Source organism: Eleutherodactylus coqui, chromosome 1, assembly GCF_035609145.1.
Source record: "Eleutherodactylus coqui strain aEleCoq1 chromosome 1, aEleCoq1.hap1, whole genome shotgun sequence".
NCBI classification, from domain to species: domain Eukaryota; kingdom Metazoa; phylum Chordata; class Amphibia; order Anura; family Eleutherodactylidae; genus Eleutherodactylus; species Eleutherodactylus coqui.
This window is the reverse complement of record NC_089837.1, coordinates 500,564,311-500,708,489: the sequence shown is the minus strand read 5'-3', so window position 1 is coordinate 500,708,489 and position 144,179 is coordinate 500,564,311. Positions and strand designations below refer to the sequence as shown.

General features: G+C 45.5%; 1 protein-coding gene across 1 annotated transcript; it reads right to left on the bottom strand.

The window, feature by feature from the left end:
• Positions 1 to 73,678: 73,678 nt before the first annotated feature.
• On the bottom strand, positions 73,679 to 130,280 carry RAB38 (RAB38, member RAS oncogene family). Its single transcript, XM_066587139.1, has 3 exons — positions 129,952 to 130,280; positions 92,295 to 92,575; positions 73,679 to 73,891 (listed from the first exon to the last, which is right to left on the bottom strand). The coding sequence occupies exons 1-3, from the start codon at positions 130,151 to 130,153 to the stop codon at positions 73,739 to 73,741; spliced, it is 636 nt and encodes a 211-aa protein (XP_066443236.1). The 5' UTR covers positions 130,154 to 130,280; the 3' UTR covers positions 73,679 to 73,738.
• Positions 130,281 to 144,179: the final 13,899 nt, after the last annotated feature.

The following is a 144,179-nucleotide window of genomic DNA, read 5'->3' as shown; positions in this document are numbered from 1 at the left end:
AGAGAAGTGAGGGATAAACTGCCGATAACAGTTTGCGAAGCCCAAAAATCGTTGAATAGCATGAAGGCCAGAAGGACGAGGCCAGTTCAGCACAGCAGATACCTACTCAGGATACATTTGCAGGCCCAGATTAGAAACCATATATCCAAAAAAAGCAAGAGAGCTTCTTTCAAAAAAACATTTCACATATTTGGCATAGAGTCGGTTCTCCCTTAACCACTGGAGTACTGTACGGACTTCTCTGCCATGTGAGTGAATATCTGGCAAGAAGTGAAGATACATGCACTGCTCAAGCAGTCAAACAGTTTAGGGATTAAGGGTAAGCAATATATGTTCTTAATAATGATGGCATTCAAGCCCCGATAGTCTATGTAGGGCCAGAGCAATCCATCTTTCTTTTTAACAAAGAAGAATCCAGCCCCAGCAGGAGAATATTTGTGAATGAAAACCCTGTCGAGGTTGTCTTTGATGTATTCTGCCGTAGCTTGAGTCTCAGGGTGCGACAGAGGGTATACCCTACCTCGAGGAGGTCGGGTACCTGGCAGCAGATCAATCGGGCAGTCACAGAGACAATGTGATGGCAGACAGTCCACCTACCTTTTGTCGAAGACATCAGCAAAGCTGTAGTAGGCCTCCGGCAGGCCCTGGAGGTTCTGGTGCACCGGGGAGCGTCGAACAGGCTGTATTAGAAGCACGCACTTGGAATAGCAGGATGACCCCCAACATAGAACCCCCCCAGACCTCCAATCCAAGGTGGGATTATGCAGACAAAGCCAAGGCAGACCCAACCACAAGGAACTGGTGGCCCTCGGTAGGACCAGCAAGAAAATTTTCTCCAAGTGGAGAACGCCTACTTTTAGGTCCAGAGGCTCTGTGACAAACTTAATGGTCTTGGAAAGGGGACATTTATCCACCGTTGTCACCACAAAAGGTCTCTCAAGCCAACGGATAGGAATTTGGTCCACCACAGCCTGCTGAAAGAAGTTCCGTGCCGAACCTGAATCCAGTTAACTGTGCACCGTAGATGGATAAACTCACAGGTTTCACTGCAGCGATAGAATTTTATTTTTGAAATCCAGTGTTCTTAAAAGTTGAAAAACCTAAAAAAACATATAATTTTGTTGTAATCATACTGACCTGCAGAAAAATGCCATAAAGTCCCTTATATTATGTAGTGAATGCCAAAATAAAAGGCAGAAGTGATGTGTTCTTTTACTCTGCTCCCCCTAAAAAAATGAATAAAACTTTTACATTATATGAACCTCAAAATATCACCAAGGCAAACTAGATCTCACCATGCAATGAAGAAGCCCTCATATGGCCATGTTGATGGAGAAGTAAAAAAGTTACGGTTTTTGAAAAGTGGAGATGAAAATATTCCCAAAATTGTCTTGTTCTTAAGCGCCAAATTAGGCTGCGCCCTTAATGCTCACTATTTTTTTGAGCACCTCGTATTCTTCAGACCTTCTTGAATGCTTGCCATCTTGTATAAAATCCTCAGTGGACCTTATGTTATAGACATTCTGAGCACGCGCTAGTCTTCAGACCTTCTTCAATATTCTTTTTCCTGTAGATATAATTTCCCCCTTATTCTTCAGACCTTCTTGAATGCTCCATATCTTGTAGACACTCTTGAGCATTCCTTAGCCTATACAAATTCATGAGTGTTCCCCATCTTGTAGACATTCTGGAGGATCCTTATTCTTCAGCTCATTTTAATTATTCCCTCTCCTGTAGGGATTACCGAGTGTTCCTTATCTTGTACTAATGTTTGAGCACTCCCTATCCTTCAGACCTTCTTGAACACTTCCTAGTTTGTAGACATTCTTGAGTGTTTCCAACCTTGTAGACATTTTTGCACAACCCCCATTCTTCATACCTTCTTAAAAGCTCACTATCTTGTAAACTTTTTTTCAGCCTCCCTATTCTTCACAGCTTCTCAATATCTTGTAGACATTCATGAGCACCCCTTATTCTTCAAACCTCGAATGTTCTATTCTATAAACATTCTTCAATGGCTCTCATCCTTCAAACCTTGTAGGCCAAGAAAGGGAGCAGTTTATCGAAGAGGTTATGGAGCAGCTCCATAGACTCGTGTCCTTTTATTATTCAACCCCTTCAAGTAGGTATTTAGTATTTTTTAGTTTTTAAAAGTAGGTTGGTGTCAGTCTCTTATTTTTTCCCAATATAGTATTTCATTGTTTGATCGCAATGGTAGTGAGTCCCGGGATTTCTTTGCAGGGTAATAAATTATTTCTGTTGCAGTTCTCCTTTAGACTGCAGCAGGTTTTCTTTCAAGTTTTCTGACCAGTACTCTTCCAGTTTAACCCAGTTTAACAGCTTCACACAGTATCGTATTGCTTCTTTCAGCCTCCATTATGTCTCATCCCCATCGCTCTAATGCTATTTCAGTTACTTGTACTTATGGAATTTTCCGCTAAGTCTTCTGTTGATTCAGCTCTGTGGTTGCCACCTGCTGCTTCATCCCTCAAGCTAATGACTCCATAGTCAGTGCTGGATACAGCCTCCTTGTTGCCTAGACTTCAACATTTCTTCTGTCTTTGAAAACCCACCACTGTCTCCAGCCCATATATTTCCCTCCTCATTAAACATCTGCAGCGCAAGGCTTCTTCTTAATGAGCGCTTCTCCATATCGCTATGTAATTATTTTTTCTTCCAAAGACCAATTTTTATGTTCAATATAAGCCATCAAAACGAATCGGTGATATTACAGCATGCAATTTAATATGGCAGTTGCTGTAAGGAAGACGCTTAGTGAGCAGAGATTATTATTATCATCATCATTTTCCTTTAGTTCTATAGAAACAGTATGTTTCTCAGTGGTATTCAGAGAGATTCATAAGGCCTATCATTCCTTGTCCCAGTGGAGCTTACAGTCTAATTTTCCACAGTCGACCAAATATTAATTTGAAAACCTTGAACAAAAAGAGAAAAATGAAGAATTTTTTGTTTAACTCTTTCAGACCTAAAATATGTGATAGGTTTACTTGCAGTCCTCCATAAAACAGCAAATAACACATTATGATTGAGTCACTCAACCCTATATTATCTTGGTGAGTCTCACTTCTATAAAACTGTGACCTTCAAAATCTTGCACGTTCAACAGCACAGTAATGCAACTTCTAGGAGTTTCACTCTTTTCTTAACACCCAGTTAACTCACTTTCAGGAAGACCCATCATTTAGGTCAGCGGGCTGGCTGCATAGCTTTGTAGTTGTGACCCCACTGATTCTTGTGTAGCTTTTCCTTTGTCTGTACTCCTCCCGTTCTCCCATGTTGACCTTTATTAGTCTTGGGTCCTAATGCTAAGAATCTGCCAGGTGAGTGTACTCTCTCCAACTTCTGGTTTCCTCTGCCCAATGATGTCCCTCATTGACAGTGAAGACCGCCCACTTGACAGCTTTGCAGTGCCAGGACCTGGAAACTAACAGAGCTCCATTATGGTCAGTGGGGCTGCAGCTGCTAAGCTGTGCAACCAGGTCTGCTGACTCAAGTACAGAACAGGCCCTCTTTATAGTCTCCAAATGACCCCTAAATTCAGTCTCGGGTATATGGCTGTGAACATTCTGCTATCCTATTTACCAACAAATGATTTCCAAATTTTAGAACATTTTGCGTTTTGCCCCCATTATTTCTGTGAGTAACCCAAAATTATTAGGAATGTCCCCTTCAACAGACATTAGCATAAACTCAACCTCTTCTGATCTGGTTCCTGGGACTGTCCAGCAAAAATTAGGAGTCATGGACTGTTTGTGGTACTTGTTTTAAGGAGCTGTTTAGGGGGTAGAATACCTACCATGAAGACCAACTCTATTACTTATAGGGTCCAGAAGGTGAAAAAGTCCTGTGCAGATTGTGCATTCCAGAAACAAGACATGGGGGGGGGGGGGGGGGGTATCTTGCTTGCTTCTACCTTTTCCCTTTAGTGCCATTGACCATTATTTGGGTGAGTGGTGTCCAGATGAAAACTAAAATAGAGTGTAGTTGGAGGTTGGGTGATTTGGACAGTCTGAAGCAAGTGACTAGGTTAGCCATTTCTTATTTTGCTATAGGACCCTCTAATCATAGTGTATGCCATACAAACAAGGAAAACTTAATAGCTAGGCTAATATAGTAATTTGTGATGCCATTGTGAAACATTATGAATTCCCTATAAGATATATACAGGAAGTCATACTAACAGTATCTTAGAACTTGTGGCTGCTTTGGGGACCCAGGAGAGCCTGGTTTTGACCACTTTGCTCCTGTGAGGTGGGACTCTAAGCAGAAATCTCCTCCCCAGAGGAACTGCAACAAATAGGCCCAGGGAATATGGAAAGGCCTAAAGGGGGAAATAAACACCAGGACCTGCTTTTCTTGATGGCAAAACTAAGCAAATTATTGGGGCACCATTTTTATCTTAGCTCTGGGCCCCTCTCTTCTACTGTCAGTATGTCTTTGGGCACATTAATAAAAAAAAATGTTGCGCACAACTTTTTGGAGTAGACCTGGAGTAGAAAATAGTGTATACAAATATTTAAGTATGAAGCAGGTGGTGGTGTTGTTTAGGGTGTGGCAGTGACAGTCGGGGATGGAGGCTGCATTTTTTTACAAAAATATCACTTCTACTAAATGGATTGGTGACTATGATACTCCCTCGTTTGCATCAGTCAGTCATAGTCCCTATAGTGTGCACAATATTGTGTCAAACCAGTTTCACATCTCCTGCAGCATTGCTCCATGCTTTTGTGCCCATAGAGTTGTCATCTGCTTCGGGACCAAGTCCCAGCGGGAAGGGTGCATCCCTTTTCTACCACGCTGCTTATCTGCTTCAGCCTCCAGGTCATCAGAGCCCTTTCATGTCCTCAATTTCAGCCCTCTGGTCATACGTTATGCTTTGGAGGCCTCCATCTGTGCTGCACCCTGCCTGAGTTTAGTGCTGCTCATGCCAGTCTGATTATACAGCGGACGCTGCTAAGTTACTAGCCCGCTACTGTGTCTCTGTTGGGCTCACTCTTATGTGTGCTACTAGAAAGCACACACTGCTGCTCAGTCTCCTTTATCTATGTCACACACATTTACAGCCCCAGCACAGAGGGAGTCCTAGTGAGTTCCAAGATCTTTCTGATGGTGGGGCCAAGGGTCCTTATCACTCCATAGCCACAAAAATCACAGCAAATAATCATGTGACCACTGTCTCTGAAGGTCCTTCCATATACAGAACTCTACTAATGTATAGGCAAGCAAGTCAAAGGGAGTTTAACCTCTTCTGTTCCTCTTTACATGTATACCATAGTATATGGCTGCCATGTTATTATATTTTCATTATCCTATTTTCATCATATCATGATAAGTAACCGTTTTTCGTTTGGGGGTGTGGCTTAATTTACTACTATTCAGCAAAACGTTTTCCATTTGAAAATCCTTGGCCAGGTCAATCAAACATACACTATGGGGGTTTTCTAAAATTACACAGATGCCTTTTTTTGTATTCATATTTAGAAAAACATTTTGCAAGATTTTGGATGATTTTTGTAAATTTTGAGCCACAATAAATTGCTGAATTTTTTGCTGAAGAAGAACTTTAATCAAAAAACTGTTCTTCAAAAATGAACCTCCAGGGTTTTTGTGGTACAGTCTAGGAAATGATCATTCCATGTGACCCAGGCATAAGTAGGACAACAATGCCTCAAATTAAAGCAAATTTCACCAAATGATTTAAATCTAATTACAATTGCCGGCAGAATGGATTGGTTAATTTCTAATAACACCTTAGCTGTAAGTAGAATTCCTATTATTCAGGGTTTCATTTGGAGCTCCGCACTGCAATGCCAAGTTGCTGCTCGTGCCAGATAAAAGCCTGGCAAGTGCTGAAGTTTTCCTCTGTTATGGCTGATACGAAATAGTAGAATTTTATGAAACGATTTGTTGTGAATTGAATTTATTTGGAGAATTTCCTGGGAGCCAAAAAGATTAAATGTAAAATCCTCTCAGCCCAAATATACTGGAAACAGAGATACATAGAAAAGTGAATTATTTTAAAGAGACTGTTCCTATTTTGATACGGAATATACTGCAAACTGCGACATACAAAGACCTATACTAACCTCTCCTTCTTAAACCCATTTTATTCACAGAAGAATAAAGGCTCAATAGTGAACTAAACTACACTGTTTGTCAAAAAACAATCCGGCCCCCAGAAGAAGTTGTTGTTTTGCTGCAGACCGCATCCTGCAGTTCCATCTCAGGCAGATCTGTAAATGATGAGAGTTGTGGGGTGATTAGATGAACAGTCTTGTCACCGGAGGCCCTAAAAGTGGTTCCCCCCGGCCGATAAAAGGGAGAACCACTTCCGCTTGTGTAGAGCTTGTTGACCACTAGACGCCTCTATGACCCAATCAAAGAGATTTCGCCCAGTTAGACTTTGAGAGGGGTGCATTATTGGAGTGTGAGAAACTGGATGGTCGTATCAATGAATTGTCCCCTCCGGGGCCGTTCTGCCGAGACAGTTAGGGAATGTTGGGAACAGTGGATTTGTAAGGGCTCAGGGCGCCATCGACTGACCACCAATAGAAAGAAGCATCTGATCATCCGACAAGCACTAGCAGCTCCAACTGTTTTGTTGTCCACCATCCAGAGACAGGGGTGCCATTGTTACACCCCTGTGTCTGTCAGAACCATTTACAGGCACTTGTCTGAAGGACATTTGGTCTCACTGTGCGCATTACATTTACTGACTTTGATACCCACCCACTATCATCTCCATTTGCAGTGGTGTCGTGAACACCTAAACTGGATTGCTATGGAGTGGAACTGTGTTGTGTTCAGCCACAAATCCAAGTTTAGTTTGGGCATCTTGTATCCAAGCTAGAGGCGGCCTAACAGGGTACTAGAGCCTCCAAACCCGCCAGTATCACATCTTGTATTCAAGCTAGAGGTGGTACAACAGGGTGCTAGAGCCTCCATGCCCGCCCATATCATATCTTATATCCAAGCTAGAGGCGGTACAACAGGGTACTAGAGCCTTCATACCCGCCAGTATCACATCTTGTATCCAAGATAGAGGTGGTACAACAGGGTACTAGAGCCTTCATGCCCACCTGTATCACATCTTGCATCCAAGCTAGGGGCACTACAACAGGGTACTAAAGCCTCCATGCCCACCCGTATCACATCTTGCATCCAAGCTAGAGGTGGTACAACAGGGTACTAGAGCCTCCATGCCCACCTGTATCACATTTTGCATCCAAGCTAGAGGCGGTACAACAGGGTACTAGTGCCTCCATGCGCGCCCATATCACATCTTGCATCCAAGCTAGAGGCGGTACAGCAGGGTACTAGAGCCTCCATGCCCGCTCATATCACATCTTGTATCCAAGCTAGAGTCATTACAACAGGGTACTAGAGCCTCCATGCCCCGCCTGTATCACATCTTGTATCCAAGCTAGAGGTGGTACAACAGGGTTCTAGAGCCTTCATGCCCGCCCATATCATATCTTATATCCAAGCTAGAGGCAGTACAACAGGGTACTAGAGCCTCCATACCCGCCAGTATCACATCTTGTATCCAAGATAGAGGTGTTACAACAGGATACAAGAGCCTCCATGCCCACCTGTATCACATCTTGCATCCAAGCTAGAGGCGATACAACCGGGTACTAGAGCCTCCATGCCCACCCATATCACATCTTGCATCCAAGCTAGAGGTGGTACAACAGGGAACTAGAGCCTCCATGCCCCCCCATATCACATCTTGCATCCAAGCTAGAGACGGTACAACAGGGTACTAGAGCCTCCATGCCCACCTGTATCACATCTTGTATCCAAGCTAGAGGCAGTACAACAGGGTACTAGAGCCTTCATGCCCACCTGTATCACATCTTGCATCCAAGCTAGGGGCACTACAACAGGGTACTAAAGCCTCCATGCCCACCCGTATCACATCTTGCATCCAAGCTAGAGGTGGTACAACAGGGTACTAGAGCCTCCATGCCCACCTGTATCACATTTTGCATCCAAGCTAGAGGCGGTACAACAGGGTACTAGTGCCTCCATGCGCGCCCATATCACATCTTGCATCCAAGCTAGAGGCGGTACAGCAGGGTACTAGAGCCTCCATGCCCGCTCATATCACATCTTGTATCCAAGCTAGAGTCATTACAACAGGGTACTAGAGCCTCCATGCCCCGCCTGTATCACATCTTGTATCCAAGCTAGAGGTGGTACAACAGGGTTCTAGAGCCTTCATGCCCGCCCATATCATATCTTATATCCAAGCTAGAGGCAGTACAACAGGGTACTAGAGCCTCCATACCCGCCAGTATCACATCTTGTATCCAAGATAGAGGTGTTACAACAGGATACAAGAGCCTCCATGCCCACCTGTATCACATCTTGCATCCAAGCTAGAGGCGATACAATCGGGTACTAGAGCCTCCATGCCCACCCATATCACATCTTGCATCCAAGCTAGAGGCGGTACAACAGGGTACTAGAGCCTCCATGCCCACCTGTATCACATCTTGTATCCAAGCTAGAGGCAGTACAACAGGGTACTAGAGCCCCCAATCAAGGGGTCAGTTTTCCACAATACTCTTTTTGCTCTGATATTGTAATCACTTACTTATATCAACTTTACAATCACGGAGAATGTTTCATTCAATTCTGACAACTTCTAGGGGAGACATTGTTTCTGTTTTTCTACAATAAGTGTACTTTGGGTTTAGTAGAAGTGATTGAGGCCCTGATTATGTATCATATCAATATCTGTTTGGTTGGAATTCCTGCAAGGGTAGTCCAATATAGTGTATGTGTGTCTCCATTGCACTGGCAATATGGCTCAATATGGCTGGACTTTTCTGAAACTTTGAAATGGCCACAGCCAGGCCTTGGAAAGGCCAGTGCCACCTCTGCTGCTTTTCTTTAAAGGAGTTTTCCAGGTACTATTGTGTATTTGATGCAATATATGTAATATGTGTACATATATGCCCTGTTAGTCATACGTGCTGTTCTGCCACTTTAGGCCTCGGTCAGACGACCGTTTTTTGCCGCGATTTGCGGATCGCATGACGGAAGCGCATCCGCAAATCGCGTGACTGGGGCCGAAAAATCGCCGAAAAATCTTCAGCTAGCAGAGTTTTCAGTGATACGGGCAGACACGAGAAATAGCAGATCACGCCTATCTGCGATTCCTTGTGTTTTGTATATGCGCTCAATGGGGCCGGCGGCAGTAGCGCCGACCCCATTGAGAACATATACTACAAAGATCATTCTCCTCTGCCACAGCTGTAACAGCTGTGGCAGAGAAGAATGATGTTTTCCCATTGAATTCAATGGAGCCAGCAATACAGCCGGCTCCACTGAAAGCAATGGGCTGCCGCGAGCGCGGGATGAATTTTCGGGAAGGGCTTAAAAATATAAGCCCTTCCCTGAAAACCATCCTAAAATGTGTAAAAATAAAAAATATATATATACTCACCTTGTCCCTGCAGCCGGAGTTAAGCCGCGGCCGGCCGGCAGTTCTCCTGAACTGCTCTGTGTAGTATTCAGCAGCCGGGGATTTAAAATCCCCGCCTGCTGAATGGGCTGCCTCTGATTGGTCACAGCCCTCACCAATCAGAGGCAGCTCTCACTCACACCCATTGATGAATTCATGAATGGGTGAGTGAGTGCTGCCTCTGATTGGCTGAGCGCAGGGACCAATCAGGGGCAGCTCTCAGCTGTCATTCAATAGCGCAAGTAATGCATATGACCACTTCATCAGAACTCAAAATGAACTCCGTCCCAGACTTCAAAGCCCTAAAAATGAATTGTGCTTTCGAGAACAATCAGAGCACATTTTATCAGTAATCAATGTAAGAATCCAGGGAGTTCAAAAGGATTAACTTACTCTTTCTTGCAGCTGTATTTCCAGAAGTGGCATTTAGTGCTAATACAACAGCGCCTTGTAGTGCTTAAAGAAATGTGCCAAAGACTTCCATTATAACAGTGCTATATAACATTAAAAGAGTTTTTGCATTGTTGGTCCTCTGTTCTGCTTGTCTACCACATGTCGACAGTGATGGGTAATTGATGTAAAATTACACCATGTGACTGCGGCAGCCATTGCAGGGGAAATATAGTATTATATGATGGCCATTCAGATGAATGGCCATCATGTTATACAAGAACGTCTGAATTCAGCCAGAACAGGAGCTGCTCTTACAAAATGAGTCTCCATTTCCACTCATTAAAGGGATATTCCAGGACTTGTTTAACTGTAAGCTTTGAAACTAATCAATAAGAACTTTTAGTAATAGGTTTTTATTATCTCGCACTGTTTAGCTAATTCCAGAGTGCGTCACATGACCCCCTCTTGCCCCCTTCCACTGATGCCATGTCCATCCCTGTGATGTGGCGCTATTCTGGTCCTGACTGTCTCTTGTTCTCATACTTATTAACTGAGTGGGCAGACAGGACTGAAGATTGCAAGAGTACGGAGCATGCAATCTCTAATTTGGCTTTAACCGTTAAATGGAGGATTGTATACTTTATCTTCTTTTTTACTACCCACGTTGATCTTTTATCGGGATCTCTATGCCAGAAGATCAGGAAGGTAGGACTTCCAGGGGATCTGATCCCAATATTTCACAATGCAATGTTTCCGCTATGTAAGTCAAAGTCAGAATTCTTGAGTTTGTCTAGACAACAAGGAACTCATTTGGAAGAGGTCTTGGAGAAGGGACAGCTGAAATGCTAAGGTAACATTTTAAGAGATAAGATTCCCTTATTTCCCATTAAGAGATTTCTTAAGGTCGGCTACTTCCCCTAGAAGCTTTATCAAGGCCTTGCACATTCTTTGAGAACTCATGCACTCAATAAAATCCACCAGGTCGAAGCGGTTGGAAGGTGGGTTACCAAAATTAAATCTTGGTCAAACCTTTTCATCCTCTGTCTGAAACAAGACATCTATATTCACACAAAAAATCCATCTCATGTAGAATATAAGAGAACTCATACAAGATTTTACCTAGATGGTATAAGACTCCAGCTTGGCTTCATACGGTATTCCCGTCTCAGTCAGGAGTTGCCCAGTTGTCAACCACTGTGGTTAGATATTAAAAAATTATATAATTCATACAAATATGTAATTAAATGTGCACTGGCTTTGCTTTCTATGTCTCCAGGCTCAATAAAGGATCAAAGACATTAGTTAGTATTAGTCACTACTTAGCAGGGATGTGTTTGGTCATACTAATACGTGGAGGACGGATCTACACCCCATCTAGAGCACAGTAGGTTTCAGAACTAGACCAAATTATGAGAATGAAGGACATAATCTCCATTGAGCAAAACAATTTTTACGACTGTATGGCTCCTATGGATTAATGTCAAAAAATGGCTGGCTTTGGGTTATCTCCCCATGAATTAATAAAACTTTTACAGGTTTTGGTTTCTAAGGAAATCGGGTATATTACATATTTCCAGTAGTTGATCTGAAACATAAACTTAGCTATTAAAGAGACTCTGTCACCTAGCCCTGTGAGCTACGTTTATGGACAGAAAGTAGGTGACCGGCTGAGTTTGCGGATGTAAGTATTATACTTACCGCCCCCTGTTGCTTTCCTGGCGTGAACGCTGGATGCTGCCACTGCAGTCCATTGTGCTGCTCAGTAGTTTGTTGCATTGAGCGGCAACTTTCAGCGCTCACATCGGAGGAACAACATACTGTCTAGCAGGGCAGAGCTCAGGTGGAAGGGATGAGCGGGAAGATGCGTATCGAAAGAACAATATGCAGCGGTTGATGCCACCAGAGGGGGCGATATGGGAGGAAAATGGCTACGAAGGTAATGGGGGTGTTCTTCAACAATACTGGCCCTAAAATCCAAAAATAGTTGGAAAATGAAGATAGCGTGAGAAAACCACATTAAGGAGAGTGTCAATCAGAAGACCCCGCTCTATGATGTCCAAGTGCCCCAATAGCACATATGAACATTGGTGGTCTTCATAGAACAACGCCTTTAGCTTCCTGTTGTAAGTAGTTCTGTCCATTTTCATCATCTTTAACAAATTTAACCCTTTCCAATCCACTGTCTGACATCTAAAGACATTCTGTGTGAAGGCTGTAGAGCTCCGATTTCAGAAGACATCTCGCAGGGTATTCTTACTGTAGATTACTGGCTGCTCTGTTGTCAGGGGCCTCTCCAGCATGTCCCATACCGCAGTACTGGCTCTAGCCAGCAGATGGCGCCATTGTATAATGGCAGAAAGAGAAAACCCCCTAGGAAACCCTGAATCCAAAATTGGATTGCAAAGGCTTAATGCTGAGTTATAGTTACTATACAGCCTAAAATCTGTATATAAACCATAGAACACATGCAGAAGAAGCGATGGGCCTAAATCTAGGATAGCAATGCTGTTTACATTCATTTTTCCATCTACTTTTGTACTTTAGTTATCTCCTATGCAACATTTAGTCATCGGGACCGCTGTATCTTCTCCACTTATTGTATAACTATGTGCAAATGGAAATGAGATTTTCCTGTCTGGTAAGCTTGGCCATTTCACTTGTTTTAAAATGATTTCCAATTAAATTAATCTTCCAAGAAAAAGCTCATTAGCATTTTGTGTTTCTAAACACCCTCGCAGTATGAAATCATGGCGGTTAGGTCTCATTTTTGGCAGATTTCCATTGCAGCGAGTGCAGCCAATCTGTTTTAATGAGTCCTCTATTGCACATATATCCTGCCTTGATGTGTTTTTTGCCATACACTTTTTAGATATATAGTAAAGCCCTGCATCCAACTGCCATACATAAATATTTCTTGCTTCCTCTAACAACTGTGTCGTTAATATCTAGATGTTAAGCAAGAATAAAAAGGATAATAGAGGACAAGGCATAACTATAAACATTAGAACAACATTAGAATGTAGTTTTCAGTGAAGATGCATCTCACTCTTGAGTATTTGCCAGTGTTTTTGGATGCACATCACCCCGCTATTGCATTGTGGGAGGCTGGGGCGAGTAGCCATCGCTCTACCATGTGAACCTTTTGGTTAGTGATGAGCGGAAAGGAAGAGGAAGAAGGAGAAGGAATATAAAGAAGTAGAAGGAAAAGGAATAGAAAGAGGAAGAAAGGAAAGGAAGAAAAGGAAGGAAAACTATTTTAGTGGGTTTGGCCAAGACAAACCGCCCAAGGTTCGACTTTGCCCCAAACCCAACTTTTAGCAAATTTCAACTCAAAACAAAGTTCTATCGTTACAGTTCGCTCAACACTAATTTTGGTACTTTTGATTCTATGATGAGAAAATACTTATATTGCGTTTCCTTTCTGACACTAAATTTGAGTAAAACCTATTGTTGGTCATACCTCTACAGCTGGAGCAGCACCAAACACAGGAGTTCTGCTATGTTTTAAAGGTACAAGTTTATGTCAGCTGTCTGTGTGCTCAATCCCCTCTCCTTATACCAGGGGATTCAAAAAGTATGGCGCAAATGTCTCATCCTCTTTCCATCCCTTCTATTTGACAGTAGTCACATAATCCCAGCTAGTATTTTGGGTCGAACTCACAAAAATGGCATTCCTTCTCCTCCTCTGTTTTAGGAGTATCGATGAACTTTGGGTTTGGTTCCAACTAATTCTAACCAAATCGAACTTTCTGCCCAAATGCGAACTGGCCAAAGTGAATTTTTGAAAAGTTCACTCACCACTTATCTCCACACTGGCTCTCCAAGTTTCTTTGTAACCTTTACAGTTTCACAATTCCCAAGGCAAAGAGGGTTTAGCTCAAAATGAACTAGGGACCTTTCTCAATATGTAAAGCTGGTGCACCTGGAAGAAGATACTCCCACTAAAGGTAAACCATCCTAGTTAAATATGATGCTAAGGCTACTTTCACACGGGCGAGGAGAAGTGCGTCTGAGCGGACTGCGCCTGTTAAGTGATGTATTGTGTTTTTTAAATTTTTCTAATGCAGCCAGGACTTATTTTCAGGGTAGGGCTTATATGTCAAGCCCCCCCCCCCAAATCCCAGCAAAAGAGCGCTACAAAGTCAGGCGACTTTGTAGCTCCGCGTGCAACTTTGTAGCAACACAAAATCGCAATATCGCCATGAGCAAACAGATGTTGCCTGTGTGAAAGAGGCCTACCAAATTCCCTGAAATCACAGGGACGGGGCTGCATGAATCTTTTAATTTTAGAAACAGCTGATTACCAATAGGGATGGCTTTACATGGGCTGATAACTGGAGTTGCTTGGTTTTTAGATTACCTAAAAACCAAGCGACTATTGGTCCATGTAAACAGGAAGTCATTCATCTATGAATGACTGCCTGTTTACTCTGCATGGAAGTTGGCGGCCGGTAGAGGTCTCCGAAGCGCCCCGCTACCACTCACTCTACGATCATCACTCCTGTATGAAAGGAGTGACAGTCGTTGGGTTGGCTGTCAGGCACTTAAGCACCTGATAGTCATTGTGTGTAAATCTACCCTAAGTCTTCATTACAATGGCAGCCATTGTTGTCTCCTGCCCATTACTCTACTGAATCTACGTCCAAAAGGTTGCCCATTTTTTAGGAGAATTGTTCCAAGTTTTTACCTTCTGAGGTCTGTATGACACGTCTTCTGCTGTAACTGAAGGAAAGCGTTTGCAGATAATGACAGTACTGTGACAGCAAATATTACATCCGGAGGAGATAAATTGGATTTTCAGTGGTGTAAGTAATCACTGATGAAAAGTTGCGTCTTCTAAGTGAAAAAAGAACAATAATACTTACACTTGATTTGATTTGCAGTGGAAAACGGCAAAAGAAAGTGATGTGCTGTGAGGAACAACTGAGAAAATGAAAAGCGGAATTAATAGTTTGAGCTTCAGTCTCTGCACAAGTATCTACTCCTCTGTCACAGATAAGCAAAATTAAAGGAACCCTCCAGGAAAAATGGATCCGCCGTACATCAGGCCCTGCAGTAGGAATAACACAATGAGACACATTTACGTAGACTAGTGTTTCCTACGCCGGACTAAGTAAAGTACGGACCAGTGCACCTGCGACAAATGTCTTTGGATGCTCAAGTCTCTTTCAATACAGTTGTTGCGTCTGGCGGCACTTCCATGCGCCAAATGGAAACTTATGGCAGCTATAGAAGCTGGTCTAGATTTCTGCTATAATTTACAGCAGGTTCTGGTATAAATTCTAATAAAGGTGACAGGCCATGTTTGGCCACGCCCCCAAATGATAGGCCCAGTAAGACTATCATTTGAAAAAGTAGGTGGCAGGGCCTTGGCACAAAACTCCAACAAGAGCAATTTTGTCATGGTTGCCAAAATTGCGGCTTTTGAATGCCAAAACACTGGCATACAAGAGTAATGCATATGCCCCAATGTATCCATTCATTCCCAAAGGTTCCTTTAAATAAGGTGCATAGCTTCCAGCTTTTTAACAATGAAAAGAGGGACAAGCGTAATGGCAAATATTTGTAACAGGCCATGCCCCTTTTATGTAAAGCCATGCCCGGTATTTCCCATAGTAGTGCCCTTTAGTGACCCCCTTATAGTAATAATAATACCCCTTATATGCTCATTTAGAAATGATGGATCCATTAACAATGCCCCATTGCCCCTCATGGTCCAGCTTTAATAACTATGCCCCTCATGACCCTGTTTAGTAATAACAACCCCATTTAAAAACAATATGCCATTGTCCCTCATTGTCCCATTTAATAAAAATTCCCCCTCATGGCCCCATTTATTAATAATGTCCCCATAGTCCCATTTAATAATAATGCTCCCCATGCCCCGTTTAGTAATAAAGCCCCCCCCATGTTTGCATTTATTAATAATGCCCCAGTTGGCCCCATTTAGTAATAATGCCTCATTTAGCTCCATTTATTAATAATGCCCCTTTTGTCGCTGTTTAATAATAATGAGACAGTTAGCGCCATTTATTAAAAATGCCCTATTTAATAGTAATGCTCCATTTGGCTTCATTTATTAATAATCCCCACTTGGCTCAGTTTAATAATAATGCCATACTTAGCGCCATTTAGTAAAAATGACCCATTTAATAATAATAATGTTCCATTTGGCCCCATTTATTAATAATGCACCTCATTGCCCTATTTAACAGTAATGCCCCATTTAATAATAACTAGCTTGTTACCTGCGACTTTGTCTGCGTGGAATTCATATTTTTTTTAAACCTAATCTGTGCTTTGCTGTATATTGAAACGTAAAAAGTTGAAATGGTGAATGGAGTGAAACTGCAATCTACACAGTTCTGTACGTTTTTGGTCTTGTCATCTTTTGCTAGGATATAAAGGGGTTTTGTGGGCTGTATACACGTGAACACGCCATGATTGGTTGATATTTCTTATACCATATACCATACTACCAGCCTAACAGTGATTGTATTCTCATAACTGGGAGGGCGCTGTGGACCTAACGCATCCACTCCCGTCATTATGCGACCTTCAGAATGCACTGAAAGGCCTATATGCATAGTAGTTCATCAGCAGCACATTGTGTTTGGTACCCACAAATAGCTGGGGTTATGCTATGCAGCATGGCAGCCATCATTTTCCCATGGAAGCACCTCCTGCGGAAATATGGCTGAAAAATTAAATTGGATTTCCATCAAAGTAGGCTACGCATAAATTCAACACAGTCCTCAGGGATGTCGAAAGGAGGCCGGAGGAGGTGTGGTGCAAGGAGATCTTAAAACAGAGGGATTGCCTCCCACATGGGTCAGACTTCGGAGATACGCTGCGGCGTAAAATTTTCTCGTTTGCTTCAGTGAGTCCACATGAATCAGAACCTTGGGCCGAGTATCCCAAATCTGGTACCTTTCTTTATTTTTTTCCTTGATTTTATTTTAAAATATTGTCTGTTGTGTATGCCCTTATTCCTTATACTCCCATGTAAGACCCTTATTGTATATTCTTTGTATATATATATATATATTTGTACTGCTAGCTTTTTCTTTAGAATAAATCTGCAATTTATTAGTCAAACCTTGTCTTTTTAAAACGAACCATAAACTCCGAAGATTGTGTTAACAATTCATAAGTCTGGGTCCCAGCTTCCCTTTTACAGCTGGTGGTGGCAGCGAGTATGTGCTGGTATTATAGAGTGCAGGAGCCGTTAGACCAGATCAGGTGGTGATTTAAGCTTTAATTTTGCATGCGTGCAGAAGTTCGGCGAAGCTGGGAATAAATCAGCCTGTATTCTAATGACTGCAAGCTTGCAATCCCGCTAGTGATTGATCGAGGCTCTGCCGTGACCAGTTTTGCAGTGGCGAGAGTGCTCGGAATAGTCGATCTGTGACATGAGCTGTGATTGGTTGCTATGGGCAACATAGATTTTCTTTAAAATCTCAATCCACGTTAAAGTGTGTTTCATTCAAGTTGTAAGGCAAAATCTGTCTGTTTGTGTCATACAGCCCAGCTTTCATTTGTACTACTGCTGAGGTAAAATGAAAGCTGCGCTGGGATTGGTTGCTATGGGCAACACAAATTTTCTTTTAAAATCTCAATCCATGTTAATGTGTGTTTGGTTCAAGTTTTAATCCCAGGAGATGCCGGGTATCCCTGCTAGTTTAATAATCGCAACGACGATAATTAAGGAAGGATCACATGACCATAATGCTTTTTTTAAATGATTGTTAATGTCCACTCAGTTTTCTCCAGTTTTGCAACTCAACCTGCCCAAAACAAGCCCTCACACAACTTCATTGATGGAAAAATAAAAAAAAGTTCTGGGTCCCAGACTACTTCAACAAAAACAAAGTTTAAAAAAACCCTATTTGTGCCAAAGTAGGAAAACATATAAAATCTATATATACTTGGCATCTTTGTAATCATAACAACCCCCATGTTCTATTAGGTATGTGCTCTCGCATCATACTGTATGTTGCATTCAATGGGGCCAGTGGCAGTGGCGCCGGCCCTGTTGTCTTCAATGGGAGAAACTCTGCGATCCTCTGCCGCAGCTGTGACAGCTGCTCCGGAGGATCGCTGCAACCCCGAAGTGATGCCAGGCTGTTTTCACATGAAAATGCCTCTCATACACAGGGCGTTCACATGGTGGGGAGCGCGATATGGAGGCGGAATTCGCGGCCCTTTATCGCACTCGCCAGAGTGAAGTCAGTGTTATTAATACACTTAATTTTACTCTATGGTGAACACCGTACAGGGAAAACTCAACAAATTGCTGTTTTTTTCTATTCCTCCTCCCCTGAAAAAAAAGTATTTTTTACATTACATTGATCAGGTTGTCTAGATTATCAGACAGTTATGAAAAAGTATATACGACTCACTTGTAAGGTTTAACCCTTTCCAATCCACTGTCTGACGTCTTCCCACATTCTGATTGAAGCTTGTACAGCTCCAATGTCAGAAGACGTCCGACAGGGTATTCTTACTGTCTATTGCCAGCCACTCCACTGTCGGAGCCTCTCTGGCGCACACACACTGGCTTTAGCCAGCAGATGGCACCGGTGTATAACAGCAAAAAGAGAGAGCCCTTTAGGCTGCTGTCCACGGGCAAGTTTGCATTGCGTTCCCTGCGGCAATAGTCCGGCTGCGGGGAACGCAGTGAAAGCTCTGCATAGCGTTGCTATGGAGAGCGCAGCCGCCATGTCCATGAGTAGAGAATCATTGTGATTCTCCACTCGCGGCCCTCCGCGGTGAGCCTATCTGTCAGATAGGCTGACCGGCGGAGATCCGTCTGCCGGCTCCTGCTCCAGGGCGGCGGCTCCCGTGGACAGGCAGCCTAAGGAAACCCTAAATCCGAAATTGGATTGGAAAGGGTTAAGAGTCTGCAGATTGCACTTTTTTACGCTTTTATGCTTTCTGGATTATCAAAGGCCAGATTAAAGGAATTTTACTCTAACAATAAAGAGCAGACAACCGAGAAATTCCATCTTCTCTGTATATCGGACGGACAGCAGTTTCCGTATTAGTTGTTGGTGTAAACAGTGAAATCTGATTACCAGCAGAGATTAAGCACACTTGCATCAAAGACATCATTTTAATAGGTAAATCCTGTCATCAGTTCCCATCACCCAGAAGAGACCAGCGACCGGAGGAACTGCTGAGCCACGGCGGATTAACACGTTTTTGAAGTAAACACAGGAGGAGAAATACAATTTACTAATCCAGTAAGTAGGAATAGGGAAGCGATTTCTGCCGAGATCGCTTCCCTCGTCTACTGCTCTGTAGCCTGGAAGATTCCGGAACCCTCGTTAACCCCAGCTCATTACCCAGCCCTTTGTGGAGTCATTTTGTTTTTTTTGTGTCGTTGCATTCTGGTGAGCCATGGTTTATTTATTTTTCAATCACTGTAGCTGTAGAAAGTCTCGATTTTTTTGCGAGATGACTTTATTTTTTCGACGGTACCATTTTCGGCCCCATACAACTTGCCGAATGGGGGGAATAAAAAACTGCAATTCTGCCATTGTTTATTTTATATTTTAAATTTAAGCTTTTTACCGTATAACATAATAAATGCTCATTGTGACCCTGAACCTCGGGCCGTTTGTCTCAGCTGAACCCATTCACGGTGGTTTCACATCTGCACTCGGGGTTCTGCTTTCCCGCTCCACTCTGGGAGCAGGAAAGGGGAATCCCTGCGGCCGAACGTCTCCGTCTCTGGACGGAACCGAAGAGCATCGACAGACCCCATTGACTGTAATGGGGTCCCTCCACTTTCCGCCCAGCTGTCTGGCTTTTGGACAGAAGAAAAAGGGCTGAATGGAGGTTACAAAGCAGATGTGAAACCGGCCTAAAATGGCAGAAGGAAGCAGGAGGAGGGACCACATAACCATAATGCCTTGCAAACGGTTCTTCTCCCTAATCTTTCTCTTCTTCCTTTTTCCCTTCTTCTTCCTCATCATCTTACTCTCCTTCTCCCTCTTCTTTTTCCTCTTCCTCCTCTTCTTCTTCCTCTTCAGACTGAAATGAACTTTCAGACGAATATGTATATTTTTGGTTTTACAACTACTGCACAATTTGCACACCGGAAAAAAAGGTAATGTTGATGTAACTTTCAGAGAATCATAGTAGAGTTGGGAGCAGGGGCGTACCTAAAGGCTCAGGGGCCCGGGTGCAAAAGTTCAGCTCGGGGCCCCCCACCCCGGGCCTCCACGCCATACACCCCCGTACCCATACCTAGATCGTGCTGCATACATGATCTGTCCCTGCCGTAATCTTTCCAAACATGATGCATTTCCTGCACTACATGAAAATTTGTTTGCAGCCCCGCAGGCCACTCTCACACACACCGCTTTTTACCGCTATTAGCACAGCGCCCCGAGTGCCGTACTAACCGCGGTACAACACTCCCAGAGATTTTAATGAGGTTACTCAAATTTGTGCTCGAACAGGGTGTTTCTAACGCTGTGATTTTCGAGAGCTGTCTGTTCTATTTTTGCATTTTTGTGGTTTTTAACACACCTTATCACCCATCACAATGATGGGGTGCATTGAAGAGTGCTGCCAAACGCTGTAACCTGTGTTCGGAAACGCTGCTCGAAATTCCGGTAAAAATGCCACGATTTTGAGCTGCGTTTTCTGAACACATATGTGAGAGCGGCCTCAGGGGGGTCATGTTTATGTTGCACTTTAGAACCACAATTAAGACACATAAAAACCTGCATGCAGTATTTAAAGACCGCGTACGGTATTAGGGTGACCGCCCACTACAGGTTTTTTTCACGACGAAATTTGCAGCGTTTTTTTTTCTGCAGGGGTCTATGGGACTTGTAATGTTAAAAATCACGATCGCGCAAAAACGCGATTTCACGGTAAATTGCGATTTTGCGCGATCGTTATTTTAGCATTACAAGTCCCATAGACCCCTGCAGAAAAAAAAACGCTGCAAATTTCGCCGTGAAAAAAAAATGTAGTGGGCAGTCACCCTAAAGGAGCTGCGGACACTATTAATAACAGCATGCGGTTTTGATGCGGTTTTTAATTGCGTGTAAAGGGTGCAAATAAATACAGTAAATCCAGGGAGAAGGAGAGGGAGAGAGATACACACACAGATACACACACACACAGAGATATACACACGCACACACACACACACACACAGATATACACACATACACACACACACAGATACACACACACACACACACAGATACACACACACACACAGATGTATACACACACAGATGTATACACACACACACAGATGTATATACACACACACACACACACAGATGTATACACACACACACACAGATGTATACACACACACACAGATGTATACACACACACACACACACACAGATGTATACACACACACACACACACACAGATGTATACACACACACACAGATGTATACACACACACACACAGATGTATACACACACACACACGGATGTATACACACACACACACACAGATGTATACACACACACACAGATGTATACACACACACACACACAGATATACACACACACGCACACACACACAGATATACACACACACAGATGTACACACACACAGATATACACACACACACAGATATACACACACACACAGATATACACTTACCCCAGGGCTCGGTCCACTTCTCCTCCATGTGACAGCAGCAGCAGGAGAGGTAAACTCAGAAGCTTCCCCGTTCAGCAGGAAGCAGGGGGGGCAGCACATGATCACTGTGCCCTGCCGTCTCATATGACTTCCTCCCCTGCCGGCCCATGTAAGTACCTCCCTGCTTTTCCTCTCAGGCTGGCTGTTCTGACTGCCGCATCATGCGGGGGAAAGAACGGTCAGCCATTAATGCACTGAATGTGCATGGGGGTATGTCGGAGGGCGGCTCCGGGGCCCCCTGAGCTCATGGGCCGGGTCGCCATGGCGACCCCAGCACCCCCTGACGCTACGCCTATGGTTGGGAGGGACCTCCGGGGTCATCGGGTCCGACCCCCTGCTCGGTACAGGATTGTATGTGAGTTTGTTTTCAGCAGATCAAGTCATATTTTGCATAGATATTTTATGTATTGATTTAGTTTAAGAACATTTTATTTTTGGGGAAATATAAAAAAAGCAATTCTGCCACATTTTTAAACTTTTTTTCTTTACTGATCACTATGTGATTTACATAATGTATGAACTTCATTATAGTCATTGCCATCATTGCCATATATGTATATTTGGGAGGGAAATTTCACAAATTAAAAAAAAATATGGAAAAATGTTTTTGCTTTCTGATATTTTTTTTAAAGTTAATGTTATTAAACTCCATTTTTTGTCCCACTAGGAAACGTCTCTCAATCTGTTGGTCATTTCTTTAACTCTATATACTTGTTATACCCAAGTATTACTGTCTGCCTGTAAGTTTTTTACAATAACACATTTTTACTTCCCTAGTATGAGGCATAGAGACACTCAGGTAGTGAAGTAGCCCATTTTCAGATTTTCTCATCTCAGATGTGGAGGTTCCCAATGCTAAAGATGTGGGAATTTTTTTAGACTTTCTCTTTATTATCCCATTTGGATCAGTTTCACATCTTACAGGCGCATTAATATGGACAAGTGTCCTAACCTGACTGTAGGTCTGAAGAGATGAGGCTGAGGTAAGGCGCTGTGATGGTCCTGGGCTCTGGTGATGGAGTAGAAATCTGAACCGGAGCTGGAAGAGCCAGGCCCAAATGTCTCAGGGTGACCACAGTCTCCCGGTCCATATAGGTCAGGGAAGATGCCAGCAGGACTTCGTGGCCGGGATCAGGTCACACCAGTTTGGGCTGATGCCTAGATGCCAACTGGGCCCACGACTGAGCGGGAATCTACGGGCTCTAGCTATAAGATATGTAGTCACAGGACGGCATATAGTTTGATGCCAACCAAGGTTTAATGAACAAACTGAAACAGGCAACAACAACACTGTGTACGGTAAGGGTTCTCTCGTATATGAATGTCCAAACAGTCCTTTCTGGCCTGCTAGGAGGTTTCATAGCCCTTCAGGTGAAGACAAAGTCTGTATATGCTTATTAGTAAAATAGGATTAAAAATACTCACAAGTGTCTGTAAGGCCAGTAATGGACCGCTATGGTGATGGTAGTTACCGCCCAAACTGTTTTCCTGGTTGTCTGGTGCAGGAGGGGGAGCACAACAAGTTTATTCTCTGCTCGGGTTCCCCACTTTATCGATTTAGCTTTTCAGAAGCTCAAAATAACCATTGGCCTACAGCCTTATGGCACAGACTACACTAGGGAGTTTACTTTTCTCCTACTCATGCAGTGTAGCACAAGCCTACATGTACAAAATACTATACATAACAGTACCAACGACAATAATAATTTGATGCCCTATTGCAGGTCTACTGATCGGAACTCACAACATTAAAGAGATCTATGCTTGACTGCTGCTTCTTCCACGCTGGTCCTTCGGAATCTCCCCGTTTTTGATCGATGGAGGTCCCAGCGGTCAGACTCTCACTGATCAGATCAGGTTGCAACTTTAACCCTTTCCAATCCACTGTCTGACCTCTGAAGACATTATGATTTAAGCCTGTACACCTCCGATATTGGAAGACGTCCGTTGGGGTTCTCTTACTGTATATTGCCAGCCTCTCTGCTGTCGGAGCCTATCCAATGTGTCACCTCATGCAGTACTGGCTTTAGCCAGCATATAGCGCCGTTGTATAAGAGCAGAAAAAGAGTAAGCCCCCTAGGAAAACCAGGATACAAATTGGATTGGAAAGGGTTAAAGGTTGACACAATTAACCCTTTCCAATTCAATTTGTATCCTGGTTTTCCTAGGGGGCTTACTCTTTTTCTGCCATTATACAATGGTGCTATATGCTGGCTAAGCCAGTACTGCATGAGGTGACATGTTGCATAGGCTCCGACAGCAGAGAGGCTGGCAATATACAGTAAGAGAACCCCGACAGACGTTTTCCAACATTGGAGCTGTACAGCTTTAAATCATAATGTCTTCAGACGTCAGACAGTGGATTGGAAAGGGTTAAAGGGGTTGTCCCGCGCCGAAACGGGTTTTTTTTTTTTTCAACCCCCCCCCCGTTCGGCGCGAGACAACCCCGATGCAGGGACCTAAAGAAAAAACCGGACAGCGCTTACCTGAATCCCCGCGCTCTGGTGACTTCTTACTTACCTGCTGAAGATGGCCGCCGGCATCTTCTCCCTCGGTGGACCGCAGGGCTTCTGTGCGGTCCATTGCCGATTCCAGCCTCCTGATTGGCTGGAATCGGCACGTGACGGGGCGGAGCTACACGGAGCCCCATTGAGATAAGAAGAAGACCCGGACTGCGCAAGCGCGGCTAATTTGGCCATCAGACGGCGAAAATTAGTCGGCTCCATGGAAACGAGGACGCTAGCAACGGAGCAGGTAAGTGAAAAACTTTTGATAACTTCTGTATGGCTCATAATTAATGCACAATGTACATTACAAAGTGCATTAATATGGCCATACAGAAGTGTATAGACCCACTTGCTGCCGCGGGACAACCCCTTTAACTCTGATCCATGACTGATAACAGAACTTTTATGACTTATTAGTTGCCTTATTAAAAATTTACCATAAACACAAAATTCTGAAAGATCAAGAAAAAAAATTGCCGCAGAGCTGATGAAAAATGTTTGAGAACTGTCGGTGGAGAACAGATATAAATCAACCTACTCAATTTTTAATTTAGCTCTAGGATTAACAGGCTGGTCAGGCATGAAAGGAAGCCATGCTACAGTTAATTTACTACACGGTCACCGCAGTGCAGATCTTCAGCAGTAGACAAGGGGCGATGCCACGTGACTGTAGCAGGAGGATCACATATTGTTCTACTGTGGATAGAGCATAATGCTTATCAGACTGGTGTTGGAAAAAGTGTGATAGCCTCATCTAGAGCTACTTCATATGGGCTGATTTAGACTCTTTTAGGGCAAGAATGATCTTTCATACAATAGTTCTTTTCCTATAGAGCTTCATCAATGCTAGTAGCCCCTTCCCTGTTCACACGGGGAGATGTGCCATCAACAATGATCATTTTTTTGTGCTGCGACTATAGAGCTTACATTCCAGTATGCGATAGGTATATCAATGACATAACAAATACTCTATAGAGAGGAAGCTACTATTTCATAGGCTAAAGCAGTATTTGTGTGAAGCGAAATTAACAGGGCGGTGTTCAAAATGGCCTCCTCCTCTGGAGAAATATTATGGATCCACTTAGTTTAAGAGTTCCCAGCAGGTTTGTGTATTCCTGTAATGAGCGGTTCTATCATATATTGACACTACCTGTTATACTAATTAACAAGCTCTTGTTCAGATTTTCCTTTTCAATTAGACGAGGCACACAATGGGAGTTGATGATATACCTTACCTTCTTAAATGGCTTTCAAAAATCAATTTAAGTGCTCTCAAGACAAAAATTGAATTATTATTCAAACTTTAAGAAGGAAGTCAAGTGTGTGCTGTGCCATAAATATTTTCTATGGTTTAATAACAATATCCACGTGAATCGATGCTGCTTATAATAATAAACTGGATATTTCAGTAACTTGTAAATCTACAAGGATCTGTCCAAGTCATATGGAATAGGTTTGGGGCCAGTTTGACTTGAGCCTGTTGGACAGGATCTCTAGATTGTGTTGATTTGCTAGGGCCTTGGTCCCTTTCCTTCCTGGTACCTGGTTTAGCGGTTACCATGGAGGCCCTCATCTCCAGGGTCATCTCTCTCCAGGAAAGCCTAGAATTACAAGTCTTGTTGCTGGGCCGCGAACTGTGCTCTGCTACAGCGATTGCATCTGAGTGTGCAGTTGAAGAACTCAACTAGACTCTCTCTGCTCATGCCGGAAACCTGTAGTCAACCAAAAAAGCTTGTCCATGAATTGTGGATCAGCTTCCAATTGTAATAATAGTGCTTTACAGTGGCCAGCCTTTAGAGGTGCTGAGGAACTGAAGCCTCTGTAGGAGTAGTCTACTCGATGTACACATCTGCAAATCTCATCAACGTTAACACCATTTTCTTCCTCTGATGTGCGGGAATTGTTGATATGGCTGGACAACTGCTTCGTGTCCACAAGGAAAAACCTCCTTGCATCACTAATCTGCACACCTCCAACCAAAGTGCCAGACAGATCACACACTCCTCCTTCTGCATCTGAGTCCTCGGTAATCTTGCCCAATTTGAAGCAACGTTGCACTTCTTTTAACAATAAAATGTCTTAGCATAAAAGTAATCAAACTATCTATGTTGGAATGTGACAGGGGGAGCCCAAATACACTTACATAGGAGCCCATTAGACCAGCTGCCTGCAAGATAGATCATAACATGACCATAACTTGTAAAGGCCCTTTTACATGCAAAGATAATTTTTCAAACGACTGAAAGATTGAAAGATTTAGTGATCTATTCGCATTCTTCATTTGTATGTAAAAGGACTTCCAGGAACTGTTTGCAGACCCCAGCTTGTGTTTAATCACATGCCCAGCTATGCAAACAGCTGTATTGTTCTGTTCACGGCTGCCAGCAGATTACATTGTTATCTCCCGGCTACTGTAAACATGTCGCGGAGATAACAGCCTGGGGTCTATTGAGAGAAAAATGTGTTTGCTTTATCTCTCAGTAGTTGAACGATGGATTTTAAGCTCACCTTAAAATCATTGTTCCAGTGAAAACTGCACAATACCCGCGTTTACATGTAATGATTATCGCTGATTTTCGGTCGTTTGAATGAAGTTTGAACGATAATCGTCCCGTGTAAATTGGCCTTATATTTCCTAGACTTGTTTTGTGTATCCCAACATCTGGCATTGTTCTGCAATCTAGACGTATCACAGTGTATTATATCAGTGATTGGGCCCCATAGTTGTCAATTTCCCAAATGGGACTAAAAAATAAAGCATTTCATATTGAAAACAATCTGGGTTTTCCCTCTAAAAGAAGTTTTATTATAAAAAAAACTAAAACAGCATTCCTATTTGTGATTGTCATGTCTATAACACCCCATGCTATAAAACTAGTGCATTATTTACCTCACACAGTGAATGCCTTAAAAATGCCAAAAAGTGCCCCATCATGGTACGAATAAAAAATAAAACTGAAAGAAAAGCAGCATCAATGGAAAAATAAATATTATGGGTCTCAGAATATGTTAAGACAAAGCAAAATGTCACCAGATCTCCTGGCCCTGGTGATGTCCAGTCAACAGGTCGCATAGGCTTCTATTGTAGAGGATGTAATTGACAATGTTCCGTTTCAGGGCCTCCTATTGGCTGCACTGGTCATAAGGGTAAACAACCATGTGACCACTGCAACATATGTCAGCAGTAGAGATGAGCGAACGTGCTCGACCACGCCCCTTTTTCGCCCGAATACCGCGATTTTCGAGTACTTCCGTACTCGGGCGAAAAAATTCGGGGGTCGCCGTGGCGGCGCGGGGGGGTGCAGCGGGGAGTGGGGGGGAGAGGGAGAAAGAGAGGGCTCCCCCCTGTTCCCTGCTGCTACCCCCCGCGCCGCCACGCCTCTCCCCGGCCCCCGGCTCACCCGAGTACTTTTCACCCGAGTAGTGAAGTACTCGAAAATCGCGGTGCTCGATTGCGAAATCGCCCTTACCGAGTACGTTCGCTCATCTCTAGTCAGCAGACCAGGGGAGAACAAGAGTGGCGGTTGGAGAGTAGCCGAGCAGTGAGCATTATACTAGGGCAACCAAAGATCACCATATGGCCCTGCAACCTCCCACTGCCATTGAAGCCAATGGAGTAACAGTGCGAGTCATAGATTGTCACGGCTACAACTTGCACTGTGACTCCAATGACTTTAATGGCAGTGCAAGGTTGCAGGGCTACACAGCGATCTTTACTTGTGGCCAAAGAAAAACTTGTAGCCCAAGGGCCATTCAGGTGAATTTTTTTTTTCATTATGTAGCTATCTCCCCAGTATTTATAAGTGGGCTAGTGTTAGCTTGCTTAGTTATTTCTTTCTGTATTAAGCTCCCAGCCTTTTTCCTCAGATGGCCATGTGATCTCAATTCTGACCAGCTGAGATCTGCTTGGGGTTATGATTTCTGAAACAATTCATTTTCCCAGTCTGTATTATGCTTAACATGATCCCTACCTACCTAGGGGGACACAGAACACTCCTGTCCTCAGTTACTGAAAATGATCACACAGCTATAATAGAGGAGATCACAGCTCATCTTCCTGACTGTATACTTATGGTCTGTAGCTCACTCTCAAGAATGTGTCTGATAAGCATTAGACAAGGGGCTGCACTGCAGGGAAATGGATGGATTACACAGATGAGACCTTCAGAGTGTGATAGGCAACCAGTTGTGTGTGTGGAGGAGTAAGGGGGGGGGGGCAGCGATGGAAACATGTGTTGTCACTGGAGTGGCTCTTTAGGGTTTTTTTTTTTTAGATTGCATTCTGCCCCATTGCCACCAATTTTCATGTTAATTGGAAAATCCCTTTAATACCAAGATTTGAGGTGAAATCAAGGCTTGGGGTCACTCCATCACCCTTCACACCCCAATCACAGATACCTTACAGCAGTAATCAGCCTACAGCAGCATTTTCCTTGCTTGTTCCATGACCCTCCTGAAAAAAGTGCTATCTGCATTTGACATAAATACTCTAAAATTATTAGGATCTCGTTTTAGCAGAATGACGCCATGTACTCCCACTCCCCTTCTGCCTAACCGATAATCTGCTGCTTCTCGATCCATTCACTCTGAATACATTAATATAAATGAACTTAATCTCTACAGCAAAACAATATTTTCTTTCTATTTTGATGATTTGTTATTTATTTGGTTAAACTTCAGATTTCAGCAAAATTTCTGATTTACGCAGCAAAGTTCTGTAGACGGCATCACTTGGGGCATATCATAAAAACACATTAAAAAAGCTGCATAAATAGGTAGGATAACATATGAAAGGAATGAAATGGGTTGTGGAATTTAGAAAACCCATCTTATATACTTTATTAGGGAACTCTAAGTTAATAGAAGGAATAGAGTTCAGTGATGCACTTCTTTCTGCTGTCACTAGGAGCTTACTGCTTATAGATGCATCATTGAGTTCAATTGAAGCTGTATTCGTATGTCTTCATTGAGCTCCCTCTAGTGGAGGTTGCAGGCAATCAATATTATATTCTTAAAGGGGTTTTCCAGGAATTAAACAATTGATGACCTGTCCTCAGGTCATCAATAGTTGATTGATGAGGGTCTTCTGTTTTGGACTCCCACTAATCAACTGACTGAAGTGACATCAGCACTCGGGTGAGAACTCCAGCCATTTTAGTCCGTGCCAGGCATTTCACTTTGTATGGCAGCTGTGCCTGGTATAGAAGCACAGTTGCATTCCCTTGAATGGCTCTGAGTGGTACGAAGGCCATGTGATGGTTGAACGTGATGTCACATGCCTGAGAAAAACTTGTAGAACTCACCCCTAGCGCTGCAGCCCCTTAACCCCTTCAGTGGCAGGTTTATTGGCAGGTTCATTATTAGTGGAGATTTTCCGGGCATACCACTAAAGGAGTTAATTTATGTGTTCGTTGGCATCAACTAAAGTAGATGTCACCTGCGAGCATTTTATAACCAGGCATCTTCTCCTGCTGACATTTGATGATGTGCTAAATGAGTTCTAAGAGGGTAGTAGAGATGAGCGAGCATGCTTATCCGAGATTGATGCTCGTTCGAGCAGTAGCATACTCAAAGGTGCTTGTTACTCGAGCGAGCACCACGCGGTGCTCGAGAAAATTTGATCTCCCCACATGTTGAGCGCCATTTTTTAGCCAATAAACATGCAGGGAAAGTTTTGGTACCTCCTGCTGTGACATGCCAACCCTGTGCACATCTATTGCAGTGACTGGCTGGCCTGATCAGGTGACCTCTGAGTATAAATACTCTGGTCACCTGAGGCTCGCCTCATACGCATGCTGCATTAGCTGAGGGACAGACCTGCTGCTATTCAGGGAAAGCGATAGTGTAGGGTAGAGGTTGCGGTTAGGCAGGGATCCTTACTCCAAGAACCCAACAGTTCTTTCTAGGACTACAACTCAACTTATTGTGTGCATCAGCAGTTTGGCTGACTGGGAGCATTAACGTGCACAAATTTTTTCTCAAGCATCCCGGCTGTATACTGCATACTGTTACCGGTTTTATGCAGTATACTGCTACACCCAGGACCACGACGGTAACAAGAGGACATCCGCTACGATTAGAGGAAAGTAGGTTTCATCACCAACATAGAAGGGGGTTCTTTACTGTAAGAGCAGTTAGACTGTGGAACTCTCTACCGGAGGAAGTGGTGATGGCAAAATCCATAGAGGAGTTTAAAAGGGGACTTGATGTCTTTCTGGAGAAGAAGGATATTACAGGATATAAATATTAGGTGAAGTGTCAATCCGGGTATATAGGCAGGTAGGAACTATTAGGGGTTGATCCAGGGAACAGTCTGATTGCCATTAGGGAGTCGGGAAGGAATTTTTTCCCCAAAAGGGCTAATTGGTTTCTGGCCTTGGGGTTTTTTGCCTTCCTCTGGATCAACAAAGTAGGATAGACAGGCTGGACTAGATGGACAATGTCTTCATTCAGCCTTACATACTATGTTACTATGTTACTATGGTGTACAGAGACACCATTTTGGCCAAGTGCATTATCCAACATGATGAAGACTAGGGGTAAGGGTCGAGGTCGAGGATGTGGACGTGGATGTGGGTGTCCAAATGAGGGTGTGGGCAGAGGCTGAGGTCCTGGGCGTGGTTAAACAGTGCCTGCTGCTGGGGGATTAGTAGAGTGCTGCGTATCTACGCTCCCTAGCTTCAGCTCACATTTTGCAGGTCCGCATAGTAGACCATTATTAGAAGCACAAGAGTGCAATCAGGTGATGATGTGGATAGTTGATAACGCATCCAGTAATTTATCCAACACCCAGTCTTCCACGCAGTTCACTGACGCTAGCCAAGGCACTGGAACTCTGAATCCTCAGGCTGCTCCTCCTTCCTCCCAGCCTGGTCACTCCAGGAAAAGGAGAGATTCAGAACAGGCATACTCCCAGGAACTGTTCTTGGGTCCCTTCCCTGAGTCGGAAAAAATAGTTCATCAGCCACCTGAGGAGTTTGTCGTGACCGATGCCCAAAATTTGGACCTTTCACAGTCTCAGGGCTCCCACCCACTGGCTTTTTTTCCTCCACTGCGCTGCGAGAGTAAGTGAAAACTCTCGCACAGCAGTGCGAGAAAATCGCTGGGATATCGCTGCGACATCGCCAGTCTTTTCAATGGGGCCAGCGGCAGCAGCGCTAGCCCCATTGAAAAGATATGGAGAATGCCACAGCTATGACAGCTTTCACAGCTGTGGCAGGAGTTTCCTTCATCCCCGCGGGGACTGTGGGGATGAAGGAATACTCTGTCACAGCTGTGGCAGAAGTCCGTGGCATGCTATCCCATTGCCGATCCCATTGAAAGCAGTGGTTTCTGACATGCCCCGCAGAATGATTATCGGAGAAGGGCTTGAAATATAAGCCCTTCCCCGATAATCATCAAAAAGTGGTTAAAAAAATAATAAAAAAGTTACTCACCTCTCCTGCTGTCAGCTGCGTCCTCCGGCTGGCTCCCCGACACTGCTACTGAGCTCTTTCAGCAGACGGGGATTTAAAAATCCCTGCCTCCTGAAAGGGCTGTGCGGATTGGCTGAGGGCTCAGCCAATAGCAGCTAGTGCTTAGCTATTGGCTGAGCGCTCAGCCAATGGCAGATAGCTCTTAGCTACTCATTCATGAATAACAATAGCTCAGCTATTCATGAATGAATAGCTAAGAGCTATCTGTCATTGGCTGAGCGCTCAGCCAATAGCTAAGCAGTAGCTGCTATTGGCTGAGCCCTCAGCCAATCAGCACAGCCCTTTCAGTAGGCGGGGATTTTTAAATCCCCATCTGCTGAAAGTGCTGGACAGCAGTGTCGGGGAGCCAGCCGGAGGACGCGGCTGACAGCAAAAGAGGTGAGTAACTTTTTTATTATTTTTTTAACCACTTTTTGATGATTATTGGGAAAGGGCTTATATTTCAAGCCCTTCTCCGATAATCATTCTGCGGGGCTTGTCAGAAACCACTGCCTTCAATGGGGCCAGCGGCAGCAGCGCTAGCCCTACTGAAAAGATATGGAGAATGCCGCGGACTTCTGCCACAGCTGTGACAGAGGATTCCTTTATCCCCGCGGTCCCCGCGGGGATGAAGGAATCCTCTGTCACAGCTGTGGCAGAAGTCCACGGCTTTCTCCATATCTTTTCAATGGGGTTAGCGCTGCTGCCGCTGGCCCCATTGAAAAGGCTGGCGATGTCGCAGCGATATCCCAGCGATTTTGGGGTATCTGCAGCGTTTTTCTCGTACTGCGATGCGAGACTTTAACTTTAGAAGTGGAGAAAAAAACGCCAGTGGGTGGGAGCCCTCTGGGTGATGAGGGTGGGGACTTCCAAGTAGTCTCTCAAGATGTATTTGTGGATGATGATGATGAGTCACAGTTGTCTTTCAGTGAGGTTGTTGTTAGAGCAGTAAGTCTGAGGGAGGAGCAGACTCAGAATTCAGAGGAAGAGCTGGAGGATGATTAGGTGACTGACCCGACCTGGGTTGGTAAGCCTGCTGAAGACAGTGCTTCAGAGGGGGAGGCAAGTGCAGCAGCAGAACAGGTTGGAAGAGGCAATGGGGTGGCCAGAGGGAGAAGCAGGGCCAGAGAAAGTAATCCCCCAACTGTTCCCGCAGCACCTCCTCGCGGCAAGCTCCCGTGCAGAGGGCTAGGTGTTTGAAGGTCTGGAGGTTTTTCAATGAGAGCGCGGATGACCGACGAACAGTGGTGTGCAACCTGTGCCGCACCAAGATCAGCAGGGGAGCCACCACTACTATCCTGACCACCACCAGCATGTGTAGGCATATGATAGCTAAGCACCTGACGAGGTGGAACGAAGGCCATTCACTGCCTGCGGGTCACACCACTGCCTCTTCCCCTGGGTCACATCCTGGCACTGAGATGCGTTCCCCCTCCCAGGACGCAGGCGCGAGGGTCTCCTGGGTTGCACCCACCCCTTCACCTCCACGGTCCTCCACTGCCTCCACCAATGTGTCCCAGCGCAGCGTTCAGTTGTCCATAACTCAAGCATTGAAGCGCAAGCGGAAATATGCAGCCACCCACCCGCATGCACAATCGCTAAACGTGCATATCTCAAAACTACTTAGCCTGGAGATTCTGCCATATAGGCTGGTAGAAACGGAGGCTTTCCGCAACCTCATGGCGGTGGCCATCCCTCGGTACTCGGTCCCCAGTCGCCACTATTTTTCCCGCTGCGCCATCCCCGCCCTACACCAGCACGTGTCACGGAATATAAACCGTGCCCTCACCAACGTGCTTACTGGGGAGGTCCATTTAACCACCAACATGTGGACAAGTGCTGGCTGGCAGGGACACTACATCTCCCTGATGGCACATTGGGTTAACCTGGTGGAGGCTTGGACCGAGTCTGACCCTGGATCCACTCATGTGCTACCCACACCAAGGATTGCGGGTCCTACCTCGGTCATGGTTTCTCCGGCTTATTATGCCACCTCCTCCAACCCCCCCATCCTCCTCCACCTCTCAATTACAAACTGTGAGCACATCGCCTTCAGTTGGTAGTTCGAGGCGCTGCAGTACTGCGGTGGGGAAGCGTCAGCAGGCCATGCTGAAACTCCTGAGCTTTGGTGACAAGAGGCACACCGCCCAAGAGCTCTTATAGGGTTTGATGGAGCAGACAGACCTGTGGTTTTTGCCGCTGAACTTCCAACCGCGCATGGTGGTGTGTGACAATCAGCGTAACCTGGTGGTGGCTCTGCAGCTTGGCAGACTAACACACGTGCCATGCCTGGCCCACGTGTTCAATCTGGTGGTTCAGCGCTTTCTTAAAAACTACTCCAAATTGTCTGAGCTGCTCAGCAAGGTGCATCGCAAGTGCGCACATTTCTGAAAGTCCACCTCAGATGCTGCCACCCTCAGGACACTGCAACATCGCTTCCAGCTGCCAGTGCACCAACTGTTGTGCAACATGCCCACGCGCTGGAATTCAACATTGCACATGTTGGCCTGGGTTTACGAGCAGCGTAGAGCCATTGTTAAATACCAGCTCAACATTTCCATCGGAGTGGTAGTCAGCCTCCGCAGTTCTTCACAGAGGAATTGTCATGGATGTCTGACATCTGTCAGGTCTTTGGAAACTTTGAGGAGTCAATACAAATTGGGAGCGGCGATGTGGCCATTATCAGCGTAACCATCCCGCTGCTTTGCCTGCTGAGAAGGTCGCTGTTAGAACAGGAGATTGGGAATGACAATATGTCGCTTGATAGTCAGACCACCCTCACCTCTGTTTCTCAGTGCGTATTGGTGGCGGAGGAGGAGGAGGGGAAAGAGACTGCTGCCCACACTGCAGAGGGTACCCATGCTACTTCCCTGACATCTGTTCAGCGTGTATGTGCTGAAGAGGAGGAGGAGACTGAGAGTCATCCTCCTAGTGAGGACAGCGATGTGTTGCATACTGGGACTCTGGCACATATGGCTAACTTCATGTTAAGCTGCCTTTCCTGTTACCCTCACGTTAGACACGTTGTGGCCAACATGGATTACTGGGTGTTCACCCTTCTCAACCCACGGTATAAGGAGAACCTTTCCACTCTCATTCCTGAAGAGGAAAACAGTACGAGAGTGATGCAATACCAGAAGGCCCTGGTGGAAAAGCTGATACTAAAGTTCCCATCTGACAACCCTAGCGGTAGAGGACGTAGTTCAGTGAGCCAACTAGCAGGGGAGACGAATGAAATAGGCAGCATGCCCAGTGCAGACAGGGGAACACTCTCCAAGGCCTTTGCTATTTTTATGACTCCCCAGCCAGACTGTGTCACCACTCCCCAGTCTAGGCTGAGTAGGAGGGAATACTGTAAAATGATGGTGTGGAGTACATAGCCGACCATACCGAGGTCCTCTGTGATGCCTCTGCTCCATACAACTATTGGGTGTCAAAGTTGGACAAGTGGTACGAACTAGCGCTGTACGCCTTGAAGGTGCTGGCCTGCCCTGCCGCTAGCGTCTTAACAGAGAGGGTGTTTAGTGCTGCTGGGGGGATTATCACGAATAAGCATACCCGCCTGTCAACTGACAGTGCCGACAGACTTACACTCATTAAGATGAACAAAGCCTGCATTTCCCCTGACTTCTCTTCTCTACTGGTGGAAAGCAGCGCAGCATAAAGAATCTTTAATCTGGAACAGGAGAACCATGCACCCTCTATCACCCCAAAAAAGGGGAGAAGTAGCTTGGTCTATTCTTCTCTGATCTTCCTCCTCCTTCTAAACCAGCATGTCAGCACGCTGAACAGCCAATTCTTCAGAGGGCTAAAAGGCTCTTTAAAAACTAATTTTTTCGGAGAGCTGCCTCCACTCTCTGTTAGCAAATTAAGCAAGTACGAGCTCTATGTTAAAAAAGACTTTCAGGGTTTCACCTGCACTCTGAGGTACACCTATACTCTTGGTACACAAATTTTTCCAGGGTTCGCCTATACTCTTAGTAAACAAATTTTTCCTGGGTTCGCCTATACTCTTAGTAAACAAATTTTTCCAGGGTTCGCCTATACTCTTAGTACACCAATTTTTCAGGGATTCGCCTATACTCTTGGTACACAAATTTTTAAGAGGTTCGCCTATACTCTTGGTACACAAATTTTTTAAGGGGTACACCTATACTCTTAGTTAACAAATTTTCCAGGGGTTCGCCTATACTCTTAGTAAACACATTTTTCAGGGGTTCTCCTATAATCTTAGTAAACCAATTTTTCAGGGGTTTGCCTATGCTGTTGGTACACAAATTTTTAAGTTGTTCACCTATACTCTTGGAACACAAATGTTTTAGGGGTTCACCTATACTCTTGGTACACAAATTTTAAGGGGTTCACCTATACTCTTGGTACACAAATTTTAAGGGGTTCGCCTATACTCGGTATACAAATTTTTCAGGGGTTCAGCTATACTCTTAGTAAAGCAATTGTTTCTTGGGTGCGCCTATACTCTTGGGCAACAAATTTGTGAGGGGTTCACCTATACTCTTGGAACACCAACTTTTCATGGGGTTCGCCTATACTCTTGGTACACAAATTTTTAAGTGGTTCACCTATACTCTTGGTACACAAATTTTTAAGGGGTTCGCCTATACTCTTGGCATACAAAATTTTCATGGATTCGCCTATACTCTTGGTCAACCAATTTTTAAGGAGTTCGCTTATACTTTTGGAACACAACTGTTTCAGGGGTTCGCCTACATTCCTGGTACACACATTTTTAAGGGGTTCACCTATACTCTTGGTACACAAATTTTTAAGGGGTTCGCCTATACTCTTGGCATACAAAATTTTCAGGGATTCGCCTATACTCTTGGTAAAACAATTGTTTCAGGGGTTCACCTATAGTCTTGGTCAACCAATTTTTAAGGGGTACACCTATACTCTTGGTCAACAAATCTATCAGGGGTTCGCCTATACTCTTGGTCAACAAATGTTTCAGGGGTTTGCCTATATAGTCTTGGTACACAAATTTTTCAGGGGTTCACCTATACTCTTGGTACACAAATCTTTCAAGGGTTCGCCTATACTCTTTGTCAACAATTGTTTCAGGGGTTCACCTGTACTCTGGGTACAAAAATCTTTGGTTGTAGAATGGGTTGTTGAATTGTGCAGATGTGGAAGTACTGGCATCTGAGTCCCCTTTATGCCCCCCCTGATGAAATTTTGTGACGAAGGTGGCATGGGCATTGGAATTCTGATCAGCACTGCATAACAAGACATAACTCATTGTACACTGTCTATTTTTGGATTTAAGCGGACGTAAAATACCCAGAGGGGTAAACAGCCGGTTTGGTTTGGGTCTGATAAACGCACGCATCCCTGGGGGTCAGCGCTGGTCGGCATGTTTTAGCTCTCGTTTTACCACAGTTATCCAAGACACTGGATTGGAGCGTTTGCAGGAAGCGTAACTGAGTTAATGAGACTTTCACAGGTTAACTGTATACCTGTGGTGGCTGCTTTGGCGACACCTCCTGCTTCAAACCAATCTTTGGTTTTAAAATGCGTTGCTGAATTGTGGAGATGGGTAGAGTCCTCTTTATGCCCACGTTTGCGGCTCCCGACAATTTTGTGACGGAGGTGGCACGGGATTGGACTTTTGATCATACGCTAATTTATCATCAATTCTCATCAGCATAGTGGGATATCGCCCACAATTTCAAAGAGGGTCGCTGCCAGGCCCCGCCAACCCTTTGCCGTGTGTGTCTCCAGTTCCTCCTCATCCAAGACGCACTTATGTTAATAAATTTTTATTAAAACTTTTGTATAAATTTTACACCAATACAAAAAAACTGCAACAAATAGCTGCTCTCGCAGGACCACGAAAATAACATCCAATTTAGAAAATTACAGAAAGAGAATGAAAAAGATACAGAAAATAGAGAAAAAAAAGGGAGAATCGTAACAAACAGGGCATTGCCAGGACTTGCTATATTTTGTTAGATACTACCCTGGTAAACCATACTTGCATATTGCTCATTGTTAAACTGGGACCACCGACAAGGCAGCCCCCTAAACTACTATCTTATCTGCTTTAACGACTCCTAAATTACTAGACAAAAAATAAAGATGAACACAAAATAACTAGTAGGTCCTCAACTGGGAGAAAGGGAAAACAAATAAAGATCCATCAATAAATGAGAGAAACCCTCACGCAGCCATCGAAGCCGGTCCACTCAGAACCCTGACGCAAGTTGACCAGGTGGCGGCCTCTCCCCCCTGCCTCCCAGGGAACCTGCACTGACACCTTCCCATCACCATCCTGTTATGTTCTGAAACTCAGCAGAGTCACGAAAAGCGTTGCAAGTTGACTAGGCGCGTCCATTCGAGCATGTCTTCTCCGAGCCCTCCTCCACCAGCTCCTCCATATGCATTAACTGGTTTACCTCCTGGATGAACTCTAGGATCGAGGAAGGAGCAGTACTCCGCTAGTGGCGTGGAACCACCGCCCTAGCCACAGTGAGAAAATGTCGTAAAAGGCCTTTTTTAATTGTGACAGCCTCATACAGCTCAAAGACCTTCCTCCAGAAAGGCTGGATAAGTGGTCACTCCCACCGAATATGCAACATGGTCCAAGACGCACTTATAAATAGACATGAGGGTGGTGTGGCTATCAAGCGACCGTGTGGCATGGGGACAGCTGAACGCTGCGCTGGGAAAAGTTTGAGTACACTGTGGACGCAGGCTTGTGCCTGCATCCTGGGGGGGATTGGACAACAATGCCAGCATGTAACACTGAAGAAGAGGCAGGTGTGACACCCGCAGGTGGTAATTGGCCTTCGTTGCACCTAGTGTGGTGCTTAGCTAAGATGTGCCAGTGCATGTGCCTTGCTAATGATGGTCTGTCCCAACTAAATTGTTAGGGGGGTGACCACCAGGCTCTTGCCCAGAATTTGGCTTAATAGTGCGACCTGGGAGCCTCAGATGCATCCATGCATGCTGCCCCTGCTGTTCCCTATCCGTTTCTGTGGTGTTTCCATCACTTTCTGATGTTTCCAGGTGATTCACACAACCTCCCCTATGCGGAGCATGGGTCACTTCGAAATATGCTCAAATCTCCCATTGACTTCAATGGGGTTCGGTGCTCGCTCCACTCCAAACCCTGTGTGTATTGGCCAGAGGACCCCAGCCGATCGACTGTTGATGACCTATTCTGAGGATAGGTCCTCAATAGTATTTGTGCCTGGAAAACCCCTTTAATGGACAGGTGGCCATCGCTTGTTCCATTGAAATCTGTCCCGCTTCTGGGAGACGTCAAGCATGGCAACTTTAACCTTAAGGCCAGCAGACCCTCAGGCCTCATGTCCACGGGGAAAATCAGGCCCGCCACAGATTCTCCATGCAGAATCCCACAGCGGGTCCCTCCTTTCCCGCGGACATGAAGCCTAAAAAGAATTTACTTACCTGACCGGACGCTGCAGGTCATGTCTTCAGCCCGGCAGATGTGCTCGGCATGCCGGCAACGTGCCGCATGCATGCGCCATGCACTCTATTTTTTTTTTATCTCCTGCTCTCCCGCGCTCCCGCGCCGGAGAGCAGGAGTTCAGCTGCAGGTATGCCGCGGATCCGGACGGCTTCCATAGGCTTCAAAAGAAGCCTGCGGGGGACCCACACTAAAATGGAGCATGCTGCGGGTGTTTTCCCGCACATGCAATCCGCGCCTCAAGGGAAAATGACATCCAATGCATCCCTATGGGGCACGGATCACTCGTGTGGAACACCCGCTGCGGATCTGTCCCCGTGGACATGAGGCCTCATCCAGAGGATTTATGGCATGTCCTGTGAATATGGTGCAAATACTGCAGATGCGAACAACTCTTTAATCCCTACATCACCCTAAATCGCCAAAGATGGCCGCTAAACCATCGGGAATATCATTAACCCCTGAACCACGCTATGTAAAAATGTGTGATGTAATGCATGTTGGCATTTATAGAAAAAGCCCCCATTTAAAATGCACATAGCTTTCCCTTTAAAAAGCGACATTTTCTAACAAATCGCTGTCACATCCGTGAGCTGCTTGATGGGCCCAGGAATTCAAGGAAAAATTAGCATTTAATGAAATGGTGTGAATGCTAATTCCTTTTTATAGGGTAGAAATACAATATGAAAGTAAAATTTAATAGAGCAAATTAACATGAAAGTGTAAAGCAGCTGATTCTATGTAATAATAATTATCAGAGCCTTTCTTCATCTCACATATATACGAACCGCGCCGCCTCGTCCGTCAGGAGGGATTTTACTGCGCAACTACAAATGTGGAATTAATAGAATTATACTGTGGAGAGAGAATCCTATACAAGGAAAGACTCTCTCATCTCAGGCCATACAGGGGATTTGCAGCTTTCCTAATTCCCAATATTTTTGCCTGTATGAAAAAGTATCTGCCCCCCTAAACTTAATACTGTCTAGCGTTTAACAGTAAAGGTGCCTACCCACTAGCAATATGTTTTCTTGCAATGCAAGAGCGAGTAAAAACGCATGATTATGAAACCAATGATTTGACACTCAAGCCTCTCAGAGCTAAGAAAATTTTGCAGTATCAGTCATTGTTTCCAATGGGGCTGGCGGCAGCCCCATTGAAAACATGAGGAATACATCACAGACTTCTTTCACAGCTGTGGCAGAAGTCCGCAATGCTATCCCATTGCTTTCAATGGGGCTGGTGCTGCTGTGCCCCATTGAAAGCAGTCGGTTGCAGGCAACCCCCACAGTGATGATTTTCAGGGAAGGGCTTGAAATATAGGCTCCTCCCTGAAAATCATCTGTAGCTGAAAAAAAGAGTAAAAAAAATTTTTTTTACTCACCTAGAAGAGCCGTCTGGCTATTCTCTCTGGCCCCAGCAGTCGTCTTCTGTCTTCTGGAGGCCAGGGATTGAAAAATCCAATGAATTATGAATGGCTGAGTGCTGCCTGTGATTGGCTGAGTGCTGTGACCAATCACAGGCAGCGCTCAGCTGAGTGTTTAGCCAATCAGACCAGCACTTTCTAGGGGCAGGGATTTTAAGTATTACAGACGAAGTTCCCAATAAAGTGAATGGATGTAATACCAAGTCTAGCCACTGCAGGTGGAACAGAGCTGTCTGCTTCCTGCCGAAATCAGCTTAGTGCCCAGGGAATAGCTGATCAGCAGTGGTCTCAGTTGACTGAGCTGTGCTGATCTACTATTGATGGCCTATCCTGCAGACTATCCATGATCACTAGTATAAAACTGGAAAACCCCTTTAAATTTCTTTGAAATTACCCAACAGAGTGATTAAACCCCTCTGACATTACTTGGAGATTTTTGAAAGGGGTCTAACTAAAATCTAAAGTTATCCTCTATCAATGGAGAATAATTTTATGATCAGTGGGAGTCTGACCACTGAGATTCTCATTGATCCTGAGAACCAGGAGGTCCTGATGGCCTATGCATGAATAGACCAGAGGACGCACATGTACGCCGCTCCACTCATTTCAGTGACAGAATTGGAGATTGCCGAGCGTTTGACCAATTTTCAGCACTGCCATTGAAATGAATGGTGCGGTGCCGTGCATGCCTGTTCTTCATTCAATTCATGTGGGGACCATTGGGACCTCATTCTTGGGATCAGTGAAAGTCCCAGCAGCTGGAACCCCATCGATTATAAAAATGGTCTGTTGGGAGGGCTCAACTGTCTCTGCTCGCTCTTTATTCTGCTGTAAAGTCTATCACGCTCACCTCCTCCAACGTGGATGACATAGTAGGCGTCATCCACACTGTGCTGCTAAGTTTTCCGCATGCGCTGATAACCTATCTCTTCTGGGTACTGTTGTATCTTGTCTCCACCAGAAGAATTGGTGGAGACAAGATGCACGCCCACAAGCAACGCCCCCAACTGGATTGGCTGGGCAGGAGAATGGATGGGCCTTATCTCCCCTGCCAGCTACTGTCAATCACCCCTCAGCCGCTCGGCCTTGTCCCCGTTCCTGGCTCCTGCGCTGTGAGTGTCCTCACTGCCATCACATATGCCTGGCATAATGCGAGGCCAGCGAGGAGACTGAGAGCTGCTGAGCAAGTGCGGCGGATCACGGAGGGCTGAAGGGAGAGAGGCGGGGTCATTGACAACTGAGGCCATGGAAGTGCCAAAGCGCTGCAGATTTTGGAGTGCTGATGGGAGGCTGCCGGGGACAATCTGCATGGGGAGGTGCTGAGCCAGAGCTGGTAGGTGACAGCTCCCAGGAGGGGGCAAAAGGTCACAGCATGGGAGATGGAACCGCATGCGGGTGGGAGGTGGGGGGAACCGACAATTACAGCTCTGGAAGTGGGGGGGGGGGGGGGGAGATGTCAGACAAGCTACAAATGGAGCTACTCCTGTGGCTCACCATCAGAGCCACAGGCTTTATCCTTTTATTTATTTGTTTTTCTATTATTGGGTGCTTTTAGGGATACTTTGGCGAATTAGATATCTGACATCTACTTGCAGGCTCTATTAGATAGCTCCTCTAATACCCTCACTGGGTTTTATGATAGAACTATTTGCTGCTCATGAGCTGCTGACTCTTGAAATTGGCTGCATCATCTGCAGCTAATACACCAAATAAGGGTCAAAAAATCTCTAGGGCTTATTAGCCTTTTTGGGGCTGTTGCATTTATCTCTGCAACAACCATTTGCTGCTCATGAGCTGCTGACTCTTGAAATTGGCTGCACCATCTGCAGCTAATACACCAAATAAGGGTCAAAAAATCTCTAGGGCTTATTAGCCTTTTTGGGGCTGTTGCATTTATCTCTGCAACAACTATTTGCTGTTCATGAGCTGCTGTCTCTTGAAACTGGCTGCACCATCTGCAGCTAATACACCAAATAAGGGTCAAAAAATCTCTAGGGCTTATTAGCCTTTTTGGGGCTGTTGCATTTATCTCTGCAACAACTTCTTTTGCCTGCGGCAATCAATACCTAGTTCTGGGCAAGATCTACTTGTGGGCTTTTTGTGGTGAATCGCATTCAGCCCTAGCTGTACTGTTATTTCTCACTATAGCTATCCATTGTGTGGATTTCCCAAGAACTTGGCTATAGAGATACGCCATGGCGATTTAGTGCTCGAAATTGTCCTGAATAAATCAGATGCTGTGATCCAGTCTATATATGATCGAGCACATAAATTGCGCTTTCCCAAGCCACCCTGTTCTAATATTTTAAAATATCTATTTATCACGAAAAAACAACAAAAAGCAGAATCAGTTATCATCCTGATTTATCATTCTTTCTTCAAAATATTTGTGCTCCTGATGAACCACATTCGTGTGGGGAAACGCGTTGAGCCGAGCATACTGCAATTGAATAACCCTGGTCTGCGCTGTAATTCTTGCGCATAAGGGTCTAGTTCTCTTGGAGTTTCTCCTATTTGAACCATCTCGTCATGCGCTAAGCGCTATATTGTAATCACAGAGGGGCGAATTTTTGTTAGGAAGAGGTTCCCTACCTAAAATACTCTGCGGGGGGCATTATACTTACAGGCGCCCTACAGCAGATAGAGCCTTCCTCCTACCTCCTATGTGATAAAAATAAAAAATAGAGGACATAACATTAGGAGTCCTTTATCAATATTGATTTTTCTAGCCTCCATAAGTTTCCTGAGATAAGGAAGAGGCGACCTTTGTGTTTTTGTGTGGTTGTTTTGTTCGTCCATGCGATACGCATGTGTGTGAGCCCATTCATGTTTTTAAGTTAAATTTCCATTAAAGTATATACATTTTAGTCTATAACTGTGATAAAAGCTACAAATGGAAGAGCAACCACAGCAGTCAGGGGAGGTGCTGAGTGGACATGGCAGACCAGCGGGGGAAGAGAATAACCCAGTTGGCATCAGCGGACATGGGATGTCGCAGCCGTGACGTCTCAAACAGCGTACTGTTGTATATTGTCTCCTACTAGTACAGATGAAACTCTCAGTGGGGAGCTTAGATGCCAGAGGGGCATGTACAGTTCTCACACTGACCCTTACCTACTAGTGTAGTCGACCAACCCATGTCTCCACCCCTAGTTTCGATGGAGACAGGATACAACAGTACCTCCCTTCTATTGGCAGAATAGCTTAGCTCATCTGCACATGCACTGGATACGTAAGTGTAAGACTTGTCATCCACCTCACAGGAGGTGAGAGGGGTGGACTTTGGGGCAGAACAAGAAGTTAGCAGAGACGGTCCATCTAAATTTTAAAGATAATCTTTTATCTGCACTCATACAAAAGAACACTGTCAGAACTGTCATTATTGTTTCACTGGTCTTGCCTTACACTGGTAAAAACTGATGACATGTTCACTTTAGCAACAAAATTCTGACTGCCTGCAGCCACCACCAGGGGGAGCCCATGAGCTTGCTGAATACTGTTTATCACATTAGTGACATCTATTACGTTTTTTTATGGCAGTCATTAAGTTTTCTTCCACCTAATTTGCCTTTTAATGGCACTACGGGGTTAGCTCAGAATGGGTGTCCTGTTTCGGGTGTAGTGAGGACTCAGCTATCTATTGACAGCCAGGCAGCTCTTCTAACAGCCAGGATCTGAGTAACCATAGATGATAGCCATTGTACTGTTCAGATGCAACAAACTATAGGGAATGTGGCACGTATATGGTTTACAGGGATTGAGGACTCTCTCTGTCACCCCATCAGTACCCTGTGACGCGATCACAGGCTGCTGATGGATTGCCATGGTGGCCATAGCCCTCATGAAGACCCCAATATTTGCCACCTTTGTACTCTGACTGGGCCTATTAGGATTCTTGCAACCTTTAGGCTATTTTCCAACGGGCGAGTGCAATAACGGGCTGTGAAACTCAGCCCAATATCGCACACATCAACGTGCGATGTCCCCGTGGATGCGAGGCGCTTTCATGTTAAAACCGCCTCGTATCACTTCAGGGAAGTAGTGATCCTTTCAGCTGCGCCGGAGGATCGGCAAGTGTTTTCAATGGGAAATCTCGCATTGCATCCCATTCGCATGCACCTCGCGCGCCATGCAATGCTTTGCCGACCCCATTGAAAACAATTGGCGAGGCGTTCCGAAGCATTCCAAGAGAATGCCCAAAGATAGGACATGCCATGATTTTTTCCAGCACCGCAATGTGAAAAAAAATCACTCAAGTATATGATACCATTTAAAAGAATGAAACTCATGTTAGTGCAAGATTTGCGCAAAATTTTGCACAATTTTCTCGGCCATATGAAAACCTCCTAAGGGTGCATTAACGGGCCGAATTATGCTGATACTTTACGTGTTTTTGTCTATTGGAAGTTCTTTTACACGCTTAAATAAACAGAATATTTGCGTGCGTAAAAAAACGCACAAAATCCCATTAGTTTTGCGCGGAAATGCACAGTGAATACACAGCTTTTCTGCATATTTATGAATGCCCATTGATTTCAATGGGCTATTACGGTGCATAATACGCACCAAGATACGACATGTGCGTTTTTTTTTTTTTACTCAGTCGCATGAAAACTACGCCGTTGTGAATGAACCCATTGAAATCACTGGGCTCTGCTCACTGTGCGCTTACTCATGTAAAAAGTACACGCATGTATCTCTGCTTGTGTGAATGAGCCCTTACACCGATAGGAGAACCGAAACAATACATTTAAATTTTAATAAAAAAATAACTAAATAAAAGCCCCCTTTTCTCTTACAAAATGCTTTATTAAAAAAAAAACACATGCAGTTGGTATCGCCACATCTGTAACAACCAGAACTTTAAAATGATCCCCGCTGTGAAGTCGATTTAAAAAAAAAAAAAAAAGAAACAATGCCACCTCCCCCAAAAAACAAATAAAAAGCAATCAAAAAGTTGCTTGTATCCCAAAATGGCGCTAATGAAAACTCCAGCCCGTCAAACAAAAAAGCTCCCAGCTGCCTTAATGGAAACATAAAAACGTTCTGGCTCTTGGAATGTGATGGCAGAAAAGCAATTTTTTTGTGTCTGCAATAGAAACACAACATTTAAAACACGCAAAACATAAAAAAAAAAAAAACTACCCTAGCCGTACTGACCTGCAGAATAAATGTAACGTCTTATTTATGTCGCATGATGAGATGCGCAAATTGTAAAAAACAATGTGGGAACTGCTGTTGTTCCCCTAGAAAAAGTTAAGAAAAGTGAATCAATAAGTGATACGTATCCCAAAGTAGTGTCAGTGAAAAGTACAACTTGGCCTGCAAACCACGGGCCCCCATATGCTTATGTCGAAGGAATTTTTTTTTTTAAGTTGCGGCTATGGAATGCGAAGATTAAAAAAAACAAAAAAACGCAGAACTGAAAAAAAAATTGCTGTCAAATTTGGACTTTCGCCCGTCCCAGAAATGAATCCAATGCATTTTTTGGATTTGTGAACATGTGCAGCATGAACGAGCCCCGGTGGATTTTATTAATTGCAAAAACATGGCACACAGCTAATACCAGGGTTCACATCCTCGTGATTCATCCATGCTGCCTGCAAGGAACATAAGACGTGTTTCCATGGTAACTGCTTTCACCAAATGGGAGTCAGTAAAGTAAAGGTTGCGTAACTATTGTTTTGCTGTTGTTCTTTTCTATGTGGGCTGAGACATGAAAGACGGTTCGGATTCCGTATGGATTCATACTATGCAACTGAACGTTTCTCGAAATAACATTGATTGTTCAACTCGAAGAAAAAAGTGAACCTCCTACCGCTCAAGCTGTCGAAGACAGGCCGGAATTGTTCTCCATATGTGGCCTAGGATGATAGTTTAACTACGGCATCAAAGATGCACATCTCCATGAATTATGTCTAGGCTTTTGCAGGCATAAATTGTCGAAGAATACCCCCCCCCCGCCCCCTCCAAAAAAGCTCCAATGTATGGCATGAATCCCTGAGCAAGCTTTTCTATCCCCTCCTAGCTCATTTGCATTCACCAGGACTGTAACATTGAAAAAAAAAAAAACCCGTTTCGGCGCGGGACAACCCCTTTAAGCATTTGTAGGTAAAGGTTAAGTCCCCTGGTGCAAGCACTGCTCGGGGGATGTCACAATGTGATGTTTTCTTGGCAAACTGTTTTTGTGGGGTGCTTTACCGTCACTTGATGTATCGCCACTTCATAATCAATTTGTATACCGCTATCCCGGGACTTCTGGCATGTCAGTATATTGTTGTAATGGCCTTGTGACTTTATCATCACTAACACAATTTTAGCAGTAAAATCCACAGTCAAAATCACAGAAAAGGGAATTATAAACAGAAAAGAAAATCACAGACGGCGGCCATATACTTACTGATATACTAATACAAGAGGGAAGGTACAAACAACCCATTCCTCAACATGCAAAAACTAACACACCTTCTGTATATTAAAGAGGCGGCTGCTTAGCATGAGAAAACATATACAAAGTGTCAGGCCACACGATACATGTAAATGCACCATGCAGGCTTACAACATAGTAACGAGGACCCTTTACGCGGGTTGTGAGCTTGCATATTTTGGCCAAAATATTAACCAATACCTCTATTTATCAGTAACATGCAGTGCAAACGCTGAGGAAGCCCAGGGTGCCAGTGCAGTTCACCTCTGGGGTGCAGGGCAGCCTGCTGGATTTAAATATGGCATCATTAATAGGTTGTAAGCCTGCATGGTGCACTACACGTATCATGTGGCCTCACACCCTGTATTTGCATTTTTTCATGCAGGAATAGTACTAAACAGCCATCCTCCTCAGTATAAGGGCTCAGTCACACGGGTGTTGTACGTGCGTCTGTCAGCTGCAGAGAGGAGAGTATACTTTATTTTTTTTACACATTTTTGGATTGATTTTCAGGGAAGGGCTTATATTCCCCGAAAACCACTGCAGCGCTTGCCGGCAGATTATTGCTTTCAATGGAGCTGGCTGTATTGCTGGCTCCATTGAATTCAATGGGGGAACATCGCTCTCCTCTGCCACAGCTATGACAACTGTGGTAGAGGATTTCTTCAGCATTGTCACAGTGTCTAGTGAAAATGGGACTCCCCGCAGAGATGAAGAAATCCTCTACCACAGCTGTCACAGCTCTGGCAGAAGATCGCAATGTTCTCTGTATGTCAATGGGGCCGCCGCAGCTGCAGCAGGCCCCATTGAGATGACAGCATCAAGAGGTTTTACATCGAAGGAATCCCCTGCTGCAGCTGTCACAGCCATAGCAGAAGATAGCGGGCAGCGCTCTTTTTGCGCTGATAAATGCTGCTAGTAGCGTTTTCTTCCACCGTGACGCCCGCTTTGGTCATGCGAATTTTTGAATGCATAACTGATGCGATCAAAAATTTGTGCATCAAAACGCCCGTGTGACTGAGCCTTAAGGAAGGCGTGTGTGTGGTTGTTTATCAGTACCTTGTGCAACACCCCAGAGGGGTGACCCTGGGCACCTGGCTAATGTGAAGAGCTGGGAGAGAAAAGTGCTCATGTGTCACCTCAGGGAGGCTGTTGGATCAGTCTGTGTGTGGAGAGCATGGAGGAGGCCGAGTGACTTCCCTGTATTCAGCCTCGGCTTGTTTAACCCAGGCATCCTCGGTGCTTCTGTTGAGTGCTGGGAGAAGAAAAACCACTTCATAGCCGGAAGAAGAAAAAATGTGAGTGTTTGCCGGTGGAGAGAGAGAGAGCGCCGGGGGTAAGGAAACCTGCAGATAACTTGGACTGTGGACTGTATAAATACCCTGTGAGCTCTGCCGAGATGTTATACTTGTAAGCTGATGTTATTGACTTTATTCACACGTTTAAGTACATGGATAAGAACGACAGTTCACGCTTTTGTTCCAAAATATACTCTTCTGGTGTTGGACTACTTTATTCATCTACAAGATCCATTCCGGGAGGAGGAATGGTGGCGTCACGAGTGACAATTGGACATAAGGTAACCCCCGGTTACTATCCCTGTGATCTCCCCCAGCAGTAACAAGGTTGGGGCCTGAGCTACTCTTAGTCGGAGGAGATGGTAGAGCCCCGTGACAAGGTGTTTCTCTAACCCACTGTCTCCTGGGCTGTGGGCCCACCACTTGGACACTGCAGGATGTGGTGTTTTTTCCTGCCCTCTTCCATCAGTATACCAGTAAGTATATGGTAGTTTTCTGTGATTTTTAAAATCCACGGTCTGACTAGAGGTGACTATCAGGGAAGTTGGCAGCTCCCAAGGTATTCTCCATGATCACACAAATGGAAGATGCTGGTAACCGCTGATGCAACAGCTCATTATTTTTGGGTTTCCAATTATCCTCTGTTGCCTCGGTCATATTTGAAATTCCTGAGGAGGTTGAAGTTAACCATGGCCTAATGTCTTACATACTTCTGCTTCTTATACATTTTTCTCCTATGAGAATATTCTGCCTTTGTGTGTGAAGATAAAGAGACTACATCATAGGCGAAGAAACAAAATAAAAGTCTGCTTATTTCCAAAAACAGAGCTACTCTTGTCCATGCCTTGTGTTTGGTATCGTAGCCACAATCAAGTGAATGCGAATCCCGACACAGTCCATGAACAAGAGTGGTGCTGTTTTGGGGTAATAAGCAGCCCTTTTTTCTACTTCCAGACCCCTTAAAAGCTTATTTTCAGAGATTTGAACAAAAAATGGTATGTCAATGGAGTTATTTGGGTGGGCTATTAGTTTCCATTTGAAAATGGATTTGGCACAGCTGTCATGACTCTAAATGGAAGCCATGATGCTGTGTGAACAGAGGCTTCTCTTTCTCTCAAAGGCAATGTGTCATCAGAAAATAAACTATTGTATAAATCAAAGTTTTATGTTGAACATGTTTTTAACAAATTTTTCATTTTTTTTTAAATTTTCAATGTCACGATCTATAATTAAAACAAAATCCTGAAATCCTGCAGTTCTCATACTGACCACTATGCCTCATAATAGTCTGACACATCTCAATATCATCACAGCAGGATTACAATGAAAAGTAATGCCTCTATATACATAACACAAGATCATAGGTCACCTGGCAGACCCGGAGGCCATCTCAAAGCCACCGGGTACCATAGCAACTCATTGAGACCCCACAAGAACATCACGGGGAGTCCGTTAAACAGTGGGGATTGGGGGGTTTCTTCCGTCTCCACTGTTATAGCAAGTACGCGGCTCTTATCTGACCTGTGCCAGGTTAATGATGTGAGTTAGAAACACTATCTTTTCTCCTTAGGAAGAGCACCTAGACGGTGAGTGAGGAGACTCAAAAGGCCGTTCATACTCCTCTGGGTAATATTCAAATAAGGGAGATGGAATAAAACCTCCAGAGTGCCACCTATTGGAAGGCAGCATTCCTTCAGGCCAAAGTTAGTCTCTTTATACAAGCCTTGTAACAATAATTCCCAGTCATTGTTACAAGACTTGTATAAAGAGGTATTATTCCATATCCCTTATTTGAAGGTTACCGATGTAGCGCTATAAAAAGGCATATGCACCAAAAGAAAGCCCCTTAACGTATGAGCGGTTGTTAAGGGGTTAAAATAAAGAGCGCAAAAAAAAATACATAGCCTTTAAATCAGGTTTTTTTAAAAACATAAAAAAAAAATTGTTAACGTTTTTCCACTTTTTTCACGATTAAAAAAACAAAACATAATTGGTATCACTGCTTCTGATCTACTAAGATATCAATTATTAATCCTGCACTGTGCATACTGTCAGGGAATGGGACAGAATCGCATTCCTTTGGTCATCCATTTTCCCCTAAATTTTGAATGAAAAGTGATCAAAATATTGGATGTATCCCCAAAATGGTCCCAATAGAAATTAGAGGTCGTCATGCAAAAAAAGTTCAACTATTCTTACAAGGACAACTCCTACCTAGTCTTCAGGGGGTTAAATGTCCTCTAATTTGGGAATCAAGTGTGACTGTAAGCGCCATTATTTTCAAAGCATTTTGTTAGTCACTTTGTTTTACAAAATCCTAATTTTTGGCCACATTTAACACTTTGTCAACTTGATTTTGGCCGCAGCTAAACCTTTCATTAGACCAGGCTGAAGCTTCATCTTAGTTTGGACATATGATGACAGGACACCGATCATTGGAAAAGACAATTACACTGGGAAAAGCTGAAGTGAGAAGAAGAAGTGGGCGACCAACATAAGATGGATTGAGAGCATCCTAGAAATAATGAACTGTGTGCTGCCCCAGGACCCAAACTGAAGACAAGACGTTCTGGAGAAGCATTATTCATATGGCAGCCAGGAGTCAAATTGAACTTCGTGACAATTACCAGTATATAATAAAGTCTGCTGGTACAGACCGATTTATACTGCGGGACCCTTAACTATATGTTAACCCTAAAAATGCCTGGGCCACAAGTATTTCTAGGGTTTTGCCACACTGCGCTCCATCAGCCACAGTTTAAAAAATATATGTCTATGTAGGTTTTTGAGGCTTTTTATGTGGGATTAAAGAATGTTTAGACATGATTTCAGGGCATATAGGGTAATGTCTAATTCATACAATTTTTTTGTTCCCCCTCCCCCATCCTATAGCATACAGTGCCCAATGACAGTTGCATAAATAACACAATCAAATAGTTTTCCATAGCTTCCAGTACATGAAATGCGCAAAAACAAAAAAAAGTTTTGTATGGTGTTAGCCAGAAACCAAGTGATCTGGTAGATAAGATACCTTTTAATGACTAACAAAAACGCATGATATTATAGCAAGCTATGGAACCTAAGCAGGTTTCTTCCTCAGGCATAATAGAACAGATCTAAAGACATATATTTATATATAAACATATCATACAGATCACATGGGAGGGCACAAACATGGTGCGATTCATTTGCACTTGAAACAAATTCCATTACAGGTTAAGGGGGCACAGACATGTAGTGATTAATAGCACTTAGATAAATACTAGAAAGGGGTGAGCATAACAGTAAATACTTAATTAGTCAACTGATAAGGGATGTTAAAGTTTTATGGTCTCTTAATTGATGTTAGAGGGTCACCAGGCCAATGTGTTACCTCTGCTCTGGGTTTCTCATATCTCATAATCTCCACTGATGCAAAAAGCCCCCTCTGAGATTCATTCCATGTTTGATAGTATCAAAGGTGATTCTAAGCTTATATTCCCAAATTCTTCTGTGATCGTGGGACTTAAAATAACTTCCATATGTTCTATGTTGTGTCCGTTACTAGAAAAATGCTCCACAGGTAATTTTGTCTTTCTCTCTTTAATCATGTGGCCATGCAATCTCATCCTGGCTCTCAGTTTTTGTCCTGTTTCTCCAAAATAAACACCCCCAACAGGACCATTACTGCACAGGATCAGGTACACAACAACATGGAACGTGGAACATGTGAGTGTTCTCGGGATCTTATAGTGCTGATGAGAGCATGTCTTGAAGCTTCTTACATTGCAGGGATGAGTTCCTTTTTGTATCTCAGAGGGCAATGCACTCCTGATTATAAAGTTCTTCAAATTTGAAGGTTGCCTGTAACACAGAATCCGAAAATATGGTTGTCAGACAGTCATTCTTGTGTAGGTATGATGGAGTTTCTTTGCGGTTTTCCTTAGTGCCTCTAGCTGTGAATTGTAGGTCTAGAGGTACACAATTGTTTCATTCCTTCTCTGTGTATTGGAGTAGTTGATTTCTGGGTATCCTGGTGGCTCTGGTGATTTCGTCATCAATTGAGGTGGGATGGTAGGCTTGGTTTAAAAACGTCCTTTTAAGGTGATATAGATGTTCCTCTCTGTCTGTTGGGTTGGAGCAGATCCGGTTGTATCTGATGGCTGTAGACAGTGGACTTTATGATGTGTTTGGGATGGAAACTGCCCTATCTGAGGTATGAGGGATGATCTATTGGTTTTCGGTATATGGATGTCTGTACTGAGCCGTTTGAAATTTTTATGGTGGTGTCCAAAAAGGTGATTTCTGTATATGAGAAGCTTAATGTCAGATTTATGGTGGGGTGAAATGCATTGAATCTCTCATGGAATTGTTTGGTGTTGGTCCGGATGATTATGATGTCATCAATGTAGCGGAAATGTCGAATTACTTTAACCCTTTCCAATTCAATTTGTTTCCTGGTTTTCCTAGGGGGCTTACTGTTTTTCTGCTGTTATACCTCGGCGCTATATGCTGGCTAAAGCCAGTACTGCATGAGGTGACACGTTGGATAGGCTCCGACAGCAGAGAGGCTGGCAAAATACAGGAAGAGAACCCCGACGGACGTTTTCCAACATTGGAGCTGTACAGCCTTAAATCATAATGTCTTCAGATGTCAGACAGTGGATTAGAAAGGGTTAATCATAAAGACTGCATATGGACAATATTTTGGTATCCAGTTAGGAGATCAGGACAAGCACTGGGCGACTAGCAAAGAGAATCCGTTCACATGATTAAGCCCTATTATTTGAAGTTGCTGCATCTATAAAACCAGAGTTAGGCTGACTAAACAAAATATAATTTCACATTCATTGTCCTCGACCCAAATTTAGGGTATTCTAACTAGTTTGAGAAAGGAAAAAATTTCATTCAAAAGTGCCTTTTTGTTGTGGAATGTTACGTACAGTTCTAAGTATTCTTATTTTTCTCTTCTTCTATACACATCAGGACACTCCGTCCGTTGTACCACTCCATGTTTATGTAATTGTTCTCTCTTTTCTATATGTGCCGCAGTCTACTCTTTCGTCATTGCTTTGGTTTTATTGAATATGACCAGTTCACTGTTATTCATAACTTCATAACTCAATAGAAAAGAACCTTGAAAAGACAAGATCTAGCCCCGAGTCACTTGTTCTTTGTTTCTTCTTGTTTATACTGGTTAAAAGGAAAAAATGTTTTATCTTCCACTTCGTGTTCGCCATGATGTTCTACATGTTAGAAACTGAAAAACAATCGTCAATACTGACCTTGTGGTTTTTGCTATACCAACCATAATATTTAAACAAGACAGCGATCTGAAGGATAAAAAACTAAGATAAAAGACAAAATAAAAGGATAAGACTCACCTGGTGTAAACGGTCAAACCTCCAGGTAGGCCGTCACACCCATGGTGCGGGGAGGCTTTATAGATAGAGATGAGCGAGCACCCAAATGCTCGGGTTTGCATTATTCGAGTCGAGCTTTTCGTAAAATTCGAGAGCTCTACTCGAGTAACGAACCCCATTGACTACAATGGAAGACTCGAGCATTTTTGTATGTGGGACGCCGGGTCCTGAGCTTTTTTTTTTTCTTGGTTCGTCTCTCTCTCTCTCTCTCTCTCCCCCTCTCTCCCCCTTCCCCTCCCCCTCCCTGCCAGCCAAAAAATTAGCCATTGACGCATGCGCTGCATCGCGGCAGGGAGGGGCCAAAACAGGCATGTCACAGCGGGGAGGAGCCAAAAACTGGGGCGAGGTCCAACACAGCGTGATGCTCGTTCGAGTAATGAGCACCATCGAGTACGCTAATACTCGAACGAGCATCAAGCTCGGTAGAGTATGTTCGCTCAACTCTATTTAGAGATAAAAACACTTCGTCACTAGAACGTCCCAGTAGGAGAACGCATTGGAAAGGGTCCAAGACTCAGTCATAAAAGCATGTAAAACAGAAACAAATTAAAGGGGTTGTCCCGCGAAAGCAAGTGGGGTTATACACTTCTGTATTGCCATATTAATGCACTTTGTAATGTACATCGTGCATTAAATATGAGCCATACAGAAGTTATTCACTTACCTGTTCCGTTGCTAGCGTCCTCGTCTCCACGGTGCCGTCTAATTTTCAGCGTCTAATCGCCGGATTAGACGCGCTTGCGCAGTCCGGTCTTCTTCTTTTCTGAATGGGGCCGCTCGTGCCGGAGAGCGGCTCCTCGTAGCTCCACCCCGTCACGTGCCGATTCCAGCCAATCAGGAGGCTGGAATCGGCAATGGACCGCACAGAAGACCTGCGGTCCACCGAGGGAGAAGATCCCGGCGGCCATCTTCACAAGGTAAGTAAGAAGTCACCGGAGCGCGGGGATTCAGGTAAGCACTGTCCGGTTTTTTTTTTTAACCCCTGCATCGGGTTTGTCTCGCGCCGAACGGGGGGGCTATTGAAAAAAAAAAAAAACATTTCGGCGCGGGACAACCCCTTTAAATCCAAAGTGATGAAATCAGGGCAAAAATGTTTTTGACAAAACTCTGAGGTTCTCAGAGTAGGAGTGCCTGGGGGTGGGCAGAAGCCATTAAAGAAACCCCCCTTGGTGCCCAGGAATGCGAAACAAATAGAAGTGTTCTCCGTTGATACGAGGCTGAATCCACCGGTGCATAGACTCAAAAAGATGAATTGTAATGAACAAATCCAAAACAAGATGGGTACAGGGATAGTGCAATGCATTTCGGAAAGTAAGGCCGCTCTCTCAAGAGCATTTTTCACGCCCCTTGAAACGCCCGTTAAAAATGCTGTAAAGCGCCTCCATTGATTTTTAGGGCTTCTTAGACAAGTGTTCTATTTTAGTGCATTTCCGTGATTTTTAATGCACCTCATCACCCATTGCAATGATGGGGTGTGTTAAAAACGCTATTAAACGCGTTCGAAAATGACGTTTGAAAAGGCGGTAAAAGACGGTGTTTTACAAACGCCTGTGTGGGAGTGGCCTTCGTTCTCCTTTCACAAGCACATGATTATTACAGGTGAGATGTCAGACCAGATTAACCCCTTAACGACCGGGCCATAGTGTTTTTACGTCCTCAGCAAGTGGGCTTTATTCTCTGAGGACGTAAAAACATGCGTCCTGCAGAGAATAGAGCCCCGTGGGCTGAGGACGTGACAGCTCCATGCTGTCGGTGCCCGCAGGTAGCCGACAGCATGAAGCTGTCATCCCGGGCTTCGGGGACCCCCCCCCCCCCCCGGCATTGCGATCGGCGCTATCCAATAGCGCGGATCGCAAAAAAATAAATAAAAGTGCCCCAAAAGTTAGATATTCAGCTCCCCTGATGGATCGGAACCATCAGGGGAGCTGAAAATTCTCACCTGTCTTGTCGGCGGTGTCCCCCAGAGATCTGGTGGCCTTCTGCGCATGCGCGCCAGACGATTACGTCACGCGCATGCTCAGAAGCCCGGGAGCCCCCGGCAAATTCAAAGCCTCCTGGCTCCCGGCTCCTGAAGGTAGCCGGGAACCAGGAGGTGTTACCGGGGACCGCGGTGAGTGGTCCCCGGGCCCGTGATCGCCGCTATCCATCGGATAATGACGATCGCGAAAAAGTTTGAAAAGTAAAAAAAAAGTGCTAGTTTCACCTCCCCTCATGGATCGGATCCATGAGAGGAGGTGAAAATACTCACCTAAGTCGTCCCTGATGTCCCGATGTCCCGGGTGCGCGAATCCCCGTCTGCGCATGCGCGCACGATGATTGACATCGGGCGCGTGCACAGAGGGGCTCGAGCCCTGGGAAATTTAAAATTTCTCTGCTCCAGGCTGCCATGTGTAGCCTGGAACAGAGGGATGTCACTGGAGACATGCTCACTGTCATCCAATGGATGACAGTGATCATGTATAGTAAAAAAAAGTGTGAAAAAGTAAAAAAAAAAGAGTTGAAAAAGTTTAAAAAAAGTTTAAAAAGTGTACATTTCATCAGGGAGGATCAAAGTATGCACATAAGGCCCCCAGATTTATCCGCGGACCTTACCCCAGCTTCTGCGCACACGCCCGTCGCCAAAATGGCGGACGCATGCGCAAAAGCTGTGGATTGCCAGGATAATTGAAAATCTCCCTGCTCCTGGCTACAAAACTGAGCCAAGAGCCCGGAGATTTCACGTCGGGCCGCGGTGAGCAGTTCCTGATCACGTGTTCGCCATTATCCAATGGATAATGGCGATCACGTAAAAGTTTTTAAAAAATTTGAAATTTCATCTCCCCTCACTGATGCGATCGGTGAGAGGAGATGAAACTTTTTACCGGAGGCCTCCGTATTTGAACCCCGATGCAATCCTTATCCGTGAACTTACCCGGATTCTGCACATGCGACCGCCGGCAAAACACCGGACACATGTGCAGGAGTCGGGGAGCCCAGGAAACTTAAAATCTCCTTGCTCCCAGTGCCCAACGGTCGCCGAGAGCCTGAAGCAGTGACGGGTGGCCTCGTTGAGCTGTCCCCGGTCACGTGATAAAAAGGTAGCGATCTACCTTAGGTCGGTCTCACATGACCGGATAGGAATTACGGATTCCGCATGCGTCTGATCCGCGGTAATACGCAGATCAATCGCATTGGATGACACGATTCCGCTCACATTAGTGGGTTGGAATTTCGTAATCCACTCGCAGAAAAGAGAACGCAGCAGGTTCTATTTTACCGCGGCTATCCGCAGCATAGAGCCCATTGTGCTCCATGGTCGCGGATATACCTGCAGCCCATACGCAACTACGTTGTATACGGGCTGCGGGTACCCGCGTCATCGCTAAGCGACGGTGCGGGAAATACAAACAAAAAAAAGGTACTGCGCATGACCGCCTGTGTGAGTAGGCAGTTATGCGCAGTACATTACGCGGCCGTACGCAGGGTCACAGCCAGGCTCACAGCTGGGATCCGCTGCGGGCCTCCGCAAGCGGATTCCACCTACGGCTGCGTGAGCCCGGTGTTATTTAGACCGCTACCTGTAATACGTATTTTACAAGAAGCCCCGGGAACGTTCGCCTTCCTGCAGTTCCAGGAGCAGCTTGTTGAGCGCCCTCTGTGTGAGACCGCCGCACCTCATCAAGCTTACGGAGACTCACGGAACGCCACTTTTTACACCCCATACCCGCCACTGAGGTCAAGAAATGACCCCCAAAAAGCATGAGAGGAGGGGGATACCGGTTTTATTGCCCCATAGGCCCATTCCAACCAGCCTCCGTAATTACCCCTGTCTTCGGAAATACCACACAGATCACATTATTACTTTTATCTAAGATTTGCAAACGCCAAAAAGGGCGCGGAGTGTGTGTGTGTGTGGGGGGGGGATTTTTAGGGAGTCAATTTTTATTCCGTTCAAATAAGCAATGGGGCCTGGGATTTATTCAGTTGTGCCCTGAAATCCAACGGGTGTTCCCTCCTTTATAGGCCTTGCCATGGGTCCTGTAAGTCTATTAGGGCCACAATGGGTATGTTTCTGAACACGGGACAAACGGGGGTATCCATTTTGGGGTGAACGTCTTCATTCCTATGTACACTGTACAAAAAAACAGTTTTTAAATTTAAAAAATTGCCAAAAAAATTGAAAATCGTAACTTTTTCCTTCTGCTTTGCTTAGATTCATTCAAATACTGTGGGGTCAAAATACGCAGTACACCCCTAGATGAATTTGTTAAGGGGTCTAGTTTTCAAAATGGGGTCATTTGTGGGGGTTCTTTATCGTTTTGGCCGCTCAATGGCTCTATAAGTGGGCAATGGGGCCTGGAATTTATTCAGTTGTACCCTGAAATCTAACGGGTATTCCTTTCATTGTAGGCCTAGCCATGTGTCCTGTAAGTCTATTAGGGCCACATTGGGTATGTTTCTGAACACGGGACAAACAGGGGTATCCGTTTTGGGGAAAAAGTCTTCATTCCTATGTGTGCTGTACAAAAAAACCTGTTTTTAAATTGACGCAATAGCCCGAAAAATGAAAATCGTAATTTTTTTCTTACTGCTTTGCTTAGATCTATTCAAAAATTGTAGGGTTAAAATACACAGTACACCCCTAGATAAATTCGTTAAGGGGTCTAGTTTTCAAAATGGGGTAATTTGTGGGGGTTCTCTATGGTTTTGGGTGCTCAAGAACTCTACACGTGGGCAATGGGGCCTAAAAGGACTTCAAGCAAAATCTATGTTCTGAAAGCCACCGATTACTCCTTTCATTTTGGGCCCCGTTGTGCATGCGGACATAAGATTAGGGCCACAATGGGTATATTACTGAAAGCAGCACAAACAGGGGTATCCATTTTGGGGGGCAAGTCTTCCTTCATATGTGTGCTGTACAAAAAAGCTGTTTTTAAAATGACAGAATTGCCAAAAATACAAAAATTCTAATTTTTTCCTTTTGCTTGGCTTAAATTCATTCAATAACTGTGGTGTCAAAATATGCAGTACACCCCTAGATAAATTCGTTAAGGGGTCTTGTTTTCAAAATGGGGTCATTTGTGGGGGTTTTCTATGGTTTTGGGCGCTCAAGAACTCTACATGTGTGCTATGGGGTCTAAAAGGACTTCAAGCAAAAGTTCTGTTTTGAAAGACACTGACTACTCCTTTCGTTTTGGGCCCCGTTGTGGACTCAGATATAATATTAGGGCCACAATGGGTATATTACTGCACACGGGAGAAACAGGGGTATCCATTTTGGGGTGTAAATCCTCATTTTCATGTAAACTATAGGAAAAAAATATGTCTTTAAAATGATAGATTTGCAAAAATATGAAATTTTACTTTTTCTCCTCTAAATTGAATTAATTCCTGAAAAAAAACTGTGGGGTCAAAATACTCATGACCCCCCTCAGTGAATAAACTAAGGGGTGTAGTTTTTAAAATGGGGTCATTTGTGGGGGTATCTATTACTTTGACACTCTCGAGTCTTTCCAATCTTGGCTTGGTGTAGGAAAACAAAGTGTTTCTCAAAATGCTAAAAAGTAATGTTAAATTTGTACGTCTCCTAAATGGTTAAAAAAAACGAATGTTTTTCCAATGTGCGCCCAAAATAAAGTAAACAGGTGGAAATATAAATCTTAGCAAAAATTTCTATATTATGTTTGCACATATTTAAGATATTGCAGTTGGAAATGTGAAAAAATGACGATTTTTTCAAAATTTTCCCAATTTTGGCGCTTTTAATAAATAAACACAAATTCTATCGGTCTATTTTTTTTGCCTAAATGAAGTACAACATGTGGCGAAAAAACAATGTCAGAATCGCTTGGATATGCAAAACCTTTCTGGTGTTTTTCCATGTTAAAGTGACACGTGTCAGATTTGCAAAATTTGGCCTGGTCATTAAGGCGCAAACAGGCTTGGTCGATTAGGCAGTAACGTGGGGGCAGGTTGGATGTAGTTACATTTGTATGGCGCCCGGTCTGAGCATGCGCTCCAATGGAAAGGCGCTTTTATGGTTCTATTAATTTATTCCTCTATTGTTTTTTTTTATATTGTTTTTATTTGTTTTTTTTGTTCTTCCTTGTTTTTAGTAATGGAATCCTATTCTTCTGCATACCTTTTCATATACGGTCTTTTTTAGGTACACTGATCTATATTTTATTTTCTTATTTTATTTCTCCACATATCACATAACTTCCTCTGAATTATTCCACTTATACACTATACGATAATCCTACGTCGAATCACTCGCTGGGGAACGTGTACTTCCAATGGCGGCGTGCTATTTCCAGGGGTTGGAATGCAGATTTGGCGCCTTTTCATTGGAGTGCATGTCCAGGCATGATAGTTCATAAACACGTACGCCTCTGTAAAGATGTAACTACGTTCACCCTGCCCCCACGTCACCGCCAAAACGAGGATATGTTACTATATTAATCGGATCTGCCATCTCACCTGTAATAATCATGTGCTTGATAAAGGAGAATTCCCCCTCCAAAACGCGTTGCCCCATCTCTCTCCCCATCTTGTTTTGGATTTGTTTATTACAATAGCTGTTTTTAAGTTTATAGAGCCTCGTGTCTACGGAGAACGCTGCCATTTGTTTGGCATTCCTTGACATCAAGACTCTTTGATGATTTCTAGAACCGACCCCCTCTTTTTTAAGCGAGTGCCTCAAAGTTTTGCTAAAAGAATTCTAGCACTGATGTTAACACTTCGCGCGCTGGATTTGATTGGTTACTGTTTCGTATACTAACCATAATGGAACGGTTATGCTGAAGAACCGCTTTTAAATGTTTGCATATTTGTATTTGTAAAACTGTTTACAAAAATTGTTGACCAAGAAAAATGTTTATCATTGGCAGGGACTGCCACATTAAAAGTAAGGGGGTTGTGTAAGGGGGGTACCCCATCACTAGCATTTCTTTCCTTTTGTCCCCCTGCTATTGTTTTATTGTGAAGCCTGTGGTGAAGTAACCGCTTGCAATTCGTGAATGTTTGTTTTTCATTTGATGCATGAGTTAGCACACGGTATTAAATGTACATTTTTGTCTTAGCACATCTCGTGATAATAAGGGGTTACATATACATTGGGGGAAATGTATTAAACAACTTGTGTCAGAATTCTGGCATGAAAAAGTCACAATCTTTGCACAGGTCCCAGAATTACAACTTTTTTGTACTGTGGCTGCTGCTGCTTCAACTGTGGCCACTAGATGGCACTCTCAGTGTCCGGGAGATATTGAGGATGCAGGATAAGTAGTAGATGTTAAGAGGGGTATTTTTCAGTAAAGCTTGTGTGCAGTCTGGAGCTGCCCTCTTCCTATGCAGAGTATAGGTGCACAGATGCTGCAACGGCTAACCAGAACCACATCAATGTGACCCTTATCACAATATAAATTAGTGGGTCTGGAGAAATAAAGTTTCTCCTTGTGGGAGTGCCATGTTTGTGTAAAGAGTCTTATGTAGGCCAAACAATATCCCCTGGGTAAAAAGTGTTATTCCTGTCAACTACTGCTGGAGGCGCGTCTACAGCTTCTGCAATGCCTGTAGGGTGCACATGTGCTCGGCCCATCTCTTAACCCCTTAAGGACCAAGCTGTTTTGTACCTTAAGGACCAGACACTTTTTAGGGATTTTACCCATGTGGCGGTTTTACTGCTCTATTGTTTTTTCCTTTAGCTACCAAAATTATTTTTGCTACGTTTTTTTTCCCGTGACATATAGGACTAATTTTTTATATCTTTTTCACTGACTTTTTTCCCGTTTTTTAGTTTTATTGTTGGTAAGAAGCTAAAAAAAAATCATTTTTTTAACATTTATAATTTTTTTTTAAATTATTTTTATATTTACACTAAAATAAAGTATGGGAATGGGCTCCTCTGTTTGTTTCGGACGTTTTGATATATAGTATGTATAGTTTTGGTTTACAGGGCGCATACGGCGACGGTTTTTGTTGGCATCTGCTTTGTGTTATTCTCTCTCTTATGTATGTATTGTTGTTTTATTCTATTGTTTTGTTTTACTTATTTATGTAATTGTGTTTTTTACTATCTGTGTCCCCCATGACGTCATATAAGACCTCTGGGGGACATTCACATATTTTTTTTTCTTTATTTGACACTTTCCCATTGTAGCTAGGGTGTCCATAGGAGCCCCAGTTACAGGGGAAAGCAACCCCTGTAGTCACTTGCAGAGCTGCCAGGGTCTAGTCTGACCCTCCAGCTCTGCAGTAGCAAGGAATCCCAGGAGGTCACATGACCCCCCGAGGCTCCCGTAGTGAAAGTACATATTACTTTCACTTTCCCCATACAGTGCTCATTGAGCACTGTATATCGGGGAAGCAGAAGGCAGGAAGGGTTAAAAACCCCTCCTGCCTTCTGCTCCGGGTTATCAGCTTTCACTAACAGCTGACAACCCGTTCCTGCCTCTGACTGATTGCAGAGGCAGGAGACTTAGAGCACCGCCGTAATTTTACTATCGGCGGTGCTCTAAACCCAGGACCAGCCGCCGTAAATTTACTGTGGCTGGTCCTAAACGGGTTAAAGAGCACACCCAACTTTCCTGGCCCAAGCCTATCCAAGAGTTTCCTGGATTAATTAAAGCACCTACCCCACTGGAGAATGTCTTAGCAAATGTTTCCTAGTGAAAATATTCTCATAATCTGCTTGCCAACTGGTTTTTGACCCTTGTTTGTATACCCAGCTTTCCCGAACTCTTCTAGTCCTGATCTCAGTCTGTTTTATGATTACATCTTGCTTGATTGTAACCTGCACTGACGTCCAGCATGATTTACTGCATTGCATGAACTTTGCCTACCCTGAACTACTTGCCCGTTCACATGCTCTGATGCACTTCGGCCCAGCTGGGTAAGTTATCACTGCACTGAGACTGCTTTTAGAGAAACAACCTGGGAGTTTCTTGCAGTGAATATCAGGTCCCTCAAATAGGGGTTAAAGGCTGAAGACCATGGACCTCTTAGAGTAGTCCTCAGGAGTAGCTCAAAGCCAAATTGGTAGGTGGCACAGTGGGTCCACATTCATTATGTTACAAAAGGTTTGCGAATAGGAGATGAAAAAGTACCTCCACATCTTCCAATAGGTGGCGCTGTGTAGGTATTCTTCCATCCCCTATATTGCACATTATAAATTAGTATAATTGGAAAGTCCCAAATAAAAGCTTCCCTTCTATTAACTCAGAATTCCCTAAAGAGGTACCATATTAGAAAATAGATTTTCCAAACCAGACAACTGCTTTAATTTCTTGCCACTTCTGTTAATTTTGCTGCATACTAGTCTTTGTTCTCCGTTTTATGTACTGAAGTGCTCTTCTACAAATCTACAGTATATATGCCGAGAGAGAATTAATTACTATGTTTACAGAATGATTTCATCTGGAGGGTTTTTTGACACAACAGATCCTTCTTTTCATACCAATAAATTACTATGATTAACGATAATTACAGAGAAGATTTCACTTTTTTCCAAACATTTCCCCTCATTTTTAGTTCAGGTCTCCAGTAAACTTGTTTGTTGATCTGCAGGGGTAAGGACCAATATCATTACAATGTATGACGAGAGACGGAGAATGTTCCACGTATTTTAGTGCTTGATGAAAAATTAATTTCTTTGCTACTAAAGGCAGAAAAAGTTACTAAGAGATCACTAAAAATGATTATTACTAAATTCTAATTCCCACTCAAAGGGCCATCCATTGATTGAAATAGACATGCCAGGTCCTCTGGGATAGCTCCTCTTGGGCAGGCTCGGACTGACCTACCAGAGTGCCAGAAGATCCACCCTGTAATCTCAGGTTTTGATACGCAGTGGGCAAGGCCAACTTTTGGTGGGGAGCGATGGGAGAGGAAGATGGTGGTTATGTCACGGTAGCTCTACCATCAACTCCCAAATGACCCAAAGTACAATAAGCCAGCTGCACGCAGTATCCGCCTTTGATAGCAACAGTGCTAAATAAAGTTTGTTACCTTATGTCTTCCTCGTGACGCCAGTACCCCTTTATGAAGTCCAGATGAAATAAATAGAGTCTACAAGAGTTAAACTTTTTAAACTGGAGGTACACGGCTGTTCTTTACTGTAAGCTCTCCAGTGGTTTACAAAACATTACCATGCAAATTACTCCGAGGTCGGAGGATTCTTTCCTGAACAAGCTTGTATCCAGAAGTCATCTTCTTACTTTTGTTTGCATTCTTTGCAGTCTAAGTTATCTGTTGGGACTTTGCAGCCCTGCTTTTGTTACTTGTCAGGTACACTCTACAACCACTCTCACTTTCCTCTAATAAAGGCTGGTTTACACAGGCCAATGATTGCTCAAGGATCGCTCAAATGACAGTTTGAGTGACAGCTTTGAGCGATCATTTTGCATAAAAATTAATTGGTATTTAAGTAGCTACTCAGCTACTTAAATACCAATTAGGTGTGCAAATAAAGCCTTCGCTGAATAGCCCAAGGCTATTATCTGCGCTCAGATCCTTTGCTATCAAATGCTATCAGCACTCCCCTGTGGAGAACTACTAATAAAAGTGAGTGACGATTTTTATGCTGGACTGAATTTAACGATCAGCCGATGGGCGCACATTTACACGCACCGATTATCGCTAAAACGATCGCCGATTAGAGATTTTTTAGCTATAATTGGCTGGTGTAAATGGGCCTTAAGTCTCTCAGTTGCAGTCGGTCCTGACCACATACTCACGCAGACTTGACAGCGTGGTTGGTAAAGGGTAGTTACAAACACTCTCCATCTCCAACTCCATGAGTACAGAACGTGGTACTCACTCTCACCCGATGCGAGGTCTCCCATGGCCATGGAGCAGGGCCTGAGCTTAAGCTCAGAGAAGCTCCAGACATACTTCCTCCTTTACATCCCGACTACAGCTCTCATGTCCATCTTCTCTCTCGTTTAACTCCAGACTTCAACTCCCCCCTCTCTCTACCTAAACTCCTCCTAGCACCTGACTCACACCAAATCACGTGCACGCAGGTTAGGAAGGACAATACACATGACAGACCAAACTGTTACATTTTACACACACCAGACATTCACTCTTGCATACACTGTCTAAGACAACACAGACAACAGAACATGACAATCCAAAGGGATGAGTATTACAGATACCTGACATAATAGGCTGACTCAACACACAGCACAGACATCAGCACACATGCAATACATAACTATCACACATCACATAACACTCTCACTCTGGGACACTACAGATATAATAACTAGACTGACACAATGTTTGCTACGCGAACATAAAATGTTTCAGAAATGGTGGTTGTGGGCTTCTAAATCTACTTGGTTAGGTGATTATTTAAAGTGTCACTTTGTATTTGGAGCAGATATCTAATATAAAAAAGCCTACAGGTCTCTCTCTGTTTGTCTGTCCTTCTCTCTCTGTTTGTCTGTCTTTCTCTCTTTATTTGTCTGTCTTTCTGACTCTCTCTGTCTGTCTTTTTCTCTCTGTTTGTCTGTCTCTCCGTCTGCCTCTCTCTATCTGTCTCTTTCATTGTCTGTCTCTCTCTTTCTGTCTTGGTATCACTCTGTCTCTCTGTCTTATTCTCTTTCTGTCTCTCTATGTCTGTCTGTCCCTCTCTATCGGTTTCTCTCTCTCTCTATCGGTCTCTCTCTGTCTATCACTCTCTTTCTATTGCACTTTATCTGTCTCTTTATTTCAGTCTCTCTATTGCTATCTCTCTCTATTTGTTCCTCTATTGCTCTCTATTGCTCTCTCTGTCTCTCTATGCTCTCGCTGTGTTTCTTTGTCTCTCTATCGCTCTCTCTGTCTGTTTCTCGGTCTCTCAATCGCTATCTCTGTCTCTCTATTGTTCTCTCTTTCTGTCTGTCTCTCTATTGCTCTTTCTGTTTCTCTATCACTCTCCCTCTGTCGTTTTCTCTATTGCTCTCTCTCTCTCTGTCTGTTTTTCTATTGCTCTCTCTGTCTGTCACACTATCTCTCTCTGTTTGTCTCACTATCACTGTCTCTCTATTGCTTTTTCTCAGCGCTGCCCATAGACTTAACATTGTAACTTTCAACCCGCCTGACAGATCTCTGAATTTACTAAACTCACATGTGATGATTTTACGGCACCGGTGACCATGTGTGTCATCTGACACCAACATCATACACCAAAGTTACAGCAAAGGGGCCAAAATGTGGTGTAAGAAAAAGCATGTAGGCTTATTTATATTAGATAGGTCCCTACGGTTCATTAGAAGACAACCAGGTTTGGAGGTCACTTTGAAGCCAATGACTTACCACTTGGGTCTATTTCTTACGGGAAAATTCCGTATAACCTATTAGAACTAATTGATTATCTGTCCTGTGTGTACAATAATAACGGCAAAAATTATGGTGCAATGAAAAGTAGACACACACATGTTCTGTATAGTTGGAGAGTGGTCCTCAAAATCAGTTCCTCTCATGAGCCTAAGGAGCTCTGCTTTAACATTGCTCAAAACTGAGTGCCTCTTTTTGAAATGCCTAATTGTTTTAGCTAATATGATAGTAGTCCTAAAACTTGAATCCCCCTGTATTTACTCAAATGCTCTAATAGAACATATTACATGTGAGCTTCGGAATGTTCATACAAGAAAAGAGCCTGGAGGACAGCAAGGAGGACATTGTAGAGAACTACTGAGCAGTGTAGATGTGATGGAAAAAACGTATTATTAGCTGCAGTGGCATGTCTGTGTCTCTCTCAAGAGGGGCCTGGATGTCTTTCTTGAGCGATACAATATTAGATGTTATAATAATAATAACTTCAAGGATTGTTAATCCAGGGATTATTTAGATTGCCAGATTGGAGTCAGGAAGGATTTTTCCCCCTAAATGAGGAAAATTGGCTTCTACCTCATTGTTTTTTTTACCTTCCTCTGGATCAATATTGGGGGATAATAGGCTAAACTGGATGGACATGTGTCTTTTTTCAGCCTTACATATTGTTACTCTACATTTCTCTCTCTTACACTTTTCTGCCTGCTCTGTCCATAGACTTCTATTGGTAGCATGTAATCTGATTTCTCACTAATCTCTTGGTGCATCTTGTCTATGAAGATGGATTTTAACTGTTTTTCAGAATTCATTTCAGCATTGGTGGCTTCATTCAGAGCCTCTGGCACAGTTCTATCACAAGATATTAGACAAAATAGTGCAGCATGCAGATATGACAGAAACGTGGCAGATACCATTAAAAACAAGGTCTGTCAGACACCGTTTGCTTCTGTCATGTGACGGACTGTTCCCTGCTGATTTAGTATTTTTCCTATGATGGAACAGGGAAATGGGATAATCTGATGAAGATGTGAAGAGAGCCGGGGGGGGGGGGGGGGGGGGGGGAGAGGGAGAGGAGCCTGATAATTGGAGAAAAATGCACTTTCTCTGATAAGAGATATTACAAGAACCTTAATATTGAACCTGTACTATTGATTTATGCAAAGTCTGTTGAGAGGTTAGTGACCATTTAAGGTGTTCATACACATGACCCGGGGAGGCCAGAGTACCCTCCGCTGCAGCCACCCCCACTCCCCAGTGACGACACATACACATTCTCTTTTGGACAAATGTGGCCACAGAAGCCAATTTATTAACATACTCAACACAAAATTTTATGAAATATCAACACATACGAGGGGGAGTCCTTGGAGCCGCAAAATCTGGTGCTAAACATATCACAACCACGAACACTGCCCCCAACCATACCAACAGGCTCAGGGGCACAACAAGCTGCCCTTGGGTGCCAACTATACTGTAACTCATGGCCGGAGGGCGTTTACTGCCCCCACCCCCCCACTAGCTAATTTACAGCGGACCAGACACCATTCAAATTACACAGAGGAGGTAGTCTTAGTAGGTAAGACTGTGCCCGCCCAACTCCCCCCTAACCAATTTCAAATGACTCCAAGGACCCCCCACCCGCCACAGCCAACACGGCTTACACCTAAGCCTGCATAGTCCCAACAAACACAATGCCTTTTCGATACCTTCTTGAGGCCACAAACCTGTTCACCTTCGCCACCGACCATCCCTGTACCACTGCATCTCCCAAAAAACCAAGTAACGCCACCACCCTGTCACCCTCAGACAACTCCTCCTCTGCTCAACCACTGCTCCCACTGGCCGCACGCCGCCTTGTACGCCCACAAGCAGCTGTTCCACTGCACGTAGACCACATTCTATAACTCCGGTGGACAAGGCAGACCTTCTCCCTCCGCTTTTGGCACCAGAGCGTGAAAACGATCCCACTGGAAATGAGAAAGAGCATCCGCTATACCATTGACTACCCCCAGAACATGCACTGCCACCACCCAAGCATTCAATGGCAAGCAAGCCAACAACAAATACTGCAACAAATCCCCCACCAGAGGTGAGCGAGCCGTAACTCCATTAATTGCTTGCAGTACCCCCAGATTCTCGCAATGGAACCGCACCTTCTTGTTCCTCAACCACTTCCCCCAAAGCGCCACCACCACAACTATCGGAAACAACTCCAACAACACTAGATTCTTCACTGCCCCCAACTGCTTTCACTCCTCCCGTCAAGGACCAGCACACCATTGGCCCTTAAAAAAAGGTCCGAAGCCAATCAACCCAGCCGCATCAGTAAACAATTCACAATCAAAATTCTCTTCCGACTGCTTAGTAAACAACAACCGCCAAATGTAACGCCCCAAACAACTGGTGACAATGCAAAGTTCACCCTGATCTCCATCGACACACGAACGAAATGATGATCCCCTCTTTCCCCTGCCGTCGACCCCGCCATCCTTGTACAAAAAACATGCCCTATTGCCATGATCCAGCATGTAAAGTTCAGCTTACCCAACAAGGACTGCAAGTCACGAAGGGTAATCTTCTTGGACTCCCACACCTTTTGCAAATCATGCCACAAAGACTCCAATTTGTCCTCTGGAAGCCAGCATTCTATTTTCTCCGTATCGATCGTGATATCGGGAAAATTAAGACACGTCACCGGACCCTCTGTTTTTTTTTCTGAAGCCAATGTGAAACCAAATTTCCTGGCTAGCCATTGCACAGTGGATAAAAGTGAAGCACAAACACTAGAACCCACAGGGCCGACACACAAAAAATTGTATCGGTAATGCAAAATCGACTGCAAACTGACACGTGCCAAATCACCCATTCCAAAAAGGAAGTAAATGCCTCAAAATACACGGAAAAAATGTAACAGCCCAGTGGCAAACACCTATCTACAAAATATTCCCCCTCCCAAACACACCCCAACAAATGAACTCTGGATGAACCAGCAACTGGCGAAACGCGGACTCAATATTAGTCTTTGCCAACAGCTCCCCTTTTCCGCACCGCTGCACCCACTTAACCGCTGCGTCAAACGACATGTAAACCACCGAACACAAATCGGGAGCCATCCCACCATTAACTGACTGCCCTTTTGGATATGACAGATGGTGTATTAAACAAAATTTTCCCAGCTCCCTCTTCGGAACCACATCCAACGGGGAAACCACCAAGTTAGAGAACGGAGGGGCCACAAATGGGCCCGCCATATGGTCGAACGATACCTCCTTACACAATTTTTCTCCTTCCAGCACTGGGTACTGCAGTGCCGATCGCAAAATTTTAACGGAAAACGGAACCTGATGCTCTAGCGACGGAATACGAAAACCCTCTGAAAAAACTAAAAATAACAATGGCGCCTTCTCCCACCATATCATGCAGGGTTTCCTGTTAAAGGGGCCCCAGCCAGACCCCTTCACCCCAGCCCCATCCTTTAACTGAAGTTTGGCCACACCCACCAATTTTGGCATAAGACCATCTTATGTGAATGGAGACCTCCTGATTATTCCCTCATGTCAGATCTTAAGATTAAAAAGGCATTTTCGATGGGTTGTCACTTTTTCAGCCCCTACGGCCCTCACCATAGGGGAATTGTGCCCCTAAGGTCAATTTAACAGTAAAGCTTCTCAGTCATGGGGGCTGTAAACATAATTCCCAACACGCTCATGTAACTCTTTCTAATTTCCCATAATCATTTTGATGTTTTTGATTTTTTTTCTTGCAGCTTTCATGCAGAGTCTGGTGCCCCAATTAGGACTTCAATTACAACTTTAAGATCAATTAAACTTGGAGGATTGCTGATAACATCAGAAGAACCTGTTAGATGTTCTGTTGTCTCCCCACTGGGGATGAACATGTCTCAGTGCCTGCAAATGAAAACTGTCATCACCCGGTGGATGTTTCAGCGAGTCCTCTAATGATATTTCTGTATGAATCAGAGTTTGCCTGTTCACATCTTTTGATTACTTCGTCTTTCATTCCGAAAATGATTGAAAGGTGCAAGTAACATTTTACGGGACATGTTTTTGAATTTGTCAGACTGTTTTCTTTTTCTAGTGACCATGACGAATTTCCACAGCAAAAAATTTCATGCAGGGCTACTATACAATATAATAGTCCTGTCACCCACAAACTAGAGGGAACGCATTGCATACATTTATACGATTCCCATTAAATTACAAATCTGTCTTCAGTAAACTTTTAAACTCCCCCTAGTGGTGTCTGTTGGCATCCAGAATATTGTTAGTTAACTTGGTGTTCCCACCGCTGATTATAAAGTGTGGGATGCCAGAAACTGCCGAACTTGGCTAAGCTACACTGTTTTCATAAATCCTGTAGAAGTCAATGGAAGTTACGAAAACAACTTCCGAGTTACTGAAACAGAGTATCTTGCTGTACTACAATGTTTAGCTTCCATTTACTTCAATGTGAGTCGCCTAGCACTTGACTATTCCTGTCCTCCTGACCATGGTGGGGGGCCCTAGCTCAAAATAGTTGCACGTGGGACCCTCACCTATCAGTCTTTTTTGGCATATACTATGGATATGCCATTAACCCTTTGCAATCCAATTTTGAATTCAGGGCTTCCTAGGGGGCTTTCTCTTTCTGGCATTATACAATGGTGCTGTCTGCTGGCGAGAGCCAGTACTGCAGTATGGGACATGCTGGAGAGGCCCCCCACAACAGAGCGGCCAGAAATATACAGTAAGAATACCCTGCTGGACGTCTTCCGACATCGGAGCTGCTCAGCCTTCAATTAGAATGTCTTCAGATGTCAGACAGTGGATTGGAAAGGGTTAAGTCGGAGATGGGACTACCCGTTAACTTTGTAGAGGAGGGTGACTAAGCAGGTCCCTTATTTTCCTGGGCTCTTGGGGGGGGGGGGGGGTATCACCTGTACTGCTCCTTGGCATCTCTCACTTCACATTTATGTCTTTGGGAGAATCACGAGGCGTCTTCCTTTTACCATACTGGTTAGTATTTTGAATTGTCAACATTTTTTTAAGGTGTTTTTTTAAAGGAACACTATGGATTCAAATGTATTATTCTAAATGTAAAAATTTTATGGCGCAAAATAGTCAGAAATTTTGCCACAAGCCACTATTTTATTTTTTTCTACGACCAACATTTTTTTTAAGTGGGAGGGGCTTACACAGATTTGCTTTTCTGGCAACAGACAGGAAAAAGGTGCGCTAAATTTATTTAGTGTGTGACTCTTAATAACTTTGGTACATCTTATTCCAGAGAACATTAGATTAGCTCAGTCCTTCCCGCTTTAAGGCGATTGGCTGCAGCAGAAGCCTGCCCCATGAGTTAGTAAAAAAGAATATTAGAATTTTAATTTCTTTAACCGCTTTTGGCAAATGGAACTTCTATTACATCTTAATTTAGTCTTCTAAAAGGAAAAGGATATAACACCATGTCCTGATGATCCTGCGGGCTCAGAAGCTATACCTGCATGATCCACACGGGAGCCCGGCTGAGATTGAGAGCCAGGTTCCTACTGTAATGGCTAGGATTAGAAAATCTTTCAAACTCAGACATTCAACCTCTAAGATGCTGCAGTCAATAGTAACCATGGCATCTAAGGAGCATCACAGAAATGGGCTCTTACTAAAATCTCATTGGTAGCCACAAGGGGTTGTAGTTTTGCAACACTCTGGGGGTCGAAGGTTGGGGACCACATGATTTACAGTATGTAGGTTCTTCGGTATTTAGAAAAGGTACCATTTTTTACTACATCCTCCCCTCATGTGTCCAAAAACCAAGTATTAAGTGCTTCTTTTAAAAGAAAAAAGTGCCCCTAATATTGGTATAATGTTACGTGTGCTGCTGGGATCTGTAGTGCTAAGCTTCCTAGCAGCACAGCTACAGGTGGTTGAGGGTTAATTGTTTGAGCTGGCTGGGTGTGGTACTTCCTGCTAGCCAATCCCCTGGGTCTGTGCTCACATATAAACCCTGCTCCTGTCAGTCTCTGTCTGGGTTCCAGAGTGAGCAGTCATGAATCCGTGGCTGTTGCTAGTAGGTCTGGTTTTGTCTCAATGCTTCCCTCTAGGTGGTTTGGGCACCTATAGTCCTGGTCTACAGCACATGCAGCTCCTCTTTCCTTCCCCCTGTACAGGTGCGGCCTCCAAACGTCTTATGTCTCTCTCTGTGTGTCAGGTGGTGGATCCCTGACACTGCTCCCTATGCCAGCTCAGTGGCTGACTGTCTATCCCCCCCTGTATAAGGACACTTAGACTTGCTCTGAGTTTCATCTGTTTGAAGTGTGTGCTGGTTCATGTCTGTTTATACGTTTATTTTCTGTCAGTTTTGTGTTAGCTTGCTGTATGACCTGTGATCTGTGTCCTGTCCTGGTGCAGTGCGCTGTGTGATCTGTGTCTGGTTCTGCTGGACTCCTGGTGTAGGGATTAGTGGTATAACCAGGAGCCGTGAAGTTGGCCCGCTAGCTTCCACGTTTTGTACAAAATGTCAACTATAACCTGGTATTTATATTCAGCTTATCATCTGTTACTAGTCGTTGCATTTTGGCTGCTGTGTGCTGTGTTTTCGGCTCTGTGTGTCCTGTTGTTCAGTCTCTGTCATGTGGCATGTGTATATATCCTGTTGTGGTGCGTGACTCCTAGGATCAGCTAGGGCCCTGATCCGAAGACGTCTGGGCCACCTTTTATTGGGGTGAATTCCCCGCTTAGGTAGAGCCATGCCATCCTCCCGTGTAGCACAGGGTCAGTTGCCTGAAACCCGTGTGAATACCGTGTCCAACCTGTGTGCGTGCATCCCTACAGCCCTCTTTGGATACGATCGTGTGGGCCCTGTGCTTAGTTTGCCCACACGATCGTAACATATAATTTGTGACTTTTCACTCTTTTCACCGGCAAGTGGTGCGAAAAGTGGGTTGGTGTCAACCAGGAGGAGCGGTATCAGCATTAGTCCAACATATTTATTGTTAATTACAACAGAAATGAGCACCAATTATAGCAGAAATCTACACCCGCTCACCTCTCTCAATACATCTGCCGATGGTGTGCCACATTTATTAAGAGGCGTAAACCTTTTAATAAATTTGGCATATCTTACTCCAACATATATCAGACTTAATGGGCCATATGCATCATCTGGTATAGTCAAAACTGTGTCATCAAAAAGCTGCAATTTTGCTGTAAGTGTCAAAATTGTAAGTTTCTAAGGGTTAACACAAGGTGCCGCCACTTTTTCAAAACAAAGTGGGATGGGCTTAGTATTAAGGGGTGTGGCCATGCACAGCCTGTCAGATTTACTATAATTTACACCAGAAGCTCTCATAAATTATAGCTAAACTGTATGATAGCTACGAGCTGGCATAGATTTCAGCTATAACTTACGCCAGCTCCTGGCTTTCAGTTTGGCGCATGGAGATGCTGCTAGATGCAACAAAAGTATTAAGAAGTTTGTGGCTTTTAATACATTTGTCGCATCGGGGCAAACCGCACTTAGACTGGCATAGGAAATGCTGCTCTAAGTAAGTTGGCCCCATCAAGTCTTAAGAAATATCCTTTTGTTCACAGAGTGCAGTGCCTTACCTCTCCTGAAGATGGCGCCTCAGGAACTTTTTTTTGTTTTTGACTTTGTCTCGATCAAATCTCACTATAAATTTTAATATATCTTGCAAATTTTCTTGGTTCCGAGGCATAAACCTAAGACTCTCTTACAGAAACGGCATTTAACGTCTTGAGAAATGACATGACACGACCTTGATGCATGGAGTAAAACTGCCTGCGAGACGTGAGTCATCAGGAAGAATCATTACCGCCACCACAACACGATTACCGGATTTTATTTAACAACTTACCCAAGGCAACACAAACATAATAATACAAATTAGAACTTTAAGCAAGCAGAACAACTAGGTATTTTGGAGGAATTCATTTGGGGTTTTACGACATCCGGCTCCACGGATTGGATTAGGTCGCTCTCGCTAGCAATAATGTGCTTCACCAGACACCGCGAGGCCTCGTCAACGTTAATGTTTTCCTGCAAAAATTAAAAAGCAGAATTAAAATTTAAAAATTAAAATATCTGCCCATATTTTAACATAATTACAAACTAATGACACAATTAAAGGGGAAGTTCACCTCTAATTACAGTAGCAAGAATAGCAGTGCTGCATTTGTCATGGGCCTTGCTTAAGTATGTTAACTATGGTACTGTATAGCGGTGTTATTTTTGGGCACTGTATGGTATTGTTATCGCTGAGCAGCAGTCATATTATGGGATACTGCAGGGCACTATTATTATTAGGCACTGTGCTGTTATTTTTGCAGTGTACGGACGGCACTATTCTTTGGACATGGTATGGCAGTATCGTTTTGATATTTTTGCACAGCGCAACTTCAGTGCGGGTTTCGTGCTGAAATTCGCATTGGTAACTGCAATGTTATGGAAATCCGCACCCTAGTTCATACAGCATAGATTTTTCCGTATGCGAATTTGGCACACCACTGAAAAAAATAATTCACATATCCACATGTCGGCCACACACAGATTTGCTCCATTGACTGAGGTTAAATCTGAATGCAAATCTGTCCATTGCAACCAATCACAAAGCAGCTTTTTTTTTTTAAAGAGCATTATAAGACTGCCTTTACACTGGCCAGAAAATAGCACAATCTTTGCACAATGTGAGAGTGAGCAAAAAAATGCATAATCATGAAACCTATTGTAATGACCCAGAGGGTCCTCCAGAATAGCCACATAATCATCCTCCTGTAAACAATAGTCTATATGCTCAGTCAGAGACGTAGAAGGTGTCGTACATTGGAAAAACCCCTGTTTTCCCCTTTCTACAAGCTAAACTCACTGCTTGGCAATAGCTGTCTGCTAATTGGCTGGTTATCACACAGACACTGATTGGTAGAGAAATAAGGGTGAGAGTCGGGAGAGCGGGAAAAAGCTCAGGGCGAGACAGGATGTTAGGCGGAGGAGTAGCTGAAAGTGCGGGAAAGAGACAGCAAGAGAAGGGGAGTTGTAGTTAGCAGGCGGAAGAGAGCAGACGTGTTGTCGGAGGCGGACGTGCAGGAGGTGTTCCGCAGACATACCAGAGGGAGAGAATGTTGCCTGGGGTAGGAAGCCAGGATTAAATAAGCTTCTGACTCAACCCACAGCATGCAGAAACAAACTGGGACCTTTCCGTCTAACAGTGAGTTACACTGAATCCTTGCAGAGGGGAGTGGGGGGGGGGGGGAGAAAGAGAGAGCTCCCCCCTGTTCCCCACTGCTACCCCCCGCTCCACCATGCCGCCCCCCCGGCGCCCCCCGAATCTTTTCGTCCGAGTAGTCAGTTACTCCGAAAAAGCGGTGCTCGGGTGCAAAAACACCCGAACCGAGTACGCTCGCTCATCTCTAGTTACTACCGTAAAGTCTTCAGATCAAACACTCCAACAGATAACTAGGACTGTGGGAGTATTGGTAGGTTACCTCTAGGAATAAATAGAGAGAGCGATGTAGAGAAAAGTGTTAAATGTACTGAACTGGATTTGTGAAGCAACGTTATTAACGGTATGCTGCCATTGTTTACAAGTCTGCCATAGGCCGCCCGCAGACGGCCGGATTGGACCCCGCTGCGGGAATAGAGCATGCCGCAATTTGTTTTCCGCGTGTGATTTCACGCGGACAAATCACGTCTGTCTGCCTAGGATTGCATTATCTAATGCAATCCTATGCAGGCGGGCATGGGCGGAAATTCTGTGGGAAATCCCGCCGCAGAATTTCCGCCCGTGTGCAGGGGGCCATAGTCTGCAAGTCTGCCATTGTGTTATTGTACAACTGTTTGCAGAAAAAGCTAGTAAATTGTGTACATCCAGTTTGCAAACTAGAGCTAAAAGGACCCGTGTCTGTTATTTCGTCATTACCCCCGAGATACCTGAGGAGGTGCTGGCGTCACGTGACAAACCACCGTTGAATTGTGTTTACTATACTGATCGTTTTGCCACCGTGTGCAGCCGAGCCAGGCCCTTCGCTGCCATTGCTGGGAGGGATTGCAGAGCCACCCGTGACAACCATCCTGATAACCCGTGGTCTCCCCCACATTGAAGCGCCCTGCTCGGACTATGATTTTCAATGGTTTCATTCTCATTTGCGATGTTTCCTGTCCTGCGATGTTGCGAGATTTGGAAATCATTGCCTGTGCTATCTTTCTGCAGTTTTTCCACCCATCTTTCCCTACAGAGCCTCCGATGTATAACATTGCAGCGCGCGAAATTGTGATGTTCGTGTAATGCAATTTTAGCATTAGAAACTCCTATTGCCATCTGCGGCGCTAGAAAATCTTAAGAGGCGGCGATGTGATTCCAGATCAATTTCCCAGAAAAAGCGTAGCTGAAATCAGCTGACACAAGGTGAATCAGCTGCAGATCCCAATAGTGCCGGTTGACATGGATCTTGATGTGGATCCACACTAAAACGCCTAAGGGTGCCTGTCCTCTGAAGCTTCCCATAGCACTGCTATGGAAAGCGCCAGCACACTGTCCACAAGCGGAGGATCATTGCGATTCTCCGCTCATGGCGGGCAATTCGCAGCATGCTGTGAACTGCCCCGACTCTCCGCGGTCAGCCTATCTATTAGATAGGGCTGACCGGTGGAGATTCGGCGGCGGCTCCCGCAACGCCCGTGGACAGGGGGCCTTAATGTATGTTACAGGTATATTCACACAGCAGATTCCTTAGCAGAATTTACCTCCAAAGGTACCTTCCCATGGGGCGGAAGTGGCATCACCTGACCAGCGGCATTGTGCCCACTACAAGCCACCAGGTGAAAGGCTGTGCTGAGAGCGTGAAGAATTGGAGGTGAGGGGGTGCACAGTACTATGCAGCTGATCTAAAATCTAAATCTGCACCAATGGTACATCTCTGCCCTGTGGAAACATGGCCTAAGGGCTCACACCCACTGGCGATAGACTTTCCTGCGATGCGAGAGTGAGTGAAAATGCATGATTATGAAACCAGTGATTTTCAATGGTTTCATTCTCATTAGCGATGTGTTCACTCAAGGCTCGCAGTGCTATAAAAAATCAGCATTATCGCCCATTGCTGTCAATGGGGCTGGAGGCAGTAGCGTTGGCTCCATGGAAAACATAGGGAGTACATCGCGCTCCCCTGACACATCTGTGACAGCTATGGAAGGGGATTCCTTCATCCCTGTCAGGATGAAGGAATCCTCTGCCACAGCTGTGGCAGAGGTCTGCAATGCTACTCCAGTGCTTTCAATGGGGCTGGCAATGGAAGCAATGGGATGAAGGCATTCCCTGCAGCAATGACTTTCGGGGGGTGGGCTTAAAATATAACAATTACAGCTGAGCCCTGCCTGTGATTGGTCACAGCGCTCAGCCAATCCCCGGCCACCATAAGACAGATTCCACCTGTTGCTTTTGCCCATGAATAGGACTAAATCCACATGCGGATCCACAGCAAAAACTGCAGCACATTAGCATTAGATTTCTGTAGCGATTCCGTGTGGTAAACTCCGTGGCGGAATGTGATGCATGAACATACCTTGATGCTCCAAAAAGCTGCAGCAAATCTACTCAAATTCCAAGCGGCAGCGAACAAACCCGGCGCCAGGGGCGTAACTATAGAGGGTGCAGGGGATGCGGTTGCACCCGGGCCCAGGAGCCTTAGGGGGCCCATAAGGCCTCTCTTCTCATATAGGGACCCAGTACTATGAGTAAAGCATTATAGTTGGGGGCCCTGTTACAAGTTTCGCATCGGGGCCCGGGAGTTTCACGTTACGCCTCTGCCCGGCGCAGTGCTTTCTCCATGGAGTTTGTGTGGATATGTTGCAGATTTAAAAGCTTTCATAGCAAAGGATGAAATCTTCTGTGAAGCTCCGATGGAAGCGCTGCCGGCCGTCCCACATGAAGATCCGCGGTTCGCAGTGTGGATTTGGGTGCAGAATCCAGGGACGGCAGCGCTGTTCAGAACATTCCGCACCGTCTGAAAGGTTCCTAAGGCCCGTATCACACAGGGAATATTTGTGCTGAGTTTTCTGCATGAAAAGCTAATTAACTTAATTGCCCATTTCAATGAATGGGAGCGTGATTGGATGATTGGCATGTGCAAAAAGTACAGTAAAACACACACGTGTGCATGCAAATATGCCATACTCATTGCGCAAATCTGCCATGCAAGGTCGTAGATGCACTTACGCCCGCGTGACCCCGCCTTATCATGATATCACTGTTCTGTCTGTCATATAGGCTTGCAGGCCACTAAATCATAGATGGCGTTACATGTGCTTAAGCATCACCAGGCTACATTCACATGGGCGAACGCGATATTGGGCTGAGAAACGCGGACCAATATCGCGCTTGCCAACGTACGATTTTCACGGTGATGAGAAGCATTTTTTATTAAAAATCACAATGCATCTGCGCAATTGCGATCCTCACGTGCGTGGCATCAATGGGAAACATCACATCTTTCAAGGTCTCATTGAAAACATTGGGCGCGGCGCTCCGAGGGAACACCAAAATATAGAGCTGGCTGCCATTTTTTTTCTCTTGCCGGGAAAGAAGCGCTTGGGTGAATGAATCCATTCAAAAGAATGTTGGGGTGAAGGCGCCCATACTCCCTGCACAAAAGGAACGGTTCCAGACAAACTCAACTCTGCCACATACTTGTTACCAGGAAAAAGTCATATCCAACAGCTGAATTTCGCCCAAGCCCCTACAACTGGGAATATTTCACCGTGGGTGGGGGTGGGGGGATGTAAGCGATGGGGGGGCGGGGGGTTGAGGCCGCTTCCCAGATTCCACAACTCCGTAACATATCATTTTCAGAGAGCTGTGAAAATCTAATGAATGCAAAGAGCCAATCAGACGCCGGCGCCGCACAGCGGGGTTACACGGCTAAGCGGAGATTAGGAATGCACAGCTGAAAATAGTTCGAGCTCCCAAACATCACAAGGGTTCAGGTGGACCCTGGAGACTAGATGAGGGGTCTCGGTGTTCCCACTGCGGGGTCTCACATCTGATGCAGGTGTTATGTGGACTTATGTCTAACTCTTGGGGGACTACAGGTCCCATCATGCTGTAGAAGCCGGGGAGCGACAGTTACTTGCTGACATAAAGAAATGTAGTGCAGCACTGTGTGTAGGCAGTATATATAAAGACATTGTTTATGTGCTCTAGTCACATCTAAAGCTGCATATAGAATAAGGGCTTGTTCACATGAGCGTATTTGTGCATGAAAAAGTTGTGCACGCAATATGCAGTGAATAGAACCCATTGGTTTGAATAGGTTGATTCACATGCCATATTTTGGGCTGTGCAGGAAAAAATTGAACATGCCGTATCTTTCTGCATATTTGCGCTGCCAAGGTTCTCATACAGGTCAAAAGGGCGGCGCAAATGCCCACAGAATATGCAAGGAGATGCGTAAAACACTGCGGAAGTCTGCTTGAAAGAGAACGCATCTGGAACTAATTAGCCATTTCAATCAGTGCGTCGTTTGACGCACACAAATGATTACACTCTGCGAGCAGAAAAAGTACAGTGAAGGTGCAGTTGCGCTCGTGTGAGGCCGGTCTGATACCGATCGCTTCTCAGAATCCAGTAGTATCAATAAACTGCATTCTGCAGTATTGCATTGTAGGAGATGTAGTTCTCGTCTCTATCAGACTTCCTACAGTAGTTGGTGATCACTATACGGGGGGGGGGGGGGGGGGGAGGAAAATATGGAAACACTGTAGGAAAGTTACATGGGAGTATAAATCATATTTCAATAAGACGGGTAGAGACTGATTTTAAGTGGAGGGAATAAGACACAGATGCTGCTGGGCAGAAGTGAAAATGTACTTGGTAACTAAGTTCCATTGATCAGGGGGTTTGAGCTGCTGTTACCAACTGGCTCCCAAAACCACCCAGAGCAGGGCAAGAGGTGGAGTAAACACAAATTTGGTGGGACAGCTCTCAGCCAAACAGGGGTGGAAAGGGCAGCTCAGTGCTAATGATTAAAATCTAATACATTTCGAATGGTGTTTCCATGTTTTAGTCCACCTCATGTATATACAAGGAGTAGCTAAAAGAAGCAGGAATCTTCTTCTGGTGGGCGGGATGTTACTAGTAACAACCTCTGATGCTAGAGGAATGTCTGCAGAACCCTTCTGATTTGGTATGCCGGCCGACAATGTTGGGGAAGGATGCGTTCAGTTCCAATGATTTTTTTTCAACAAGCTGTTCAGTTTTTCGACTATTTTATATATACATTATATATACCACAAAATGGTACCAAGAAAAGCAGCTATACAGGCGCTGAACCCTCACGGAAATACTGGGCTAATGGCGCAACCCTTCCCGTGAATCACTATTGGGACCAGGAAGGTACAACTGACTGCTCTTTATTAAACAAGAAACCAGCACACTGACACGTTTCTGGGATGCAGCCCCTTCCTCAGGCTAAAGAACACGTCTCCTGTGTAAAGGTGCAGCCTAGATGCGTTCATCTGCACGGGCCCACACACATTGCCCTTAAAGCTACAGTGTATACCTAGTATATACATATAAGGCATAATTACAGTTCAGAACAATATAGAAGTAGCACTGCACACATGAAACACAAGGCACGGGTATCTACCCCTTACCCCTGCACTGGGCACCACGTACCCATGCTGACCCCAGAAGAAAGGAGGATCAGAAGAGCAGTCCGGAGTGGCTTGCAGGCCCTGAATAGGAGGGGAGTATACATTAGTTTTTTTAAAGTAGAAGAAATGGGGGCAAAGAAGAAGTGGCAGATTTGTGTAATAAGGGGCAGACAAGAAGGCATTAATAACTACAGGGGCAGAAAAATGCAGCATCTAAAATAATGAGGAGCAAGAAAGGCAGCATTATTAATAACGGAGCAGAAACGGTGACATTATTACCTATGGGTGCAGTTTACTTATAGCGGCATTTTTACCTACAGTGGCCTTGTCCATTATGCCTACAGAAGGGGGGCATTATTAATTACAGGAACAGTATTAATTATAGGGGCAAAAACAGCAGCATTATTAATTACGAGGGCAGAGTTGACTTGTCATTAGTTACGGAGGCAGAAGTGGTGGCCTTATCTATTATGAGGTTGGCATTTTTTATGAGTGGGGCAGAAAAGGAGGCATTATTAGCTATGGGCCACTCGGGCATTTCAGCAGTCCCGCTGAAAGTGAATAGAGTACTAGTGTGCTTACACAACTAGTACCCCATTCAGCCTACTCCTCCCTCAGTAGCCCCATAGTGAGGAGGACAAAGGACACTGAATCCCACCAATGAGCAAGTTATGGATAGGGAATAACTGGCAATTTTGGTACAAACCTAATAGTAATAGTGCCCCCTCAGTAGTAATGGTGCCCCCAAGTGCCTCCTTAAAAGTAATAATGCCCCCTTAATAGTAGTAGCGCCTTGTGTTCTCCTTAATACTAATAGTACTCCTTAATAGTTATAGTGCCCCTTAGTACTCCCTTAAAAGTATTAGTGCCCCCAGTGCCTCCAAGGTCCAATTTTGCTGCTTTAATAGCCCCAAAATAACAAAAAAAAGATGGAATGATGCATTGCACCGCCTGCGTCCGAACACAGAAAGTCCTGGCCTCGGCTGTCGGTCCTGTAGACTGTAGGACTGCCTGAGGTCATGACTTGCGCTGCAGGTGGTTTGTTCAGAAAGTGCAGTGCAAGTCATGACTGCAGCAGTAGAAGGGGCTGCGACAAGATGCCAGCACAGAACGGGGAACAGGCCTGGTAGGGTCCTCAGCCCTGCCCTCTGGTCCAGCCCACCCTGATTGCCAAATACGAGCACTCATGCGTGACTTAAACTCCATTCATGCATTGACCATTGGAATCTCTGTTCTCAGGATCTTTAGCGGTCTAATCGGTTGGACCACCACAATCATAAAGCAATTCCCAATTCTGAAGATAGAGGATAACTTTAGATTTTGGTACAACCCCTTTAACTACTTGAGCTGCAGCAAAGGGTGAACTGACTCTTGGGTATCACGTTGTACTGCACCTACAGGCTACGTCAGCCCTGCTTCGGCCGGACACCCACCAAACCAGCAGCACCTCTCATCTGCACAAGGAAAGACTAGAAGCAATGGGATAAAAACTGGAAGGGAGGAGACACAGATTTGATATTAGACAGTGAGGGTGATCAGTGAGTGGAACAGGTTACCATGGGAGGTGGGGAGTTCTCCTTCAATGGAAGTGTTCAAACAAAGGTTGGACAGACATCTGTCTGGGATGATTTAGTGATCCTGCACTGAGCAGGGGGTTGGACCCGATGACCCTGGAGGTCCCTTCCAACTCTACCATTCTAGGATTCATTCAGTATGATATCCTCCTCATAGTCCATGCCAATAAGGTGTTTTACGGAAACAACTGCCGTGTCCCCAATAGCTAGTAGAGAAGAGTTCCACTATTTCTTTGTACGTTACCCCTTTTAATGTCGGCTTCTCCTCCGCAGAGCTGCTTTTCATGTTTCTGCTAAACGCTCGCAGTAAGACAAGCAGCCGGTGCTTAATCTGCCAGTAAATATGGCCGAGCGTTTATGAAACACAGGACTATTGATTTCACATCCAGTCGGCTGATTACAAAGTCCTGTAAATTTAGCCGTGAATTACTGCGCAGTTATTTACCAGAGAGCGGGATTCATCAGAAGAATGAGCCGAGAACAATGGGTACTATAAAAATCCTCACTATTGTTCCAGGCGAAAACGAGCGGAGGTGAGGGAAGTATTTCTGGTATACCAGCGGTGATCGCATCACTTCTAACAATGGCAGCAGGCAGCTTAAACAAACAATACACCCCAGACCTCGTTTGCACTTGCCTATTCATGGTGAGGGACACTTATTGTTCTAAATGGATGATTATAATGATGGACTCAACTAGCTGCGCCCCAACGATGCCATCAGGTCCTGCCAGCCGCCAAGTCTGTCGATGGGGTTGGCAGGGATGCCCAGAGGTACACATATAAAGTGTGGAAGGGGTAGTACTGCTGCACTTCCCCCTACTGTAAAGACCCCACTGAGAGCAGCCCCATCCAGGTCCGAAATGTAGCTGGTAGAAGTGGGAGAGGTCCACATAGAGTAGTGGCAGCCATTGGTTCATTGGTTTGTTGGCGTTGTCCCCATATTGGGAAGCAATGCAAAAGAAGAGACCTGATGAGTGGGACTGAACGGGCAACGTTCCATGTGTGCCGGCTACAGAGATCACCGGGTCGAAGAACCTCGCAGTGCGTGGGAGGAGAGGGAGTCTCTTCACATAGGACTTGGTCCTAGACGATGCCGATGGCGTCATGGATACAAGACACAGAGACACAGAGGGCAGATATGTGAAGCCAGTTTCCGATGACTAAGGGCTTGTTCATACAAATTTTGTGCACGTAATACCCAGTGGATAGAAGCCATTATGTCGGTGGCGTCATTCACATGAGCATATTTTTTCACGTGACGTGCGATCCCATGACACAATGCGTGCTATGATCTATCTTCGTGCATATTTGCACACTGCAAGAGCCGATTTAAATCTATGGGCGTGCGTAAATGTGCATGACGTTAGTAGAAAACCTGCGTATTCACTGGGCATATATGCACAAAATCATTGACAATTTGGGTGCTCTTTTGTGTGCGCAAATACGCGCTGCACACAAAAACACGCCAGAGGGGCCGAAGGGCTTAAGGGATTTTCGATTGCACAAACACACAATGTATTTGCACGACCGAAATGCACTACGGCAGTGTGAACTAGCCCTACGTTTGCGCACATTTGATGGACAATGACTGTGTGACTAACATGGACTCAGGAGTACCTCTACATGGTGACTTTACGGTTTTAGTTGATGTGCTAAGAAATGCTAACCTGCACGTATATTTTGTACCGGCTATGCGGGGTTCAGTATTAGGCTATGCTGTGTAATATGTTTGCACTGATGTGGCAAGGCACGCTACAGGCCAAGAAAAAACTATGAGAGATGGTAGTGATGCTCCGCATTCTGTGTAGTCTGTATCTTGCGCCTAAGGTGTGGTGAGTCGGCTGGGCTGCGGAGCTCCGAAATTACAGACTAGAGAGACAGTCTGTGTAACCGTTGCACTAAGGTGCGTGAAGCCGTGATGATAGTGCCATGCCGCGGACCTGGAAGAGAATAGTATGTCTCTCAGCCGCTGTGCCACCTCAGCCTGTTGTCATACTACCACTTACGGCAAGTGCATGGCCGCCCGGCCAGTCAGGGTGAGCACCACACTGACCTCAGTACCAGCTATAGGTGATTCCTGCCTAATATGAACTACTGGTGATCCGCCTTCTCCGACTATTCTTGACTACCATTACTAAAACTTTGGCTTGTCCGACGACTCTCTTGTACTACCTTGTAGTATCTATACTGTACCGTATACTCAGCTTCTACTTGACCACTGTATGTCCAGATTCACAAAGCTGAAACTCACACGCAACTCACATCAGTCAGCACATGGGCGCTCGGCAGTGCCATGTCTAATGTGTACCAACCATGCCCATTGCAAAGAAGATGAGAATAGGACATGCAGACATTTTTTTTAACAAGGACCATGGGTCTGTATATGTAGAACCTTATAATGGGGCGTGTGCTGTCCATACAATACATGGACAGAAAAACCAGATGTCTGCTTAAGGTCTTACTACAACCTTGACTACTTTCCTGTACCACCCTGTAGAGTTCATCTGGCTAACCCAATTGGTCTAATTCCCCCCCTGATGTTATTCAGAGAACCAATCACCGCCCTGTGAATTTAAGTGGTCTAAGGGGTAGGTCTCATCCACTTCAACCATTTTTTTTGGCATGGAGTAACTCTGGGGGACCCTCTAATAAGTATATCTGTGGTACCCAACACATCGGTAACCGCTCAGCAAACAATTAGCCACAAGCCTTGCCAGGAGCCTTGTGCCGGGAAGTCACAGAAGGCTGAAATGGTGACATAGTCGCGGGTACTTGTTATGCTGAACTCTTTAGTAACGGTAACCAGGCTTGCTTAATTTCTTTCAAGTTTCCACTAAAGTTCACCGGATGGCCACAACTGCACCGCTGGGCGACTTCTATTTCCTGGACCCAGCCTCTCCAGGCCTCACAGGTTGGTTCAGCCTTCCGGTTTGCAGGGAAGCACACTCTGCTCTCCTTGGTACGATGGAGTTGCACACAAGGCCCTACATATTTGTCCATCTGCGCACTGCTGGAGCATGCTCACTCCTAGCCGGTGGTACATCCTTCATATATATTCCTTGTGATGTCTGGATGTACACTATTTGGCTCCTTGCAGTTTTGTGATATCTGACTTGAGTTTCGCCACTTAGCATTTAGTCAGCATCTTCACATTGCCTTGATCGAGCCAAGAATGTCCATAGAACACTCCAAGAATACTCATTTTTATGCATTTTTTGCACAACCTTACTAATTTTGTGGCCTGTTCTGCAGGACACTGCCATGAAAAACAGGACGGTTCGGAAGTAGATCCTGGTGGCGTTGGACAGGAAAGGTATTATTTGCCCCTAATGGTCTAGGGAAGGATTGTCAGGGATGGAGTAAAGAAAATATCCCAGATGGTCTTGGAGTGGGAAGTGGTTAGTGGAAGCATTCCTGGTTGTCTAGTTTGGTGACAGTTAAAGGGGTCATCTGGTTACAATTTAGCATTTTAAAATTCAAGTCAAATGGGTTAAAACAATTAAACAAAGAATGCCTTCCTGTCCTTCGCTCTGGTGATTCAGCTCTGCAGTCCTGTGATGCTACTACCTGCCAATCAGAAACAGCAGTGTCACCACCCGTTCTCCTGGCGTCAGCGCTCACGTCCTAGGCGCCATGATGCCAGGAGCTCTGAATGGTGGCTCAGCAGCCTCTAATTGGAAGTCAGCAATCACCTGACTTCCACTGTCAACACAGACTGGGAAAATCATGAGGCTGATCACAAGGATCGCAGGGGCTGAGGATGGGTTAGTAATTAGAGATTAGCGAGCATGCTCGGTAAGGGCAGTTACTCAAGAGAGCATCGCTTTTTTCGAGTAACTGCTGGCTCGTCTGTGAAAATTCGGGGGGGGGGGAGCGTGGGGGTGAGCGGGGGGTTCTGGAGGGGATCGGGGGGGGGGGGAGAGAGATCTTTTGCTTCCTTGGATCTATCTTTCTCGGTAATGGTTCCCGATACCGCAGTCATGCAGGCAGCATCAATCAACCACAGACTGCTGCTGTTCATCTGTGTCTGTCCCTCTGCTCAGCTCTACAGTATTAGCGCAGATTTTAATGCGGATTTTGGTGCAGATTTCATTGGCTCAATTTGAAGAGTTCGTAATTACACTGAAAAAAAATGAAAGATTTCTTCACAATTTTTTTTTAGATCCCGTCGAAATACCTTGGACTATAATTGTTGCGGATTTTCTATGTGGAAGTTCTGCCCCATTTCTGCCCCGAGCGGACATATATTTAGTGATGTACAGGCCTCAGTAGTAAAATCAGTCGTGTCTCAGGACCCCCGAGTCTGTATCACCATCAAGTAATAGAAACATTTTATATCCTGAATAGCTGAACCTTCTCCAGATAAGAACTCTCTAGGAAATGATGGCCCTCCCGTAAGTGCACTCAACACAACATAAGTACAGCAAATCTCAGCAAGTATTACTCTTATCCAATTCCTAGGAAATAGCAGAAATATCAGTGATGCTGCTACTAGAAAGCAGTAAGTAGAAGAGTGATCGCCTGTCTGATGGCTTTAATATAGCCTTTTTTTTAAGGGCAAGTATGGTCATGGTAGATCTTAACATGAATGCAAGAGCAAGGTTCACACCTAACGTTTCAGACAACGTTTGCTCATCTAATTACCCGTGTGTGTCTTCAATCTTGTAATATACTTTCATTAAAAAATGTTTGTTTTACTACTGATAATCAAAGCTGAAGTGCAGCCCATCTGTAATCCACTGCTTGTTGTAAGGTAATCGGCTTCTCTAGCAACTAGGATGTTAGGACGTTTTCTTAGCCCCTCCAGCACAACTATCTCTACAGGCTCCCTTGTCCTCGCACTGCTCTCAGTTCTGCAGTCAGTGTGTACACAAGCTCTGTCCCTCCTGATGTTATCTTCACTTATCTTTATGTTGTAATTATTATTTGTGCCTCCAGTTTGCTGTTGGCAAAGCAACAGAATTCTTATCGGACTGATGTTTATTAGCTGCTTTACTAGGCCTATATGATCACAAGATACGTAGAGATCTCTACATATGCTCTATATTTCCATGAGGTCCACTGGTAAGGTCCACCTGTGGTCCAAAAAGCTGAGACTCCTGTGCGCACTCTCTCATAGAGGAGGCATTAGCCTGACAAAGAGGTCAAGTAGCCTTCAAGAGCTTGCATACATCTTTTTTCAAGTTAGCCAATAAGGATATCACCTCCGTAATACTTTTGCCCGATTTACACAGGAGTATTTAGCATCATAGACCTTTCTGGCTAACATGATACCACGCAATGATATACAAGAAAAACCTCTAACACGGACGCCACCCAACACCCAACACCACCACCACCGCCACTGCCGATCCTGGGCTGTGCTGTTAATTGCCTTTTCCTGTTGAACTAATTAATGCTAAGAAATCTGTTTGAAGCTCTGGTATTACTACATTAATTGAAGCTAAAGTGGTAAATTAGGTGGAAAATGCTGGAACAAAGTATTTCGTATTCAGTGAAAAGGGTCAAAAGTTTAAAGACTCAAGTGTAAGAAAGTTTCCGGCCAGATCCACACCCAGGAGGTCTGTAATGCTTATTCTGTTAATGGAAGATAATGTTACATTTGATCCACCAATCGTACGGCCATGGTGGATTCTACAGAAGTAGCGCAGGTTTACTTCCGATGTGCCTCACACACGGCTATATCGTGCCTGGACACTATTTAAATTGACTTTTTTAAATTAACTGTTAGCAGGGCTTAATTTTGGAGTAGGGCATATATTTCAAGCATCCTCAAAAAGCCTAAAAAATCATTTTGCATCCTCAAAAATTCTGGAAAATCATACTAGGTCTTATTTTCAGGGAAACAGGGTACATGTAAGTCCACATGCAGTAGGCTTTTCCCGCTGTGTTTTTTTGCAGCAAATCTAGGACACAATCAGCACGAAGATTTTGCAGCAAACTTGATCCAATGCATTAAATAGGGTGAAAATCTGCAGCACAATCTGATTTCCATGCGGATTATCTTTCCTGCGACATGTGGGGGGTGTTTTAAAACCTCTACTGAAAACTGCCACAGATTTTCTGGTGGTCTAAAGCAGTAAACGTTTTCACGCTTCCCTGATGACCTAGTGCCGCAAAGAGGTCGATAACCTTCCTGGTGGCCAGAGGTGACTAAAGGGTGAAGAGTCCATAGAGCAATGAAGAGGGTAATGATAACATCCTCGGTAGTCTAGGAAAGTTAAGGAATTAATGGAAACATCCCTGGTGGTCTGGGGCAGTAAACGCTTTAAGTTTGACTGTTTGTATCAGTGATAACACAGGTACCCGCGCCCATACACAATATTAATTGCGTATGGGCTGCGGGTTGGATGGCTTCCATTGACTTCAATGGAGGCTGTCCGCAGGGAGTCTGCAGCAAAATAGAGCATGTGAGTGAAAAAAAATTTTTTTCATACTTTACAATGCGTGCGATTTGCCGCAGATCCTTCGTGCGGACGTCGCTTGTGGATTCCGCAATAGGAATCCATCCATGTCAAGCCGGCCTAATGGTAAGATCCCTGGTGGTCTTAGCTTAGGCTGTGAGAACATTCCTGGTGGTTCCAGAAGGTCAAAAGGTTAATGGTAATATCTCTAGTGTCTAGGGCAATGAAGAGGGTAATGGTAATATCCCTGGTGGTCTAGTGCAGTGAATGGATCGCTCTTGTTCCTCGACATGAAGATGCGGCAGTGCGGTAGCTGTTCAGGGACACTACACTATCAGCCAATTTCAGGGGCTCTTACTGGGATGGGGTAGTGTCTGTGTAACTTAAGTGACTATTGTTGGTCCTTTCTGGGCCCCTGTGTTGCACACATAGGCCAAAGGTAAAGCGTAAGCCCCTTTTACAAGGGCCGATTATCAGCGTGTAAATCACTCATTAGAGCAGTTTGCAGGGGCGTAACTATAGAGGATGCAGGGGATGCGGTTGCACCCGGGCCCAGGAGCCTTAGGGGGCCCATAAAGCCTCTCTTCTCCATATAGGGAGCCCAGTACTATAAAAAAAAAAACTCTGGAGGTTTGAATGCAGTGAAAGAACGAAAAGAGATAAATTGCTTATGCAGACCATAAGATCATAGTTGGTCTGCAGCTGCATCGTTCAGTTTACACAGGCAGTCGTTCATCTATGAACAACTGCCTGTTTACTGGGGCTGGAGACGCCTCCATTCACTGAGTGATTATGACTCCTGTGTAAAAGCTCCGGAGCGATCATCACTGGGACGGCTGTTGGGCGCTTCAGCGTTTGACAGTCATCCCATATAAAACGGGCTTAAGTCTGTACTTTGAAATATGCTCACTTAGGCCGAGCTCACAGCGGATTCCAACTGCGAACCTGGCAATGAGCCTGCGAACGGCTGCGCAATGTACTACGTATGTGCAGGTGGTCATGCGCGGTACACCTTTTTCTTGTTTGCTTATATTTCCCGCACCGCTGCTTTGCGATGAAGTGGATACCCGCCACCCATAACCAACTATAGAGAACAATGGGAATACCCGCAGCCCATAACCAACTATAGAGAACAATGGGAATACCCGCAGTCCATAACCAACTATAGAGAACAATGGGAATACCCGCAGCCCATAACCAACTATAGAGAACAATGGGCTTCGTATCGCAGATTCTGCAGTAAAATAGAGCTTGGCAGGATTCTATTTTCCATTTGCGGATTATGCAATTCCGACACGCTAATGTAAGCGGAACTGCGTCATCCAATGCATTTGATTGATCCGCGTATTACTGTGGATCAAACGCTTGCGAAATCCACAATGAGAGTAGCTTTTTAAACAGCAAGATCGGAATATATGGCTGGAGACGACCCCTTACTGAGTGCATTGTTCTGGACGTTTCGAAAAACCAAGTTACTGCAGAAATCTGCTTCATTTCCCATTTCCTTTTTATAAGGAGAGAAGCAATTGTGGCAGGAAAACCTCTGATTAGAGATGAGCGAGTATACTCGCTAAGGCACATTACTCGAGCGAGGAGTGCCTTAGCCGAGTATCTCCCCGCTCGTCTCTAAAGATTCGGGGGCCGGCGCGGGTGACAGGTGAGTTGCGGCAGGGAGCAGGGAGGGGGGGGGGGGGAGAGGGAGAGAGAGAGATCCCCCTCCGTTGCCCCTCGCTCTCCCCCACCGCTCCCCGCCCCCCTGAATCTTTAGAGACGAGCGGGGAGATACTCGGCTAATGCACTACTCGCTCGAGTAATGTGCCTTAGCGAGTATACTCGCTCATCTCTACTTCTGATACATCAACTATACTGTTACAATAATAATTCAGCTGCTTGGAAGACCTGCAACCCCCCACCCCCCCACCCCACCCCGACCACCACCACCACCACCACCACCACCACACACCAGCCATCAGCACCAGCACGGGTTTATAAAGCAGGAATCACTGGAAGTGACAGAACTTCTTTAAGAGTTAGGCCGCCTGCAGACGAGCGGAAATCCCGCCGCGGGATTTCCCGCGGGATTTCCGCCGCTGAAAGTCTGCATAGGAGTGCATTACAATACGCACTCCTATGCAGACGGCCGCGGTTTGGCCGCGCGAAATCTCGCGCGGCAAACAAACCGCGGCATGTTCTAATTTTGTGCGGAGCACGCACTCACCTGGCCGCCGGCTCCGGTCTGCGCATGCGCCGGCTGCGCGGCAGCCGGCACATCAAAGAGCCGGGGCCGCCAGGCGCGGGTGAGTACGCGCTCGCCCCTGCAGGCTCTGGGGTCGGATCGCGCGGCGAGATTTCTCGCTGCCGGATCCGACCCGCTCGTCTGCAGGCGGCCTTACTTTTAGTAAATTGCTGCGGAAAGGAGAATCAAATGCAGATACAAAGTGACGTCTCATATTGCAGAATGTTCAGGGGTTTTGCTACATAAATGTTCTCGAACTCTCTTTCTCAGTACCCGGCACATCTTGTATAGTAGCTCCTTCTTGCATTGTTTCCTTCTAGACATGATTGCTTTATATCTTGATTTCTTGTGCAGTCCCCTCATGTTTTCTGGGTGTGAGGAACTTAAATGAGGAACTTAAATGAAGCCTATGTAAGATGTAGCATCAATCTTCCCTGAGCTGGTGGGTGTATGATGTCTCCATACACTGCACACACAGGAGAGCAGGATCTCTTCTCTACCTCTGAGCTGGTAGATGTAGACTACCTACTATGATATCTCCATATACTACACACACAGGTGAACAAGATCTCTTCTCTATCATTCTGAGCAGACGGTTGTAGACAAGATGTTATGATGTCTCCACGCACTGCACACATGGGGGAGCAGGACTTCTTCTCTATCTCTTTGCAGCACACCCTCATAACTAATTGCCCCATGGAGGGCATTACATGGCAGTACTGAGCAGTATGGATGTGATTTCAGTAGCTGTGACACAGTAAATCCCTATTAGCTGCAGCAGTGACTCTGTTTGAGTCCCTGTTCTTCTGTCACTCTGCAGCAGCTCCCTCTGCCTCTGCTCTCTACAGAATTTTATTGGGCAACATGAGACAGTAGCATAAGGCCGGGCTGACACAACCGGGTCGGATTCCGCATGCAGGAGGCCCGCAGTGGATTCCGGCTGTGAGCCTGGTCAGTGACTCACTGACGCCTATTTGTATTCCGTATGACTGCGTACGTACACAAGTGGTCATATTTCCCGCACAGTCACTCTACGGACTCTATGGTCAGAGATTCCGCGGTAAAATAGAGCATGCTGCGATTTTTTTTCTGCTCGTGGAATAGGCAATTTGTACCCACGCGAAGGAAAATTTGGAACTACATGCCTTTCAATGCCCGTGTATTACCGGAGATCATCCGGCGATCGTGGAATCCGCAATTCAAAGCCAGTCGTGTGAGACCAGACTAAGACAACACCTTTCACCCCACTTCCATCTTTGTGTTTCTGTTAGTAGAGGAGACTTCACATGACAACAGGCAGTGGAAAACAAATTAGAAGGAAGGGAGACCCCTAGTGGCCAGCACAAAAGCATCATTTTAGGTAAAAAAAAATATTATAATATTGGCTATAATACAAGTTTGTTGAAAAGTTAGTGACCATTTAAGCTCTTTTAACACAGAGCCAGAATACCCCTTTTTATGGAGTGCTCTACCTGACCACAGGTCTGTGGGCGACCTTAGCTACAATGTAACATGATTCTGCACATTCATAGCTTTGGGTGCGGCCGTTGCCTCCCGTATGAACAATGACTTCTAGGGTACTCACCTTTGCTGAGGTTTCGAACCAGCCGACAAAGCCGTGCTCCTTGCAGAACTGGTCCATTTTGGTGCAGTTGTTGGTAAGGCCGTCTTTGCCCTGGTCACATTTGTTGGCTAGCAGGACGGCAGACACTGGCACGCCATTAGAGAGAGTCAATTTTGAGTCTAAATCCTCCTTCCACTTTGTTACAGCCTCGAAGGTTGCCGGCCGGGTAACATCAAAGACAATGAACGCTCCTACGGCTTCTCTGTAGTAGACCCTCGTCATGTTCCCGAATCGCTCTTGGCCTGCGGAGGAAAGAGGATATTCAATACAATGCAGAGGAGACAGGATGGACGAGCGCTCCGACATCCTCTGTGCTGCTGTTAGCTCTCTGGTCAGAGATCTCACAGCTGAGGGTTTGTTACAATTGTATGCGGTCTAGGAGCTCTCTGCTCCTCTGATGCTTTCCCAAAGGGAATCAATGTAGGAAAAATGTCAATTATTTAGACTGGGCGCCAATGTACATTTTCGAATGCTCCACAAGCAGGAGACGTTCAGGGAAGGTTTTGTGCCTTGTGATGTAAACATAAATGTTCCAATTCACTGACAGCAAGCAGAGATCTTAAAAAATGATGAGGAGTCGAAACCTAGTGGAGATTTAATAACAAGGGTGTTTCATACACCAGACCTAAATGCATCACATTTATTAAAAGGCGCACGCCGCTTTATAAACTTTTGCGTATATTTGTCTGTCTTAGGGCTCATGCTCATGGCCGTCGACGGATACACCCGCGGTTTTATGCCACGGGAGTGCCGGGATGGTAAAAAATAGGGGCCGCTGTTGATCGCGGAATATCACGCGCTTTTCTGCAGTCTCCATCAGACCTCCCGCGGCGTAAATCCGCAGGAAATAGATGCCATATTTTTTAACGCTCACGTAAATCCACGGTAAAATAACGCATGTCGGCATTGGTTGGCAGAAAAACTATTAGGTGCAATAAAACCTAATAACTGCATTATTCCGCCGCGCATTTATGCCACAGGAACCGCGGTACAAATCAGTTCGTGGACATTAGCCCTTAAGGCAGCCGATATATGCTTCCATCTAAGCAGTCCCCTCCTTCCCTCCCCCTTACTGGCTCTCTGCCTCTCTCCTCCACTCCAGCTGTTTGCAATGGGAGGGGGTGGTGCATGGGGCGGAGCTAAGCTCTTGCCTCCTCCCCACCCCTTGTCCGCAGCCAGCAATGGGAAGGGCGGGGCTCAGCTCCACCCCCTCCCCACCCCCTCCCATTGCAAACAGCCAGAGAGGAGGAGAGAGGCAGAGAGGGGGAGGAAGGGGGGAAGACAGCTCAGATGGTAGCGTATATCGGGCAGCCGTGAAAACAGGCTTTATTCCCATGAGCACATATACGTTGTATTTTCACGCCTGTGCGCATATACGGTACCCATGTGAAGCATTAGTTTCCAATGCAGCCGTTCATGTGGCGTGTAAACACGCTGGCAGCGTGTAAAATAGAACTTACACAGCTGTCGCATATACACTCAGTCAAAAGATAGTTCTGGAACTATGTTTTGGCCAATATACATCGGCGGGTCCTATAGACTCTTATGGGAGCAGGGAAAGAGAAGGGGGGGGGGAGGACATTTTTGGCACATTTATAGGCACTGGAAGGCATTCCAAGGTTTTTGGCAGAGCGATTGATTTCCGGGGTACGGCATATTTTCTCGCTAAAAACGATGCTCGCGGTAATGTGAAAGGATAAGAAAACGTTGGGCGTGATCACGGAAAAACGCCCATTCAGGTGCTAAGACGGAGCAGGCGTGAAAATATAAAAACGCCGTCACCATATATCCGCTCATGGTAAAGAGCCCTAAGCCCTAAAAGCCGGAAAGTCTATGTGTGAGCAGGTGGAGAGTTGTAGCAGTTTTTGCACTATTTTTTGGGCACACTCTTTAGGGATATTCACACAGGTGAGTGCGATATCGGTCGGAGAATCTCATCGCTACACGTGATATCTGCGTGTGAAGAAAATGCATGCGTTTTCAATAGTTAAAAATCGCATTCGCACTTGCATGCAAATTGCGCAGTATGTGAGTGCGGTACGATTTTTCACGCTCCCATAGCATATAATGTAAGGTAGTAGTGCCCCCGGCATTACAAGTGCCTGAGAACAGACCTTGGTATTTACTGTTGGCACATATACACTGAACCGCATCCTGACCTCTCTGGTCGCGTTCTCATGGGATATCCGCTTGACTGTGGGTTCACTTATATACAGTTTAACTGAACTCTGTCCCATGACTGCAGCGAATACCATTATCAGATGAGCCGCGGAGTCATGTGCCCTTCAGCCGTACCCATCATTTCCTGACAGGACGTAGAGAGCGAAGATAATCAAAGCTACAAACTAATCTCTCCCCAGCGTTACAGTTTGTAAGACTGTATCTGCTATTTTTGGTTAGGCTGCGTGACCAGTAAGTCTAGAAGGGATTTTCTCCTTGGACAATCCCCAACAACCCAACACACTGATCACAAGGTGCTAGGAACCCCAGCGATCAGCTGGAACCTGCAGGGATATTTGGCAGCACATGTTCTATTTCCCTGCAGCACCCCCACAGGGCAAATAAAGTATTGCACAACTTCCACTAATATGAATAGGCCTTTTGTGCAATGCATGTACATGTTGGGTCTAAACTCAAATAATGTGGTTGCATAAGTGTGAACGCCTTCTTATATATTGGGCAAGTGGTTGCGTTCAGAATTAGCCAACTCATATTAAATAGTAGTCGGCACTCCGCTGCCATTATTTAAAAGTGATTCTGATTCACCCATATAAAGTTGAACTCTTCTAGGAGGATTTTCCTGACATTTTCTTAGTTGGCAAGAACTGTCAGATTTCCTATGAAGCCATGCCTGTGGCGAGGCTTAATAGGCTTCCTGTTAGATCACAGTATAATGAAATACTATGGTATTACATTATACTGCAGGAGAAATCAAAAGATCCCATGTTCAAGTCCCCTATGGAGACTAAAAAAAAAGTAAAAATGAGTTCAAAGAAGTTTTATTAATAAAGTAAAAGGTATTCAAAGGTAAAAAAAAACCTTTTCCCATATTTAAAATAAAACCCCCAAAACATATTTGGTATAGCTGTGTCCGTGAAAATCCGATCTATCAAAGTAAGGCATTATTTATCACGCACGGCGAGCATCATCAGAAGAAAAAATACACAACAACAGAACTGCGCTTTGTTGGTCACTCCATTTCCAAGAAAAAAATGTAATAGAAAGCAATCAAAAAGTTGTATGTATGGCAACTACAGGACATCCTGCAAAAAATGAGCCCCCGCACAAAAAAAAATAAAACTATGCAAGTTTGGTATCTGAGTAATCGCACTGACCCATAGGATAAAGTTATCAGGTCATTTCTGCTGCTGTGCAAATTTGCGAAGCTTAGCCCCGCCCCTGTCCCGCCTCTCCCCATTGCAAATAGTGCAAAAAGGAGAGAGGAGGCAGAGAGGGGGCGGGAGCTCAGTTCCTGCTCCTGGCTCTTCCATCCTCCCCCCTCTGCAGATGAGGACGACGTATATTGGCTTGGCGTGTAAACCGAGCTGATATACGTTTTTGTGAATGCAGCCTAAGGGGTTAAGGGTTCAGGAAGCTGAGAAATGAGAAGCTGTATGATGAGCTCTTAACACTGTTCATTGTAAAATGTTGATTACCTGCTTAACCCCTAATAGTCAAAACCCTCCCAGAAAAGTCACTTTCTATTTTTGTAGATTTTGAATTTATGTCTGATGTAAATATATTTGGCACAGAATTTTTAACCCTTTCCAATCCGCTGTCTGACGCCTGAAGACATTATGATTTAAGGCTGTACAGCTCCTATGTTAGAAGACGTCCGTTGGGGTTCTCTTACTGTATATTGCCAGCCTCTCTGCTGTCGGAGCCTATGCAACGTGTCACCTCATGCAGTACTGGCTTTAGCCAGCATATAGCGCTGTTGTATAACGGCAAAAAAAGAGTAAGCCCCCTAGGAAAACCAGGATACAAACTGGATTGGAAAGGGTTAACTCCTTAAGTTGTTATGGCACCTTGCATTCACCGGGACGAGTTCTAATTTTTATCGGAACCAGTTTCTGGGCTTATTCAGATGTGCGTATATCGTCTGGGGGCAGTTCACTGAGCTCCCGCCCCCTCTCCGCCCCTTGCCACTATTTGCAATGGGAGGGGTGGGGTGGAACTTAGCTCCACCCCCATTCGGCCCCTCCCACTGCAAACAGCGGAGAGGGGGGCGGGAGCTCAGTGCACTACTCCCGTCCCATCCCGCCTCCTCCCCCTGCAGAAAGGGACAGTGTATATCGGCCAGACGGGAAAACCCGTTCTATATACGCACATCTGAATAAGCCCCTTGGTACATATAATGTATTGAATAACCTATATTTATTTTTGCAATAAAGAAAAAACTATTTCACTGTATGGTATAAATATTGTGTTGACCTCACAGGTCATTACGATTATGGCCTCCTGCACACAGGCGGAAATTCTGTGGCGGGATTTTCCGTAGAATTTCCACCCGTGCCCGCTGCCACAGGATTGCATTAGATAATTGATCTGACTGTGTGAAAACTCGTGCGGTAAAGAAATCGCGGCATGTCCTATTTCTGTACGAGCCTCGGAGAGGCCCATTCTTGTACAACACCTCCACCAGAGAGTGACAGCTGAGCTGTATGCAAAACCTCATTTTTGTTGCATTTCCTAGGCCTCCAGCAGCACAATAGAGCCATCTATAACGTTCTAACCCTCTGATGATAATGACATGACTCTACTCAGCTGACCCAGTCTATACGGCAAAGCTCGCAATTGAGCTACAGAAAACAGGAAGTATTCTTCCATATATCCTATAGGCCCCTTTGTATTTCCTAATGGTGTTTTTAGAGATGAGCGAACGTACTCGTCCGAGCTTGATACTCGTTCAAGTATTAGGGTGTTCGGGATGCTCGCTACTCGTAACGAGTACCACGCGGTGTTCCGGTTACTTTCAGTTTCCTCTCTGAGACGTTAGCGCGCTTTTCTGGCCAATAGAAAGACAGGGAAGGCATTACAACTTCCCCCTGCGACGTTCAAGCCCTATACCACCCCCCCTGCAGTGAGTGGCTGGCGAGATCAGGTGTCACCCGAGTATATAAATCGGCCCCTCCCGCGGCTCGCCACAGATGCGTTCTGACATAGTTCAGGGACAGTGCTGCTGGTGCGGGAGCTGCTATAGGGAGAGCGTTAGGAGTTATTTTAGGCTTCAAGAACCCCAACGGTCCTTCTTAGGGCCACATCTAACCGTGTGCAGTAGTGTGGAGGCTGCTTTTAGCAGTGTTGCTCTTTTTTTTTTTTTTCTATATCGGCCGTGCAGAGCATTGCGTCCTGCAGTAATTTTACATTGTCCAGGGCCAGTAGTGGTGAGGCAGAGACAGAAGACATATTTAGTGTAAATCGGCAGTGGGCCTTTCCAAAAACATTTGGGAAAAAAAATCTATTTGGGTTGCCTGTGACCGTCCTCAGTGTACTGGGTCTCTGCTGGGGGTAGTTGTCCTAATTCATACGCAGCCAGCTAAGTGTTACAGCAGGCTTGCGCAAAATTCTTTCCTGCCTCTGTGTTGCCTCTTACATCACCGCTGTATTCCTGTCCACAAGTGTACTGGGTCTCTGCTGGGGGTAGTTGTCCTAAGTCATACGCAGCCAGCTAAGTGTTACAGCAGGCTTGCGCAAAATTCTTTCCTGCCTCTGCTGTGCGTTCCGTAAGCGAAGTCAGCCTCCAACCACAGGCCAATAAGCGGCACATTTAATTACAGCGTTAAGTTTCTGCACTACTGGTAATACAGCATGCTGAGGGGTAGGGGTAGGCCTAGAGGACGTGGACACGGGCGAGGACGCGGAGGCCCAAGTTAGGGTGTGGGCACAGGCCGAGCCAGTGCGGTGGCCAGGGGTAGAGGCAGGGCCAGACCGAATAATCCACCAACTGTTTCCCAAAGCGCCCCCTCGCGCCATGCCACCCTGCAGAGGCCAAGGTGCTCTAAGGTGTGGCAGTTTTTCACAGAGACTCCTGACGACCGACAAACAGTGGTGTGCAACCTTTGTCGCGCCAAGATCAGCTGGGGAGCCACCACCACCAGCATGTGCAGGCATATGATGGCCAAGCACCCCACAAGGTGGGACGAAGGCCGTTCACCGCCTCCGGTTTGCACCACTGCCTCTCCCCCTGTGCATTAACCTGCCACTGAGATCCAACCCCCCTCTGAGGACACAGGCACGAGTGCCTACCGGCCTGCACCCACACCCTCACCTCCGCTGTCCGCGGCCCCATCCAGCAATGTCTCTCAGCGCAGCGTCCAGACGTCGCTAGCGCCACTGTTTGAGCGCAAGCGCAAGAACGCCGCCACGCTCAAGCGTTAAACGTGCACATAGCCAAATTGATCAGCCTGGAGATGCTGCCATATAGGCTTGTGGAAACGGAGGCTTTCAAAAAGCATGATGGCGGCGGCGGACCCACGCTACTCGGTTCCCAGTCGCCACTACTTTCCCCGATGTGCCGTCCCAGCCCTGCACGACCACGTCTCCCGCAACATTGTACGCACCCTCACCAACGCGGTTACTGCCAAGGTCCACTTAACAACGGACACATGGACAAGCACAGGCGGGCAGGGCCACTATATCTCCCTGACGGCACATTGGGTGAATTTAGTGGAGGCTGGGACAGAGTCAGAGCCTGGGACCGTTCACGTCCTACCCACCCCCAGAATTGCGGGCCCCAGCTCGGTGCTGGTATCTGCGGCGGTGTATGCTTCCTCCACTAAACCACCCTCCTCCTCTTCCTCCTCCTACGCAACCTCTGTCTCGCAATCAAGATGTGTCAGCAGCAGCACGCCGCCACCAGTCGGTGTTGCGCGGGGTGGCAGCACAGCGGTGGGCAAGCGTCAGCAGGCCGTGCTGAAACTACTCAGCTTAGGAGAGAAGAGGCACACGGCCCACGAACTGCTGCAGGGTTTGACAGAGCAGACCGACCGCTGGCTTTCGCCGCTGAGCCTCCAACCGGGCATGGTCGTGTGTGACAACGGCCGTAACCTGGTGGCGGCTCTGCAGCTCGGCAGCCTCACGCACCTGCCATGCCTGGCCCACGTCTTTAATTTGGTGGTTCAGCGCTTTCTGAAAAGCTACCCACACTTGTCATACCTGCTCGGAAAGGTGCGCCGGGTCAGCGCACATTTCCGCAAGTCCAAGACGGACGCTGCCACCCTGCGGACCCTGCAACATCGGTTTAATCTGCCAGTGCACCGACTGCAGTGCGACGTGCCCACACGGTGGAACTCTACGCTCCACATGTTGGCCAGACTCTATGAGCAGCGTAGAGCTATAGTGGAATACCAACTCCAACACGGGCGGTGTAGTGGGAGTCAGCCTCCTCAATTCTTTACAGAAGAGTGGGCCTGGTTGGCAGCCATCTGCCAGGTTCTTGGAAACTTTGAGGAGTCTACCCAGATGGTGAGCGGGAATGCTGCAATCATTAGCGTCACCATTCCTCTGCTATGCCTCTTGAGAAGTTCCCTGCAAAGCATAAAGGCAGACGCTTTGCGCTTGGAAACGGAGGCGGGGGAAGACAGTATGTCGCTGGATAGTCAGAGCACCCTCATGTCTATATCTCAGCGTGTTGAGGAGGAGGGGGAAGAGACAGCTTGCCCACTGCTAAGGATACCCATGCTGCTTGCCTGTCATCCTTTCAGCGTGTATGGCCAGAGGAGGAGGAGGAGGAGGATCCTGAAAGTGATCTTCCTAGTGAGGACAGCCATGTGTTGCGTACAGGTACCCTGGCACACATGGCTGACTTCATATTAGGATGCCTTTCTCGAGACCCTCGCGTTACACGCATTCTGGCCACTATGGATTACTGGGTGTACGCACTGCTCGACCCACGGTATAAGGAGAACCTTTCCACTCTCATACCCGAAGAGGAAAGGGGTTCGAGAGTGATGCTATACCACAGGACCCTGGCGGACAAACTGATGGTAACATTCCCATCCGATAGCGCTAGTGGCAGAAGGTGCAGTTCCGAGGGCCAGGTAGCAGGGGAGGCGCAGAGATCAGGCAGCATGTACAGCGCAGGCAGGGGAATATTCTCCAAGGCCTTTGCCAGCTTTATGGCTCCCCAGCAAGACTGTGTCACCGCTCACCAGTCAAGGCTGAGTTGGCGGGAGCACTGTAAAAGGATGGTGAGGGAGTACGTAGCCGATCGCACGACTGTCCTCGGTGATGCCTCTGCCCCCTACAACTACTGGGTGTGAAGCTGGACACGTGGCCTGAACTCGTGCTGTATGCCCTGGAGGTGCTTGCTTGTCCTGCGGCTAGCGTCTTGTCAGAGAGGGTGTTTAGTGCGTCTGGGGGGATCATCACGGATAAGCGTACCCGCCTGTCAACCGACAGTGCCGACAGGCTTACAATCATCAAGATGAACAAAGCCTGGATTTCCCCAGACTTCTCTTCTCCACCAGCGGACAGCAGCGATACCTAAACAATACGTAGGCTGCACCCGCGGATGGAAGCATCGTTCTCTATCACCATTAAAAACGTGGACCTTTTAGCTTCATCAATCTGTGTATAATATTCATCCTCCTCCTCCTGCTCCTCCTCCTGAAGCCTCACATAATCACGCCGAACGGGCAATTTTTCTTAGGCCCACAAGGCTCAGTCATATAATTTTTGTAAACAATGTTTATATGTTTCAATGCTCATTAAAGCGTTGAAACTTTCACCTGAACCAATTTTTATTTTAACTGGGCTGCCTCCAGGCCTAGTTACCAATTAAGCCACATTAACCAAAGCGATTAATGGGTTTCACCTGCCCTCTTGGTTGGGCATGGGCAATTTTTCTCATTTACATTAGTACTGTTGGTACACCAATTTTTGGGGGCCCTCGCCTACAGTGTAATCCAATTAATTTTTTGCCCACCTGCATTAAAGCTGACGTTACATCAGCTGTGATGGGCAATGCAATGGGATATATTCATGTACCGCCGGTGGCTTCCTGGCACCCACCCATGCTGTGGGTCCACAGGGAGTTGTAACTGCATGTGTCCACTTCTAAAGAACCCCAGTCTGACTGGGGCATGCAGTGTGGGCCGAAGCCCACCTGCATTTAATCGGACGTTATCTCAGCTGTGTTGGGCAATGCAATGGGATATATTTATGTACCGCCGGTGGGTTCCAAGGAGCCACCCATGCTGTGGGTCCACAGGGACTTCACATTAGGGATTTGTACCTGCCAGTGTCTATGTATTAAAAACCCCGGTCAGACTGGGGCATGCAGTGTGGGCCGAAGACCACCTGCATTTAATCGGACGTTACCTCAGCTGTGATGGGCAATGCAATGGGATATATTTATGTACCGCCGGTGGCTTCCTGGGACCCACCCATGCTGTGGGTGCACACGGAATTCCCATTGCGGAGTTGTACCTGCCTGTGACTATTTATAAAAAACCAAGGTCTGACTGGGGCATGCAGATACCTTGACAGAATGAATAGTGTGTGGCATATAGGTTCCCCATTGCTATGCCCATGTGTGCAGCTCCTGATGGCGGTGGCACAGGATTATATTTCTCATGGCTTCTGTACAGCATTGTGGGCTATCACCCCGCCCCTTTTAAAGAGGGTCGCTGCCCAGCCATGCCAACCCTCTGCAGTGTGTGCCTGCGGTTCCTCCTCATGGCAGACGCACTTATAAATAGACATGAGGGTGGTGTGGCATGAGGGCAGCTGAAGGCTGGGCAGGGACAGTTTGGTGTGCGCTGTGGACACTGGGTCGTGGGGGGGGGGGGGAGTTTGGGCAGCATGTAACCCAGGAGAAGTGGCAGCGGAGTGTCATGCAGGCAGTGATTGTGCTTTGTTGTAGGTAGTGTGGTGCTTAGCTAAGGTGTGCCATGCTAATGAGGGCTTTTCAGAAGTAAAAATTGTTGGGAGGGGGGGGGGCACTCTTGCCGCTATTGTGGCTTAATAGTGGGACCTGTGAACTTGAGATGCAGCCTAACATGTAGCCCCTCACCTGCCCTATCCGTTTCTGTGTCGTTCCCATCACTTTCTTGAATTGCCCAGATTTTCACAAATGAAAACCTTAGCGAGCATCGGCGATATACTAAAATGCTCGGGTCGCCCATTGACTTCAATGGGGTTCGTTACTCGAAACGAACCCTCGAGCATCGCGATAATTTCGTTCCGAGTAATGAGCACCCGAGCATTTTGGTGCTCGCTCATCTCTAGTGTTTTTCTTAATTTGATGAGGAAAGTTAGGCCTCTTTTACAAGTTCTAGCTCAGAGTTATGCCTAAACTACATTATATGGGACACAGTAAATTATAACCGTTTTCTGAATCAAAAGTCACAATTATGAGGAATGTTCCATCGTGAGAAGCGGCTGCCTGTAGGGATAATGTGATCATTTCAATCACCAGAAACTCCTAGTGAGAAATTACGTTCACATGATTTGCGATGATATTATTGACTGCTGGCATCTTAAAATGGCACGCTGCCTGTACATCCAAAATGCAGTTTTGAGTTATTGCTGGGCGATAAGATAGGAAAGAAAAATATGTAATAAAACAAGATTGGATGCGCTGCCTTGGAAATGATTAAGCTTGTTGTGAAAATGTGAATACCTGACCATCTGTGGACTATATCAGCGGGGCTGGCATCTCTAGTAGAGATGAGCGAGCATACTCGCTAAAGGACAATTACTCGATCGAGCATTGTCCTTAGTAGGGATGAGCGAACGTGTCCGTTACGGACACATCCGCACCCGGACACCGGCTTTGCCGAACACTGCAGTGTTCGCGCGTAAGTGTCCGGGTGCCGCCGGGGGGGCGGGGAGATGCGCGGCGGCGCGGGCGGCAGTAGCGGGGAACAGGGGGGAGCCCTCTCTCTCTCCCTCTCCCCCCCACTCCCCACCGCACCCCCCCGCGCTGCCACGGCGGCCCCCGAACTTTTTCGCCCGAACACTGAAGTGTTCGCAAAGTTCGGTGTTCGGGCGAAAAAGGGGCGGAGCCGAACGTGTTCGCTCATCTCTAGTCCTTAGCGAGTATCTCCCCGCTCGGAAGAAAAGGTTCGGCTGCCGGCGCGGGTGACAGGTGAGTTGCGTCAGTGAGCAGGGGGGAGCGGGGGGAAGAGAGAGATCTCCCCTCGTTCCTCCCCGCTCTCCCCCGCCGCTCTCCGCTCGCCGCCGGCAGCCGAATCTTTTCTTCCGAGCGGGCAGGTACTCGCTAAGGGCAATGCTCGATCAGCTATCGTGGATTATTGTGTCAGTGGTCCAAACATAGGAAGACCATTCTTCAGAAACCTAATCCAGTTGACCAGTTCCTTTCTGGATGTAGATGGGATTGCTGGTCACAGGAATAGGCTATTGAGAATAGCTGATCAATTAGGTCAGTTCGATGGAAGTGCATGGGCCGAGATATTCAAAATGACTTCATTCATTCACATCGAGAGATCTATGAGATGATGCTTCAAAATTCATTAGATGTAACTGGTTCTAGGTATATTTGTATATAGAATTTCTTGTTTCATTAATGCAATTGATTGGTTCTCGGTTCGATGCGTTTCCCTGTATCTAACTGTTTATGAGGAACCATCAGAACCCTCTCTAACTAGAGCTAGAGGCGGTAGATATTCCCCAAACCTGTGAGGACTTAAAGTTAAAGTATATGCGTATCTAGACCCAATTAATGCAGTTCTAGGTCTCATTAGCAGCTACCTGATTGAAAACTGCTGCTAGCTCGCGTTAAGGGTGCCCACCCACTAGCGTTTTTTTACTGCGAAATTCGCAGCGTTTTTTTTTTCTGCAGGGGTCTATGGGACATGCAAAGCTAAAATCGCGATCGCGCAAAATCGCGATATCGCGGTAAATCGCGATTTTTACATTACAAGTCCCATAGACCCCCTGCAGAAAAAAAAAACCTGCGAATTTCGCAGTGAAAAAAAACGCCAGTGGGTGGGCACCCTAAAGGGGTAGATTAGCCAGAATCTGAATTTAAATAGTCCCACCAGAAAGATAGGATAGAATGGGAGGCTGTAAGATTTACTGTATTTTTCACTCTATAAGATGCACTTTTCTTCCCCACCAAAGTAGGGGAAAAAAGTCAGTGCGTTTGGTCTCGTGATCGCGAGTTTAACGCACGATTGTACAAACAATCAGGCAAAGAAACTCGCGATCAGTTAGGAGAGCAGTTCTCTCTCCTCTGTGCTGACGCCCGTACATACCGCTGATTGGAGGTGAGCGCCAGTGGGAACTGTGGAAACACAGCGTCTAGATCACCTTGCCTATGAAGCTCTAAAAGGATAAAGGCAAAATATAATAAAAAGGTGCGATGTGACCTGTAGCCCTGATGGTGGACTGCAGGCATATCAGCTGTTATGTAAATCGTATCATTACATGGGTGACCGACTGTTGCATGCCATGCCACCCAGACCATCACATTAGCAGTGGGAATTCTGTGCCACTCCACAGCAAAGGCAGGATCTCTAGACATGAACACAGCCGTCATCAGTGCCCAAACTAAACCTCAATTTGTCACTAAAGACAATATGGTCCAGTCCGTAGCAGTCTAGGTTTCTCGTTCTCAACACCACTGCAAATGAAGGCGATAGTGTTAAGGTGTTAATGACAGGCGACGTAATGGGTGCTATGACACCAATTATCCTTCTGCTAAGCACTAAGTTCTGTAATTAAGGTGCCACCTGTCTCTGGATAGTGGACAATGAAACTGTTGGATCTTCTTCTGCTTGTCAGCAGATTGAACGATCCTCTCTACTTGTGGTCTGTCCGAGCCGTCCAGAGCCTTCTTGCTGTTTTTGCATACCCTCACATAACCACTGCTCCCAACACTCCTAGCAGTCTAGTCTTAACAGCCTAGATGGCAGGCAAATCATTGAAACACCAACCCTGCTTCTTACATTCCAATAATGCGCTTCCTCTCAAATTCTGTTAACTGGGCAAAATGTTTTTTGGCATAAGACTGTCCAGACTCACCGATTGGGACACATCAAAGATTGGAAGGAGTTGATGTTATGGCAAAATCTAGTGGAGCTTGGAGAATTGGGTGAGTATGCCCTGGTCGCCCGGGCATAAGCGGTTGTCTGAGAAGGGAAATTTCATGTATGATGTGTAGAGATGAGCGAGCATACTCATCCGAGCTTGATGCTCGTTCGAGTATTAGGGTACTCGAGATGCTCGTTACTCGAGACGAGCACCACGCGGTACTCGTCTCGATTAAACGAGCACTGACCATTGAATTCAATGGAGCCGGCAATACAGCCGGCTCCATTGAAAGCAATGGGCTGCCGGCGATCTCAGGATGAATTTTCGGGAAGGGCTTAAAAATATAAGCCCTTACCTGAAAATCATCCTAAAATGTGTAAAAATAAAAAAATGTCAGCATAAAGATCGTTCTCCTCTGCCATAGCTGTAACAGCTGTGGCAGAGAAGAACGATGTTAGCCCATTGAATTCAATGGAGCCGGCAATACAGCTGGCTCCATTGAAAGCAATGGGCTGCCGGCGAGCGCGAGAGTGAGACCCCCCCGCCCTCGCACTGCGTGCTTGTTGTCAATGGAGCCGTGGCTGCTGCCGGCGGCTCCATTGAAAACAATGCTCTGCCGGTCCCCCGGAATCTTTTCCAGGGAAGGGCTTTACATATAAGCCCTTCCCTGAAAAAGAAACATTTTAGTGCAAAACAAAAAAAAGAATTAAAAAAAACGTACCTCTCCGCCGCTTCTGTGACCCCCGTGGGCATGAAGAACACATCTGCCGCATGCGGCAGATGTATCCTTTACCCCTGCTAGTTAAAAGAATTCCCTGCTGCTACATCTGCTACATCTATGGCAGATGCAGCAAAAGGAATTCTTCAATTCTCAACCGCAGCTGTCACACATGTCAGCTGCGGTAGAGAATCCTGCTGCCGGCATCCTGTCAATGGCTTTTCAGGGAAGGGCTTCATAAGCCCTTCCCTGAAAAGCCATTTAAAATAGTGCAAAAAAATAAAAAAAAATAATTCTCACCTCCCTTCAGCTGCCGGGGCTCCGCCGCGACTTCTAGCTCTGTCCCCGGCTCTGTAGTTCTGAGCTATCAGCAGCTGGGGAATTAAAAACCCCACCTGCTGGTAGCTCTGATTGTGGTTGGCTGAATTTCTACAGCGCTACAGAGCCGGGGACAGCGGCAGAAGTCCCCGCTGAGCCCCGGCAGCTGTTAGTGGCTTTGCAGGGAAGGGCTTCATAAGCCTTTTAAAATTAAAATTAAAATTGTAAACAAATAAAAAAAAATAGATACTCACCTCCCTTCAGCTGCCAGGGCACAGCTGTGTCTTCTCCTGTTGTCCCCTGCACTGTGGTGCTGAACTGCTGATCTATCAGCAGCCGGGGATTTAAAATCCCCGCCTGCTGAATGAGCTGCCTCTGATTGATCACAGCCTCACCAATCAGAGGCAGCTCTCACTCACACCCATTCATGAATTCATGAATGGGTGAGTGCTGCCTCTGATTGGCTCAGCACAGGGACCAATCAGGGGCAGCTCTCACTCACACCCATTCATGAATTCATGAATGGGTGTGAGTGAGAGCTGCCTCTGATTGGTGAGGCTGTGACCAATCAGAGGCAGCTCATTCAGCAGGCGGGGATTTTAAATCCCCGGCTGCTGAATACTACAGAGAGCAGTTCAGGAAAACTGCAGGCCAGACGCGGCTGAACTCCGGCTTCAGCGGAAAGGTGAGTATACATTTTTTTTTAATTTTTACACATTTTTGGATGATTTTTCAGGTAAGGGCTTATATTTTTAGGCCCTTCCTGAAAATTCATCCCGCGCTCGCCGGCAGCCCATTGCTTTCAATGGAGCCGGCTGTATTGCCGGCTCCATTGACGGCTCCATTGAATTCAATGGGCTAACATCGTTCTTCTCTGCCACAGCTGCTACAGCTGTGGCAGAGGAGAACGATCTTTATGCTGACAGTGGGGGGGGGGGGGGGGGGCACTCTTGCCGCTATTGTGGCTTAATAGTGGGACCTGGGAACTTGAGATGCAGCCCAACATGTAGCCCCTTGCCTGCCCTATCCGTTTCTGTGTCGTTCCCATCACTTTCGTGAATTTCCCAGATTTTCACAAATGAAAACCTTAGCGAGCATCGGCGATATACAAAAATGCTCGAGTCGCCCATTGACTTCAATGGGGTTCGTTACTCGAAACGAACCCTCAAGCATCGCAGGAAGTTTGACTCGAGTAACGAGCACTCGAGCATTTTGGTGCTCGCTCATCTCTAATGATGTGTTAATTTGGGATTTGAAGACCTTACCCTTGCTTCAAGAGGAGAGCTCGCCCGAGTGTATGTACACCAAGAAGAAGAAATTAAAAAGAAAGAGGTGTTGTTGACGCAAATCCTGAGTAAAGCGTGGGCTTTGGTTGTGTCTACACAGAAAAAAGATGCATAAACAACTCAGTGGACTGGGTGAGTTATCCTAGTACAGATGTAGGCTAATCTGACATCATTAACCCCAGAACAAGGGATTGAAGACCTATTGTGGCAATTCCATGCAGAGTTCGCCTGGCATGCCAAAGACTTTGGGTGCATTGACGCCATTCAACATGAGATACCAACCGGAGATGCAGCTCCTATTTGAAAAAAGATACCACTGAAACTGTACCAAGAGTTGAATAACCTCTTAACCCAGATGCTGAGTTCAGGAGTCATTCAAAGTAGTCAAAGTCCTTGGGCAGCCCAGTAGTGCTCATTAAAAAGAGACTACAAAATGTGGTTCTGCATACATGGATGGAATTTGAATGCCTGTACCATTTGGGATTCCTATCCATTACCAAGGATTGAAAAGTCCTTCTCTGCCCTGGGAAAGTCCCTGTGGGAGAAGTAGACGACTGGTTGGAGGATGAAGAGGCACCTGACTTTCAGAAGTTTCCTTCTACAGTAGTGGCCCAGTCAGGTTGAGAAGCCCAACTATCGATTGCAGTATTAGGTAAAACAAATGCTGAATAGAGCAAGGTCTAGAGTGAGGACTGAGGGCTGTCTCAGGTGATGTGAAGAAAAACCTGGGAAAAAAAAAAGGCCCATCTTAGTCAAAGCGGCAGAACTGACATCACTGCAAAGAACCTGCAGGGACTACAGTTAAAAAGAGATTGCTACAAAGAGTCTGCATTGTCCTGTAGCACTGTGCATCGGGGTACTCCCAACAGATTAACAAACATGCTTCAACTATGCTATGGTACCAAACACACTGGAGATACGTAAGTGAGGTGGGCCCTCAGAAAAAAAAACAAAGTGTGCACACGGACAGTGACTTAAAGGGGTTTTGTTATTAGGAAAAAAAAATCAATACTTGCCTATTCCTCCCCAGTCAGTCTACTTACTGCATCTTCTCCTCCCCGATCCCCTCTAGTCCCCTGGGTCACGTCACTGTAAACCCGCTGGATTCTCTTCTTCCTGTGATTTTACGTACATTTGCAGCATTCAGTGTACCCAATAACTAAAGATGTAGCGTTCACTGCCTAGAGGAAATGCCGATCCCAATACCTGGCTATTGCCGCGACTGCGCATGTGTTGTGTCTTGCGGCAATAGCATATCAATACTGGCGTGAGACACTGCACATGCACAGTCTCAGCAGGAGCCCGGCCTAGGATTTGCCATCCCCTGCTAGGCAGTGAGCGCTACGTCACTAGTGACCGGTACACTGACCAGCAGGAAGGGGAATCCCACGAATGTACACTTCATCACAGGAAGAAGAGGATCCAGCCGGCTGGAGGTGACGTAACCCAGGGGACTGGAGGAGCTAGAGAAGATTGGCGAGGAGAAGATCGGGTAAGAAGGCTGACTGGGGAGGAATAGGTAAGTATTAGAGATGGGCGAACGTACTCGTTTAGGGCGATTTCGCAATCGAGCACCGCTTTTTTCGAGTAACTGACTATTCGGGCGAAAAGATTCAGGGGCGCCGGGGGGCGGTGTGGTGGAGCGGGGGGTAGCAGTGGGGAACAGGGGAGAGCTCTCTCTCTCCCCCCCCCCCACTCCCCTCTGCAACCCCCCGCTCACCCCTGGCGCCCCCCGAATCTTTTTGCCCGGGTAGTCAGTTACTCGAAAAAAGCGGTGCTCGATTGCGAAATCGCCCTAAACGAGTACGTTCGCTCATCTTTAGTAAGTATGGACATTGTTTTCTAATGACAGAACCCCTTTAAGAGCAGGCCTGCCAGTTAAAAAATACATGCGCTTAAGCCAATGCCAGAGAAATACTTTTTCATTGTGCAGTTGTGGATATTGGACAACATTTGCACTACTTTCGGACTGTTTGCAGACGAGTGCCACTGCTGGGTTGAAACGTTCAAATGAGAATTATTCAGTCATTCACATTCGCTCTATAAGTGATAAGAACTGAATGACCGCTGATTACCCGAATGATTAACGAGCCAACAATTTTATTTTTGCGCTAGTAGTATGCGCGCAAAAACAAAAAAAAAAAATCACAGCTGTGAGTGGCCCAGTTCAAATCAATGGGCTATTGGCATTGGGTGTCACTCGTGGGAAAATTGCAATGACAATACATCCAAGTGAGACCGGCCTGAGAAAGATCCAGACAATGGGAGCTATACAAATACAGTAAGCGCCCCCTAGTGGCAGCTGGCTGCAGTCCGTGCAGGAGGCGATGCTATCTGCCAGGATTCCTGCAGGTATCCGGGGATTATTCCTGTATGTATAGCGCTTGTTACAAGTTGTACAAGACTGGATAACATTTATGTCATTAACATTTCATAATGTTTGCATACGGCACGAAACCGATGATTTATGGGCAAAATCTGACAGATACTTTCAAAGAATCAGACAGAAGATCCGCGCTGCTTGTGAAATGCAAATGAAAGCCAAACCCGTGTCAGCCGACTGCCTACGAGAACACGGATCCAGGCGTGTACCGGCTTTTCAAGTTACAAGCGGCGCAGAGCTGTAAGAGATCAGCGGAGCCGCCGGGTCAGACGTCCCTGCTGCGAATCGCAGAATTTACTGACTTCAGAGATGTAGATGAAGCGCGCAGCGTCCACCTCCCAGCGCCGTCACATCTACCTGGCTTTACCTTCCTCACATTGACGCTGTGCGTGTTCCTATTTAGTTTGTCAAGGGAGAAGGAAATTATAAGGTCAACAGATAATAATTCAACAGATTCTCCACTCCAGAACACGGGGAAACGACTAGAATGTCACATATAAATAAATTACTTAAAAGCGCTGCGGAATAAGTTGGCGCTATACAAATAACAAGATTTATCTTTATGCTGGTAGGGTCACTGTCTACATACATTACGTATCCTGTACTGATCCTGAGTTACATCCTGTATTAACCTCCAGAGCTGCACTCACTATTCTGCTGGTGGAGTCACTGTGTACATACATTACTTATCCTGTAATGATCCTGAGTTACATCCTGTATTATACTCCAGAGCTGCACTCACTATTCTGCTGGTGGGGTCACTGTGTACATACACTACTTATCCTGCACTGACCCTGAGTTACATCCTCTACTATACTCCAGAGCTGTACTCACTATTCTGCTGTTGGAGTCACTGTGTACATACATTACTTATCCTGTAATGATCCTGAGTTACATCCTGTATTATACACCAGAGCTGCACTCACTATTCTGCTGGTGGAGTCACTGTGTACATACATTACGTATCCTGTACTGATCCTGAGTTATATCCTGTATTATACTCCAGAGCTGCGCTCACTTTTCTGCTGGTGGAATCACTGTGTACATACATTACTTATCCTGTACTGATCCTGTGTTACATCCTGTATTATACTCCACAGCTGCACTCACTATTCTGCCGGTGGAGTCACTGTGTACATACATTACTTATTCTGTACTGATCCTGAGTTATATCCTGTATTATACTCCAGAGCTGCACTCACTATTCTGCTGGTGGAGTCACTGTGTACATACATTACTTATCCTGTACTGATCCTGAGTTACATCTTGTATTATACTCCAGAGCTGCACTCACTGTTCTGCCGGTGGAGTCACTGTGTACATTACATTGTACATGATATACTGATCCAGAGTTACATCCTGTATTATACTCCAGAGCTGCACTCACTATTCTGCTGGTGGAGTCATTGTGTACATACATTACTTATCCTGTACTGATCCTATGTTACATCTTGTATTATACTCCAGAGCTGCACTCACTATTCTGCTGCTGGAGTTACTGTGTACATACATTACTTATCATGTACAGATCCTGAGTAATATCCTGTATTATACCCCAGAGCTGCACTTACTATTCTGCTGGTGGAGTCACTGTATACATACATTACGTATCCTGTACTGACCCTGAGTTACATCCTGTATTATACTCTGGAGCTGCACTCACTATTCTGCTGGTGGAGTCACATTACTTATCCTGTACTGATCCTGAGTTATATTCTGTATTATACTCCAGAGCTGCACTCACTAATCGGCTGGTGGAGTTACTGTGTACATACATTACTTATCATGTTCTAATCCTGAGTTACATCCTGTATTATACTTCAGAGCTGCACTCACTATTCTGTTGTCTTGAAATAGGGGTGGACCTTTTTTATATGAAGATTCCATCCATGACGTCTACAAGCTGCCCAATGGTGCAGTTTGGTGGTGCTATAATGAAGAATTGCAGCATCCATAGGTTGTACCACCACGGCAACTGAAGCCTGGATACAGTGAGATTTGGTGCAGAAGCTATCCTGCCCCTTTCCAATGGTGCTGCTGCTTCAGGATCCTTGCTTGGAGCAGTTTCACATAAGCCTACAGAAGCTTGTTGGTTGTTCAATAGGGGCTACTATCACTTCCTTGCCACGTGCAATTTTTATTATGAGTGTTCCATCTGTGGTGGTGCCCACTCTGCTTTACAGTATTTCCTCGGATTGAAACACCCTGCCAAGTGGGCGGTACCAGTCAGCAAGAAAACACCAGTGAATGTGTAAGAGATATAGCAGTGGCTCGCTCTGTTCCCCAAGAGGCAGGAAGCAGAGTTCTCAGTAATGTCTCTCGTAGATTTTTCTGTTCCATGCAAGCCCTCTGCTGTCGTGCAATCATGGCTTGCTTTGGGGTGTCAGCTACCGAAGACAAGACTGTTTCTAGAAATCGAAATTAATTTGGTGGAAGGGATTTGTTGCGGTGGTTTTGGGATTGCTACCAGGCTAATAGTCTGGCACAGGTTTTGCAGGTGGTTCTCCATCTTCTGACCCTGGTGGGTGTGGTATTTGGTGAGACATGAATAAGCTGCACCTGTGGGTAATTGTCAAGGCTATTTAGTCTGGCTGATGCTGGACTGAATTGCCGTTGAATCTTCAGTCTAGCTCTGACTGTGGCCTCAGTCAGAAATCGCTTCTGGATTGTTCATTTGCCTGCTGCATCTAAGATAAGATTGTGTTTCTTTTCTATTATGTTTCCCGTTTCATCTAGGGTTAACTAAGGGCCGAGGTACGAGGTCAGGTACGTCCTTGTCAGAGCGAATTGCCTGTGTTTAGGCAGGTCCCCATCCCTGAGGTTATTTAGATAGGGAAAGAGTTCCCATGTTTTTTTATTATTGTTTTGACGCAGCTTGTGTGTTTAATGTGAGGGATCTGTGGGTTATTACACCAAAAGATAGATTGTCACGTTTTTTGGTATTAACACTCATAGGGGTAGGCAGTTTAAAGGAAAAGAACAAAGACATTGTCCGTACAGTCCCTAAAGCAGCCAGCTTGTGAGTGGTTCATCCTCTAGTTCTGATGCTTCTCCTCCCAAATGTTTATCTAGGATAATGTAAAACCAAGTTAGTAAATATCAGAGTACTGGGGCGTGTCCAGCATATCATGGAGGTCCTGGGAGAAGCTAGAAATTTCCCTTCAGTTCCAGGCGGAATGAATGTTATACGTTAAAAAGTAGATGCTCATCGATAACTAAATTATTACAGCATGACCCAAGACTACACAGTGGTACTATCTTATTTGCAGTTGTAATTGAAGCCATAAGATCCAGGGCCACCGCCACTATAGCTAACATCCAAGAGCCATGGCCTCCACTACCACAGGTAACAATCGGGCCTTCACCATCACTCGTAGCAAACTGGCTTCCGCCGCCACCACAGGTAACAGCTGAGGCTTCCGCCACCACCACAGGTAACAGCTGAGGCTTCCGCCACCACCACAGGTAACAGCTGAGGCTTCCGCCACCACCACAGGTAACAGCTGAGGCTTCCGCCACTACCACAGGTAACAGCTGAGGCTTCCGCCACCACCACAGGTAACAGCTGAGGCTTCCGCCACCACCACAGGTAACAGCTGAGGCTTCCGCCACCACCACAGGTAACAGCTGAGGCTTCCGCCACCACCACAGGTAACAGCTGAGGCTTCCGCCACCACCACAGGTAACAGCTGAGGCTTCCGCCACCACCACAGGTAACAGCTGAGGCTTCCGCCACCACCACAGGTAACAGCTGAGGCTTCCGCCACCACCACAGGTAACAGCTGAGGCTTCCGCCACCACCACAGGTAACAGCTGAGGCTTCCGCCACCACCACAGGTAACAGCTGAGGCTTCCGCCACCACCACAGGTAACAGCTGAGGCTTCCGCCACCACCACAGGTAACAGCTGAGGCTTCCGCCACCACCACAGGTAACAGCTGAGGCTTCCGCCACCACCACAGGTAACAGCTGAGGCTTCCGCCACCACCACAGGTAACAGCTGAGGCTTCCGCCACCACCACAGGTAACAGCTGAGGCTTCCGCCACCACCACAGGTAACAGCTGAGGCTTCCGCCACCACCACAGGTAACAGCTGAGGCTTCCGCCACCACCACAGGTAACAGCTGAGGCTTCCGCCACCACCACAGGTAACAGCTGAGGCTTCCGCCACCACTAGTAAGAGCCAGGGCCTCCAAAATCACAAGTAAGAGCCAGCCTTTCAGTACTACAGATAAAACCTAGCTCTGCACCACCTCAGATAACAGCCAGGGCCTCCATCGCTATAGGTAGCAGCCTGACTTCTGTCACCACAAGTAACTCCTGGGGCCTCCACCACCACTACTGGTAAGAGCTAGGGCCTCCAAAACCAGAGGTAACAACCAGCCTTCCACTACTACAGATAACACTGTATGGCGGCATTATTGGGACACTGTATGGAAGTATTATATAGACACTGTAAGGCATTATTATAAGGACACCATATGACAGTATTATATGGAAACTGTATGACAGTATTATATAGACACTGTAAGGCAGTATTATATGGACACTGTATGGCATTATATGGGCACTGTAGGACAGTATTATATGGGCACTGTACGGCAGCATTATTTGGACACTGTATGGCAGTATTATATGGACACCGTATGACAGTATTATATGGGCACTTTATGGCAGCATTATGTGGACACTGTATAACAGTATTATATAGACAATGTATGACAGTATTTTTATTGGACACTGTATGGCAGCATTATGTGGACACTGTATGGCAGCATTATGTGGACACTGTATGGCAGTATTATGTGGGCACTGTATGGCAGTATTATGTGGGCACTGTATGGCAGCATTATTTGGACAATGTATAACAGTATTATATAGACAATGTATGACAGTATTATATGGACACTGTATGGCAGTATTATTTGGACACTATATGGCAGCATTATTTGGACTCTTTGTGTTTTTACTACTTATAATGAATGTAAATCATGCGTGTATGAATATAAATTACCAACTCAGCCAATCAGGCACAAAAAAAGCTGCGTCTAAAGCACAATGGCGCCCAGATATACCCACTCGCACTTCAGCTATCCTAGCTGGTACCTGCAATCAGTTTATAGTAGACTAATCCCTCTACTAATAGTGACGCATTGTAGCCCAACAAATATCTAACGGATTTTTAGCTCTTTGGGACATTTTTCTGAGGGATTATATTCATTTAAACAAAGTATAGAAAAGAAAAAAGTGCTAATCTGTCTGACCGCGGTCGTCTCCATTCACAGGTTTTACGGACGTCTTGTAAGGGGATATCTGCCAGCATTTCACTTGCCGACGTATTACAGTTTCATGTGGAGGGTTTTTCCTCCTGCCTCTCTGCAACACTGCACTATTGTACTTATAGGGGATTTATCATCATGGGATTGTAAAGTCTTTACATGCAGCTTTTCCCAGAGGCCCCATACATTCAGTCGTATGTACAGCATGATGAACACAACTAGAGTCTTTTCTATGTCATTTTACGAAGAACCAGCAGCTGATTCCGGAATAGAATGCCAGAACTGCAGTGATAACTGACACTGGCAGCAAAAACAGAGGGACCAGCAGAAAATGTAACCCCTTAAAGACTGTCCTTTTTTCAGTTTTTCATTCTAATTTTTATGTTCCTCCATTCCAGCAGCTGTAACTTTTTTGTATTTCCTTTAGCAGAGCTGCATGAGGATTTTATGACAAAATGTATTTTTTGTTACCATTTAATGTACCATATGATGTAAAAATTTGGGGGTGAAATGAAAAAACAACGCAATACCACATTTTATTTTTTGGGGGGGAGCATAGGGGATTACAGGGTTCGTGGCGCTGTAAACATGGGGCGTTCACTTTATTCTGTGGGTCAGTGATGCCAAATTTAAATAGTTTTTCCCACAACAGGGCTGTGTGAGGGTTTGTTGTTTTTTTTTGCAGCCGAGCTGTAGGTTTTATTGTTGTCCTTGGGGAACATACCACTTTTTTTTAAAATTTTTTTTGTCTTTTTTTAATGAATTTTTATTAAATTTTAAACATACTGTATATACCGGCGTATAAGGCGACGGGGCGTATAAGACGACCCCCCAACTTTCACCTTATACGCCGGTATTCAGTGGAGAAAAAAAAAAAATCATTACTCACCTCCCCCGACGTCCTGTCGCGCTCCGGCAGGATGTCGCTCGCTCCTCGTCCCCGGCGCAGCATTCCTTTCTGAATGCGGGGCTTGAAATCCCCGCTTCCAGAAAGCTAATACACACGCCGGCAGCCATGACATCATTGAATGGCTGTGATTGGCTAAAACACACGTGGCTTCAGCCAATCACACTATTCAATGACATCATTGAATGGGTGTGATTGCTAACACGTGCGCCTTCAGCCAATCACAGCCATTCAATGCTGTCATGGCTGCCGACGTGTGTACTAGCTTTCTGGAAGCAGGGATTTCAAGCCCCGCATTCAGAAAGCAATGCTGCGCCGGGGACGAGGAGCGAGAGACATCCTGCCGGAGCGCGACAGAACGCCGGGGGAGGTGAGTAATGAATTTTTTTTTTTTACACTTTTTTTTTTTTTTTGTATTACCGGCGCATAAGACGACCCCCGACTTCAGACCCGATTTTTCGGGGTTCAAAAGTCGTCTTATACGCCGGTATATACGGTAAGAAAGTAATGAGTAAACATAAGGATAAAGATGTAGTTGTGAACATGAATGCAAGTTAAGATATATAATGGGTACAGTACTAGGCATAGATTGGTCCGAAAATGCAGTGTTTCGTGAATGTAGACTGCAACCGATATTGTACAATTTGTTATGTTATTACCATATTCAGAATATTCAGAAACAAAGTAACAACAAGTAACCATTAGGTTAAGGTGCATTTAGACACAAAGATGATCGCTCAAAAGGGCATGATGAACCAAGATGAACCAATTACAGCCATTCAGTGATGTCATTCATAGGTACTGCAATGCATTATCATAGTGAGCAGAGCTTTTGTGGTTCAAATCCCCTAGAGGGACAAAAAAAAAAATGAAAAAAGAAAAGTAAATTTGTTCATTTTGCCTCCCAACAAAAATGATTAAAAAAGCCACATGTACCCCAAAGTGGTAACAATAAAACCTACAGCTTGTCACTCAAAAAACTAATCTTCCAGAGCTCCGTCCATGAAAAAATACAAAAGTTATGGGACTTTGAATGCAACACTGTGAAAAAATAATAATAATTTTAAAAAAGTGTTTTTTCAAGTCTCAAGGTCCAGATGAATTACATCCTAGGATATCAAAGGAAGCAGCAGAGGTAATTGCTGAACCACTCATCATAATCTTTGAAAATTGCTGGAGAACAGGAGAAGTCCCAGAAGATTGGAAAAGGGTAAATGTTGTCCTTATCTTCAAAAAAGGGAAGAAGATGGATTCAGGAAACTACAGGCCTGTGAGCCTGACTTCTAAATTGGGAAAGATCTTTGAACAAATTACTAAACAGCATGTATGCAAGTACTTGGATGAAAATGGAGTAATTAACAAGAGCCAGCATGGGTTTGTAACAAACAAGTCATGCCAGATGAGTTTAATTTCCTTCTATGACAGAATCACTGACTGGGTTGATCAGGGAAATGGGGTGAATATAGTATACCTTGACTTTAAGAAAGCATTTGACAAAGTATCTCATACCATGCTTATTGAAAAAATGACCAAATATCGGATTGACAAGGGAACTGTTAGGTGGATTCAGAACTGGGTGAATGATAGTACCCAAAGAGTGGTCATAAAAGGCAGCACATGCAAGTGGAAGAATGTATCAAGTGAGGAACCACAAAGCTCTGTCCTAGGCCCAGTGTTGTTCCAACATTTTTATAAATGATCTGGAGGAGTTAATTGAGGGGAACTGATCAAGTTCTCTGACAACACAAATGTAGGTGGGATAGTAAACACTAGGGAAGAGAGAGAAAGTATTCAAAAAGATCTAGACATGCTTGAATAGTGGGCGGCGACTAACAGAATGGTATCTAACAGGGGGAAATGCAAAGTCCTACATCTGGGAAAGAAAAATGAAAAAAGCACATACAGAATGGTAGAAATTAAGCTAAGCAGCAGCACATGTGAAAAAGACTTGGATATACTAATAGATCATGGACTGAACATGAGTCAACAATGTGATGCAGCAGCCAAAAAGACAAACACAATTCTGGGATATATCAAAAGCAGCATAGAGCACCTAGCACCTATGATCTAATAGGATAATTATCCCTCTTTACTCTTCCTTAGTCAGACCCCATCTGGAATACTATGTCCAGTTCTGGTCACCCCAATTTACTAAAGACAAATTTACAAATCGACAAACTGAGGCAAGTTCAGAGAAGACCCACCAGGATGGTGAACAGTCTGCAAATCATGCCCTGTGAGGAACAGTTAAAGGATCTGGGAATGTTTAGCTTTCAAAAAAGAAGGCTGAGAGGAGACTTAATAGCTGTCTACAAATATCTGAAGGGCTGTCACAGTGCAGAGGGATCAGCCCTATTCTCATCTGCACAAGGAAAGACTAGAAGCGATCGGATGAAACTGAAAGGGAGGAGACACAGATTAGATATTAGACAGTGAGGGGGATCAATGAGTGGAACAGGTTACCACGGGAGGTGGGGAGTTGTCCTTCAATAGAAGTCTTCAAACAAAGGCTGGACAGACATCTATTTGGGATGATTTAGTGAATTCTGCATTGAGCAGGGGGTGGACTCGACCCTGGAGCTCCCTTCCAAATCTACCATTCTATGATTATTCTGGTTTCCAGACTTGGAGTCAGGAAGGAATTTTATTCCCTAAAATAAGGAAAATTGGCTTCTACCTCATTGTTTTTTTAACCTTACTCTGGATCAACATTGGGGGTGTAATAGGCTGAACTAGAAGGACACAAGTGTTTTTTCAGCCTTACATATTATGTTACTATATTGCATAGCTGAGAAACTGAACTTGATTCTGCAAAGACCCGTAAACCGATACAGCGTTACAAAGATACCAAAGTTTGTGATACCACCACATTTGAAACTGTCAGAATTCTGCAACCTGTATGTTATGTGACCGACCTGTAGTGTTCACATCTGTGTTAGGAAATTTAGATTTTCTGCCCCGTTATGGGAGCAGGAGAGGGGAATCCTGTGGCGGCACGGACTTGTTTAATGACAGAACCGTACGACGCTGGACTAACCCCTTTGACTATAATGGGGTCTGTTTGGTTTCCGATTGGCCATCCAGCATTTTACTGGACAAATCGGTGCCTGAAGCTCCAACCACAGATGTGAACGTAGCCTAAGCCATTTAAAGTGGCAGTATCATTGATTTGCATACTTAAAGTGGCCGTAATGTTAATTGCTGTTTGCCCCGCTATTGAGCTACAAGGTAAGATTGCTCTAACTTGCTGCCCCATGTGCTTCGTGTCATAACCCTCCTGCCTGGCGGGACCCCCACACACCTCCGCTCTGGACAATAACTGTATTTTTAGCTTCTACCTGCAGCATCACTTTAAATGCCTTTGGTTTCGTACTTTCGCTCCACTTTAAGATGGTGTTTTCTCCGGGAGACTGGAATGTTCCCCGCACGGCGATCTCGCTGAAACGCTCTACTTGTTATCAAGTGCCCAGAACTTCATCTTACTTTCTGGTGCGTTCTGCAGGAAGTGGCATCATATGATCTGACTACACATGACCAGCAGCATCTTACACAAGCTCACATTGTGCAAGGAGATGCTATCTCTCATTACGTCCTGATCTGATTAATGGTGCGCACGAAGCCGTAGGGTCAATCAACATCATAGGCGTGTTCAGAATATTTGCTGCCAGAGTGTATGTGTTACCTCCACTTAAAATCGGTCTCTACATGTCTTACTAAATTAGTGATTTATAACCCCATGTAACTCAAAGCTTGCATTTTGTATGGTGTTTCCATATTTTTTCCACTCCCTGCATGTACATCTCATGCAGGGGGTGGACAAAAATATGGAAACACCCTACAAAATGCAAGCTTTAAGCTACATGGGGTTATATATATATATATATATATATATATATATATATATACACACACTTTTGGAGATTAGGAATTTTATACCCAGACAGAGTTGCAGAGAATTTATGAAGCTTGGATCAGAGAAACTCCATATGAAGAGTATTGAATTACTAAAAATTGGATGAAGTATGCAAATTATGGGGCCCTTTGTGATGTAAAATGCTACATTGTTTCAGTATATAATTCATAAATTGTTATGTAAGAAGGCCTTTTTTGTTCTACAGATTGTCAGTGAGAGGCGAGTCCTGTCTAAACTCCTTCTCTGCTCCCTGCATGGCGGGGGATATATTTCCCCCCCCCCCCCCTATTTTTTCCATACCGCTGGTGGGCTTTTCTTGGTGCCAACTGTTCGCAGGCTTTTCAGGTGTTGAAGAAGACAAACAGGTGCCATCTTGGGAGGTCATGTCGCAGCACAAAGTCTCTTTCTGCACAGATCTTCACCACATCTTTCTCCACAATAAAATTCCATTTTTAAGTATGACATTTGTAATCCAAGGTAGAAGTGAAAGAAACACATTTTTCCACTTTTTGACATGTAAGGCATGGAGGTATTATCCTGTTCGTGATGCCAAAAATCCCCATACTGCAGCAAGAAGAAGTTGACAGAAGGGTAGCTGGCGCGGTTTTGCTAATTTCAACTTTGTCGTGGTGGTGGCTACTCTGCCGAACATGGTGGCTCTTGCAGTAGGTAGGATTGCAATAGGGCCTGTGCTGGTGCAATCAATAGTTAGTGTAAGTCCAACGTGCCGCCAGTGCCTTTTAGTGAGTTCCTTTTAGTAGCGACAAAATAAGAGGCAAGTCCAAGAGGTTATCAGTAACACCGAAGGCACACAGTTTACTGAAACTTGGAAAGACAGAATAAGGACCAACAGGGGTAACTATGTACAACCACCCCTTAATTCTCCAGCGGAGGAAGAAACGAGGCAGCCAGGCTAAGTTAAGGGATAGCTGAGCGACGAGACACACTGACTTTGCGAGGACAAGATCCAACTCACGATTGTGATGCCTGCTTTTCTTCCTGTTTCTGTGGCGTCTGCATTGTCTCTGTTTCTTTCAGGGTTGAAAAAGACTCCACTCTGGCCTCCTTAAATTCCACTTCTGGCCTGGACTGCCTTAGCTAGCCTGGCTAGGCTAGCCTAAGCTTGACTCTTCCTCCTCACTCAACAACTAAAAACCACACTCTCCACTCTCTCTCCTCCTAACCCCACCCACACTCTGCCCTTTATACCTCACCTATCAACCAATCCTGGGCTAAGGTGAATTCTTCTACCCAATCCTAGTCCTAGCTAGGGATGACTGACAGGTAACATAGTGGGTTAGGGTTCATTCTGCATTGTCATGCAGAGTTAGACAGAGATAACACCTGAAATTAACCATTTAATGGCCAGTTAACTGGTCCTAACTCTGGGGTAATACACTTACAGTAGACATACTGGTCACCGGAGTTGCAGCGATACATAAGGCGGTTTGGCAGCATATTTATAGACCCACATCGTGATACTTTTAAGACTAACTGCACTTGAAGAACTTTGGAATAGCAACAACAGCAACAGTCTCTTTAAAGCATATCATTTTTTGGATGCAGGGAGATAAACCACATCAGTTCTGCTATACTTTTTTAACAGTGTTGATATTACAGCATAAGAGCTCTCTCAGACAAGCATTTTTTGTCAGTGCCCTCCCTTTGTTGGCCTTTTACATGTCATGATCAGCATTGATCGCGGCATGTAGGGGGTTAACAGCAGGGATCGGTATTCTCACCGATCCCCGTTGTTACAGCAGGAGGTCAGCTGCAAGTTACAACTGGCCCCCGCTGCGGATGGCATGGGCCCACACCGTCCATAAGTTTACGCCAATTCATGGGAACCCCTTCCCAACCAAGGGGGGCGTACATTTATATTCTAGAGTAGGAAGGAGTTTAAGCTTACTGCTACACCTGCATACTAGGCCTCTGCCAGGATACGTTTGGCAATACAACTGGATAATAAAGCTGTAATACACTGGGAAGTCTCAGTCCGCCCATGTAGACCGTTACAGAAAGCAGATATGGCATGGGCAGATAGGGTGGAGAGTAGAGAACATTTCCCTACCCCAAGCCGCTGTTGGTAGAAAGCAGCCATGTTGTCTAATCCTCTAGCTATGGATGTGATGTAGATAAGAAAAATCATATATGGGAGTGATCCATCAGTCACATTCCAGACACAATGGACTTTGGCCAGCAGAGTAAAGCGCGCGAGTATTTACTACGGTTGAACTATTTTTATCAAAGCGGGATAAGAGTCAGTCATATGAATGATTTCATAAAATCTAGAGGAAACCTTTGCTATGGTAATTTCCAACACAATCCAGTCCCTTGGCCACTGCAAGTTCAGGTGCAACCCAGCAATAACCGGTAAAACATAGGCTTTACCTGTGACCATGTAATACCACCTATAGGGCATGTAAGAGGGATAAAGTGAAAAGTGTCTTGTCATGGATACAACACTTGGGTTGATGAGACAACCCCTTTAAGAGTCTTACTCAACTTGACCTATACATGGAAAACCATAACCGCCCATAAATGTCAATGGGCACGGCATAAGCAGAAGTTGTGCTCTTCTGATGATTAGCAAAACCCAAGAGCTTGTAGCACCAAGATTTATTGAGATGCGACAACCAAAAAGCCCCTTTGAAGGGGGTTTTTGGGATCTTTTACTATTAATGACCTATTCTCAGGATCAGTCATCAGTTGATTATTAGGGGGTCAATCATTCTGGATCCCCACCGATCAGCTGTTCTTCAGGTCCACTGTCAGAGCGAATAGTGCTGGAAGCAGATAGCGCTGTCAACATTGCAGTGAGCCGTTTGGCACTGCAGGCATAGTTCCCATTGAAGTCCATAGGAGCTGTAACTGCAATATCAAACTGGCGCACTACGATACGGACAGCGCTATCTGCACTGACAGCGGGTCCGGGATCCACTGATTAGTGGCGTTTTCCTCCCAATTAACTACTGATGACTCATCCTGAAGATAGGTCATGAACAGTAAAATTCCCAGACAACCCCTTTAAAGGAATGTCCAGGGTCAGAAAAACATGGCTCCTTTCTTCCAAAGACATTTCCACTCTGGTCCATAGGGTTGTGTGTGGTATTGCAGCTTAGCTCCCAATCCCTTACAGCTGCAATACCACCCACAACCCTATAGACAAGGGTGGCGCTGTCTCTGAAAGAAAGCAGCCATGTTTTTCTCACCTTGGACTACCCCATTAAAAAACCCCCCAAAAAAAACACTATTATAAATACCACTCAAAGGCACATGTTATAAATACCACTTAGTAACTGGCATGGAGCCTATTGGACTGAAACCTCCATAACAAAATATTAGTGCAGCTCTACACTGTTGACCACAAACTCCTCCTTAGTATGCTACGCTCCATCGGCCTGAAGGACACTGCTCTCTCCTGGTTCTCCTCCTACCTATCTGACCGCTCTTTCAGCGTCTCCTTTGCTGGCTCTACCTCCCCTCCTCTTCCCCTTGCTCTTGGGGTCCCCCAAGGCTTGGTCCTCGGCCCCCTTCTTTTCTCTATCTACACAGCCCCTATTGGACAAACCATCAGGAGATTTGGCCTCCAATACCCCCTTTATGCTGACGACACCCAGCTATACACCTCTTCCCGTGACATCTCTGTACCTTTCCTCCAAAACATCACTAACTGTCTGTCCGTTGTCTCTAACACCATGTCCTCTCTCTACCTAAAACTAAACCTCTCTAAAACTGACCTGCTGGTATTTCCGCCCTCCACTAACCGACCTCATCCTGACATCTCCATCTCAGTGTGTGGCGCCACCATAACTCCTAAACAACATGCCCGCTGCCTTGGGGTCATATTCGACTCTGATCTATCATTTACCCCCTACATCCAATCTCTCGCCCGAACATGTCAGCTGTACCTCTAGAACATCGCAAGAATCCGCTCTTTTCTCACCGTGGACACGTTAAGAACGCTTACTGTTGCCCTCATCCACTCCCGGCTCGATTATTGCAACTCGTTGCTGATCGGCCTCCCCTGCACCAGACTCTACCCTCTCCAATCCATCCTGAATGCGGCAGCCCGGCTCATCTTCCTGTCCAGCCGCTACTCGGACGCCTCTGTCCTGTGCCGGTCACTGCACTGGCTGCCCGTTAAATACAGAATTCAATTTAAACTCACTACCTTCATCCACAAAGACCTCCACAGCGCAGCGCCCCCCTATATCGCAATCCATCAACCAGCCCGGGCTCTCCACTCTGCTAACGAAACCAGACTGAGCGCCCCTTTAATTCGAACTTCTCATTCCCGCCTCCAAGACTTCTCCAGAGCAGCACCAGTCCACTGGAACGCACTACCAAAGGCTACCCGAGCAATCCAGGACTCGCAGAACTTCAGGCGTGCTCTAAAAACGCACCTCTTCAGGGAGGCATACCGCATTCCCTAAACAAACCCCTCTGTACTCCGCCTGATAACATGCTCCCTGACCTACTGACTGCATTCCCTGCCAGCCATCATAAACCGCTCCTGCAGTCATACTGTTTCTACCGTCATACAGCTAAATGTCTGACCATTGTCTGTGTATAACATCGCTCACTCTCCACTTCACCATACTGTGCACATCTCCTGCCCTTTACCTTCTGTATCCCCCCCATTACTTGTAGTATGTAAGCTCGTTGGAGCAGGACCCGCACCCTTATTGTTTCCATCAGCTGATTACTATGTAACCGCGGTTCTGTAATATTTGTATTGTCTTTCTGTATCCCCCCCCTGTCTATGTAAGCGCTGCGGAATATGCTGGCGCTATACAAATAAAGATGATTATTATTATTATTATTATTATTACATAACAGTTATTTTACATGGACCAATTTGGTAGACAAGCGTCGGTCAATGACATCCGTTGCTCGTCTACCGGGTCTTTAGACAGGCTGATTCAGACTCTATTAGTCGATGAACAATCATTCGTCTCCGTAGAGCTCTCATTGGTCAGATGCATATCTCTCCGTTTACACATCACCATCAGAGCGACACAAGGATGTAAGACCAGACTACGCAGAGTTTGTTTGTAGTCTGTAACCATGGAGACACCTCAGTGTGTATAGGAACTGTGTACGTGAAATGTTATCCACTCGCATCAGTTCCTACCCCTAGCACAGATCACAATCTAACTTCCATATAACAAAACACATTTAAAGGGGTTTTATGGGTAAAAAAAAAAGACATCAAATTGGCCAAAAAATATAATTAAATTAAAAAATAAACCACACTCACCTCCCTACTGTCGTAAAAAATCCTAACCACTGGGGTCCGGCTGCTGAGATGCCCACAGATCACTAGAATGAGCCGGCTGAGCGCTGTCACTGCTGCTAGCTGAAGATGCTCAGTAGAAAATCTAAGCAGTGACAGCACTTAGATGAGCGTTTCAGCCGGCCTGTTCTAACGATCATTGGGCGTCCCAGCAGATGGACCCCAGCAATCAAGACTGTTGGCATGTCCCAATGATGACATATCAAACGTTTTTAGAAAGCGCAGTTACATTTTAAAAGTTGATGATCTTTCCACAGCACAGGTAAGCAATAGCTGATTGGTGGGAGTTCGCCACCCAGTATCCCACCCAATTAGCTGTTTACCAGGTTGCTGTCATTAGGGTGCTGGAAGCAGATAGCTCCGTACATTGTGTAGTGGCCTGGTGTGGTATTGCAGTCACAGCTCCCATTGAAACGAATGGGAGCGGTGTCTGCAATACCACACTGCGCCACTGTACAGAGTGAACTGCTTCCATATCCATACACTCTGACAGCGGCCCAATGAACAGCTGATCGGACATCGCCCTGGGCAGCGGACTCTTACTGATCGCTTATTGATCACTTATACTGTGGATAGATCATCAATTTTTAAGACCTTAAATACCCCTTTAAAGGGCTCCCTTGTCTGATACAGAAACCCGTCCTCACTGGAAATAGCTATAGTGGTTGAGTACCATTCATGGCATTAACGCTGCTGAAGTCTGTAATGGCTGAGTGGTCATATCCACACACTGAACCACTACAACTTCTTCCGGGATTGGAGTGGTAGGGATCAAGGAAACTACTCTGGACCGTGGGGACAGTTAAAGGGCCGCTATAGTGATTTTTTTATTTATTCGTTATGTCACTATTCCCCAGTATATATAACTGAGCTAGTTTTAGTTTATTTGTTCTAGCTGAAATTTCTTGCCCTTTTGTTCCTCAGAGGGTCATGTGATCTCAATACTGCCCATCTCTGATCTTCTTGGGGTTATGATGTCTGAAACTAGTCAGTTTCTCAGTTTGTGTGATGCTATTTATTACATGATCGCTAACAAAGAAACTCCCTAGAGGGGGACAAAGGAACTCCCCTCACAATTACTGCTGATGATCACACAGTTCCTGTCCCACGATATAATAGAGGAGATCACAGCTCATCCTCCTGACTATATACTTATGCTATGTAGTTTATTTAGGTGAATATAGAAGGTAATAATTAAACTGTTTCCCCTGCAGGTAGAAATGGTATAGCCTCTAACTATTGCAGTGCTTCAATACACAGAGAAGACCTTCAGAGTGTGATAGGCAATCAGGTGAGGGCGGCAAGGATGGAGAAATGTGTTTTTGCCAGAGTGGCCCTTTACGGAGGGCTTTTTTCAATTCTGGAAACCCCTTTAGAAGGTGTTGTACCAAGATTAGAAGTTATCCACTATGCATTGAAATGAATGGATTGCCGTTCACACATGCTCGACCAGTGCTCTAACTTCCCTGCGAAGGAGTTCTGTTCCCAAGATCGGCATGGGTCTCAGTGGTGAGACGCCCACCAGTCAGCAAGTTATCCCCTATCTTGTGGATAGGGAATAACCTTTAATCTTGGTATAACCCCTTTCAGGGTTGATTTCTTGGAAAGTTGGGCACGTGGAGGAAGGACAGCTCTAACTATTGATCTCATTGCCCAAAAATAACTAAAGGCAGCCCTGTGTATAGCCTACATGAGAGGAGGAGAAGACTTACCTTTCCCCATGGGCCTCAAGGGTATGAGGAGTACAGAAATAACACGTGCACCTGCTTGTCGTGGGGGCACAAAGGCCCATTTACCCCATAGAAGACACTAGTATAATAAATAGCACATGGTAGGGGGGAACCCTGTTGCGGATTTTGCATTTGGGCCTAATACACTTAATCTGTCACCCACCTTTAGCCCTATAAGATAAGCTTATGGGCTGAAAGTAGGTGACCTGCTGAGTTCGGGGATGTTAGTGTTATACTTACCTCCCCCGTCGTTCACCCGGTGTGAGCAATTGAAGACTCTGCTCAGTGCACTGATCAGCGCTGATAAGTAGTCCGCCTGTTCTATTTATACAATGGGCGGACTACTTAGCGGCAACGCTTAGTGCATTGAGTGGCGGCTTGCAGCGTTCACACCGGGGGAACAACGGGGGGAGGTAAGTATAACACTTACATCCCTGGACTCAGCGGGTCGCCTACTCTCAGCCCATAGGCTCAGCTTTTATAAGGCTAGAAGTAGGTGACACAATCTCTTTAAGTCTCACCTCGAATTGGCCCCTCAGAACTTGCATGGGCTACCTCTATGCAAAGGCGTAACTTGAAGCTCCTGGGCCCCAATGCAAAACTTGTAACAGGGCCCCAACTATAATGCTTTACTCATAGTACTGGGCTCCCTATATGGAGAAGAGAGGCCTTATGGGCCCCCTAAGGCTCCTGGGCCCGGGTGCAACCGCATCCCCTATAGTTACTCCCCTGCCTCTATGGTATGCACACCCTTACGGATTGCTTTTTATCACATGATGGCCATAAATTCTCCCTGAAAGCTCGCCCTGCGCCTAACTCCCGGGATTGTAGTAGTCATGTGATTAGAAATAAAGCTGCGGCCATTTACTATTCCAACTAAAAAGCTTTGTGTGTTCATTTTGGGTTCTTCTACTATGATGTAGCAGAGCTGAGCTAGTTATGTGGCACAACTCGGGGTGATATAGCAACATTTTCTACTATAAAGGAAACAGATTCAGCTCTGCTACATTTGGAGATTGAAGCCAACGGTTTAACTCTTAAAGTATTGCCCTGAGTGACTGCTGCTGATTAAAGTGGAGCTGCACAGCATTCTGTAGCTGCCGTGTGACATTCGGCATGTCCACGCTACTACATCCACAGAGCAGGGGGATCTGCACTCCTTACATAAGGGAATCGCTGCCGGATGTGAGACGAAATTTTGCAGTAATCTACAATACAACATAAATGAATGGAGCGAGCGGATCCGCAGATTTGGGGTGGATTTACTCTATGATGTGTGATCACACCCTGAGGCCTTCTTCACCTGAGCGTCGTTTTGGCGCTGAGTAGGTGTGTCAAAAAAATCACATCTAAAAGAACGCATGGTTTACTATGGGTTCCTTCAGATGAACGATTTTTGACGCGCCCCAAAAAATTGCCTATCTTATGACGGCACAGTGCTGGCAGCTCCCATAGACTCCTATGGGAGCTGTCCGGCAAAGGGAGGAGGGGCAGCATATTCACTGATAGATAGCCGCGTCGCAGCTGCTGAGTGTTAAATGGGGTGAATGAATAGCAGCTGCAACAACTCTGCAATGTGTGAAGCCCCCATTTAAAGCAAGCCGCCTGCATATCCAGAATTGTTCATTATGAAGTCTGAAGGATTCCCTAATTAATAACCAGACTGGGATAAATAGAGTTTTTGTGCCGCTCAGCTGATCAGTTGGGGTCCTGAGGGGCGGACCCCGACGGATCAACAATAGATGACCTATCCTGAGGATACCTCATCAACAGTATTGTCCCTGGCAAACCCATTAACCTCTGCACTGAGAACCGGTGGGGCTCATTTACTACCAACTTTTTGCCAGAATTTTCCCAGAATCGCGGTGTAAGCTGCACTTTTTTTAAGTAAATCAATTTAGACATATTTGCGCCAAAAAAAAACAGATGCTTTGTGTCTCTCACCATTTTTTCAAAGAGTCTTTAAAAGGGGGCGGGGTCTAAATGGAGGGAGGCTTAAGAATTGAGACTTTTCAAAAAGTTGTCGCAATCTCATTCCAGTAGCCGGGTGGCGTAGAAAAGTGATTCACATCTCTAGACGTATTTTAGGATGCGAGAAAGTTATCAACATTGTTCGACATTTAATACATTTTTTATGCGTTTTCAAACTGGAGAAGTTAAAAAAAAGATGCCAGAAAACTGATACGAAGAATTCCTCTCATGATAAATGCTCCGTGGTTCACATACAGCAGGAGGGGAGATTGGGGCAAGAATAGTAGGAAGAAGGAATAATATTAGTAACATTCTTTATGCTTTCACAATATTTGAAATCCTAAGTCTACAATGTTGGGTCCGGCGTGGATCTGCACTCTTCAATGGACAAATCAACCGTGAAATCTGCGCCAAGAAGCGATACATCATTTGTTTTCCATATGTGGATTTTAAATCCATGCACGGAAAAAATCTGCGTTGTATATATTATGGTGCAGATGAGCGGGGCACATAGAGGACATGGAACTGCTGCGGACCTGATGCTGGATGTATGGATTCCACATCAAAACCTCTAAAGCTTTTCGACCCATTGCCTAAAATAAGTTGCCATATTGCGTCATGAAGGCAGCAGCTCCGTGTCCAACCGATGGCTCTCCAGCAGTTGCAAAGCTGCAGCTCCCAGTCTGAGGTTGTAGTTTTGAAATCTCTGGAGACCCTCAGGTTGGAGACCACTGCCCTACTGTATAGATGTCCATGTAGATTCCAGATCCATTCCAGTCCAGAACTCCTGACTACTACTACCCCACCACTTACCTGCAATGTCCCATAGCTGTAGACGGACCACAGTATCCGAGTCCCAGGTTAGAACCTTTAAAGCGAAGTCTACCCCGATGGTAGCGCGGTAATGAGGCGAGAAGTTCTGGTGGACATAACGCTTGATGATACTTGTCTTGCCAACTCCCAGGTCACCAATGACCAGGATCTTGTAGAGATGTTCCGTGTGATGGCTGTGCATCTTGATTCCCAAACTCCCAGAAGACTAATCCCATGCTCTGTAGCAAATTCTTGCCAGGGTCAGGAGGATGGAAAGGGGGAGGGATGAGGGAACCGCATTGATAGACTACATCAGACACTTAGCACTGAAGAGAAGGGAAAAAAGTGACCGACAAAAAGTATGGATTAGAGAGTCGAGGTCTAACGCTGCACCGTAGGGTAAGAGATTACGGAAGACGGAAACGTGTGGTTACATTGTATCAAGATAAGATCCATATCTCACAGCAGATACACATTATTTCCCCTGTTTACACGGAGGAGGCTTGCACACAATCTCATTTGTAAAGTTATTCCTATTTTTGCATTACAATTTTAACCATTTATAGTAAGGTCCCTTCAGCTGGTCGAATATTTGGGCTGTGAGCTGTCCAGGTATTCCACGGCTCTTATGTATGAGCCCCGGAGATGGTAAATGGGCCACAGGTAGGTCTTCCAATCCGAGGTTTGCAGAATCCCTGGGGTAGTCCATGTATGTACTGAGGGATGCCAAGCATAGGGTTTCTGGCCCTATTGCAGGGGTGCAGAGGTTTACTTGCGCAAGGCCCTTAGCAGGGGACATCAACAAGAAACCATGACTTCTTCATGCTTATAAGGCTATATTCACATCTGCATTGGAAGTTCTGTGAAATTGGAAATGCCGGGTGAAAGGGTGGTGCATATACGGTAGGACTTTTTTCCCAGACAGGTGCAGGAACCAATTGTGATGTGCACCCAACGCTGATCAGCGGCATTGCCATGTCAACGCATTGTGACCCAACTCCTGGCGCTTCCCTCTGCTTAACTCCAGAGACGGCGGCCTATTACTGTGACCTCCTGGCGAGGACACAATAATATGTTGAGGACATCTACATGGCAGCCGGCTCATTGGGGTGCCTCTAGGTGGACACACCCAGGAGTGGTGGGTCCTAGCACCTGCCCAGGTTCGCCAAATGCTGGCGGCAGGCTTGGTTTTTCGACAATTAATGTAAAAAGGGAGTATCATCTCTCCTTATGCATGTCTGGCAGTGCAGTCTGTTACAATCAGTAGGAGGGTACCTCTCCTTAATAAAGTGCCCGCATTAACCGTGCTAGTCCACTACCGACTATGAACAATATTGTCAGCCAAGTGCTTTGATAAACAGTACCCGAAACCGTATCTTCCCCCCTCATTACCGTTTCCAGATGGATTGAGCCCCCACAATAGGTCGCCACTTCCTGTACACTTGAGGCAGGTACTCCAGTCATCGCATTATCACAATGAAAGGTGACTCCTCTACTATAAAGATGGAGGCAGGATCCTCTGTTCACAATACGTAATGAACACAGCTCACCTCCTCCCTGCATACATCACAGAGCATGCCCACTACACTCTCCTATAGAATTCAATTAGTCCCTTACTACCAAGGCTATCCTCCTCTCTAAAGGACCAGGTGCATCTGTGCATTTTATAAACAGGCCATTGATTTAAATTAAAATGGTGTAATGCTTTCTTTCTCCTGCGGAGGCGCTGTTTGGGAATTAAACTCTTGTTGCTGAGTTCTTCTATAAGTTACAGCTGATCTGCACCTTTACTCCTCCTATAGTAACACCTCTCGAGACATGGAAGACGTCATTACTCCCATAGACGATGGTGCGCTATCTTCTTACTGCTCTTAGGCTATGCACACACCGGGATCTGCATTAGAAAGTTCTGGCAGGAATTTCAAAAGAAAATTGCAACAGAAATCCTCGCCTGGAGGCCGCATCCACACGGGCAACAGCGATATCGCTGGTATGTACACGCGATTTTGTAGCGAGAAGGTTAAGGCTGGGTTCACACTTGACGGAAATCCCACGGAAACCTTGCGGAATGACCGCACGGAAATACTGTGAGATTTCTGCGAAGAAATGAAGCTTCAAAACCCACGGCCTTCTGCTGCAGATTTTGGAGCGGCTTCACCACCTGCGGAAACGGGAAAGAATTGACATGCCTCGTCTTTGAATTCCGCGCCCGTGTGGAGGCGGCCGACATATATCTGCTGAGGATTTGCACTGGGACCTGCTGCAGATTGGCCTATAGGGGTGTCACATGGAGTTTATACAGACAGTGACACAGGTTTTTCTGACATGGGTCTGTCTCAATAGTACAGAGTAGTCAAGAGGGCCCCAAGCCATTATGCTGCCTGAGGCAAACTGTGAAATGGGCCCCCCTGCAAAAAAAAGTGATAATATACAAGATACCCAGTTAGAGATGAGCGAGCGTACTCGTTAAGGCAAATTACTCGAGCGAGTATCGCCATTTTCGAGTACATGCCTGCTTCCCCGAAAAGATTCGGGGGCCAGCGGGGGGAACGGGGGGGTGGGGGGGGGGTGGGTGTCTCTCACCGCTGACCCCCAGTGGCCCAACGAATCTTTTCAGACGAGCAGGCAAGTACTCGAAAATGGCGATACTCACTCGAGTAATTTGCCTTAACGAGTACGCTCGCTCATCTCTATACCCAACACATATTTAAACCATTTAGACTTGTCTGAAGTGACAGTGTAATAGTGGCCCCAGTAGTGGCCCCAATAGTAAGTGTCCTCCTAGTGGCACAGTAGTATTAGTAACCAGCATAATGGCCCCAGTAGTAATAGTGACTCTGTTAGTGGCCCCAAAAGTGATAGTACCACCTTTAGTGGCCCCGGTAGTAATAGTGACTCTGTTAGTGGTTCCAGAAGTGTTTGCGACCCCTTTAGTGGCCCCGGTAGTAATAGTGACTCTGTTAGTGACCCCAGAAGTGATAGCACCCCCCTTTAGTGGCCCCGGTAGTAATAGTGACTCTGTAAGTGACCCCAGTAGTGATAGCACCCCCTTTAGTGGCCTCGATAATAATAGTGACTCTGTTAGTGGTCTGTGTAGTGATAGTGCCCCCTTTAGTGGCCCGGTAGTATTAGTGACTCTGTTAGTGGCCCCAGTACTGATAGCACCCCCTTTAGTGGCCCCGGTAGTAATAGGGACTCTGTTAGTGGTTCCAGTAGAGATAGCACCCCCTTTAGCGGCCCCGGTAGTGATAGCACCCCCTTTAGTGGCCCTGGTAGTGATAGCACCCCCTTTAGTGGCCCCAGTAGTAATAGTGACTCTGTTCGTGGTTCCAGTAGTGATAGTGCCCCCTTTAGTGGCCCCAGTAGTAATAGTGACTCTATTAGTGGCCCCAGTAGTGATAGCACCCCCTTTAGTGGCCTCGATAGTAATAGTGACTCTGTTAGTGGTCTGTGTAGTGATAGTGCCCCTTTTAGTGGCCCCGGTAGTATTAGTGACTCTGTTAGTGGGCCCAGTAGTGATAGCACCCCCTTTAGTGACCCCGGTAGTAATAGGGACTCTGTTAGTTGTTCCAGTAGAGATAGCACCCCCTTTAGCAGCCCCGGTAGTGATAGCACCCCCTTTAGTGGCCCTGATAGTGATAGCACCCCCTTTAGTGGCCCCAGTAGTAATAGTGACTCTGTTCGTGGTTCCAGTAGTGATAGTGCCCCCTTTAGTGGCCCCGGTAGTAATAGTGACTCTATTAGTGGCCCCAGTAGTGATAGCACCCCCTTTAGTGGCCTCGATAGTAATAGTGACCCTGTTATTGGTCCGTGTAGTGATAGTGCCCCCTTTAGTGGCCCCGGTAGTATTAGTGACTCTGTTAGTAGCCCCAGTAGTGATAGCACCCCCTTTAGTGCCCCCAGTAGTAATAGTGACTCTGTTAGTGGTTCCAGTAGTGATAGCACCCCCTTTAGTGGCCCCAGTAGTAATAGTGACTGTTAGTGGTTCCAGTAGTGATAGCACCCCCTTTAGTGGCCCTGGTAGTATTAGTGACTTGGTTAGTGGTTCCAGTAGTGATAGCACCCCCTTTAGTGGCCCCGGTAGTATTAATGACCAGTAGTGATAGTGCCCCCTTTAGTGTACTCGATAGTAATAGTGACTGTGTTAGTGGGCCCAGTAGTGATAGTGCCCCCTTTAGTGGCCTCGATAGTAATAGTGACTCTTTTAGCGGCCCAGTAGTGATAGCACCCCCTTTAGTGGCCTCGATAGTAATAGTGACTCTGTTAGTGGGCCCAGTAGTGATAGCGCCCCCTTTAGTGCCCCCAGTAGTAATAGTGACTCTGTTAGTGGTTCCAGTAGTAATAGTAACTTCCATAGTGGACCCAGTAGGTATAATGTACCCCATTCAGGTTGTCGCATGGTAGGGGTTTAATGGGGCAAATCGGCACGCAGCTGCACAACATGGTTTTCACGTGGAAACAGCATCAAGAGTTGGCACAATTATTTTTTATGAAATGCGGATTTTAAAATTCACGGTCTATAAACTGCATGGTAAATCCCCGGTTGACTTCAACAGGATGTAAAAATTTGTGTCAAATCCATGCTGGAATCCACACCATTGAAATTCAGTGTGAATGAGGCCCTGGTTCATTTAGGCTAATTTGCATATGGAAAACCTGATGCGAATTCTTCATGGAATCCACATCAAGAGGGACTTCTCACTTGAATTTCAAATTACTATTCAAATGAATGAGATACTAAAGTGCTGCGGATGTAATGCAGAATCCGAACAGAATTGGCGCGGATTCCACGCATACCCCTCGTGCAAAGTCTATCTTGTGACCAGCGCCTCAGGTTTACCTCATTCACTTTATATTACTCGTTTTCGCTCCCTTAACTGCATACAAAAAATTTTCCTAAATCTTTTCCGGGTGAAGTCGGCCGCTCTTGAAGCTTCCTTTAGATGTTTGCCAGGATTTCTTCCAGCGATGGCCGCGGTCCCGCTGAGTGATGGAAGGGGCAGATTGTGACAGAGCTGGGATTTACAGATGATGTGTTCGTTATCTAGGTGTTTACTTTGTCAACATCATTTCTGATGTATGCAAATTAGCGCAACAGTTTTCCATTTATCCTCGGTGGGAAAGAGGCTTTTTGCATGATAATGAGACACAAAACACTCATTTGCTGCATATATTTAACTTCCGACTCCGTCCCTTTGTGCATTCCGGCGGATTTGGAATTTGTGAGCCTTTTAAAGTGTTTTTTTTCTCCCTCGTGTATTTGTTTATTTGCGCAGGATGAATGCAGAGAATGGCACAAACACTCAGAGAATTCAAAATGTATCATAGCCCATGCCAGCCTAGAATGGGCATTGCATGATCTGGGAGGCCAGCATGCAGTACTGCCTTTCTCCTGAAGTGGCCACTGCAGGGAAACCTCACTGGGGGTGAACTTGTGTCGATCACCTGATGACTGGGTAGATTCATCATAAAAAGGGATTGCTCTAATGTGTCATCTATTTTAGGCCGGCCGAGAAAATCACGCGAGATTTGTGCGTTGCACAAATATGAGCCCCATCTTTTGAATGGGGTCACACATGAGCGATTTTTTTTATTTATTTTTTCCTGCATCGCACTGACCATTGTTTTCAAGGGGCTCGAGGACAGCAGCGTCGGCCCCATTGAAAGTATTGGGAGAAACTCTGTAATCCTCTGCCGCGGCTGTGACAGCTGCACCAGAGGATCCCTGCATCCTCAAAGGGATCCGAGGCTGATTTACATGACAACGCCTCGCATCCCAGGGGCTTTCACATGGTGGGGATTCACAGCCCCATATTGCGCTCACCCGTGTTAGGTTAGTCTTAGGCTGGGTTCACACAGGGCGGATTCCCGTCGGAAATCTCGCGGTTTGGCCGCGGCAAAAAACGCAAGATTTCCGCCGGGAGAACCGCGGCGGCTTTGAAGCGGCCTGGCCGCTTGCTTTTCCGTTGCGGCCGGCGCTCCCATAGAGGAGAGCGCGGCTGCGATGAAACAAACAAAAAAGAAAAGGTAAATAGACATGCTGCTTCTTTTGAAACCGCGGCTGCGGCGGCCGCAGCTGCGGTTTCAACCGGATTTACCGCAGCGGATTAGCTGTCCCGTGTGGATGAGATTTCTGAGAAATCTCGTCCACATGGCTGGCTAATGCCGAGATTAGCGGCCGCAGGCGGTTTTGCCGCGGGTGGATCTGCTGCGGCAAAACCGCGGCAAATCCGCCCTGTGTGAACCCAGCCTTAGGCTAGCTTCACATGGGCATATGCATTTCTGCACACGTATTTGCACTATATATGAGGCTTTTTGTGCACGCATTGGCGCATTTTACTGTACTTTTTGCGCACGCAGGGCATGTTCATTTGTCCTAATAAGTTACTGCTGTATTCATGGTTTTTTATTAAATTGCACATCCTGTTGCGCATTGCACACAGATTTGCGCACTTCCCATAGACGTCTATGGGGATATTTGGCGCGCAAATGTACAGAAAGATAGGAATTTTTTTTGTGCGAGAGACAAATGAGAACGAACCCAATAAAATCAATGGGGTCTACTACCTATGTATGGTGCGCATACATTTTTGGGTGCAAATACGACAGTGTGAAGCCAGCCTTAAGGCTCCTTTAGACCGTATTTGCACGTCCAATGCGCAGAATATAGAACCCATTCATGTCAATGGCTTCGTTCTCCTGAACATTTTTGCGTGCGCAAAAATAAAAAAATAGGACCAGCTCTATTTTTCTTATTTGGCTAAATAGCCTTTTAAATCACGCCGGGGGTGGGGGGAACGTCATGATTTAACTGCACGTAAAAAGGCCCTGCGGTTCTATGTATATGACAGCGCAATGCGATTTGTTTTTTTTTTCCCCTCAGCCATTGGAAATAATGCGCAAGATTTCTGCGGAAAAATATAATCTGCTGCGATTTTTTTTTTTTTTGCAGCGAGAAAACAATTGCCCATGTAAACAGGTACATTGAAAGCAATGGCGTCTATTTCCATGCAAGTGCCGTGAAAGCAATGTACAAGGTCCGCACAGGAAACTAGCGCACGTAAACACACGCTTGTGTAGCCACGGTGCGGGAAAAAAGTTGCCCATGTGTATTTCCCCATTTAGAAGAATGGGGTTCATATTCGTGCGAGATTTGTGTATCTCACAACGCACAAATCTGGCGGTATTTTCTCACCAGTGTGAAGCTGTCCCAATGCAGCGCAGATTGAACCCCAGTTAGCATATTGTCTGGAGTATTGGAGATTTAAAGGGGTTATTCAGGTTTGGAAAGACATGGCCCCTGGCCTTGGGGCTTATTCAGAGGGGCGTATTTGCGACACAGCGTATTCACGAACTGAAAGCTGCATATGCCCGTGTGAATGAGTCCCTAGTTATCAGATTTCTCCAAAAACATTAGATGTAATTGAAAGGGATGGACGGTTGTTAACTGTTTATGACTCATCGTTGGGACGTGTCATCAATAGTCAGATCAGAAGAGGTTCATTGCCCAGGACTCCAGCCAATTAGCTGATCACTGGGTTGGTCCACTTGCGCATTCAGCCGATTTCTGCAGGAAGCAGACAGCTCCGTTCCTACTGCAGTGGCCAGACTTGGTATTACAATCTTCTCAATGAAGTGAATGGAAACTGCAGTGACAACAGAGCTGTCTGCTTCCTGCGGAAATCAGCATAGCGCATGAGCATGCTGGCCTCGGCAAACATCTGTTCGGTGGAGTTCCTAGCTGACAGACCCTTGCCAGTCTACAACTGATCACCTGTCCTAAGCATAGGTCATTAATAGTTTACAATGAGATAACCCATTGCAACTATCAATGGCCTATTGCCTGGGACCCTAGCTGATCAATGTTTGCCACGGTGATGCATTTGCTTCCTGCACAGATATGCTCTATGCACAGACAGTTCTGTTCCCACTGCAGTGGCTTGATTTGGTATTACAGGCCATTCACTTCAATGTGAACTTTGTTTGTAACACCAAGCCTTACCACTGCAGTGGGAACAGAGCTGTCTACTTCCTTCAGAAGTCAGACCCATGCATGAACACAAGGGCCAGCAAACAACTATTCGGCAAGAGTCCCGAGCAGCAAACTCCTGCTGATCTACTTGTTGATGGCCTATCCTGTGAAAAGGCCACCAATAGTTTAAAGCTGGACAATCTTTTTAGAGGGATTGTCCAGGCCTTTTACTATTGATGATCTTTCTTCAAGATAGGTCAGCAATGGTTGATCACTGGGGGTCCTCCACTCAGGATCCCTGCCAATCAGGTGATTCAATACTGCGGTGGCCTGGGTTGGTATTGCATTGAATTCAATGGTAGCTGTGCCTGCAGTACCAATCCGGCCACTGCTATCCAGACAGCGCTATTGGCTTCCAGCACTATCTTCACTGACAGCAGAATGGGGATCGGATGATTGGCACGGATCCTGACCGGCAGACTCCTAACAATCAACTATTTATGACCCATCCCAATGATATAGATGTAGCAGTAGTAACACATCTCCTGTTAGCGGGCTACTGAATTATAGAGGTGTGGCTACACTATTTGCGTAGTGTGCTAAGCCATTAAAAGTGAATGGCAGCAGTCATGCTACAAAAGTAGCGCAGCTGTGCGTTACGTGACAAAACAATAAAACTGCTACAACTGTAGGTCATAAATAATAACAGTCCTGAACAATCCCTTTAAGCTTATGATGTTTTTTGGGGGTACATGTACGTGTTTTGTATGAAGTACGACACAGACAAGGTGGGTGCTGCCTCTGACACTCAGCAGCAACAGCCGCGATCAGCGCTTACACTGATCGGGGGGTGTTAGCCCTTTAAATGCCCCTATCGCAGTTCAGGGGTCTCGCACATCCTCTCCGCAATGAAACTGCAAGGTGCCGTCCAGTTGCCTTTTTTTGCAGGATAACTCGGAGTTTCTATTAATAAGATTTTGGAGTACATATGACTTTTTGATCACTTTTCATTAATTTTTTTTTCTTGGAGACAGGGTGAGCCAAAAAGTGCAATTCTGCATTGTGTTTTTTTTTTAAGCTGACATTCACCTTGCGGGATAAATAAAGCGTTAACGTGCACTTTTATGGATGAGGCCATACCAAACGTTTGGTTTTTTTAAACATTTTTAAAATTACGAATGCAGGAAAATTGGGGTTTTTTGAACTTTTAAGTATCCTTAGTTTTTTTAAATAATAAGAAAAAACCTTTTACTGATTTTTATTTACCTTTCTTTTTTTTAGTCTGCATAGGGGACTTGAACTTGCAATCAGTTTTATCGCTCATAGAGTCTAATGCAATACCACGTTCTGACAGGCAGCCTATTAAACTATGCCACCGGCAACGAGCGATGGCAGCCCTGGGGGCTTTTAGACAGTTTTATTTCTATTGATATCATATTTCTGTATCTGAGGGTCTTTAAACGTGAGTTATGTGGAAGATCATTTGTAATCACCGAGTGTGTATGAGAAAATGTGGGCACTGTGGGCGACATTAAAGGGGTTTACGAATTAAAACCAGTGGTGGCAGCGGGGGGAACGAACAATGTTAAAAAAAAAAAAAAAAACACATACTCCCCTCCCACTGCTGTGCTGCCCACCCGCCGCTGCCACGGTCTTCCATGTATTTCGGGCTGCAGGCGTCACATGGGGCCCAAAACTATATAAAATAAAAATCTCGGAAAACCTCTTTAATGCCATACTTGCCACTTAGACAGTGAAGTGAAGATATAGGATGAACCTACAGGTCTCGGGCTCATAGACTTCATAAACTACAAAGCTATTTGATTTTATAAAGCAAACTAACCCCACAACGGGCCGGGAAGATCAATGCTCTTTTTGTTGTATGGTAATTCTTACCATCTCCATCAGATGTTCACATGACATTAGAGATCGACGCCATCAGTGTGACCAATCACATGAGCAGTGAACGTCAGGGGTTTATTCTCTGGAACTTTTTTAATCGTTTTTTCCTTTTACACATTGACTCATGTGACCCATCAGCTATCCAGTATTATTACATGGTCCTCCCAAGGTATAAAATGCTGCATACTAAATTATAGCATGGCTGGATTTACCTATAAGCACTATAGGCAGCCCTGGGGGAAGGGAACATTTACAGCTGACTATATGGTATATTGTGTAATTATTATGTAAAGTACGTGTGTTTATGCGCATTTTCTTCTGTTATTTACATAGCGACAATATAGTCCGCTGTGCAGTAGAGCTATTATCATCAGTCATACCGGTCCTGTCCTCAGTCGGCTGGTATTCTCAGAGTCGGCAGGCTGGTGTTGGGGCAGTGCCGTGTGGGGTAACGGAGTGCCAAGGGGTCAATGTGGCGGCCTCCGATCCAAGAGTTGTGCAGGAATCAGTAACCGGTTCGGGGTTCATGAGGACCGGAAACGTCTGTTCAAAAGTGCAGTCATAAGGCTAACCCAGGCCCCTGTTACCTTGCATCCATGATGCTGGAAAACTAGAACTTCATTTACCACAAATATGGCCGCACTCTTTCCACACTTGGTATAGCTTTTTTATAGAACGTGCAACTACTGGACAGACCCTCCCGATATCATCCAGTGACTCCCTGCTGAGCAGAAGAGGTCCCAGTCCCTTTATACCAAGGGGGCATTGCTCCTTCTTCCTAGGCCTTCCCATACATGGCATTTCAGGTCAACCAGCTTCCTTCAGCTCCTGGGGGCACTTATACATATTCAAGTGTTACAAACAGGTATTGATTATGAAACTTCATAAAAATCCAGTTCAGGCATGGAGTCCCTTGTAACTGGTGTGGATCAGTAGCATAGTCAGGGAAAGCCAGAGTTGGTACACAGGTAGGTGTATCAGGTAGCAGAATGGAGGAGCGGCATGTGGAAGAGCTTGAATACTGGCTGGGAGCACAATAATCTCACAAGGAACTGGAGGAAGGGCCAGGTTTTTATAGCATGTTTAATTAGCAAACAGGGTGGAACGAAAACAGAAACTGGAGCAGGAGCAAGGAACCAGGGTAAGATTCTCAGGGGAGCTGTCCAGAAGGCTGGATAGCTCAACAGGGAGAGCTGCCGCCTGGAGCACAGGAGCTCCTCAGTTCTACTGCTCTGTAGGCAATGTCCGACAGAGCGCTCTCACGAACATGGCCTCTATGAGTGCCTTAGACTGAGCCCATTTAGGCCCAAGCCACTTACTGTGGGTGATTTATAGAAGTGTACTTAAGAAGTGTGAATGAGCAGTTTATTTTAGTATACCTATTTATTTAAGCATCTATAAGTAATGTTTTGGGAAGCGGATACAGATTTTTTTGTGTTTTTTGTACAGGAAGTAACTTAGAATATACAATGGGTGTCTTGTACTGTGCAAGAGAAGGACGGTATAATACAGAGAATGAACCCATAATCAGAGCCATACACAGAATGAACTTATGACTAGGACCATACAGAGAATTAACCCATGGACTAGGACCATACAGAGAATGAACCCATGGACTAGGGCCATACAGAGAATGAACCCATGGACTAGGGCCATACAGAGAATGAACCCATGATCAGGGCCATACAGAGAATGAACCCATGATCAGGGCCATACAGAGAATGAACCCATGATCAGGGCCATACAGAGAATGAACCCATGACTAGGACGATACAGAGAATGCCCATTTAGTTAGAATGACAATATAATCGGTGCCAAACTGAGAATACCTCCATAATTAGTGTCATGCAGACATGGCCCCCATAACTAGCACCAGATGGAGAACGGCTGCATAATAAGGACCATACAGAGAACTAACCCAAAATCAGGGCTACACAAAGAATGCCCCCATTAGTGACAGGTAATGCTGACATAATCAGTCTTTTATAGGCATTCCCCCCCCCTCCCCCCAAATCAGTGCTATACAGAGATTTCCTGCAGATATAGAATACTTCTGAAATCAATGGCCCCCAAAAATCAGGGCCAGATTAAAATAAACTTCAGTAAGTGCCAGTCAGAATCCCCTCATAATTAGTGCCAAGTAGGGAATATTACATTTTAGGATATTAAACTATGCTTCAGTTTAGATAAACAAATGAAAAATGCCATTCTCGCTCCAGGTCTGCTAAAACATCATGGAGTCTCCTGGCGTCAATTTCGGTTAGAAGAGATCAGCAGACAACTGAGTCATCACTGTGAGGGAGGAATGCTTGCCCATTCCAGGATGCAGGAGATCTCTCCCTTTATTACTTTTTTCCTATGATTTGATCATAGACCAAGTAATGGAACATTATCCGAAGAGAGAGAGAGAATGCATCCTCTGCCTAGAGATAATATAATTAAAGAATGTTTCTTGACACCCTCCTCTGACCCCTTTCGACGACGACTTGTTTCCATTCACAGGATGCCCTTTTGATGGGTTTTCCTCAATTCTCAGTATACTTTCCATATCATTACATTACACCCATAAGGTGGACGGTGAAATCCCGGCCCGGCTAGTCTAGTACCGATGACCAGGCCCATTGGAAGTCACTCAGATCGCTGGATTTTCCCAACTGTTGTGGATTCACACTGAATCTGATCCACGGAAAACTTGTCATGTGATTTTTATGCCACACTCCGGGGTCACAGGGGTCATTTCCATACAGGAAACTGTATTTAGTTGTACTAATCATGAAAGGGCCGATGTCACCAATAAAGTGGCCAGTTAGTGTACAATTCAGCTAAGTTTTGTGACCACTAGGGGGCAATCTTGTACGTGGCTGCTAATCTTATATATATTGGCCCCCTGTTACCAAGGCGTTTAACTCAACTTATTTTCTACTTGGTGCCCAGAACCTCTTACCTGTCAAGCAGGCGGCATCAAGATTCATTGCAGAAAGCGTCTCTCTTGGCGGCACTTGTGACATAAAGGCTCTTCATTTGATCATTAATACTATGCATATTTATGGCGGAGGCTTTGGGCTATTTAGATGACAGCTGGACTACTTCAAGTAGTTAAACCGCGAGGATGGCGGAGAGTGATGGACGGGTTTGTTTCAACCTAAGCTATGCAGTTATTAAAAATGGATTGAAGACATTAGACGGCTCATTTACATGCCTTTGCTGGAGTGAGACGGTGCATCTTAATTACCCGGGGTTGTGGCGATGAAGGGGGATGCAGATGGAGCAGATAAAAGGACAACAAAATTGGGGATTACTTCTTGTAATTCTCTGTATCTCAAGGCAAAAACAAAGTAATCAAACACGCATCACCCCTAGAAAACCACCAAAGTGGCGCAGTACTCCCATAAGAGCCAAAAGTGCCCCTGCAGCACAGTCAGTCATCACCTACATGATGGGCCTCAGCTACACGCGACCCATGCAGTCGCACAATGCACTGATCACCAGGGGGGCAGCCATGTGGTTCGCCTCTTTTAGTTCTTCCTCTGTGCCTACGCATCTTGTGAAGCTATAGGAATCATTCTCCTCCTGGCTGTTTGCGCCCCTCTAATGTTCCAAGGTGCTGCTACAAGCCCATCAGCACCCCAACAGTCGCTTAGTTCTGCTACTGTATTTATGTACTGAGCTTGGTTCTGGGGCTGTATTTACGGAGCTGCTCGGGCGTGGGTATACCTATGGCCTGTAGCTTATTTAGATGACTAGAGGAGTTAATGATCATTAAACTGTCCCCCGCAGCAGGCAAAAATGGTATAGCCTCTAGCTCAGTGATCGAGAACCTTTTAGAGATGACGTGCCCAAACTGCAACCCAAAGCCCACTTATTTATCGCAAAGTGGCAACTCAGCAATTTAACCTGAATACTGAGGCCGAGACAGATATTGCGCACATCAAATTGCTCATGTATAGGACACCATTTAAAAAATAAAAAAAAGGGGGGGGGGGGGTTCATGTGAGATTTGTTTGTCCTGCGATGCTCAAATCTTGTGTGATTTTCACAGCTCTGTTAGACCCCCTAAGTCAGCTAGAGGTATGCTGCCACGTGCAGTGGCCTCGGTAGTAATAGGCCAATATAGGAGATACTCAGTAGTACTAGTGACCCCCACAGTGGCCTCAGTAGTAATAGGGACCCTTATATTGTCCCCAGTAGTAATAGTGACCCCCTATATTGGTCCCACTAGTAATAGTAACCACCCCCCTCCCTCCGAGGCATATATAATAGCAGTGCCACTGAGTGATTACCAGTTGGGGAGCCGCAGTAACCTGGCTAGTAATCACTTTCATAATGAAAAGACATCCCAAGAGTGGCATGTCTG

Excerpts from the sequence above, each read along its gene's own strand:
- RAB38 (XM_066587139.1), bottom strand. The coding sequence starts at position 130,153 with ATGCACAGCCATCACACGGAACATCTCTACAAGATCCTGGTCATTGGT. Across the intron at positions 92,576-129,951 it reads ACAGCTATGGGACATTGCAG|GCCAAGAGCGATTCGGGAAC; the intron begins GTAAGTGGTGGG and ends TTTCCTCCGCAG. Across the intron at positions 73,892-92,294 it reads GGTTCGAAACCTCAGCAAAG|GAAAACATTAACGTTGACGA; the intron begins GTGAGTACCCTA and ends TAATTTTTGCAG.